The sequence below is a fragment of the Triplophysa dalaica genome, chromosome 4 (genome assembly GCF_015846415.1).
Source record: "Triplophysa dalaica isolate WHDGS20190420 chromosome 4, ASM1584641v1, whole genome shotgun sequence".
NCBI classification, from domain to species: Eukaryota; Metazoa; Chordata; class Actinopteri; order Cypriniformes; family Nemacheilidae; genus Triplophysa; species Triplophysa dalaica.
Window position 1 is genome coordinate 2,804,917 of NC_079545.1, and position 105,954 is coordinate 2,910,870.

The 105,954-nt window shown below is 38.4% G+C and overlaps 4 protein-coding genes across 4 annotated transcripts; all 4 read right to left on the bottom strand.

Moving 5' to 3' along the window:
- Nucleotides 1-2,760: 2,760 nt before the first annotated feature.
- On the bottom strand, nt 2,761-70,781 carry pappab (pregnancy-associated plasma protein A, pappalysin 1b). Its single transcript, XM_056745980.1, has 22 exons — nt 70,400-70,781; nt 64,781-65,858; nt 54,263-54,408; nt 53,747-54,040; nt 53,093-53,285; nt 51,996-52,117; nt 47,350-47,851; nt 38,812-38,940; nt 38,175-38,266; nt 35,895-36,091; nt 31,605-31,712; nt 31,238-31,373; nt 30,442-30,655; nt 29,751-29,919; nt 20,682-20,865; nt 20,261-20,468; nt 19,901-20,093; nt 18,183-18,330; nt 17,929-18,044; nt 13,413-13,484; nt 11,633-11,731; nt 2,761-7,326 (listed from the first exon to the last, which is right to left on the bottom strand). The coding sequence occupies exons 1-22, from the start codon at nt 70,779-70,781 to the stop codon at nt 7,222-7,224; spliced, it is 4,887 nt and encodes a 1,628-aa protein (XP_056601958.1). The 3' UTR covers nt 2,761-7,221.
- Nucleotides 70,782-90,956: 20,175 nt separating this feature from the next.
- cmlc1 (cardiac myosin light chain-1) lies at nt 90,957-91,724 on the bottom strand. The gene has a single exon (XM_056745981.1). It carries the CDS (start codon nt 91,673-91,675, stop codon nt 91,073-91,075), a length of 603 nt encoding a protein of 200 aa, XP_056601959.1. The 5' UTR covers nt 91,676-91,724; the 3' UTR covers nt 90,957-91,072.
- A 2,096-nt stretch (nt 91,725-93,820) lies between these two features.
- On the bottom strand, nt 93,821-98,197 carry ak5l (adenylate kinase 5, like). The gene is made up of 8 exons (XM_056746798.1): nt 97,775-98,197; nt 96,061-96,247; nt 95,445-95,618; nt 95,066-95,238; nt 94,591-94,704; nt 94,144-94,335; nt 93,977-94,063; nt 93,821-93,888 (listed from the first exon to the last, which is right to left on the bottom strand). Exons 1-8 carry the CDS (start codon nt 97,832-97,834, stop codon nt 93,868-93,870), a joined length of 1,008 nt encoding a protein of 335 aa, XP_056602776.1. The 5' UTR covers nt 97,835-98,197; the 3' UTR covers nt 93,821-93,867.
- A 1,485-nt stretch (nt 98,198-99,682) lies between these two features.
- On the bottom strand, nt 99,683-101,937 carry gpsm1a (G protein signaling modulator 1a). The gene is made up of 3 exons (XM_056746722.1): nt 101,639-101,937; nt 100,714-101,092; nt 99,683-100,596 (listed from the first exon to the last, which is right to left on the bottom strand). Exons 2-3 carry the CDS (start codon nt 101,023-101,025, stop codon nt 100,408-100,410), a joined length of 501 nt encoding a protein of 166 aa, XP_056602700.1. The 5' UTR covers nt 101,026-101,092; nt 101,639-101,937; the 3' UTR covers nt 99,683-100,407.
- Nucleotides 101,938-105,954: the final 4,017 nt, after the last annotated feature.

Sequence of the window (105,954 nt, forward strand, 5' to 3'; positions counted from 1 at the left end):
ATTATTTGCATAAAGTTGAACAATTCTCAACTTTTGTCACTTGACTCACATCGCTGGACATGTCACCGGAAGTCGCCAGGTCTCCATTGAAAATGAATTGGCTCGTTCGACTTGATGCGTTGCCGCAAGATCACAAGGGCGGATGACAAAAAAGTACCGCAAGAGCGATTTGAAAGCAATCTTTTTATGTTTTTTCAATCCGTGCATAAGATCTAAGATCATCATGAGGTTCCAATTAGCTACAAAAGTCAAATAACAACCAGCTATTTATTCTCATATCCTGTATACGCTTGTTTACAGCATTTATATTTTTACTCTAACCTCTGGTCTTTAGATGCAGTTTCTCCAGAGCTCTGAAGAAGCTCAGAATAGTGCTGAAAAATAACAAGCTACTCAGTGAAGTTGCTAACCACCACCATCGCCTGAGGTCACGAGCGCTTCCAAAACTGATCTGCTTCAGTGTTTCCTCTTTTGTGGAAGGGAAAATCCCTCGGTGAGAGAGAAGGACACCCGCTCGGATCTTAGACGTCCTGTCAGCTGTAGCTGGTCCTTTGGGTGACCTTGTGAGGCCGGGAATAAACTGGCTGCTCTGAGACCACAAAGCCACAGCTGGCTCACTCGAGCCATTTTACTGCCTGCTCGGAGAGCGATTGCAGGCAAACACAAACCCAGTTGGACGATGTGGCCTGGAGAGATGTGTTGAACTGACTGACAACGGTCGATGGAAACGTTATGCATATTTCAAGTGCAGTGTAAATTGGACACTGTTGGGCCGGTTGAGATCTCTTTCTGTGTTTGAAGTCTTAGCAGAAACATTTCACTATGCAAGAAGCTAATCTCAAGCTTGTCTGAATCAATAGTTCTCAAACTTTATGGATCACGTGCCATATAATAAAATGAGACATTCCTAATAGTGGTGTCTCAATATACTGGTATGACAATAACTGTGATGTTAATAACTGTGATTAATGATTTTGTTAATACTACAATTGATTAGATAGTCATTTTGCAAACTCTCTCTCTCCCTACATTCACAAACTTGACTGATAATACTTAATTTCAATAGATATTACAAAAATATTGTTACATTAAATATTTTGACGTTTTTATATTGTAGTGTGATATTCTGACAGCCGTATTACATTATATTATAATATAATAATCATCTAGTGCTTATTGATTTATTGTATTGCTTTTATCGTTCAGGGAATGTATCATCAATCATAAGTAGTAGGCTTTATTTGCAGAAAACTGTAAGGGGAGAAAATATTAAAAAATAGTGTTTTTAGATCTTAATATTGCAAAGAAAATGAGAACATATTCTGTTTAACCAACACAATACTAATGTTTTTACATATAGTAAAGATTTAGGATCAGTTCAAAAATGAACAATCTAGAATAGGTCTGATTTTTCAGAATCTATATATTTGTTTTTAATTTCCGGTTGTACAGCTTGAGAATCACTAGACTAAAAATAAAGTTCTCATACCTGCAATCATTTTGGGTATTCTGACAAAATCTTTTCTACAAGGAAGTACTTGCTCTTTTTTGATTCATACAGTTCATCAAGATGAATAAATGTTGTTTAAAATGACAGCCCATTCTAAATTCACAATAGCTAATGCATTAAGGTTATATATAACTTTAGTATAAGACGTCAAAGTGAAATGTTATTTTATTAGTAAATCACACTTGTGTACTGATGGGAATGTTCAGGAATGTAAGTGTACATAATCTGTAAAAATCAGCTTTGCTTAACTCAGTATGCTGCCACACAGCATCAAACTGGGGGCAGAGAGTTTCAAAAGAAAACCCACTGTTCTTTTTCTACACATTTTTCCTTTGCTTAAATAAGTGGATGGAGTAATTGGAGTTTATCGCATGACCTTGGTGTCAATCTTGGCTCACATCTCTTTCTTGCCTTGAGATAAATGCAAACAGCTGCTGTTTGTAACACAGACTATTGCTCCCAATGAAGATTTTACACTGGGCACCAGTGATCTCAGTTCCACAATATGACTCAGTCTCTGCCCTATCTGTATTACTACAGAATCTTAAGTTCTTTATTATAGACCAATGCCAAGATGAATGTTTTTTATTAAGATTATTGCAAGCCCATTAACTGGTTTGAAAAAGTTTACATTTTATAATATAATATTGTTGTTATGGTAATTACACTTTAGTTTACATCATAGCCTAATAAAACCATGATTTAGCCTACTGCAATAAGAAGTACAAGATGAGTCATCATCATGCTTCATTTTCAAAGTAATACAAAACCTGTACATTTTACATGTGAAAATCGGTTTCTGGTTGAAACCTTTGGTAACCTTTGAAATTAGAATTTGCTCATATCTAAAGGTAAGGTTATATAACAACACCTAAGAAAGAAAACCACAGATGACTTCTTTAATTTTTAATTATTAATAAGATTAAATAAAGGAAATAAAAAAAATGTCTCCTGATGAAAAGACGCAGAAAACAATTGTCTTAACGACGGTAATTTCTTCTAAGCAATTTATGTAGAAACATCTGAGACTAAACTCATATTTATATAAACTACCAAAACATACTATACAAACAAGTTGAACAAAACGAAATGTGCAAGTCACACAGCAGTTAAACACAAGAGGCGCAGTCACATTTATTTAACCAGTGTTTATTTGCTAAATAATACATATCAGGAAAAATAACATTGATGTATTTTACTGTTATAATGCTTGAGGAGTTCATGAAAATATACAGTACGCTAGTCTGCTCTGTGACAAACATCACATTATTATATATATATATATATATATATAGATACATATATAAAAACAGACAACAGTGGCAAAATGCTCACAAGATACTCATGAAAATTGACAAATGGTAAAAACAAATGGGTTATTACAACAGGATTGTGGTAAGTGCCCTAAACAGTGCATAAAGTGTGTATACAGAGAGAAGTGGGTTTATTGATTCGAACCAGTGCTTATTATGGTAACCATCAGTGTAAAAACTGAACCCTGCACAGGGTCGCTTTTCAGAAACACAGAGAAGGAAAAACAGGTCAGGTCGTATAATGTCTGGTCTTGATTTTTATGTCAGTGCAGTCGCAGAAGAATATGTAGACCAAACCATGACGTATAATACGGAGCAACATATAATGTTATAATAACATTATAATAACGAACAAAGAACACTCTCGTGAAAAAATATATACTGTAAGAAATAATATATAACATATTTGATATGAAGGTTTGGAAAAAATTTAAAACAACAAAATTAATGTTTTGGATAAGTTATATCTCTCGCCGCGGTGACGACTTTTGGATAAATACATCTTATTGTCCTATACTACTGACGGAAGTAGCACACCATCAAAATTTTACAGAACAAAGGTCTGGGAACACTGTTTTGATCATGCAACTGTAAAGTTCAGGGTATCAGACCTGATAAAAACATGCTGAACTGACGCGTGGACGTTAAACAATGTCAGCTATAAAATGAAAACCTTTTCTATGCCTGAAACCGTCTGAGAATGCAAAGCTTTGTTCTACACACGGCAAGCACAACACACGTGAAATCTGAACGTATAAACCTTCAAAAACACAATCACTTATAAAACAGGACATGGTTCGTTGAGGTCTGAAAGGATGAACGTGACCAAGGCTCTTTCTGGAGATTCCGAATCTATACACGAGGCTCTTCTATACGTGGCCGAACTTCAGCCACCACAAGCGGTCTTTCAGTTTCTTTCACCTATTCTACTATTTACACAAAACCACAAGACCTCTTCAATGTATCTACCGAGCGACTGGAAACGGGACCTGGCCGACCAATTTCGCCAGAATATACAAACATATGGAATGTAAAACATGGGTGGAAGTCAATACAGCAAAGGAAGGCTTTGTACAACTTTCCAAAGGTGACGTTTCTACAACGTTTTCCTTGTGCATCAAAGACTTATTTATTACTCTTGTACAAGTCGAGCGGCCGTAAAAACGTTTGCCTGTTTGCGCTACAACCAGACCTTTACTTTCTAACAGCAAGAAAACAAGACTTTTGATCACACCAAATAACACTGGAGACATATAAAAATAACTTAGATGAACCGTGTAAATATAAATAAACAGAAAAAGACATTTTTAATAAATAATTATATTATTTACAACATCGTATATTGCTAAGAGATTTAAATTACTAAAATACTGAATAAGCAGCAAACATTACAGGCATGAGGTACAGTACAGCAAAAAAAGATCCTGTTTAGTTTACAGTAGACTGTTGTACGGTTTCTCTTCAAACGGGTTCACCAAACATCCAATTTGTTTTTCATGGCTTTAAGAGAGACATTTCCAGGAAAAAAGGATAGAAAAGGAGACGGCCGTTTGCGTACGATACCCCTACACGTGGAACTACGTTAAGCTACCATACGTAAGTTAAGATTGAAACCGGTTGTTTACTGCTTCATAGGATTGCACATATATACTGTATTTGTTCTAGGCACTCTCTCCAAGTGATGTGTGTATTAAAGCAGCAGTATTTCAGCATTTACTATGCAATAACATACAGGTACATACAAGCAACGAAGACGTCTATCTAGATAAAATACGACATGATCTTTACACTGAAGGTGGCTCTCGCAGGTTTTTCTTTTGATTGGTGTTTTTATTGACCGTCTTCATTTATCCAAGCTTTCAGCCAAAGGTAGTAAACAGAATTCATAACCAAAACAAAAAACACCACAGTAAAGTACTATTCCATGATGCTAAAACACTAATTCTACAATTAACTATAACCTGTCTGACCATAGCAGCTTATTATGGTAAACGTTTTCTCTCTTTTCATTCCTATTTCGTCAATAAAACGACAAGTGCAGCAACTGTGGTCAACGATAGAAATACTGATCGCTACAGACATTTTTAACCTAAGCACACAGAAGTTCCTGCAAAACATAGTATTTGAAACTTTTATTGTTAGACGTTAATCGCGTTGAAATAACTTCTGGCACGACCGATCCTGGGTTGGATAAATGGCCTCGCTGTAAAACAACGCGACAGCTGTTGTTGTTTTTCACTTCATATTTAATGTATTCTCTGGAGGAGGATGGCGTTAAGATTTACTTTCAGAGCCAAGGGAGCCGGTGATAAAGGCTCCGAAGCCTGTTCGCAGTTTCTCATATGGTTTGTTTTGGAGCGATGTGTGGATATTATAAGCTAATGAGCGTTAAAAGTTCGCCGGATCAGACTAGGGACGGTAAGCACCACTTTAACACTGGGCATTCTAGTTCTATAAAAAACATAATGTGTGCGATTATACTGTAATTGCGCGCTGTGGTGAAACTACACACGCTTTACAGTTATCCAGTAATGATGTTGTTTGTGTCGGTATAATGAGATATACATAACAAAATGTAATTTTTTATTGATTCATTTTGGTCAACTTTGTGACTACAGTACTTTGGATCATGAATGAGAAAATGCTGACTGACTATTTTAAAGAAGTTCTAAACATAGTTTTGTCTCCCGACTTCTACCATGGTCAAAATGACTCTTTGGGGTCAAGCTCTCTCTCCTATTATTGTATTTGGATGGGCGGGGACATTTGGTTGCATTTCAAATCTGATTGGCCGAACAAACTGCAACTGGATGTTACGTTGCTTTCATTACTTGATATGAATAAATGAATGCTAAGCTGTGATGAGCGGAATTAGCTTGGAGTAACAAATGTTTAATGGAATTCTTCTACATGGGTTTTTACTTGCAGTGGATCTCAACTTTTTTTACTTTGTGCTTCCCCACTCACGATTTCTAAACAATGAAATATTACTGGCATAACAAGATATATGTTCATAATTTAAAACATTGGTTCCTCTGCTTATTTAAATGCTTTTTTTTTCTTTTTTTTCATATAATAAAGCCATCTTGAGGTCAAATGGGTGGTGGGAAAACCCGGAATGGGTATGGATTGGGATAGTTGCATAATGCTCAGCCATTCTACTCACATACTCTATCCAATCTTCCTTTGGCAGTAAGTTCATTGGCTAAATAAAAAACATCACGCCAAGTGTAGTCCAAATTGCATAAAGGGAAAGTTTACCCCAAAAATGATATTTCTTCCATCATTTACTCACCATCATGCCATTCCAAACCTGTATGACTTTCTTTCACCTACTGGACACAAAAGAAAATATTTTGAAGTACGTCGGTAACAAAAGAACATTGGCACTCACTGAAGAGGGTGAATGAATAATGATTTTTTGGCGTGAACTGTCCCTTAAACTGTGTAATAGCAGCTTTAACCATATTGTATTTGTCTTCAAAGCGGTGTGATATCCTGTAGAGATACATTTTGAGGTACAATCTATCAGACAGCACATTAAACTACAAACTGTCCACTCAAAAACAGCAAAGCGAACGGCAACTGAGGTTGTAACTCACAGGATCAACACCTTCTCTAATGATTTTCGGCTTCATTTCTCGCTGATCTACGAGTTTTTGTGATTTAGGGCCACAGCAGCTGCACTCGTACATCTAGTGCCGTGAAACATTCCCATCATCCCTCTGCGTCTCATAGAGGCGCTGAGGTCGCCAGCTAGATTTTCGTTACGGTTGTAAGAGCAGCCAAAACATTCGGAAGAGTGTGAGCTATTTGCGTTCAGCCCCTCTCATTTTTTGATTTCATATTACTTTGTGTTCGAAAAATGCCCAAAAACAGAACTCTTGACATGAAAAGACACAGCGAATGGATAAACAGTCAGCTAGGTCGTCCGAGAGGTCAAATATTAAGGGAGAAATATTATCAAAGTTCCATTTTTCATATTCGTCTGATTGTTTTGTTCCCGGTGCATTTTTCCTTCTTCCCTCCTTTTTTCCTCTGGCTGTACATGAAAACATTGCCATGGTTGCGGTTTACAAATAATGGTCAATTAAAGCAAACATAAAGGAACGAAACTGTCAGCACAGGCTTGTTTAAGCCCACGTTTGACGACATCTACAGTTGCTATTACCATTGGATGCGTTCATAAAACTTCCACTTTTTTATCCCAGTTTGGGGGTTAATTCATTTTTTGAGGCTGGGTGTCATACACTCATAGGTTGTTGTTGGATAAGGAAACAAGGGCATGATGGCTGGTATGTTGGAGTGTGATGTGAGTGGAGAGACCCTCTGATAAGCAGCATGTTGAGGAATGATTTCCCATCAGGCCCCTTGGGTGCCACCTAGGGGGCTCGGAGCTCAGCCGATAAACCGGTGACGGAATCCTTTGTTGTTTTCCTGGGCGTGGGGGTCTCGACATGCACAGTCTCCTCGAACGTCACATGACATTGGGAACGGGATCACCTGCCGCAGACGAAACATCAAAGTGGGTTGAGCTCAAGGAAATTAGATTACTACACATTCAGCATGGCACTGATCTGTTATTGCAATGTACGGCATCTCACCTTCCTTTTCAACGAAAGAATGTTAGGTTTTAGATAAACTACAGTGATTTTAACCACACAACCTGGAGTCACACCGTCACAAAAATGATTATTAGCAGTTACTAAACCAGAAACCAGAATATGCAGATATACAAACATGACACGGAACACTTATAATATTACATATTTATATTTATTTAAAAATAGAATACTTATATTAATATATATCATATTACAACACAGAATATCTGCATTAAAAAATAGCATAAAAGGTTTATGAAACACATGACACGTGGAACATTATTTACCTAACTTACACATATTTATTTTGCCTGCATGTGTTAACATACTATTTTAAGAAACTTAAATATATGACCCATCAAATGCACATTTTATTCAATTAAATTTCGATCGGGTTGAAAGGGTTGGCGTAGACCTGCAACAATCTGCTCAATAAGAAAAATAATTAAAGTTTTATATATAAAAACTTTTAATATTCTTTTAGAGATCTAAAATATCTTAAAAATATTCAATCAAGATACCTTTAATTCTATTGTGCAAAATGATATCACACTTTCTTTTGAAGAGAGATATAGCGTAAACCCGACCGCAGACGCTGTGTGCTTTCGCAGTCATTTTAGTCAGAATGTACATACAGGCATACAAAACTAGCAGAATCGAATGCAATGTTTAAGATTTACTGTACATAAACTTCGCTCTCGTAAATGAAATCGTATGGACTGACGAAAATGAGTGCATGTAAACACAGCTACCGCTTAAATCCATGCGAGCGTAGTGGAAACTACACATGGCTAGAGCAACAAGAGGTCTCTTGTGTGAGGCGAGCTGGGGGGTGGTGGGGAATGGCCTCTCATTGCCCTGTGAAACACACAGGCCTTCCCTTTTCGGTGTCCCCAACCACTGTAGGGGATTTTCCCAACTGTAAATCTAATCCATTCATGAAGCCTACAAACTCTGGCTGACAACATTCCCTACACCGCCACGCTCCTCATTTCAGCCGACCAACACTTTTCCAGTTGTTGACCGTGTGCGTCTTCAAAATGTTTTCGCTGCCCTCGGTCATCCCTGAACAGCTTCCAGGGAAAACAAACAAAAGCAAAACAAAAATCTTTCGTGGAAAACCTTCTGTGCGCTGTTGCACGGGTTTCTCAACACCTGGCGTTTTTTTAAACGAATGCCTTTGTTTTAAATATACAAGAGGTGGATTTGCATTATTTTAAGCTTAAATGTCTGCTTTTTACAATTAAGTATAAATGTCTAAGAACCGGCACTGTGCATACACTGTAAATAAACAATACTTTACACTATTTCAGCATTTCACAAGACTCATACGCTGAAGCTGACACAGGCTTGAAAGAAGGAAGCTTGAGATTTCCGCAGTAAGACTTTGACAGTAAGCTGAGCTGTCAGGGCACCTTTCATTTGGCAAACCTTGGAACCACGGAATGTTCTGAAAACATGTGACCTTCTAAATGGTTATGTCATCGGACCAGTCAGCAGACAGTTTGCGATTCCTCCAATCGTTTCTGGAAATATCCGCAGGTCAGCAACCACAAGGTTTCATTTGGGGAATGTAATGAAGCTTATTAAAAAGTTTGTCTTTTTGAGATAAAAATGTAGAAATCTTCCTGCAGACAACTTCACTCTAGGTTTAAATTTGGGTTCAATTCGGAAAGGATTGTTTATCATCTCTTTCCACTTAACACATCACCGAATTCACTTCTTCCCCCATGACTTCACCCCCCAAAACGGAAGACCTCATCATTCCCGGCACAGATTCAAAACCTGGTCATCTTCAAGCCCAACAAACCAACAGGATGCTTTGTGTCAATGTTGCTCTCCTGTCTGCTCGCAGCCCTGGTTGGTTTTTCCAGGGCGGTGATCCGCTATTGATGGCGCATTTGGGAGAAAAACACCTTGGCTGACAAACACAAGCAATGTATACTATGACTTATTGGAACATTGGATTGAAAAACACGCCGTCCTTTCAACCAAACAATGCAAACAGCTTTGTCCTGAGAGCACTAAAGAACACGCAGTGCAAAGATTTTCAGAAAAAGCCTTTCAGTGGGAACACACAATTCTGTGTTTACTAAATTCAATAAACCAGCAAACTTTATGAATCAAAACATCATTTCGGAGCTATTCGGGATGACCTGACAAACTTAGATCTTTGTGACCTCTTTAAGGCTATTTTGATGATTTTTTAACAGCTAAACGGCTTAAACTGCCTTCAGGTGATACAAACACATTTTAATTCATACAAAAATGTTGAAAAAGTCACGTCTGGACAGAGTTTACACTGGTATTAATGGCATGTAAATAATAAAGTGCGTATTAAATACAACTAAATGTTCTGGGGAGTTGGAGGGTGCCAAAATGTATACAAATACAAATTAAGTGGTATAGTTAAGGCAAATAGACAAACCACCTTAAGTTAGAAAAAACATTGTGTGTTTATTGACAGCAAGTAGTTTGTTGTAGTATTTGCTTTGGTAATCCACTGGGGTGTGTAAACGGCCCACTCAAGTTCCTATATGATTTACAACAGTTTAAGTTAGCAGACCACTTCCAAACGTTGTTTCTAAGGCTTTCACAACAAGCTGTGTATTCTGCCGGGAAATGCGTCATCACACATGCCAGTCTTTTTGTTTTTGGCACAGCGCAATGGCGAAGCGGTCCAGCGTGCTTCCAGGGTTCGCTGTTGTAATTTTGGAGAAGTTACTTCATTCTTGGTCTGTCAAAAGAGAGCCGTACTTTTTCTGGCAGCCAGGGAAACTTGCTCAAGGAAAAAGCAACGGAGGATCAAGTGAAAGAGGGCGGAAGATGACAAGTTCTTTTAAAGAGAAGCGAACACAAGCCTTTATGGAGCTCAGGATCTTTACCGCTCAAGATGAAATATGTGCATATCTTCTGAAGTGCGGTGAAAGTACATATGGAAATATATATGCTACCATTTGTTGCCATGGATTTGGAAAACAAAACAAAACGCTTCATCTGCAATGCCTACAATGCATCGTGGATAGCGTGGGTGCCCTTAATTGCGACACAAGATGTATTGCCTTGCCTAACAATATAAATCTATAATAATAATAGCAATTACGCACTTCAGTTTATATGCTGTACTACACTTCCCAGAGTATTGTTTTGGTGAAAAATGACCAAAATACCACGTAAAACCACATTCTCTCCATGCCCAGATTTACTATGATAAGTTCACGATAAAGATTCATATTCTTAACTGTCGGATCAGATTTAGTGGTAAATGTTAGGTTTATGTCATTCGTCCTTGTGTGTTTACGTCATGTTTGCGAGTGTAGAAAAGGTTCAGCTACTATATCATATATGTTTGGCAGCTGCTGGGGAAACAGTTCATTCAGACAACTCCATCTTCATTTTCTTCATACAATCATTGGATATTGTCTTAAGTAAAGCACAGCGCCGTAGAGTTTCTTTTGAGGAGTTGAGGTAAAAACTTTTTGTGATAAGGTTACTAATGTATTTACAGATATTCATGAGTATTGTAGATCACAACTGCCATTTTAAAGTGCCTTAAGTTAAGGTTTTGTAGTTTACTAAAACTAATAAAACACTTCTGGTAAAAATACTATAAAGAACTAAAATGATCAAAATAAAAGATAATTAAAAATATGAATAAAACTACAATTAAACTGAACTATATTTTATATACTATACACATTCATAAATATAGATAATACACAGTATATATAGGTATACTTGAATGTAATGTATATTCATCTCAAATGTATAAATACGTGTTAAAATATGTGCTTCGAAACCAAATTAGTTTATATTTTTTAATTTAGCATGTTATTATCTTTCCATAATGATTTGTTCACCAATTAAACTAAAACAATTAGGGATACAACTTTAAATATGCAACCCATAACGTTTGCCTCTCTATCGCCATCTCTGTTTGAAACATTACATTGCAGGTTACTTTTTGTGTATTCAAGTCAAATGACTTCAAACTGATAAACAGTATTCTGTGTGATAAGTCCCAACAGCTCATATTTTAAACCATTATTATCTTACAATTTTAAAGTTTATTTGTAATTACACATAAAAGTAGAAGTTAAATAAAAGTAAATGTATTTAAAATAGCATGGGATTTTTCACTGCTTTAGAAGGTGGCGTCACTGATTCGTTATTAATGATTTATAGATATATTTATAACTACTTACCTTTTTGGTTTTGACAGTGGAATGACAACAGTCTCCACCATCATAGTTGCAGAATGCTCGGTTGTTGATGGCGTCGCAGTAGTTATCCCCCATGAAAGGCTAAAGGCAAAAACAGAACATATAAACCTAAACAACTTCCCTTATCAATTGCGATACGTTAATAATCTTCGCAATCACAATTTGGCTCGACGCCAAATAACGATGTGCTCCACCATAAACCCCCATCCATCCGTGTATGAATACAAATTCAAAAAGAAAGAGACAACTATTCACACTTGCATACATCCACCGGCGTGTAAAAATAGACGCACAGACTTGAGTCTGTTGCAATTATGTTGCCCTGGAAAAATTGAGCTAGTATTCCCGGGCCTGTGGATGGAGGAGGCTGCTTTTAATGGGGAAACCAAAGCCCTATTAAACTTCTATGCGTCTCCCTCAGGAGTTACTACACATTTCCATCCTGACAGGAACAGAAGGTTGCACAACACACCTGTGACCTTTTGCAGTTTGAAATCATCTCTCTGGCCCGACCCAAATGCTTTCAGAGGGCGGCTAATCACCACCCATTGAAACTGGGTCAGGATGAGGTGGGCTCAAAAGTCTGCAGGTTTGTCCCAGATTTACAAAAAAATGGACTGGTCACCTCGCTGCCATAATATCGCAGGATTGCAGAGATATTTTGGCCCCCACTGACTTCCTTTGTATGGACACAAAACCACTTAGACATTTAAAAAAATATCAGTTTTAACAGTTTCGTAGAACAAGTAGTCATTTGAATGACATGAGGGTGAATACATAACTTTTATTTTTGGGCGAAAATTCTTTTAGTGAGTTGAACTGGAGAACCTGATCATTCCGATTTGTGAATGAATCATTCAGTTCTGAGGCCTGAATTAACTGATTCATTCACTCAAATTCATTCATAAATTGGACTTCACACTTTTTCGTGAATGTCTGAAAGAGAGCTAATCTGTGCTAATCTAAACTAATCTAATCCAATATTATGTTACAAAAGTACAGAAATGGTACGGATCACTTATTTTACTGTTACTTAAGTTGTTTTTGCCATTTTATGCTCTACTTTCTTTATATTTTAAACAGTAAAAAGATCGCTGAATATCATGTTTTTGTTTTTAGAAACACCAAAGATCCCTTTTCAGTGCAGTGTTGTCGAAATGCAAGAACCACATGTTCTACAAAACAAAAGATGCTCAAAAAGCAAAACATCTAGAAATGTCAGTTCAGTCTTTTCTTTGGCGAACGTACAGTACATTGTTCTCGATAAATATTTTACGCTAACATTAGCACTTCCTCAGAAAACTCCATCTGTGAGAGGACACAGTCTCTGTTTTCTCATTCCTTCTTCAGGAATGTGATATCCTCCAGAAGAGGTTTCCAGGTTCCTCTAAAACGCTAAAGAAAACAAATTAGCCTTAAAAACAAAACAAAGGTGGTAACAAATCCCCCTTGTCTGCTTTTGTTGGCCTTGTTAAACCTGACTCAGATCGGGCTAGACTGGTCCACGGAGCGAAAGAGAGGAAGACACCAAGCACAGTGTGTTTATTTATGTATCTGACTTCAAAAGAGCGTGAGAAGATGGTAGAAACAACTGCTCAAGGTCAGGTTCCAGAGAAAAACCTCTGCCAGACCTCCATGACTGCGTGGAGCTCAGAGCTACGTCTGAAAGATTAACTCCGACGATCGCAAATGGTTCTGATGGTGGCGTGCAGACACAAATGGTGAAAAATGAGCAATAAATAGAATATGTGGTCGGGCTTACCTCACATCCCTTGATGCAATGGAGAGCCTCTGGATTGGGGTACCACTTGAGTCCCATGGTGCATACCATATTCTATCAACAGAGAGAAAGTTATGCGTAAATAAACTTAGTTTTTTAAACTAGTGCTTCAATTGTGAGATGAATTCAATGAAGGCTTTATTGATTCGTCTGGGAATAACTAGGTTTGAAGGAAGGGAGTCATTAAACTCCAGGAGTGTTCCCCGGTATAGGTTAACACAGGTAGAGTGGATGTTTGGAGAGGTGAAATGACGCGGTCTGGGGGAACTCCAGATTCAACGGCGAATGGAAAGGCTCAGAGTAAACAGACGTTTCTAAGAAAACAGGCATTTGCACTTCTGGCCAACTGTGGCCATCCGCACACTTAGTATTCAGTGTCACACTAAGGGCCCGAGCTACTTGTTTACTCAAGGCCTAATTTAAACCTGCTCCTGAACTTCTGCTTGTTTTTATAGTTCCTCCACAGGCCCGGGCTGCACGGGGCGACGTGTGTGTTGTATTAAATAGACTTTTATACTATCTGATCGCAGGCGCGTTTTCGTTTTTAAGGCCTTTTACACGTTTCTCAATACATGGTCAAGACGCAACCTCTCCTGGAGGCTGCGTGCAAGACGCGTTAAGTTACGAAGAGTGAGGTTACCAAAATGTGTATGCCGTGCAAAAACCTCACATCTCCATGTTGCGTGAATTTATTTTTTGTCATGAGTCATTATTATTAGTCACACTTTAGGTTTGTCGCTGGGTTTTGCAAACACATTACCAATGAAAAGTATGAAAACGTGCTTGTCAACTTTGACAACACAGTATGCACACAGAATTTGGACATTCAAGGTTTGGTACGGACCGTGACGATATGCGCATTAAAGTTTTTGTTTGAACATTTATGTTTGCAAAAGCATTTAATAAAAACATTTCAAGTGCCTTCGCCTTTCTGTTGTGCCTTTTAAGGACGTAAAAAATATTTTGTTCCCAAACAATTCAGTGTTTTGAAATTCAAAGTTGATGTTTCAAATAAGCCATTAATTGAGAACGCATGCTTCGTTCTTGAATAAATCAGCTGTTTTGAAAGAATCAACAGAATAATTCAGTGACTCTGTAAAATTTGCTAATACTTACAGGCCCTTTTAATTACACATTTAAAATAATATTTTTCTAAAGATGGTTTCAGCTGCAACAACATAAACAAACGTTTTGTGGCCCTGAGCATAACTTCCGATAGACTTTCGCAAAGAATAAATAACTATTGAGTTGTTTTAGTTTGAAGATGAGGTAACATCGTACGTCATTGCATTCGGACTTCTTACACTGTTAAACATACTGGCTTCTCGTGCTTAACATGGTCAACTTGATAAAAAACAAGTTGGACATAGTATTTCTAGTATACGTAGTATACTTAAATAATTTTACGAAATTTATTCGTAAGTCTGGATCCCTGTTTCATAACAGTTTCTATTTCTTTTATTGGGCATTCTCCCAGAAAAGCACGCGTCATCCACCGAACGAAAGACCACGCCCACGCGCTAGCGTAAGAGAAACAGCACGGCCATGCGTTATGCCCATCAATGCCGCTTCACTGGGCTGATGGAAGTTAAGCTGTGTTTGTTTGCTCACTGCATTTTAGTGATGAATGTTTTATAAACTGTTGATATAACTCTGGATTTGGAGATCGTTTGAAATTGATAGATGGCGCAGTCCTAGCGCTAAAAGATGCCTGACTTGAACTGATTGCAGTAAGTCAAACTAAGTCATATGTCTGTTTTTGTTGGCAATCGGCGCGTATGTGCATAATGTAAACAACACGAAGGGATTAATGCGATGATGTATTGTGTGCTCGTGTTGTAGTAACATCCCCCCTGCACTTCTCTAACAGCACGTCTTTTTCCAGAAATAATCGTACGTAATGATCTCTCTTTTATATATATTTGATCTAACTAAATACTCTTCAAAGATACGAAGTATGCCATACTAAAGTATAGTTTCTCAAGATTATAATTAGATTTGCAGAAACTACGTGTGTTACCCCATTTATAAATTAATACAATTCATATATAATAAAATAGTAATATAAATGAATATTAATATTTACATTCACATTTACATTAAGTCATTTAGCAGCTGTTTTTATCGAAAGCGACTTACAGAGAGTTCAGGGAGTGATAAAGCGAATAAGTCATAAAGGAATTTTATATATAATATAAATTAAATGTAAAATCAATAGTTGTACCATAATAATAATAATTCATTACATTTATATAGCGCTTTCTGGGTACTCAAAGCGCTTTACATCAAAGGGGGGAATCTCCTCGACCACCACCAATTATAACCAAACACAAGCCGGATGTTAACTTCCGGACGGTGCATGCATCCGATGAAATCGTCTATAGATGAATGTCACACACTGAATTAGTTCCCGCAATAAAAAAATGGTGCAGTATACTCGTATAGAATTTACTATAGTCGATTGTAGTTACATTCCCAGACACTATTGTGTTATTGAGTCTTACAACAAGTATATCTTACAACGAAAATTTACTACGGTTAATCAAATTACTAAATGACAAAATACTGTATGTTTATTAAATAAGTTATACAGTAATATATCTTAGTACACTACGGTTTACTATAGTAAATGCAAAAGTGAACTACAGTATGTTTTCTTCATGCTGATTGTATGATTGGTCTTCTGTTTTTCATATAACCAGTTATTCATTCTTCTTAATAAAGCATTCAAACCGTTTTTTTATCTTTTTTAGAAATTGTGGTTAATTTTGTAGATCTAAATGATGAATTACCACAACATCACACAGCACGGCGATACCACTTGATATTATCATACTTCACCTGGTATTGTATCATATAATATATTAATGACAACACTAACAAATGATGCTCTCCCTCAAGTCTGTACACAGTAAAGCAAAGTTCAGAAAACTACTCAGAAATGTTGTCTTCAAAATGACAGTAGCTGCTTTATTTGCAGCAGATAAATATGGGAATATGTACGTCTCCTCTGCTCCCAGACGCAGGAGGTAGATTTGTTTGTGCTTCCTAAAGTTCCACACGCAGTCTAAATAATCAAGCAAAGAACCACATGGCGCAAACCACATCGAAAAAAGAACGAGAAGCAATCAGACCGCACCAAAGAATCTCCACAACACAAGAAGAAGAAATGCAAATACGGAATGAAAAAGCCAGACGACCTCATAACCGCTCGCGGGCATGACGTCACCCGAAAGTGTCATTCAGGAGTCCATATATAAATCGATGACATAGTGAAGACGGAAATGGATATTCCTTGAGACCTGCGCGGCCCCGGTGATCCTAGCCACAGTTTTCTTGTTTGCCCTACAGATGTTGTATGAAATCACCAGTTTCCATAAAGATATGGAAGAAACGGGCACGTTTTTGTCTCTTTCCATGACTTGAAATGAGTCATTCGAATTAAGTGGCCCCGGAGTCACGTGGCGTTTTGCGGTCTTCTCCCGTCAGCGAAGGCTTCTCTGCTCCTGCGATAAAATCGTACCTTTTCTCTGAGGAGCGTGAGAGTGAAAGGAAAGAGCCGTTCAAACCGTTACAGCGAGAAAAACAACCCCCGGCCATTTACCGGTCATCCACCCAATGACGGAAGGAGACCACCATCTGGAATATGACAATGGTTCAAAAGCAGTTCAGAATGCTGTCATGTTAAGCATTCTTTGGTCGATAACCACTTCTTTTGTCCAGTTCTGCGGTTGGGCTGTTATGAATCGAAAAGGGGACTCAGAGGGAAAATAACATTTGGTTTGTATATTCATTCATCAACACCCGGTATTTTGGAAGCACTTCACGTCCAGTCTCAGACGCTTGGAGGAAACGAGACGGGGAAATAAGCCGTATGCGTCACTGGCACGGCTTTATAAAAATGTTTGTTTGTGTTTGCTTATATTGTTACGAAAGCTGCTTGTAAAATGCGCCTTAAAGGAATAGTGCACCAAAAATGAACTTTCTGTCATTAAAAGTGCTTCTTGCTTTCAAAAGTACCGTAGCAAAAGTCACCAGTGTAAGCGTGAGTGTGTGTGTGGTCTGGTCAGAGTTCTATTTCGGTCAGGTAAACACGATGATACACTGGATTTTAAAACCGCACCGTCATTTCCATTTTTGATTAATGCTTAATCCGAGTATTAATCACAATGCTTACGGCGACCAGAGTGCGTTTACATCACAAAAGGTTTATTTTGACCTCCTCAAGTGTTTACGGTACAACTCTGCTTTTTATAGATGGTTTCGTAGAAGCTACGTCACGCCGGCGTTAAACAACACTACACAGTGTTACATACAGGTACTGAATTATAAACAAGTTGGAAGATTCGACTCGTATTATTAAATGGCCTCAAATATTTATCCTGTGTGTGACATCGGCCAAAGATATACGAAAATTTGGAAAGCGAGACCACAACTCAGAACAGAAAAACATTTACAACAGTAATGTAAAGTGAGCCCACCCAAACGTCGCACACACCGTAACTTTGGGCGGGTTCCACCAGTGGTCTTTCATCACGGCTTGGACGGTCAAGTTGCCGGGCAGGAGAATCACGCTGCTGCTGGCATCTCGGCAGGACACGTCGCACTCCTCTCCTGTTGACCAGCACAGACGGGTATACAATCAGCCATTGTGTACTGATAGTCACAATCTAAAGTTTTACACAATAAACATTGCAGCTTTTGTAATTTCATACAGTGATGAACTAGTACTGCGTGCAAATAGACAGAGACCTATCCGGTGTCCACTCTTGCAGTTAAGATGGATGGCTGGGCTGAGATTCTGCGGTAGAGAACATTGTCCCGTCAGGTTTGGGCAGAGACGCAATGAGCCGGTCCAGTTTCCGTCCTTTCGACATCTGATCATGTTGGTGGAAGGACCCTGGAGCAAAAATCCAATGTTTTCATTAATGTTCTTGAGGGACAGAAGTGTAACCAATCGCGCTGGACAACAAATTAATAGATATATAACCCAAGCATCTTCAAAGGGGGGAGGCCCCGATTGGGAGCGCATGGTTCTGTTTGTTCCTCTTAAAGTATAAGCATCGACCAGATCACTTCATTCTGGGGGTTTAGGAAACAGACCACGGGCCTCCTCAGTGCTGCAGAGGAGGTATGTGACCAGAGGAGGTATGTGACCAGTAGAAAGCATGCAGTAAATACATATTTTTGCATTATTTAAGCAAAACAATGAGACAATCTTGATTGATTATTAAAGTTTTTTAGGATGGGTCTGATGGTCTTTGATCAACATGTTACCATTAGCAGCAGGTTGAAATTAAGATTTTAGTTTGGGGAGGGGGTGATGATAAATGTTTTATCCTTGCCAGGTTCATAAGCGGCAGGTGCTTACATCCATTGGCTTATTTGTAATGTTATTGTTTAATATAACTAATAAATGAATAATATACTGTATATAAAATGAATATATGTTATTTAATAGGAATAATATATACATATTTTATTCCATATGTTGTGAGGTCTTACTTGAAAAACATATAATTAATATTAAGACAGATAATTAATGAATAGACATAAAATTGATTATTAATGAACATACTTTTATGTCAACTGACATTATAACAAAATTGTCATTCATACTGTATACTTACACAATATCTTTAAAACTGTGTATTAATATTTATACAATGATATAGCTTTTATTTATGTAATTTATATGTTTGATTATATAATAAATTATATTTAATATAAATGCTTAAAATAGTCCAATCATGTGAGGCCTTATTTGATAAACTCATAATTTATATCAAAACAGCTAGCTAATAAATTAGATCAAAATTATGAATTAATAAATATTCATTTTGTTCATGTAAACTGAGATTATTACAAAATGTTGATTTATATACTGACATAATTTATCATATTTATAAATGTATATATTATTTATATCATTTATTCATTTATAATATTTAAAAGCATATCATTAAACATATTAAATATTGTATTAAATATTATTCAGAATCTACATTTTGTGGCAATTTTCATGAAGATAATGAGTATTTATTCATTTAAATCTATTTATTAATGCTCTGTCTTGATATTGATTTTTGTTCATCAAATATTTGAGAAAAAAGTTTTAGTGGTGTTGTTAATGGGTGTCCTTTATTTTGAACATGGCAACCCTTTTTCCACGCCACACCAAATACAAAAAAAAGGTTTGCCCAATGGTTGAGCTCAACCACATACTGTACCCTTAATGAAGGGTAGTGTTAGTACTGACATGGAGCGCACTGAAACAACACACGCAAGACTCCTTTCTGTTAGTCATGCTGCTAATTAAAGTCAGAGCAGATGACACTGTGATGTTTAAGAGGGCACGTGATGAGCAGAAAGCACAGCGATGGAGCGGACATCTCGCCGGTGGGAGACAGAAAGTGAAAGGACAGAAAGAGAATGCGACAGACCTGCTTGCAGCGGCTGTGCTGTCTCACCGTGTGGTTGGACCTGTCGCAGTCGATCCAGCAGTCGCTGTTGAACTGAAAGCCGTTTGTGCACTTGTAGGTGCCGTGAAAGATGGCGGGAGGCGGCTCGCACGTGACGGCCACGCACTCACCCGGCTGCCAGGTTCCATCCTCGGTACACTGACGCTTAAACGCACGTCTGTGATATGTGACGGATACCATCCTGTGACACAGACAAATCATTCAGAAGCATTCTCTTTCATATTTTCTGAATAAAAAAGGTCGATAATGTTCCATGTTTTGTAGCATGGACTGATAGGTCAGCCTTTACAAAAACTCCATATGGCAAAAAAATACTGCAAATGAAAAGTTAGTTCAGGGGTCTCTCACCTATTGGATTTGTCGACGTGGGGTGCGTGGTAACCAGGCTTGCACTTGTACTTGCAGAAGGAACCGACTTTGAGGTCTGTAGCATTGCAGCGCTTGGTTTGAAGGACAGCATTGGGTACAGGAGGAGGGATGGAACAGCGGAGCTCACACAGAGCCTCAGGGAAGGACCACATTCCATCCTCCATGCACGTCAGAACATTGTTACTACCTGCAGAAATGTTCATGTTAAATGTTTTAGCTAATATTGAGGTTCTAATTGATTTATAAAATGCAATTCCAGAGGTGACATATTGGTGTACAGCACTGTTTCCTCAAAGTGCATTGAGTTCTTTAGCTTGATTCGAAGCAGTTGTGGCATTTATAGGGTCGACCTCTCAATCCAAAGGGGCTTGTTGTTTAGGATCCGCTACAGTCTACGTACCCACGAGCTGAGCCGGCTCCCGGCACTGGAAAGTGCACTTCTTGCCGTAGGTGGTACCCTCTGTGAACTCAAAGATGGCCGGGTGCACGTGGTACTTGTCGGGCCGCCCGCAGTCTACGGGTTCACAGGTCACCTGCTTGTTCCATTTACCATCGGCGCAGATGAGGGTCACCGTGGATTCAGACTGTTGAGAGGGAAAACATTAATTCACTTCGTACCGCAACCACTTGAACTCAACAGGCCATCAGATCAAACCTTGTCAAATTATATAAATAAATAATAAAGAAGCTTAATTAATGTCTTAATAATAAACGGTTCGGATATAACAAATCTGTCAGAAGGCGGAATGAGTCCGAGGTCATTTTAGACCTGTGTGATGCTTGTCAAGACTTTTTGTGGAATTTCTGAATTGTAGTTTGGTAAAAACACAATTATTAGATTAATTTATTCACATCCACCGTGCTTGCTATTAAATACCTCCACAAACAAAACATCAAAACTTAAAAAAGAGAGTTTTCAGGGAAATTTTATCCTTAATGTGTAGAATAAAAAAAACAATTCATTAAATATAAATTCTTTACTAATTATTTTTTATAGATTAAAAAGAGATAATAAATATTTCATATTCTTTATTAGGGTATGGACATTAAATTGTAAAAAAAAATGAATTACCTGTAAAAAACTACATTTTTATTATTTCATAATAAAATATATTTTTTGACAAATAAAACTAATATATATATACAGTTAAAATACATACACTGTAAAAAATGTAAAGAAAACACAATTTTACTGTTTTTACAGATTTTCACGTTTTTTTAAATACGTTCAAAAACACGTGAAATTAAAGAAATAGACCGCAAATTTACAAGAAAAACTTGAAAACATGTACATTTTACTGGGCAAAATATTTACGGTTTACTTCTGGCAAATTCTTTTTATTCAAAGAGTTTATTTAAGAGAATAATTTTTAAAAATCATACTTTTTATTATGTTATCATGTTTTTATTGTGTTGTATTGTGTTAGTTATTATGGCTTAAATCAAAACAAACCAACTGCAGTTGAAGTGAAATAAATTGGAATGCACAGTTACAAAACATCATTTTTGAGTTCTCTTTTTGGAAATAAACCATTCATTTATTTTAAAATAAACCATTTTGTTGCACTATATTTGAATTTAATTGCTTTTGGAACGAAATAAAGTAAAAAATTTAGTTAAATTAATTTAGAATTTAAAAGGCATCCTCTTAACAGTGAACAATCCTGATTAGTTGGTTATAAATGACCTCTCAATTTCTCTATTACAGTCTTCTAGAAAGGAGTAATTTTGTTTCCTGAGCCGTGTAGATTTTTTGACCTATTATACAAAATACAAGAATCAGTGCTTCTATTAAAATCAAGTTGTCTATAAATCATACAGCTCCAGCATCTAACTGACTGACCAAACTTTTGTGTGTACAAAGCAGAAACAACAGTCGTGAATTTGTCACCAGGAACAAAACGGCACCGCGGGGTCATCGATGAATCTAAGCGTGTGAACTACGTTAAAAGACTGATGCTTTTACAGCACGATAGCAAACCAAGACTTTTCTGAGCCAAAATAAGTATTGTGATCTAAAAGTGTGGTTTACTGGATTGTTTTACTTCTTGCGTGTGGTATAAAGCATCAAGTAAAAAGTGAAGTTTAACATGAACCATACCCGGCGGCTTGGACGCGGGCCATAGGTGGGCTTAGAGTCCAGACTGTTTCAATGAAGCAAAGAGTAAAACATGCTCGTCTCCACAGATCTATCCATTTGTTTGTGACAAGCGATGAAAGGCGGCTTACCCAAAAAGATGTCAGTGATGTTTATTGAACCAGTTTCTGTGTAGCCAAACAGTTTTTGCTGGCGAGGCACGGATTATTATGGCAAATATTGTTTAACTTGCATCCACAAATCATTGCTTTACTGTGACCCCTGATCCTCCTTTCTTTTTCTTTTCTGCTTTTATGAAATGGCAAATTTGAACGGGCTGGAGTGTAGCGAGCCTTTGGAATCCAGTTTTTATCTAATGTTCTGTAGCCTCTGAGGAAACGTACATGTTGTGTACCAGCACCTAAAACTGATCGAAGTAGCGGGAAGCATTTGAAATGCAATCCAGACGCAGTTACAAAACACTTTTTGCCCCCTTTCCTTGCCTCTTCCTTTTCTTGTGCTGAAGCTCTTATTGAAAACAGCTCACCATGAAAGTGTGAGTCTTAAATATTTTGAGGTGAATATCTGACAAAACAAAACAAAAAACAGCAGAAGAAAATAAAAACATTTGAGGTGAACATTTGAGTTAAGCATCCGGGGGAAAAAATAAAACATTTGAAGTATCTGAAAAAACATTTACAAAACAAAACGCAAACAAAAAAAATCAGGGGTGAGTATTTGAAGTATTTGTAAACATTTTCAAAACAAAAAAGGTGATTAACTGAAATATCTGAAACAAACAAGGTCATTATTTTAAGTAAGCCTATCTGAAGAAAAACGATTTACAAAACGAAACGCATACAAATATTTGAAGTCTCTTAAAAACTTTGTTTACTTCAAAAACAGATGGACAAAAATATTTGAATATGAAAAGGTGAGTTGAGGAAAAGAACAAGCAGAAATGAAACAAAACAAACCAAAAGTAACAGCTTGTACAAAGCAAAAAAACATTTAAGGCTAAGTTCCATCTCATCACGTGACTACAGCAATATAACAGACACACTGTCTCAATACAACCTAAACTAAATGGTGGTCAACAACCTACTCAACATCTCCCTCTAGGGTCAGCGAGAGCGGTGTCTACTTATCATAACAACGCAGAAAAGCGTGTTAGTGTGCATACCTGCATTCATCGTAAAAACTTGCGAGAGGCTACAGAAGTACATAAAAGTGTCATCTCACTTTCCCTCCCCGGACCTCTCTGGCTCTCTCAAACCGATTTCAAAGTTCAGACAAGCGGTTTATTAGTCAGCACTGGCTGCATTACAGGAATCATAAAATGACTGACCACAGTCGTGGGGGGGTGTTGGCCGAAAAGGAAAACATAAACTGTTGTGGTTAAACAGGAGAAACACACACTCACGCAAGGGGGGCCGGGGACCCACCTGTACGCTACGTAATCTCGGTCGGGTACACGCGTAAAACACACGCACACCATTCCCACTTGGAAGCGACACCTCGACTCCACCGAGGGGAAACGGCTCGTCGGAAAGGGGGACTGCCGCCCACTAGGGGGTGGCAAATTTCGGAGGGGGGCGGAGGTGGTGTCTGCGTGTGGAGTTTCCTTCTTTTAAAACTTTACAGCTGTTGATTCCTCCTCCAGTGAGTATTTAACTACCACTGACTACTGTGCCTAATTCAACACAGATGCATCTGTTGGACCTTCATGTGCACCCCGGCCCCGCTCCGCCTTCCTCTCCGCGCGCACACAAACTCATGAGCGCTAGAAAAACAGGGGGGGCAAGCAAACCTCAAAGTCTCAGTTTCCCTCCGCTGTGTTGAAATGTTGTTTGTCTAACAGCGATTTTAGGACATGTTCTGCTTTCAATAACACCTTGGCAAAAACAAGGCCAGGAAGCTGCGGTCACACGGACAAGACACTGTGGTGTTTGTTGCCGTGGTTATCTTCTCCCTAAACGGTCCTCCGATCAGAAACCTGGACGCATGACATGGCTGGTAACCTAAGAAACGCAGATCTATGTCTGTTTTAAAGAGGATTGTATTGGCACCCTCTCGATGATGTTACCGTAACAGGTTTATGTCGAAATGGCTAATTTGTCTCCAACTGGAGTCTTTGGGAGCGCACATTATTAGCTCCCTGGAGATGGTTGATAAGCTGTAATGACTGTGCTGGGATCAGCACTTTTCCTCTGTAAATGGCCAACGGCTCCCACACACTGCGTCATCGTTCTCTCCAGCACACGCGAGCGAAACGTGTCAATTTGCTTTTCGTATTAACAGGAACGCGGGTACGCTTTGTAGGTTAGACCTTGAAACCGGCAAGTGTGTTAGAACAGTGTGTAAAAAGGGGATATGAAGGTAACATCAAGTACACGTTTACAATCATTAGGCAAATAAAGTTTCATTAAGTTTAGTCATTAGTGTATGTACACATCAACACCCTCGCACACCTAGTTTTGAGAAAGTACAATTACGAAACTAAATAAAGTGTTATATTAATGATGTGTTCAAAATTTTGTGTTGTGTAGTTGTGTTTGGAGTGTAATCGGAAGCTCACAATGAGAAGAGTGTAAGGAGACTTGGCAAATACACAAAAACATCCGCAAAGTAAGGCTGCATGATCTTGAAGGAAAATGTGATACCTTGCTAAATGCAATATGCAATGCGATAAGGCTTCACATTCGTAAAATCAATTTAAATTATATTAAAAATGAAAAATTACTTAACCAAAATGCATGTTTTAACATTCAGGGAAAGCAAGAGAGTTCCCACATCTGCATCCATCTAAAATGCTGACTATCCATAAAAATCATTCAGGTTTTTTAAAGAATGAGTTTGATTACCATTTTTTTCTGGTAATCGCCGATACCGATGCCTGTGCCGATGCCTGTACCTTATCACAACACAGTGAGATTAATAAAAATCGCTTCATAATCACAAGCAACTCCACCCAGAGCCGATTCTACCTATAGGCAACTACGTAAGTTGAGTAGGGCCCCTGCACCACCAGGGGGCCTTCTTGGGTACCGAATAAAAAACACTATAATGTAAACAAGACGCGGATTCAGCCTTCTGCATTCCGTTACAAACTTTACAGGCACATTTGGAAATTTCCTTTTAATTCTTATTTTATTTAATAACAGTGCGCGCAGGGGATCACATGCGCATAATGTGAAGATGCGTCTAACATATGGCTTCAAAACAAAGCCATCCGTATGTAGCGGAAAAAACGGCAACAGCGTGCAGCAAAAGAACAAGAACTAAAAGGCATGTGTTTTTGAAGTATTTAAGAAGTCCTATTTAGATTTGTTAAATTATGCAAGTACATATTTACAAAACAGTTAGTTTGACTGGACATTCGATAGTCGTGAATTTAGGGACAGTATCCAAAGTTACATATACATTAATATTCTAAATTCAATAGCATTTACAGGGAATGACCTAGTCCCAAAAGCAGCTATACAATGTTCATGTGAGTCTCGACTATAATGCACACTGTATTTCGTTGCCCGTGATAATATGTCATTTTCGTGTCATCACATTTACAGAATAATTGATATGTTTTGTTTTTGAATGCTTAGCTTTCTTGAGTAAACTATTTTTTATCATGTTATATTTTTGTTTATCACTCATTTGATTAGTAAAAAGCTAGCTGGTTCCACAGTCATGTGTTCCTTGTGGTAAAGGATTATAAAGATGAAGATCAAAATGTGAATTTAATTTATACTTAATTGTTCTTACTGTCAGTTTAAGGTTTTTCGTCTTTCAGTTTTAATTCGTTTAAAAGTGTTAATTGATTTATCATATTATTTCTTGTAGTTTACAGTTATGCTGATCTAATTTTAACTATTATGACTGAGGCCCCTCACAAAGGTTTGCATAGGGTTTCCAGACGTCTGGGATTGGCATTGATCTCCACCTTAAAAAAATAATTTTATGTGCTTGTCAGAAACTTTCAAAGCAAATTTCACAAAAAATTATCGTATTGGTCTTTGGTATCGGTTCATTTTTACGAGTAAGAGTACATAAGCTTAGTATCGGGCCCGACAACGATACTGATATTTGTACATCACTTGTTATTGCATACTATTCCGATATATGTATTTGCATATATATGTGTAAATTTCTATAATTTCGATACCTTACAACTCTAGCTCAAAGATTGAGTCAAGGCACAGTAAAATGACTGCTGTCATCCTAAAGAACAAAATCAACAAAAACTAATAAAATTATAATTATAGACATTTTACAAGCTTAAAGTGTTTCTATGCATATACTCTACATAAGAAAAACAAATCCTTTGATACACTATAGTATGCCCATTTTCCAAATAAATTTGTCAAATAGATGTTAAACAAAACAGTATAAAAATAGTTATTCTCTTGAACTCTTAATAATAAACACAGCACCTTTAATATGATGAACAAATATAAACTAAGAAAACCTCAACAGGCTTATTTTGGGCGAAAAGACAACCAAGTTAATACAGTTGTACATTGAAACATTTTTCAGACATTCTGCTTTAAACACTGACCACAACGAATCTAATGCTTGAATACTGCTTAGTCCATGTTTTTTCAGACTATCATAATCAGACTACATTACAGGCATTAAAATGTTTTGTGAACACCGGACAGTTTCATTTTACTTTTACAATGCACTGCTGTGTACTGTATCTACAGCTTCTACAGTTCCTGCAGGCCATCTTAAAAAAATCCTCTTTATTTCACTCTTACCTTACATAACCGGACTAGACATTTCCCCAACGGCCCCTGAACCCCCCTGCCGGGACCCCAAAGTGCACGGCTGTTAAATAAGCGGAGCCCTCCCAAAAGCAGAGAAAAGCTGTCTGCTGCCTTTCTTTCCAAATGCGTAATAACTCGCGGGCCAAACTTCTCAGTCAACAGCGGCCGCTGGCACAGAATCCACCCAACATACAGTAGACCTCATGTGCTTACAAAGTACACTTTAGCCTTGTAACTTTTTTCTACTTCTGCACTTATTTTCATTCCCTTGTTCTTTTCTTGTCAATATCTCCAAGAAAATGAAAGCTTTCTTGTCTCTTAACCGGTAGAGCGTGGCATTAGCAAAATCGACCTCATGGAAATCCCATAAATTTAGATAGTCCAAAAGATGCATTAATGTAAAGACCTAGGAAAACTGACCAAAGATGTTTTGAAGGGCCAGAACATCAAACGTTCTTTGTCAGACAAAAGTGCTCAGTCAAGTGAATGAATGTCACCGCCGCTGGTCTTCTGTGTGGGGCTTTGGGGTCAAAGGGTTGCAGTAATCTGTGCTTGTTTCTTAGTAAGGTCCACAGATCCACAGCGTCACTGATCCGTGGCCGTCTCTTACACGACGCCCCAGGGAGTGCGGTGGAGGCTGAACGCGGACTGTTTTGACGTCTAATAGACTCGAACAAATTGCATCCTGAGCGACTACACACAGACACTTTCTTGACACGTTCAGCCAGCAGTGAACCAGAAAATGCGAGCGCAATTAACAGATGTGCGAGACGCACACTCATGCACTAAGACACAACCGGACCAATGTGCACACGGTAGGAATACATGGGTAATATTTGGCCTCAGATTTGATTTTCAAGGGTCATGTATACTTTTATTGGGGTATATTTTTCGATAAAAAATAAGATCAAATAGTCTGTATTATTCCTTTTTGAAACAATGAGATAGTTTACCTTTTTTTTTTTTTCAGAAAACAAAAGAAGATATTTTGAAGAACGTCAGTAACCAGACAACACTGCACCCCATTGAATTTCATTGTATGGACACAAAACCACCAAGAAGTTTCTTAAAATATTTTCTTTTGTGTTCCACGGAACGAAGATATTTTACAGGTTTTAAACGACACATGGGTGAATAAATGAATGAATGAATGATTTTTGGGGGGTGAACTATACTTTTAAGGCAATTTGATAAATGTATTACAATAATCCCTTATGACTAATGTGATAATGTGTGTAACAAAATTCCAATTTCAAATACATTTAAACCATTTGGTGGCAATTTCCCCCAAATTCTGTCCCGATATAGACACCCACGTGGAGGTGCGATCTCACCATGCGAAATTTGTTTGGGAGTTGCTGCAAAAATGGTCGGGAGCGATTCCTCCATCTTTAAAAAAATTTTAAGGACAGAAGTTTGTGAAGTTTTGATCATCTATTGGTGTCACGCATTCACGTGACGCAAATTCGCAGGTCAGAGTTCACCAAACGTGAACTTTGCAATGTAGAGAAATATCTTTGGACGGGGCTTGAGTTGCTGGTCTGACGCATTCGCATGCATATGAATGAAAGTCAATGGAACGAAAAGTCTAGTGTGACCGTGGCATAAATCAGTAAAGCCAATGTGTAAATAATACATGACCGAACAAGAGTCATTGGTTAAATAAACACACATAACAAAATGAGTCAACACAAGAACGCTTGCTATGTGTAAGGTTTTATAGTTTTACGGGGAAATTGTTCATTTACTAAAAAGCGCTATTTAGACATAGTTTTCCAACCAATGTGACTAAATAAACAGTATGTCAAAACCTTGCTTGTTTCATGCCATGCACTGAGAAAAACTATCTGTATATTCATGTTTCCCAGACGGTGATTTCCGGAGGCTGGAACTTCCTTTCCGTCACTCACAAATGACTGTTGAGTTTGTTATTCTGAACTGTTTTTCTAGCTATTACAATAAAAACAACAGAAAAACTTCCAGTCCAAGGGCAGGGCGCGAGTGTGTGTATGAAAAATCTTCAGCTTGTCCTTTAATTTGAGCCACATGGGACGTTCCAGGACAGACCGCTGGCCTGAGCACCAGCTATTGTGACTGTTCACTTACCGTCTAACAAACCCTATGCGAGCCATAAATCTTTAGCGCTACTTGCTCCATATGTGGTCAGGGCATGAGTCCATCACTAGTGTTTCATCTAATATAGGCCAATGTGTGCTTACTGTGTGTGATTTCGCTCTTCTCTACGAAAACGCAATAAAACGCTGATTTTATTGCTGGAAATAAACCCACACGGACAGCAAGCGCGAACACACAGAGTAACATCAGCGACTGATACGCATTAAAAAAGTAGTGAATGAACGAGTGGCCAAAGCTGTTGAGAGAGAGTTGCGACAATGGAAGTTCAAAATCATTGAGCCTTTTTCTCTTTAAATTTCCTTCATTTTCTTATTCGTTAACTGACTCACATCTTTAAATGGATTAAATGTTTGTCACAATTGGTCTTTTTAGCCGCAGCTCCATGTGTTACTTGAGCCTCCATGAACCGCCATTTCTGTGAAAAAACGGTTCCATTGGAATCAACAGAGTTGACGCAACTCTCCTTCTCAATGGGTATGCGAGTGGCTACCTGTGTTTTGATGATGTCATCGTCTCTGTGGATCTTCAGCGCGTATCCTCGGTTGCAGGTGATGCTGCAGCGTGCTCCGTTGAAGTATCCCGGACTGTTGCACTTCATCTCTGCGTTGGTGACCGTTGGCTTTTGACATTCTATGGCATCGCACGAGTAATGGACGCAACTGAGGGATTGTGACATTTTCAAAGGTTATAGTTCTGTTACCACATCCTGACAACTGCACAAACGTTCATATTACAATCATTTTAAAGCGCTAAATCAATGTATCATGAGGATTTTATTACAAACAACACTCTTGAGATTGGAATTGATATTAAGGCATTTAAGTATGTAAATTATATGTATTTAAGCACTTTCTTCTATACCATTTTAATATGCAGGGAAAAGTATGCCAGCAAAGTTGGCTCAACGAATGGAGTGAGTTCGGGGTGGGATTTTTTATTTGGCTGACCAATGGCAGACACAGGGCAGTTTGGAAAATCTTGCATGATTTTTATGCATAATAAAGTAAAGATTTAAAAAAAAAAGCAAATCATTTTTTCACCTAAATGAATAATAGGTTTCAGAAATATATGTATATCACTTACATGAGATATGAGATGACTTGAAAAAGTCAAATTTTTATGATATCAGGACTGACATTCAGGTCTGTACACTGACGCGAGTTGTAGATTTATCTTCTCACCTTTGGCCCATGGGGTTGTAGATTTCATTGCTCTGACAGCCGCTGATAGTGATGGGGTCAAAATACTGGAAGGAGCGCAAGCCCACACCTGAGATGGCCACCAGAGGAGAGCCGAAGCTCACTATAATGGCCTTGGTGCGGTAGAAGGCCGAGCTCAGGTCGTGATTCACGGGAATCACCAGCGGATTGTTCCGGCAACTCAGTCTCAAGTCCCCTAAAACCATCCGATCATTACACAACATAAATCACTGCAGGCAACAGCAGCACAGATTCGATGTACTGCATTTGCTTCATGCATTAGAATCTATTTATTTACTTTTTTATATTGGGTGACTGTTCCTTTAAATCAGAGATGCCCAAACTAGGGCCCGGTGACCAAAGTTGGCCCACAGGCACCTTTGATTTGGCCCGCCTTGTCGTCCATTAAAAGAGGAAAAAGAATGTCATTAACAAAAATCTTTTTTGGGGCGTTAAATGTAAATTGAATCTTGAATTTCTGACACTTGTATATTTGTAGTGTATATTTGATTTACTGTATTTTAAAGTGCAGTACAGTGTGCTTAGTGACACCATGAACAGGTAATAATGAAGAGATCTATAACCCACAATATAGTACGGTTCAATGTAATTTAACATTTGCTTTCAGCAAACGGTTTCATTTTTGGCCTTTCATCGGAAAAGATTGGGGCATCTCTGCTTGAGATCAACATCAATATACACAAAACAGCCTATTCCAATTTTTTAAAGGAACATTAAAAATAGCAAAATTGCATCAGCGGGATGGGTTCAGACTAACCGAGAGAGTGGGTTTGCTCTTTGGTGTCCACCAGCTGAACGGTGATGTTGTGCTGTCTCTGGTCGATGTCAGCCGTCCCATCAGCAGCCAGGTGGATGATGACAGCAGCAGCTACCATAGGATGGGCGTAATAGGCCTTGTAAGAAACAAAAACAATTTCAGTGACATTTAGTTTTAGCACATAAGCTGTGACTTAGACTTTACCAAGCAGCAAACCCAAACATTTAACCATGTGATGTTTTCCAACAATTTACTTGTGTGCAATAAATATACATCTCCGATCACATATCTAAACCAGAATCACATGAATATACTGTAACATAACAGTATCAAACCCAGTCCCAAACATGACGTGACCATTTCTTACCTTTAGCCAAAAATGTGTAGACCAGCTGTCATGTTGAGACTCCTCGCAAGGAAACCAAGCGTACTGAGACACTCCGTGCGACAGATCAAACACCTTCGATTGACAGCTCTGAGTGAACATACACAAACAATAAGACCATTTTAATAACTTCAGACAGTTTGAAAACATCAGAATTAAATGTGACTGGAGCAAAACGGCTAAATATGGCCAATGGTTTGCTGAACAAACATAAAACTCTTCTGATGGAAACCGGTATAACAGCAAATCCTTCAAATGGATTATAAACAACTAAAGGCACTAAAAGAAAGTAATAACGAGGTTGCCAATGTGCAATCCGCTATCAAAAGGTAATTTAGACCATCTGAAAGCTCAAAATTAGCCTCCAAGTGGCCGGGTTAAAGTGCCACTCCAGATCAGCCTGAAAGCCAGCGGAATCCGGCCGAGCAGGGGAACCGACCTACTCTCTTCTCGAGAGCAAACCGCAGCGGGATCAGAACTGGCCCGTCCTCTGGAGACTGTTGAGTGCACTGTTTCGGAGTTACACACGTATAAAGAAAGAGATTGGCTCTCTGTGCGAGCGTGAACTCAAGCAATCGCTCAAGCCTTCGGGGACGGTCAGCTTGGAGCGAAATGAAAGCTAGCGGCCGGTGTATTTTTCTGAACTCATCTCGCCGAAGAAAAAGCTCAAAATGACAATTATTCTTTCAGTACCTTAATCATGTGGGAAAGACTACAGCAAATAGACACTCGATACTTTTCAATGAAACATCTTTTTCTGCTAAACTTAAAGTCCATATTTAGAAGAAAAAACTGTCTTCATCTAAAAGCTTTTTTTTAATGGCTCATTTGAAAAAATTGCTGACCTAAATGCCTTCCTAGACTCCTTTTAATTTAATTGGACATCTAACTCCGAGTCCAAGTCTCCCAAACTTGATTCAATGCGATTCGCATGCAGTGTATTTCATTACGCCGCGGAGTGATCTGACAGGGGCCCTCGCTTTGAACCTCCTGAACCCGGCTGTGGGGTGACGATGTTGCAACGCTAGGTGACACTGCAGAGCTGCATGTTACCTAACAGGATGAACGACACTAATGATGTGTTTGTGTGTGCGTGACAACAGCTCGGGGCAGTGATGGAAACGGTTAGGCTATGAGCCACCTCTGCACGTCACTTATTTAGGAGGGAGCACGCAGTTTTCTGCTCGGTCAGCGGTGCAGGTGTGCTTGCAGCTGTCTGGCCTTTATATTGACCCTATTTCTGCTCGAGACACTTAAATCATGGTTTAACCTCCAGAGTTTCAACTTCTTCATGCACTGACTACAAATGATGTCAATTAAATACATCATAAAAACAAGCACTGATGAGAACATACATTTGCTGTATCTGTTAATAATATCTGCCCAATCTCCCCTCTTGAATTAAAGGAGTAGTTCACCCCAAAATGAAAATTCTGTCATCATTTACTCATCCTCTTGACATTTCAAACCTGTTTAACTTTCTTTCTTTGGCAGGACACAAAAGAAGATATTTTGAAGAATGTTGGTAACAGAAAACAATTGGTCCCCATTGACTTGCATTGGTTTTGTGTGCACACAATAGAAGTGAATGGGGAGCAACCGTTGGTTTCTTCAAAATAGCTACTTTTGTGCTTTGCAGAAGAAAGAAAGTCATAGAGGTTTAAAATGACAAAATGTGAGTAAATGATGACAGAATTTTGATCTTGGGGTGAACTATTCATGCTGATGATTGAGTTTAGCTTTTGTCTCTATAGAGCTTTAAAGAGACAGTTCCTCAAAAATGTGAAATTCTTTTATTTAACCACCCTCATGTCATTCCGTATATTTCTTCTGTGGAATAAAAAAGAAGATATTTTGTGACTGTACAAAGGATGTCAATGGGGTCCAATGTTGTTTGGTTACCAACATTCTTCAAAGTATGTTCTTTTGTGTCCCGCATAAGACGACATGAGGGTGAATAAATGATGAAAGAATTTTCATTTTTGGGTGAACCATCCCTTTAAAACAATCCAGTTGATTCATTTACTTAACTCATAAAACATTGTTGCTGGTCTTAGTATGTAAATAATATTTCTGGACAGAAACTAGCATTTATCTTTGTTTGGAAGAGGAGAAAAACGAGGAATCATCCCGCATTTCATAGATCTAGCGGTGATGTAATATTACATGATTTAGATTCAGAGACAGGCAATTCACTTCATTCACTACTCCAAGACTTCCCCGCAGGGAGAGAGAGCTGACTGCTGCTACGGGGATTCATAACATCTTTTTCATCTCTAAATGCCTTATAAAATTTGAATGAAACGGTTACAAAATTAGCCGCAAAGCTAGAGAATTCTGATGTAATGCTTAGGAGTGAGAATGAGAGAACTAGAGTCAGACAAGAGAGGAGATTAAAAACATCGCTTTCTGCCATCATCTGAGATAACCCCCCATCCCCCAGAATGCCACAGTAACCTCAGTGACATCATCGATTTGAACGCACTACTGTGCATGAGCCCGGACGGTCAGTTCTGCACCTCAATGCCATGCGATAGCCGAAGGCGGCAATAGTCAATCCGATAAAGCGCCAACATTGATCGCAAATGGTTTCACTTAAGCCCCAAATCTGTTTCCAATCCAAAGACTGGAGAAAAACGCAGGGCCCAGATTTACATTCTTGTAAAATAAAAGATCAGAACGCGAAAGTAAAACGATTTCCACGTTAAGGCATATCGGCGATCGCAGCGAGTAACTATTCAAAGTCATCATAACCTACGTGCCGATGTTTCCCATTGCAACCCACAATTCACGTTTTCTAGCAACAATGAGGTTTAGGCTCAACTGTGAAAAATGGCCATTCCTCAGTGCCATAAATCCTTAGGTTGCGCACAGCGTGATAGGAATAGTTCTGGGACATGATTAATTCAGGAGCGTTCACAATTTTGGGCACAGGAGACTCGCGCTCCACAAACATCACAGAACGGGGGAGAGGAGGAGGAGCGGGGGCCAGTAAAACTGTAAAATTACAAATGTATCATGTTGAAATATCCAGGGAGTAAAACAACATGTTTTTTTTAATGTTTCTCAGAAAGAGCCAATTCTTTACTGTTTCCATGTGTGAATGGTGGGGGCAATGCCTCAAATCTGTCATGGACGGAACGCGCTGAACATGTCTCAGGCATCTGATGCGAAAAACTGAGCGACTCGGTCCCGTTTAATAGTTGAGATAACAGTGAGATTTCACATCGGAGACTTCTCTGTGAGCCAAAAGTGCCACTCAGGGGCAAAAGAGATCTTGAATTTTTTTTTATTAGTTTGACTAAATGTATACACACAATATAGGGGTGTCAAAATGGAGCAGTATTGTCAATAATCGTGATATTAATACATGTGATTATTACTATTGTGTTAATACTCATAATACAAATATAATAATAAATGCAAATAATTTAGTGTCAGTATTTGTTTAACACTTCAACATGCCAGGTTGCAATTTTGAGCCTGTAAACATTTTGCATAGGGCTGTTCAACGATTAATCGCGTCCAGAATAAAAGTTTCTGTTTAATAATAATATTTGTCTGCGCACTGTGCATATTATTTTTGTATTTATAAATACATACACACACTTGTATATATTTAAGAAAATATTAATTCATGTTAATATATCAATTAAATTATATCTAAATGTATACATATGTGTGTTTTTGTTTATATATACTTTTATATAAAAGTAATATAAAACTTTTTTTCTGGATGCGATTAATCAAGATTCATCATTGAAAAGCCCCAATTTTGCAAAAAAAGGGCTAAACTGGATACAAACTCATACTTACACATTTTTAGTGTGATTCATTGCCCCCCCAAAAAAACACAAAAATTAAAAAATAAAAGCGAGAGAAAACACAAAAGAAAGAGGAATTCGACTGACAGCTTCAAGAAATCCAATGAAGTCATCAATGAAATCAAAAGCATAGTGAGCCAATATATTATACAGTATAATATAAAATGTAATATTTCATTTAATATGTATCGTTTTTGATCATAATTTAGTTTTGATGGCTTGATGCAAGAAATATTACATAAGTCACAGAGTTCTGGAGAAAAACATTAGCCGTCCTCTATAAATATTATTTAGCATGTCTTTACTTTGCTTACATCAGCGAGTGTCAGACGTTTTCTCTTAAACATCCATGTATTATTGTATTTTTTAAATTTGCCAAACCAACACTGAGGCTGTATGTGCAAACGTTCAGGTATGCTTATGAACAGACACGTGCATGTGATCTCACCTTTGTCACTGCAGGATATCCAACCGCCACCTCTGCAGGACAGTGGACCTTCTCCTCACCGGACACCTCCACCTCTGTAGCCCACTGATCCAGGAAGCCGCTCGGCGTATAAAGCCCACAGTCCCGTACACTCGTTTCCCTCTCAAAATCCTCGCACACACCATCACCGTCGTAAAAGTAACATAAGCTGGGCTCATCTTCAGAGGAGGGAGACAGAGATGAGATTTGAGAAGTTCAAACACTGAGCTACTGAAATATTTCAAATGCTTTTGTGCTGGGAGAAACCGGACAATTCATATCTTAAACATAAGTGGAGTGCTTTTTAAAAATGCACAAAAGGTGAGATGCCATAGAAGAAGCATTTGTGGTTACCCATGGATATAATAAGAACAATTTCCTTCTTTTTTATAATCTATAGAGAACCTTTTTTTACTTCAAAGAACATTTTTTCAAAGTTTGTTTTCATGTAAAAAGGTGCTTTATGGAAGCATTTAGCCAAAAATGTATCTTCTATGGCACCTGTTTTACAGAGAAAATGCATGGTGTGGACTGCATCTATAAAATGAATCTCATAAACTATAGATAACATGGATTTTTTTATTGACAACCATTTGTTAAACTTAAAAACACTTTTTAATCATTTGCTTTAATTTAGTTGAGTACAGTACATTCTATTTTGTGTCATAAAAGTTATTGTTTCACATCTCACCGCTTGACAGCATTATCGTAGGGTCTATTTTTACTCAGTTTTTACTGGCATCATATAAGGACAGTCATAAATCCTCATCCATGATGAAAGATTGATCACATCAGCACCACAGACACATGACGGTTTACAAGACCGTAAACCGATCATCTGAATTCAACTCATCCTGCCATTGACAGCTAAAAAGGCTTTTTGCCTCCATCTTCTTTTTAATGAGGGGTTTAAAGGAAGGTTCTTAATTTTATGTCCTGATGTGTCCCCTTCCTGTCTCCGCCGGGACTCTGAGGTGTCAGCAAAACAGCCACGTGTAGCTGACAATACGGAAAAAACGTGTTTGACTGTCACCTGTACAGACTGTCCTTTTTATCAACAGGGTGCCAATCAATGCTAACAGGAAACATATTTGCGAGACATGCACTTATTCTTTTTATTTCGGACAGTTTTTCAATAATATCTGCATGTGGTGCCTATATAAAATCAAAGCCATCCTCGAGCTCCACAGGAAGCCGCCGTGCGCGAAGGGCAGCAGGATCAAGGCTGCACCTTGTCGTATCACTTCCTGTACTAAAAACACGCTGCTTTTATAAACATCGAATTTCTCCGTCCACTTCTCGTGATACGATTAAAACGGTGCGCTGGAAAATATCGGGGGGTGATGCAATCGGTGATCTTGGATCCCCTTGATCAGTGGCTTGCCTTGGGACTCGTTCAACATAAATGCAAGTCGTACAAAAAAAGCACCACGATGAGGTGAAACATCTTTTATTATTGTCAAACGCTCTGCTGTTTTAGGCTAAAAAAGATTGAATTTGAAAGCCACACTGGGAGCGCAGACATCCAAGCGGAATGTGCTAACTATCGCTGGACGCTATTTCCAAAGCAGGGAAGGATAAACTCATTGAACCTACTACAAAAAAAAAAGAAAAGAGGACCTGCCAATTAAGCCGGGGCGACGTCGGACTTCCAGAGGTGTTCTAGAGGTCAGAGCGGATGAATGTGCACCAACTTCAAAAGGCCTTCTTATCTGTTCTCTTCGGTCTCCCTCTCTTTTCCCCTCGTCTTTTTACTCGGCTCCCGCTTTCCGTCCACACGTTGCGAATAAAAGGTGATTGGTGCATTATCGCTAACAGGAAGAGGCGCGACAAAGACCCGCTAGCGCTCGTTAGGCCGATTTTAAAGCTCTACAGCAAAGAGTAAAGTCTTTTGTGAGGGGACTTAAACGCCTGTGAGAGGCTCCAATTATGCGGCCGGTTGTTTTGACAGAACCGATTAGCTCGCAACTTAAAGCACTCCATTAACATCACAAGCGCCTAGCAAGTTTTGGACAATAAAGAGATAGTTCAACAGAACTTTCCCGGCTCTTCAGACTTCGTCATTGTAGGACACTGTGTAACGCTGATGACAGGCCCACACCGTGAAATTGATGGCCAGACATCAATAGAACACAGACGTAATGAGCCATTCTGCTGAATGCGACTGAAGCACAACATCAATCTGCTGCTGTACTTTCTAGCTGAAAGTGTGTTTCTGTTTAATTCACAGGAATATTTCTATCGGAGGTGATGGACACGTACCGACGCAATTGAACAATGGCTCTTTCCTGCACTGGTTCGAGCAGCCGTCTCCGTTGTCGAAGTTCATGTCATCACATTGTTCTCCGAGATATCTGAAAGGCATTAAGGACAACGTCAGGAGTTTTGGAAAAGTAGGATGATTAATAAATATATCAAATTAATTATAGCAAGTGAAACTTAATAAACTGGTCTCATCGGAAGCTTTTAAGAGGATGTTAACTGAGGCACCCATATCTGTCTGAAGAAGTTTTGCTTGATGTGTTATGGATTATGGTTGACTTTAAAGGATTGCTTTTTATGTTGTTTTATGTTATTATTATTTTAGTGTATTTTATGTCTGTATGTGTGTTTGGTTGTACTGCTGCCTGTATTGGCCAGGACACTCTTGAAAAAAAGATTTTTAATCTCATTGAGTCTCTTCCTGGTTACATATAGGAAACAAACAAACAAACAAATAAACAGGTAAAAAATCCGCTGATGGGAAGAAAAAAACGCTTACTGAAAATGTAAGTATAATATTTATTTAATTGGATAAGAATGTAAACATATTAATGATAGACAAGACAAAGATCAGTACATAACTGCACACAAAAAACATGTCATTATGATATGAATGCTGTATAAATCGTCGTCTTACTTTTGGATGAGTCCATCCCCACAGTAAGGTGAACCCAACTGGTGTGAGAGAGGAGGAGATGGTTCGCTCTCTGCTTGTCTTGACACTGTCAGAATGTGGTAGGTGTATGTCTCATCAGGCTTTACATCCCTGCAACACAAACATGGGAGAGTTAACATAGTTCAAGAAGATATTTTGAAGAACATCTGTAACCTAACAACACTAGACCCCATTGGCTTCCATTGTATGGACAAAGAACCGCTGGGACATTTCTCAAAATATCTCTTTTGTGATTCACAGAACAGGTTTCGAACAACATGAGGGTGAACACATGATGTTATTTTTGACTATATCTTTAAATCTGCACGATCGTCTTTAGTTTATAAGAATGCCAGATGCTACACAGATATTAATAATCCAAAATTAACAATTGATATTGACCTCTCTGACATTTATCTGGTTTGTGTCCTGGACCTAAAATACGAGTAAATGTGCAAAGGTTCTCTATATTTTGTCTATTTCATTTAAAATCAATGTATAACGTAATTTATACTCTGACTATGTAAGATATACATAGGTTTATAGACCATTCCAAGCTATTCTACTCCAGTACTATATATCACTTCATAGTTGTTAGTGGTGGATAAAATTTAACAGCTACCAGACTGAAAATTGTGTTATGATGAAAGTTTAGGCGACACTTTTACAGTTTGTCATTACACGTGGTGCTAGGTTTTACCCTTTGCTTTCAAGTTTTGTTGTGCAAAACAAAATGCATTAGCACTCAGATGCCAACAAAGGGTCCCTACTGTAACGTGACCCTACATAGAGTACAAAATGTGCTGCACAGGCTATGTGTTTCCAGCATTTGTCATGACTGTAATACAACGCTTCAGGTACATAAAGCTCAAGACTCAGCTGAAAATGTGAAAAGTACAGTTCTAGGATCAGTTCTAGCACCAGTTCCTAGTTCAACACTGCCATGCGGACCACCCGGACAGCACAAGACACCCCATCTTTTCATTAATCTTCAACTAAGAATGAACAGTGATGGAGTCTGGAGGGTACACAAGATCAACTGGCATGCAGGGAGGGGGGTTGTATGCCGGTATCTCTGTGGATGTTAGTAGTCCTTAAAGAAGTAATCAATAAAAAATGTTTTGCTATTTACTGTACTTTTATACAATTTATCTTGTGGTCATAAGATACATACATATTATTATTATTATTCATATTTTTTCCATAAATCGTTATTATAAGTCACCCTTTATGTTTGTCACAGGGTTATGCCAATATCTAACCAATATAAAGTATTTCCTGAAAAACAGCGATTTGGACATACGAGGTTTCAAAAGGACAGGGAAAATATACAAGATACATATTTAGCTATCATCAAATTATATTTTTCGTTTTTGAATCGAAAAACAATTGTTATTCAATGCGTTCCAAAGTTCAGGTTTAGTAACCTCTGACCTTGAAAATTCCTATTCCGTGATGACGCCTGACCAATAGAAGATCGATATTTAGACTAGCCAATAATAACTTTACAAAAAGCTTCTCTATGGCTTCAGAATTGTTCTCCATCTATATAAATAACCTCTTCCTACTATCATCCCCACTACTTACAGAGCTGTGGTTAACAAAAACATCTGAATAAGTTCTCAGCCCTTAAACCTCTGTCGGCACATGCTCTTCAGATCCTTTCCACAGCTGTGACTTTCTGCCTGAAGGAATAGTTCTTACAGCTTGCAGAAAGCCTCATAGCTGGTTCAGGTACATTCGTCTCGATTAGCTACGGCGCGAAATTCCAAACCCGGCGGAGTTCTCCAGCTCCAGACTTCCCAAACAGTTGAATATGGGAAGCCGCAGTTGTGTGAGAACTGCAGAGCTCTGCTTCGCCGGAGTCTGAGCCAACCCCGAAGGCAAAAGCTGGAAGTCGTTGGCCCGCGATGTGGTCTTGTGGCTGTGTTTTTCTAAGACATGTTTGTTGTGGAGAGGCACAGCACAGCTAAAAGAGTACTGCTGCTATCCTTAACAGCCACAGTGACTCCTGAGGTGGACCGTTGGCTGCGCTTACACAGAGAGGAAGGAATATTTTGCCTGTTGAGTCGAGCAAGTATCAATTTAGCCATCAATGTCTTGCGGCCACATTACGAATTTGTGGTACGGATGTTTGTTTGTGAAATCTTAATCATTTATTTGAGCAACTGGAGCTTTAAGCATGACTAAAAACGCTCCGGTGAGATCGTTCTTATAAATAAACTTTGAGTTATGAAGTCTTTGACCAGGACAAATACAATTTTGATGTTTTAAATAAAGTTTCTCCTCAGAGATGTCCTTTCTTTAGTTCTTTCACTTTGAATTATCAACCTCTTGACTCAAATTCATGTTCCTGGTAAAGTGAGAACAATTTGACTCGAAAAACTTGAAAAAGTAACAAAAAAAAGTGTGCACAAAATTTTTTACAAGTTGGGTGTAAAATAACATAAAAAATGTGTAATTTTATACTTATTTTAAATATTTATAGGGCGTCCCAGTTGCCGGAAATGAGCCTACCATTTATTTACCGCTTTTTTTTTTTAAGTGTTTGATTTATTTAATCACTGAATGTTTTCTTTTCCTAATAAACCTGTCCCGAAAACTACAGATCAAATGTTCAAGAAATTTTTGCAACACACAAGTTTAAATAGCCACAAATGGATGTCAGTCCCTTTAAATGAATTATTTTACATTGGACACCCATTAACCCTCAACACTAACACATTAACCTCAATACTAACAATTAACGAAAACATGAAACCAGACGGGCTGTAAACGTCCCCACATAATAAGATACTTTGACCTGACAAAGTAAGCACGCACAGTAAAACGCAGGAAATTAAGAAGACTTTTAAATGAATAGTCATGGTCACACGCACAACAATTCTAGGAAAACTATAAGCAGAGAGAAAGAAGGAACATGTATGCCGAACGCACACACTGACATCTGTCAGACCACCTTCCTGTGTTTGGTTTTTGAGACGATAACAATATTATTCAAGCCTCCGTGTTGGAATTTGTGGTAGCTCATGACATCATCGCTTTTCCAGAGTGGGATACCCCGCGGTAGCCTATACTGTGGGAAAACGCTACCGCCATCGGCCTTTCACTCTTATTAGCTCATGAAACCAATATGGTGAGAGCGACGACAGTGACAGGGTACAGGAAAAAGCTTGGCAACGAAACAAGAAGGTAGTCAGACACTAAAGCAGCCAAAACCGCAGACCAGTTTTGCTAAATCGGTTTGTTTCCGTCAACGCTCGCAGGGCTTTATCACGAGCTTCTGTTGCAATTTACGTTTCCTTCCCACATTCCCTAAAAACACTAGAGTTTTCCTACCTCCATCTGACCCTTCTAGTCAGGTCTGTGCAAGATTAAAAACAGATGACTCTACCTCACTGGTACCCAAATTCCAGGGAAACACGTCCCTGCCCCCAATTTTTAACATTTCTAAATGGGCAATTTAAATTTTATGATTCTAGAGAATTTATTAAAAAATTCTCAGATCCATTTCTTTTGCTCGCATATCAAATCTAAACACATTTTTAATGATATATAGTGTGAGAAGTTGAATTCCATTATTGGGCAAAATAATAGAAAATAAGTTCAATGTGGTCTGTGCAATGTTGTGTGATCTTCAACCCAGCTGGACTTAAAAACAAACAATCCAGAGGAAAGAAGTACACAAACCTTTTCTGTATGTGACTGAGCTCTACAGTCGTCTGGTATCAGACCTCTCTTTCACACCAGATGCTGGAAAAGTCTTATTATAGTATTTTGTGAATACCTTTAAAAGAAATCAAAGAAATGCATCTCCACTTTGCAGCTGCCGTCTGCTCCAAGCGTTTAAGAGGAGAAAGACGACAGCAGACCTGAAAGCTTCATTACATCAAACGAGTGGAAATAAATTGTCGTTTGAAATCAAAATCAGAGTTCATGTCATCAAGCAAATGACGAAACACAACAACACGACCTCGTATAATCGACTAAACCACAGATGTTTGGTCCGACCGCAACTCAACCCGATACATCAAGTGCTGCTCGCAATACGCCGTGTGAAATAAAGAGAAACATGCCGCTGGAATACAGTTAACCTGGGCTAAATGGTGTGTTAACCAGTAGGTTTCAAACAGGATAAATATATTTTTGCTGTTTATTTTATGTATCTGCCAAAAAATATACATATCAAATATAAAATGATGCAAGTTGATCAATAAACATTTTACGGATACTAAAAGATAATTATTAAAAATACTTGGGCTGTCAAATTTTTAATCGCGATTAATCACATCCAGAATAAAAGTTTGTGTTTACATAATATATATCTGTGTACTGTGCATATTAATTTTGTGTTTATTAACACGTACACATACTTGCATATATTTAAAAAAATCTAAAAACAATAAACATTTATATATTATTTACATTATTTATAAATATAAATAAATACATGTAAATATTTCCTAAATATGTATTCATGTATATGGGTTTGTATTTATAAATACAAATTTAATATGCACAGTACATTGATCTCTATAACGTAAACACAGGCATTTTTTCTGGATACGATTAATTGCGATTAATCGTTTGACAGCCCTAAAAAAACATAACATAACATCAACCTGAAAAAATAAAATATTTAAATAAAATGAAAAATAAAATAAAGTATTTAAATAAAATAAAATAAAGAAAGAAATAATAAAACAAAACAATAAAATATTTATTAGTTTGATAGAAATTGCAATGGCAAAAAATATTAACGCTCACAAAAACAAGCAAAGTGCAACAGTAAAATTACCTAAAAATATTTAAGATATTTAGTAAAGTTTAGGTTCTCCTGTACTCCTCATACTGTAGCAATTTTGCCATTTAAAACTTGTTTAAAACTGTTGGTCAAAGCAAGGGCTGGTCCAAGAACAGTATGGGCCCGTTTAAACACCGACACGTTTTCTCACGCAGCTGTGCAGCTTAAACGTATAAAGCAAACCTTTTCAATTTAAAACCACACAATCTATCTGAGCAGATGAAGCTGTTAGTGGATGAATCTCGACACCCCTCTAACACAACTTGGACGGCACTACTACAAACTAAACACGGCTTTAATGTATGTTTGGATTTGTCTGCTAATTAGCACTTTCTTTTAATCCTGTTTGGACTCTTTTTCATTCTAAAAGAGATGAATTGCAGGACTTTTTTAAACCTGCACATTCATTCTTGAACGGCTCTGTGCATGGCAATAACATATGGCTACAGCAGCTCTCACTGTATCTACTGTACTTTCCAACATCTCGCCAACAACTCGGAAACAAAAAAAGACTTCCTCCACAGGCCAGTGTGAGGACAGAGGAGTTCAGTGGGTTCACACATGGGGCCCTGTTTATATCTACAGTCAATTTATTTCGTGAAAGCTAATGCACAAAGTTTGGCAGCCTGCCGACTGAGGTGTAGCCGCACGCTCTTGGAGGGCCCACCATTCAGAAGCTGTGGAGACAAAAGCCCGACCCATATTGCACACAAAAGGAAACTGAGACAATGCCTGTCTTCTAAATGACTAAAGTCTTCATTTATGCATAATAAGAGACACACACAAGAAAATAATGGATGCTCAATACACAAATTTTCCATGGTTTTTAACATAGACCTCAAACCCGGATCTTTATTCTTTAAACTTCATGGCTGTTACAGCTCAGTAAATAAAAACTTAACCAGAATGCACTGCAGGGGTTGACTACCGTTACTGACCAAAACACACATTCCAAAAACTTCTTTTAAAGATATTTTTACTCTGATCAAACTAAAGATGAATATTAATCGACTTCCATATGACTTCAAGGAAACACGTTTACAAACGTAAACAATCAAACTCTATGACGCCTTTCGTCAATTAGTGCTTTGGGAAGCAAAGAGAAATTCACTATTTTGTGAGTCAAATCCTAAAAAGGAGCAACAATGTAATAAAATGTTTTTGTAACACATCTCCATAAAAAGGAAGGAAGGAGGCGGGAACCGGCAAACATTTAAACATTTAATAAAGTAATTTAACAGCCGGCGGCCCCTCACGGACGACCGCCGGCGAACAAAACATGAACATAAATATAAATACAAACACAACATAAGTTCGGGCCCGGTCCTCTCTCTTCGACGGTCCGGTCGCTCGTTCCTTTTATATGCTCCCATCTCCTACGTGATTCGAGGCCGGTGTGCGCACAGCTGGCGCTCATTCACAATTACTCACCGGACTCGAACCACGCTCTCGCCCCGCCTACTCTACTACAGTTTTAAAAGGCATTTTTCACTAGTATTATTCAAACATTATCCATTTTCATGGGTAAGTCAACAAATTTGCAACAACTGATACCATAGCATTTATTTACATGTATGTATTAAACGTACATATAAAATAAGTATATATATTAGGGTAGCACCAAAATTTTGTATTTTGACTCGTGCACCAGCAGAATGATCTGTCAGCACATTTTAAACTGTTTACATGAGCAGTCCCACTATATGATTTTCGGTTGTTTTCATTCAAATGAGTGTTTACCATATATAAACTATTTGTATTGGCAAGGGCTCCTGTTTGTAACTTTACAAGTGTTATGCACATAATAATTATAGAACAATCCCAGAATTTTACAAAAAGTAAAAAAAAAGGATTCTGGTGCAAAGAATTAAAGGAAGAATGATATTTTTAGCATTTCTGACAGATTTTGGTGATTTTTGTGTGTAAAAACCTTAATATTGATACAGGTAAACTATTAAACGTTTTTTAAATGTTGTTCTCATTTTCGGCCACGTACATCATGATTTTTTGGTATCGGTTTCGGAACAGAAGTTTCATTTCGATGGATCACAATATACAATATAAGAGTTTTGACATTAACCATTAGATAAAATGATAAAGATATCTTGTTAATTCAACATATATTGAAATATCGTAAATTATTCAGCACCTATAAAAATGTTGTCTAAGGCCGTGTTCACACTTGACTTTTTTTTGACAAGAAAAAGTTGACAATGGCGCTTTTTTAGTAAAAAAACCCTGCATGCAACGTTGTGGGTACAAATAGCAGCCTGCAATGTTCAAATAAAGCATTTTAGAGAGACAGGCTTCATAAGCAGCGTAACGGAAGTCTATTTGAATTATAGAGCGTGTTTGCAATAACCAATCACATATTTAAAAACTTCAATACTAATTTCTCTCTAGAAATGCAATCAGAAGTTATTGAAGGTGAAAATAAAACAAACATTTATACAAAACTGTGCTCCGACAGTCGTTTTATTTTTTCGAGCTTGGGCCTTCTCGACCAGTCACGTTCCTTGTATGTTGTTTTGAAAACAACATGTCTCTGTCATTGGTTAGCCGTGTAAAAGGCGTTTGACGTAGGGTAGTTTTTTTTCATAAAAGTTTAACTTTTTTCAACCTCTTAAGATGCTCTGAGTTGCAGAAAAAGACATTGGCGTTGGCACTTAAAAAGGCGCTCAGGACTTTTGAAAACACGGTTTAATCCATAGGATTATAATGTAAAACCGACGCTAGCAGAAAAAGAAGTCAGTGTGAACATCGCCTTAAGTGTCACAATGGTTTCAAACTGTCGTTTACTCAAAATAAACAAAATGAAGGATGAATTTGACTATTACATGATTTCTTAAAAAAAAAAAAACATTCTGCACAATACCGTGATAATACCGTCACAGCGAATTCGATTTGCCATGCTAAGTGTGTTGATTAAAATCTGATATTGTGACAGCCCTAATATACAGTATATCAAGCAACGTCATCTTGTCTTTCCCCCAATGTGCACCCCTTTCAGAACATTGTGTCCAGGGCTTCTCAGAAGATGTGGAATCTTAACCAGGAAAAGCAGAACTAATTCAAGACATTCTGAAATGCAGAGAGGGGGCATCCCATGGCCACAAATCAGGAACACTTCTGAAAAAATCATCTTTCTGACAGAACAGTTCTGACTTCTGAGATCACTAAGCTACCTGTTTACATCCATCCATTCATCAGTCTATCTTATGTTTGTCCTGTCATCCAAAACATGTATGGTCCCTTCATGCGGCCTCCCACTTTTTTGAGACTACTCTGAATTTATGAGCATCCCATGAAGTTAAACTGCCTGAGAGCCTTTCGACATGTATCTCTCAGATGACAATGAGCTGGCTGTGAAATTCTTTGAGCTGACCCCAACCCCGAGTCCAAGGAGTAAAGGGTATGTCTGAAGACCTCACACATTTTACCCGAGACATCTACGCCGTGCCAAAGAACATCAACAAACAGCAGTAATTGGATAAGAGACTCGCAGGGAAAACCAAAAACAAACTCAGGACTAAAGCAAAGAAATCCTGTGCCAGTGTACTGTAAATGAATAAAACTAATTTATGAAATGCTTTTTGAAAATGAAAACTAAGAATGTGTAGCAACAATGATTCCCCTTTGGTGACACTTTCTAAACGTAAGGCTTGATTTCCACATCAAACCATTAAAAACAGAAGACCAGTGTTTTGAATCCTTACCTGTCCACGTATCTCAGAATGGGTTCTTGAAGGATCAGGCCGTGTGGTGAGTGTGGGAACGGTGGCTGGCGAATCAGACGATAGCCTAGGGGATGACACTTCTGACACATAGGGCTGTCCGGCTTTGACGCCAGTAATATGGCATCGATTTCCAGGTGCTGCTCCATGGTGAAGAACTGCACCCCGTAAACCTCCTCGTCCACGTCCAGCTTGAGCGTTAACGGAGTGTCGCAGAACACGTACTGTGGACCCAATGAGATGTTGTTACCGCTGAGTGTCAAGAGAAGGATGTCTTGGATCGCAGGAAGTTCACTCTCCTCTGGAGAACAGAAGGTGACCCAAACAGTTAGGGAGTCAGGAACCATCGGATAGGCAAACTCGAGCTGGAGCATGCAGCCCTGGGGTGGGCAAGATGCGGAACCAACGCTGCTGGAATCTAGACCTGCGTTGGGGCTCCACGTGCGGACGCTCGGTTCACAGACCTGCTCAACATCTGGTGGACCTAAGGAAGATGGCAAATTAGAGTTTAGATTATTTCAGCTTGACTGAACAGAATTTATTAACTCAGATGTTCTCCATTCAAGTAAATGTATTTCTGCTAACTGTACTATGCTCCCATACTACCATAGAGAACGTAAGAAATGTGACCTGTAGCAAGACCCTGCTAACACAATGCTAGGACAATAACTACATCTATAACTATTAGGAAGGTCACAATATACCGGTATTGACAATAACCATGATATTAAAGACAATGATTATCAATATTATGTTAACACTTCACATACAATAATATCATAAATTATAAAACACACATTAAAAACTTTTGCTATTTTGATGGCGATTCATTGGCCAAAGAAAAATAAATAAATTAATGCTTAATGTGATTAACAAAAAATAGAATGATATTGTTATAATATCGGTACCATGAATTATTCTAGCCACGATAATCATGTTTTAATCTTTGCGATAGCCAAAATACCTAATTTAATGAAAAAAACTCTCTATTGTTGGAATAACTTTCACATTTTTTTTCAACTCCTAAAACTTGCCTGCCAATCAAACCAATTCGAATTTAATTGCTCGTACATTTAAAAAGATGATACTCGGTTTGCGAGGTTAGCGTTGGCGTTAATGGTAATTGTAGGCTAGCTATAGTTATCATTGTGGTGTGAACTGGCCTTAATAATGCTATTGATGCTCGCCTTAGCAATCACCACTAAATATTTACAAATAAACAAAAAATGAACCTGAACAATATAAATAAGATTGAAGTGTGATATACGGAAATCAAGAGAGTGAATCAAGTAAATGTCATTTGAAATGCAAACTAACAATTTCTAAGAGGGCTAAATGATGTCCTTCAGTGAGGTGGCGGGAGGTCACTAGCCTGGTTTTTCTTTTAAGATAGCCTACTGTCAAGAGGTCATTGTGAGGTGCAGAAGGGGAAGCAGCCCCGAGAGGGATTGAGTTTGCCAACGATGACCCATTAAAGCTGCAAAGAAACTGAGCTTTAAATGAGAGAAACAGAAGTGACTAATAACTAAAGATTGAATCTATTTCAAAGATGAAATTTGTAACTTTTGTACCTCTATCGCCACCTCTGTTCAAAAATAAAACTGCAGCTACTTTATATACTTATCTTTACGTTTGTTGAAGTCAAACAGACGTAAAATTGCTAATTTCAGCAATAATAATAATTTTAAAAAAACATAAATATGATCAACGTTATAAATCATTATTATACAGCAAGCCATTGTGAATCAAAGTAAGAGAGACATTTTAACACTTTTTTGTCATGTTTAACAAAACAACCCTTATGGAACATATTCAGTTTGATTCAGGCAACAAAGTCAAACCAATCTGTCTGCATAATTGCTGAAATTAAATATCACAAACTAAGTTTTCTTAGAATGAATTTCCAGGTTTTTATGAAGTCGGTTCACATGTGTCTTAACCAGAGGTGTTGTTCATCACATTTACTACTGTATGGACATATTCTGACATATTCTGCATCCATTGTTTTTCATGTAAAGGACAAAATAGGAAAAAATAAATGCAGCTTGAAAGGAAATTTAGAGAAGTTGAAAAGACGTTGAGAAATACATTTCTAATTGTGACGTCGGTGTCCAAGTACTTTTCGGGGTCCTTGTAACTGCACTTTAATAATGACATTTGATCTGACAGGTTAGATGACAAATGGAACAGAATGTGTGGAAAAACCTGCCTTGGCGTTTATTTTGGTTGACCTCAGTAAAGCATCATTTGTAGTCTAACTGCAAGTTACAAGACAAATGGAAAAAATGCAGGAAAAATTTTGGTTGTGTTTATTTGGTTGACCTCAGCCAAACATCTAGGTAACCTCTTCACAAGTCTGATTAGCTGCGCAGAGTCGGATATCACCGTTGTTCTGCAGCGGGTATTTGCTGCTCAATCCGAGGGCCAAAATAAACTGGGATGTTCTGAAACTGGATGCTTTTCCACTATATCAAATGCACACATTTTTGCAGAATGTCTCCTACGGAGGTCCCCCATGTACATCAGTTGCTTACTTATGAGAATATCAGGAGAAATATTAGATGGAGAGAGGGGTAGGGGGACTGGACTAATCTAGATCAAATGTAGGTTTTCAAAGGGATAGTTCATGCAAAAAAGACAATTCTCCTTTACATTTACCCTCATGTCATTTCAAACCTGTATGACTTTCTTTCTTCTGCAGAATACCAAAGAAGATATTCTGAAGAACGTTAGTAACCAAACAACACTGACCCTCATTGTCTCCCACTGTTTCTGAAAATATCTTTTGTGTTTTACAGAAGAAAGAGTCATATACAGGCCTTAAAAGGGAGAAATACATGAAAAATGACAGATTTTTGGCTGATGTCATAAAACTAACCAGATAAAAAGATTCCGTGTTTAGGTGAACTTTTCCAAGTTAACAGAAATGAAAAAGCAAAAACTCAAATATGATTTGACACGTAAATGGGCACCAAAACTTTGTATACTTCTGCCAGCTTCTCTCAGTAGTCCAGAGAAAAACTCAAAGTCTGGCATCGGATAGACTGTTGAGGTGGACGGAGACGCACGCCATTCCTGACATTCCTGGTTTTGTGTCTCCTAACTCTTCATGTTTTCAATCAACTTTGGCATCCTTCTCGTGAACACGAGCAACCACAGGGTAATTTGCATGGCAAACCGAGTTAACTTTGCTCATCGTTCTCGCGTCCACATATTTGTTCCTCGAATTCCGGCAACATGATAATGGCAGCGATGCCATAACGCTTATTCCGCCATATCCAAAAAGTCAACTAAGGACACCGGAGAGAGAGGTTGGCCAAGTTTAAAAGAGATAATTGAGGACAGAGACGTGTTGCTGCTGCAGGCAGGTGATTTTCTGTGGCTGGTGAAAGGCAGTGGTTCAAACCAGCTGCAGGTTGTCAAAGTCAGGTTTTGTATCCGATTGTAAACAGTGGAAAGATGGCCCGGGCAGTGGAGTTACAGCAGGGAAGCCATCCAAGTGCAAAGCATCGTTAAAACTTTGTGGCCATGGCAAGCCTAGGTATGCCTCTCTCAGCTGACTTGTGTGTAGCCGCCACAGGGCCAACTTGGCTTTGGGGGACACAAGCATGCGCTTACGGCCTTACCCACCTGAGTCACTCCGTCTGACTCACCCTTTTTAAAACCGACCCAAATGAAGTGATTAAGTTATTAAACAAAAAACAGCCAGCCTTTGGAATGTTGGTCTGTGATGTTGTTTTCAACATTTCGATTTGGGCATGTGTCACCACTGCCAGAGCATCTTGAGGTAAGTTTAGGATGCTTTTTTCTTATTAAAGCAAGCTGTTGTTTTAGATGGGACTCCTCGGAAAGTCCGAAGTTTGGCGTCGTTCTGCGACACCGGATCAAGGGTCAACCTACGAAGGCAGCACCACTGATACAGTACAGGAAAACATGAGTCACTCCCCGTGGTAAAAAACATCCACTTATGCGCACAAAGCTCTATGGACCAATTCCTTCATATGTCCACATTTTTCAGACCTTAAAATAAACATATGAGAAAATCATAATTTATGACAACCCCTATGACTAATTTTTTCCGCACGTTTCGGTTCGTCTCTTCGTAGATTGCCTTGCTGTTCCGTCCAATATTGGACTCACTTGGCAACCTGCGTTGGGTGCAATGCTTTAATCATTTATCCGCCTCAATAAAACCCCACATTAATGGTTTTGAAAGGCACTCACCAATTAAACACAATTTCCAAGTGTCAACAGAAACAGGTCTCTTACCGTTCCAAAGCAGTCAACTCGAATCCAAACAGGAAAACTCCTAAAACGATTCAGCCAAGCGGGCCTCAGCGTACCCAATGAGATGGTGTAATGCGATCATAATTTTTAATGGTGTTATAGTTTTGTTCCTTCGTCTACAGAATTCACCGTAATAACATCTAAGATAGCTGACAGAGGTAAATCAATAAAGAGTCAGGTCGTTTAAAAGTATCTTTTATTTTTCTGGAATGGTCGGGCTGTTCTTAAAAGCGCTGACCGCAAAAGCACACCATGTAACGCATAATTGCACCTATGGCGGGGTTTGTGGATAATCATTCAATGTGAAATGTCTGTTCAGATTGAGGGTTACATCATCGTACCTTCTGCCTCACGGGGACTCCAGTGGCCAGAGGGGGCGCAGGGTCGGGGCGAGGACGAGTTGGAAGCAAACTGCAAGAGCACGCCGACCTCTGTACATCGGTCACAAACTGATCCCACTTCTCTAGGAAATCAACAGACAGCCAAGGTAGCAACTTAGAAACAGCTACACCATAAACATTTTAAATTGAAAGTTTTAACGTTCTACTTAAAGAGCAAAACCATTTCATACAAATGAAGAAAAAAACACTAATCCTCTCTCTTTCTATCAAAAGGTATTGGTCTAGCTTTTGTTGAAACGAGTAACTTTGTATTATTATAAACTTATTATAAACTTATAACCTATTGTATTGTTGCTCCTGTATGACATATCGCTTCTTGCTCAATGGACTCTATGTAAGTCGCTTCGGATAAAAGCGTCTGCTAAATGACTGAATGTAAATGATAGGGCTGTAACATTTTCAGTCAAAACTTCAAATGTAAATTCGTAGATAATTTATGTATTACCAATATATTAAATAATCTGTTTACTATACCTCCAATGATAGAGTCCAGACATCTATAAAATATCAGTCTATGAATGAGTTATCTTTTTTATAAGATGGAAAAAGGAATGTGTTTTGGATGTGACAAAAAGGATACACATATTTGGGAGACAACATAGTTTGAAGGATTTGTGTACAAACCAGAAGTAATATTACACAAGAAATGGAGAAGGGAAGGCCTTTCATAGAAGATAAGATCGTTTTTGTTCCATTTGCCAATTTAGAAGGAACATGAACCGTTATGGATGTGACAATTCGGTTGTGGATGTGACAATTCACTATGAAAAACTTTGCTTTAAAACACATAAAACTGCTTTAAAAAAGAATTCACATGGGTATTTAAACCACTAAATATTCACATCTGACCTGTCAGTATGGTGAAAACCTTTGGTTAGAGACTTCCATTTGCATGGAATTGGCAAAAACAAGTCCCTAAGATTTCTCTCACAGCATCACATTGAAATGCATGCAACAGGTTTCTCTTCTCTACATTGATCACCGTCATCATTTATGTGGCACAGCTGATCTAACAAAAGCTTGAGCCCCCAGTTCACCTGTCAAAGTAATGTCCCGTTAGGGCAGGGAACCACTCCAGCGTTAGCGAGTCATGGTCCTGCGCCGTGACGCGAGGAGGCAGGGGAACTGGAGCCGGTTTACTGCCGGGTCTCCAAGACTGATAGGTGAGATCGAGGTAACAGTGCATCCGAGCAACCTGGTTCAAGGTGAATGAGTCGGTGCAGCCATCATCTTTAAGAGAACAAAAACAAAACAGATATGAGAAATCAGAGTGTTTTAATGTGTGAATGCTAGCGTGTTTCTGTATTTCTATCCATTTGCTTAAACTCATGCGTGAGTCTTGTATATGTTCCTCCTGAAATGCATGCAAAATGAATGCGTCAAAAAAATATAAAATGAAGCATCATGCTTTAACCATGAAAAGGTTTTATAAAAAGCTGTTTGTTCAGGACACTGTTAAAGATACTTTCTTGCAGTTCGACTCCAAGTCAGGAACACGTCCATAGTTAATATGACGAACTACACCTGTGTTTAGTCTGTCGGGACACCTGCGTTAACATGAGGGTTACCGACTAAACTCGGTTCTGAGAAAACGTCAAGCATCATTTGTTTCATTCATGTTTTTCTTAAGTTTACTCTAAGTGTCCAAATACATCTGGGACTCCCAGTGTTTCTGCTCGTGTTAGTCTCACCAGCATAGCTCATGTAGTTGTTGAAGGGAGTGTTTGTAAAGTGACGTCTGCCGCAGGTGTCGTTGCCCGGCTCGGGGTCTCTGCAGTATTTGTACTTGGGTGTGGGGTTGGTATCTGCACACAGATCTCCCGTCTCAAGAGATGGTTCCGTCTCCAAGCAAGCGTCGTTGCAGGACTCCACCTCGGAGATTCCCCTGAAGACATGGTAGAGTCCGAGGCTATGGCCAATTTCGTGGATCATGGTGTGCGTATGGCCAAACGTACCGTAGAATAAAGGGTTTAGCACGATGCCACCTCGAAAAATAAACCAAACAGAAAGCAGGAATCATAAGCAGAATATAAATCACTTCCAAAAGGACGATACAAATCTTCTGAAGAATGCTTTGCACTACAAAACACTCATAGTGTTGGCATTGTCAATGGTTCTGGTAAGAAATGATAACCTATTCGTATTTAAAAAAAATAGATGCTTAAGATTAAATTGTCTATTGTTGTGGTTTATGTAATTGGTCTTACCTAAATGTGTCAAGGCTTCTTTATCCCAGGGCCACGTTGCCACACCCGCCAGGTCTTCATCAGTCGAGTTAGCAAAAAAGATGTTCAAGTGTGTGGAGCCATCCAAATTTAAAACTTCTTTCAGCTCCTTCACATCCATGTAAGCCCTAAAAGCAGAAAATCCGGTTCTCTTTAAATAATCCAACAACACTTAACCCTAAATAAACCCCAATCACAATCCGTTTAACAATCCGAATCAATGAACATTCATTCTTTTCAATATTCTGGTTCACAAATTGTACTGATCTAGTACTAGTGGTTTCTAAGAAAATAAGGAATAATTTCATTACGTTATTCACACAAACCTCATTTTTGTAGTGTGGCAGAGTTTGACACTTTTGAAAGGATAGTCTACCCAAAAAAGAAAATGATTTTATTCAACCTCATGTCATTCCACAAAACAAAATCATTTCAAGAAGCCAAACAACATTGGCACCCATTGAAAAGTCATTGACTTGAAATATCATCTTTTATGTTCCACAGAAATCAGTCAGTCATACCGGTTTTGAAGGACAAGAGGACAAATAGGCTTAAATACGAACGTAATTGTCATTTTTGGGTGAACTGTTCCCACAGTGGAACACATTGGCCTCATGATTGATGGGAAAAGCCCATCCAGTAAATAAACGGAGAGCGTTTGTACGTACACGAGCATGTGTCAATGTTTGTCAAAAGAAGCAGTGTTGTGTTATTTAACGGCCCTGGTCCGGCTGTCGCACAGGGAGTTTGTATTTGGAAGGAAACCCGAGCCCCGCTCCACAGCCAGCTCTGAGGTCAGAGGTCACCGGCCCTGTCTAGTTAGGAATGCATTGTGTCATTCGGATCGTTCCAAACACGGCCCCTTTAAAATGCTTATTATTTCCCCTCAAACACACTGGGCATGTTATTCCCATGCAATCCCTTTCCCCCGCAGTGTTAACTGTCATGAGAGTCAAACAAAGACAAGCCTCTCCAGTGTGATAAATGCTGGCTTGCTGGAGACATGCATTTCCATAAGTACAACAGCATGTAACCATACATATATTCATAGTTAAGCAGACGTATAGTATTTCACGTCGCCTCTGCGCTAACCTCTTCGGTCTTCATGGGAGGCCCCCACACAATTCTCTCAAAACATTCGCCCTTTGAAAAATGTGAAAAGCAATCCAAGCGTTCTCGAAGCCCCTACCTCTGACGCTTGCGAGCGCGGTAAACGCCCGCCGCCTGCATTCAAACAGGAGGGAAAAGCCTCATTCCTCACGCTAACATCAACATCTGTTGGCATGTTCACAGCGAGGACCAATCCACGCGGTAGCTGTTGTCGTGCTGCTAAACCCCGAGACTTGATGGAAATGTATGCGTTGCTTTGTAGTGCTTTTTGATGTATTAACCTCTACTTTCATATATTATATTTGTATAATTTTAAAAGTACTTTCTGCTTTGATTCAATCTTAGTACTGTTAAGCAGAAAAGTCAATAAACTTCAAACCTTTAAGGAAGCGACAGCATGACCATTCCCCATCATTTATTTTCCTGTACGCCAGATACCGTGGCACAACGTGTTGTAAAGTCATCAGTCTTGCTGTCATAAAAGAGAAACACTAGAGACCTCGTGATGAAAGAACGAGAGAAAGTTCAGTGAAAAGACGTTTGCGTGCAACTTCTTTGCAATCGTATACAAATTCTGTGCGGGTTCAAAAACCATGCAGGAAACTTGGTAGCGAAACAATATTGTGTGTGTAGTTATGCAAAACAGTGATATATTAAAGGAATAGTTTACCCCAAAATGCATTCTTTATTTAAAAAACTCTCTCACCCTCAAGTTTTTCCAAATCTGTGTACATTTCTTAATGATACTGTACACATGGGGAAACAATTGGGGAACCAAACCGTTTTGGGCCAACTTTGATAGTATTTTTTCTCTACCATGAATAACAATGGTATCCCAAACAGCCTGGTTACAAGCATCCTTCAAAATATCTTCCTATGTGTCCAACTAAAAGAAATGTCTACAAGTTTGGGACAACTATAAGTAAATGATGATAGAATTTTCATTTTGAGATGAACTATCACTTTTAGATCTTAAGATCTCTGATCGCCGTTGATTCATCTTTTCACAGGATTTACTTGTGATCTAATTTTTTCCGAATACATTTATAATTCTGGGGAAAACCTAACACTTTATCTACTCTATGTTGACTGCGTGAAGGCATGAGATGTATAGTTCACGAACATGAACAGACATGAGAAGAGTGGTGTGATGTTCTCGAGGCAGTAAATTGACGATTAGTTGCGGTGGTGACGTTACAAGCCAGCACAGCTGTCAATGAGAGGCATAATGGAGGGGAAACATCTTGTGTGGTGTCGACCTCACATTACCTGCCTCACTCCCACCAAGAACAATAACTTTAAAGACAACACTGTAACAATCAAATTGGTTTTACAAGTAATTCCAACTTTTTAAAACTTGCCTCGTGATAAGTTGCTATAACATACAAAAAACAACAATATGTTGAAAAAACGTATTGCACTGTAAAAAAAATAGTGTGGTCAATAACACGTCAACAGAAGATAACGCTACGTTTATTCTGAGCTTGTATACTGCAGTTTTCACATTTTTAATGCTTGCTTGTAAATGTGTTGTGATCGACTGTGAATATTTTATTATTCATCAGCTGGAATTAAAAATGTCTCTTAAAGTGATCCCAGCCACATCCTTCCTCTGTATAGTAGCGGTAGGGGGTTTAAAGCCTGGTATTCTCTGTCAAATGGTTTTATCTTTACAGTTTTCATTCTTGATGTGATGGGGCTCAGAAAAAACTAAACAATTCATATCAATTGAATGATTGTGAATGAAATTCCAATACTGCTGAGGTCTCCGAACAACATTCATGCTGTATAAGTTACCTCGGATTTAGGATATTTCTCTCTTTATACCCAGAAATAACATCTGGATTTTAACACTTAATTAAAAAAGTCACTACTAATGATTTACTACCATTAAAACATCGAACATATTTGTAACAATGTTCCAAGTAAGGAAGAAGGAGGCGGGAACCGGCGAACATTTAACCACACATTCTAATAAAATAAACAAACAACAAAACGAAAGGAAAATGCCACACAAACATAACAAAACATAACATAAAGTCCAGGCCTGGTCCTCTCTCGTCCTTTTTTGCTTCCGATCTCCTCCGTGAGAGATGCGAGACCGGTGCAACACGCAGCTGACACTCATTATCACCGGCCTCGCGTCGTTCCCTCGCGGCTCTCGTCCCGCCTAGCTCGTTAAAGTATTTATTAACAATAAACAAAAGTGGTTCCATAATGTTTGGAATGCAACGTTAAATGTCTAAAATAGTAAAAAATGAGAATTTTCCAATGAGGAAAAACAGGTAATGATGCCATAATGTCAAAGAAAGAAAAAAATGTTATCGAAAGGCACCACTGGTTAGCATTCAGAGGAATAGAAGTCAGCGCAGCGGACAGATGATATAAGGTTTCTCTCCCAATAATTTGAGGAATTTCATTATTTCCTATGAAAATATTTGGCTGGCTTTTGGCTGTACAGAAAAGGGAAAAGAGGGTCAGGAAGTTTCATGGCAAGATGCATAATTCGGCTAAAGAGTAGGAGCTTGTTTTTTAAAAGTTCCACTACTGAAGGTCAAAGTCACCTAATTTGAGTTTACATCAATTCAATCCATTGACTCACTTACAAAACAAAACGAATCAGATGTGGACGTAGGCCTACTACATAGAAAGCAAGCCAAAGCATGCACAGATCCAGCCAAAGTATGCAGGCACCAGTGGACATGTACAGTATTGCAGAACGCTACTCGGAATCAATGAACTTTATGCGAGAAGGGTGACACTGGCACCGGCTCAATTTACAGACAGTAATCACTTTAATAGACAGCAAAATAAACCAATAATCCATTTACAGCAACTTAAAATGTACAGTATAGGCCTGTGTCATGGGAAGAGCTGTCCATTAAATTATCCACAGACATCACTGCGAATCGGCTTTGCCTGGCTGCACTCGGAGTGCTCCAAGAGTTGTGTTGATGCATTTATATTTAATGTCTATTAAATGCATGATTATGGCTTCATCCATTTACACCCATGTATTATTCATCTGAATCAGTACAGACGCCTTACATCCAGATGTACGAAGCTCGGCTTCGCTCGGGGCGGGTTGGCATGGCAGTGTTCAGGCCTATAATTTTCTCAGCCTTTCAGGGATCTTTTCATCAGCTCCAAGTACATAAGAGGAGTGATCAATCATCTACACAATTAGCATCACGCACAACCGGGCGTGAGGTTCATAGACTCGCCGGGTAATTTGTAGCTGACCTCTACAGAAATATAATTCACAGACAGTAACCATTAAAACAGCCAGGACGGAGGAGGGGGTTATACTTATGTGAGGTTTGAGGTGGAAGGGGACGTTGAACGTTTGGTATACTGTACTGTACTAGATTACGGAAAACGAAACAAATACTGTTAATATTGAAGTGGTAAACAATGACCTCCACTGTAAACCTCTGGAGAAAAAAAATTGAATGTACTACCTCAATATGGATGTTTCCACAGGAAACACCTTCATCATGGTCATCTTTACAAACATGTTTACTAAATCATCCATTATTTACAGCTTCTGGGCTGTCGTTATACAAATGTTCTAATAAAGTGGCTGAGATTTATTATCTCATCATGATTCTGATCACTCACTAGACTTCATTTGTGTGTAAATGTGGACCTGTTTATTCCATCTCATAGTCTTTTTTGCTACTTAGCATTATCAAATGGTCTTGTTAGTCTGGTGGAGGTGATTCAGTTACAACGTTTTTATGATACAACAATTGTTCTTCAATTTCAAAGGATCGATTCCTTGTGATATGACGCCTTTGAAGAAACTCGTCCTACAGGATAGAAGCATGCCATTACAGTACAAGATTGTCATGAATGGTTGTTGACACATTTGAAAGAGTGGGAAGATCTTAACTGATCGAAACATTGCAAATTTTTTTAGGAAATGATAAGTAACGTAGTTGGTGGCAGATTTAACGTAGTATTTTGTACTACTTTTAATTGGTTAGATATTTGAAAAAAACCCGGTCACAAACATAAAGGGTGCATGACTAATAATAACGATTTATAGCAAAAAAATACAAAATATGGAGATTCAGAAGGAGAGCACAGAGCAGCGATATACAGACAACGAAAATATCACTAGACCAGTCCAAATTTTCATTTAATCAGCAGTTCTAGATATATTGTGGTCATTCCAGTCCAGTGTCTCTTAAATTTCAACAAAATCAAACCTAAAGAGTGACAAAGTCATCCAACAGCAATGTGGAAGACTTACAGCATGACAAGACCCATGAAAACTGTGATAAAAATCAAGATTATCACATAAAAAATGTATAACCTAAATACAAGTACAATTGTTACCGTTTTATTGCTTAAAAGTACATATGAACTTGTTTTGCAAATAGAAACAAGATTTTTATTTGAAATTTCTGAAACGAAATATTGTTAGTTGTTAAATTATCATTTTACCCATAATAGTAAATTCAGAAAATGTGAAAATAATAAGTGTTCTCTTAATATTTTCCGAGGCTGTATATAAATCTGTAATTATATAAGGTGATGTGTGTCCAGTCATGTTAATTTTCCACATTGAAACTCCTGATACAAATGAATGGACTGCCCTCACAGTTTCGTGTTAAAGGACCATTTAATTGCTTCAGTTTAAAAAGAGGAAATCCTTCTGTCCCAGGGGCTTAAGTCTTTATCCAACACTACACCAGGGGATTTTTCATGCTTGTGTGTCCCTGTGTGTGTGTGTGTGTGTGTGTGTGTTTCTGTCAGCATTGCATGTGTAAAAAGGGTAAATAGATTGACAGTCTCTTTTCTTTTTAGGCTGTCACATCTGTGTAGGTGGTGCTTAGGTGCTATTCCTGTATACAACCTTGATAAACTAACCAGCTTTTAGCTGGCTTAGTTTTACAACCCTAGTGGCTTAAATTGAACTTTACACAGAGCTAGAACAGATACCTATATAATAAATGGGGTCCCCTTTTGCAAATACACAACAAAGCAGGGTCCTTAGTGAACGCTAAAACATCTTTGTTATTCGGGTATGTGAAATTCCTGATTCTAACTGTGCGTTCAGACCGCCGCTATCGAGACCCTATAAAATTGCTCTGGCCGCCCTGTCAACCATGCTGGAGAAAGAGTCTTTACGCTCTGACGTAGATCGAAATCGAATCTTGTATTTAAAGGGGCCGCAAAGCAAACTGGCTTGTTGATCTTGTGCAGACTGACGACAAGAAATTGATCCGTGGAAAGAACTTTATTGTAGTTACACGTTTGCTAACGAAATAATATTCCGCCGCAGTAACACTATTTTGCATGCTCTGACGCTAAAGTTAGCATGAAATTCCCGCTTATTTACAGAAAATGAATAACGATAATGCACATCATCAGTAACTCACCAGGAACACAAACAATCTCAGACACATTGGTCCACGCTTAATTTTTTTATGTCCCTATACGCAAACATACATGATTGGGAAACCCGCCAAAGCAATAATCAACCAGTGAACACTAACAAGTATGCTAAAGCAAGATTGGCCAAAGCCGATTTTTTGACTTCTGCGTCGGGCTACATGTTGGTTTTCATTTATACTTCTACGTCGTTGTCCGCGTCGACAGGCAATGAACACTAGGCGTCAGTGTCCAAGTGCGTGTTGTTTGTGTAACCAAGACAAGCGCCGAAGAAGAAGCAGCTCCTTTGAGAAGCATTAGCAGTGATAGCGGCAAGAAAAAAGTGACTATTGTTGCAGATTTGAGATGTTAAGTACAGAAGCACAAATAATTTACTTGGATAATTCATTCGGGATTGCGTTTAAGTACACATTACTCTATCGCAGAGTTCTTTGACCTGAGGGAGGTGTTCAATCAGACCAATGACAGCGCTTGTGGGGGGTGTGGTTACATTTTTGGAGAGGTGCCCGCCAGGCTACGATGTGGAGTAAGCGGCTCTGCGTAGGCAACAGCGTATGTCTGAAACAGAACCATGTATTGGGCTTGTACCGATCTAAATATGGTTGTTACTCTTATTTTAAAAGTGCCCTCGTCCCAAATTCTACAAGCAAAAATTAGATCTTTATTATCATTGTAGTCAACACAGAATGGTCCAAAAAGAAGAAGTAACTAAAAGAGGACTTCAAGGAATCAACAATATCCCGGATTCACAAAACATTTTTAAGAAGAAACTTTTATCTGCTTTATTTTGTGTTGAACTGTAATTTAAGAATTTAATGTTTTGTGTTCCTGAAAAACTTATTTTTCTAAACTTCTTAAGGAAGTTCTTTTTATTTCTCAAATACTAATTTACAATGCATACAGTATGTAATTTAATTCTTATGGAAATATTTGAGAACTTCTTAAGAAGGAACATTCTAATAAGCTTTTTATATCTTAAAAATGGTTTTGTGAATCTGGCCCCTGTTGTGCAATAATCAACAACCAACTTGCAAGCACTCTAAACAAACTTGCAATCGCAAAGCAATGCCATAGCATCCACTAAGAGCACCCAGCAACCGCATGACAATGCCCAGGAAAACATCAAAAACATTCTGATGGCAACGTTTACGCGACCAAACAAGTTCACATTTTCTTTAGAAACCGTAAAAATGAAGTTATAAACATCATTGTACTAGCTATTTGTAGGCATGTGTGAAAACCGGTTTTAAGATATACCGAGGTTTGAAAAAGTCAAGGGTTCAAAACCACTAAAAAAAATCCTGCAATACCGTTTCTAAGGTATGAGCTGTGTTTACAATAAAATCATGTTATTCCATGTTTTGTGTTCAAGTCAAATGTTTTTGACAAGAATACATTTTTTGAAAGAATATTATAATTTTAAGGCTTTCTTTTTATCTGACATACATCTTATATACGAGGAGCTCTTTTCCAAAATGCTATAAATCCATTTTAATAGTTTTCATGAATTTTTTTTTTTTTTACCTAGACCCATACATTTAGTTAATATTCAATTTATCCTGTTAAAATGGTCTGTTGGCTCAGTCTGAACAAGTTAAACAATGATTGTTAAATGAAACCACAATATTGTCAATTTTTTTTTTTCAAAACGCTACAAATCCATCCTTTTTTTCAAAAAAATATTGTTTTATTACTTTTAAAAAACAAACAAACAAGAGAACATGAAACATATGACATCAGGGACTCAAATAAATGCAAATGCATGAAATAAATAACAGCCAAATAAAATAAATAGTAACAAACTAAATAGTAAAATAAAATAAATATTTTCAATTTCATGTTTCAATATTTTCCACCACGTACAACAAATTATTTAGAAATAACATACAAATACCACTGACGAGCGAATTCTAATTGGTCGAGAGGACATTCAGGCGAAAAACAGGTTAGGGACTTATAGCGTTTAGGAAAGAAACTGCATTTTGCAGTACATTTTAAACAAGGAAAAATAGCGATTTGGCATGAAACATTGATGGAGCAGTGAATAGGTTAAGTACACAGCAAAATGGCATTAAATTTGGCGTTTAATGGGTTTTGGAAAAGAGCTCTTCATATGTTGGTTGCGAATAAACATTCTGTGTCCAGTTGAAAAGTTGTCTTTTTTACGCAGATATTTGAAACTAATACATTTTAGTGTTACAAATATACTGTGAAACCCTAGTACTTTTTCTAAAGGGTAAAAAAGAAATCATCAATCATAAAATTAAGTTAATTTATTACTGTCTTTATCTATTGGTTGATGTCAAAAAATTAAAACTCCCTAGTTTCCCACAGAAATCTACTTTAAGATCATTATTATAAGCTCACTGTTCCAAACTGGGGTATGTTATTAAGGGTTTATAGGTACTTGCTCAATATCTGATTTCTTTACCAAAAATAATGGATTGGAGCATTAATTTGGACGTATAAAAAGTCTGTTGAAAAGTGTTGAATTTAAAGTCGACTACAACATCTGCAGGAGTCTTAGGCAAATACAAAGCCACCGCAGCATTTGATTTCATTTTTCTGTCAATGCACAACGCTTTGTTCATGCATACTTGTACAATCAAAAAGGAATGTCAAATCACTTTGTTGTCCAGCCCTCGGCAAAGCTGTCCACACAAACCATAATCAAATCAAAACAAGCAACAAGTTGGAGAGCTCTCCCCTCGCTGGTTGACCACACGCTCTAGTCTTATCTCACACACAAATACACACACGTCAAACGGTCGACTGTAAACACGGCAACTCGAAAACAAATACGTGAACTCGGGACCCGTAACCGCAGAGGGCCAAGAAGCAATAACATTATGCAATTTGCGAGCAGTGCCACACTGCGAAAAGATTACAAACTTGAAACAAATCTGATCATTTGAAGGACCTCAAATGCTTATTGAATTTAAATATTTCCGATTTCAGAGTTGCGCACGTAAAAAGTAACACAACCACCGAAATATTTGGTTTCAGTTTGCAGACAATAAAACTTTCATTTTGGACCGTGACACGTCTCTCCTTCGAATCTGGCTCGGCTTCTTGCTTGTCCTCAAATGCACTTGTTTGGTCTGATTAAATACATGAAAACCAAATGCAGCACAACAAACGGCCATCAGCAGTTTTGCATTGAAGCGTGTGCTGAACACATGTTACACTTTTCAGTAGGAGCACGGTTTAGAGAAGAGTGGAAAACTTTGGTTTGTCCCATCATCCAAAGAACAAATACCCAACAGTATCCAATGCCCCCACAACCCCAACTTATTTATGGAGGGTTCTTTTTCCCGATCAGCACTCCCAGTAGGGTCTCTAATGCTGTAAGTAATAGTGTTGGAGATTCTGCTCTAAGATGTGATTGGCTTCTCGGCTTGTCCAGGGGGACATACTTTCCATTCCCACTTACTCTTTATCAAATCACATTTATAAGCTTACAAAAAATAAGAACTATGTCTAGAATCTCCTCACTCTTCACATCTGGTCACCATGAGAGTAGTTTATTTCACCCTGAGAGTAAACCGTGATTGGTTGCTGAACTTTGAATCCACGCCAAAATAGACTCCGGGGATACGTGAAACACACAAATCCAGGCCTTAAATTCTCTAGTACGGAGGAGCTCACCGAAACGTAAGGCAGAGTCTAATCCTTTATAGTGTTTAATGGTCCCTCAAACTGCCTTTATGTCAAGAAATTCATGCTCCAGAACTCTGACTCCAGTTCAGCACTTACGATGCTGCTGGGATGTCACATCATAATATATTAACAGCACAAAATTGAGATTTCGGAACGCCGCACACAAAAGGACAAAATTGACAGCGCCCTAGAGTTCCCTCAAGTCTTTCCAGAACTTTGAACTTCTAACCCTGAGCTTCACCTGAACAATAATTCTTGTACCTACGTGACCACAAAGGAATACAGCAACTCATCTGTACCCAAAAAGAGGATTTTTTCGAGAATTACCTGAGGGGTGACATGGGATTAAAGCAGGTCTTCGTGACATCGGTGACGTTGGGGTTGCAGCAGTCTCTGCGATCATAATAGAAATTGTCCCAGTTACACTCCGGGTCGCAAACCCCATTCCCCTGCTTATATTCAGGACAACGTGCCGTCTGCCTCCTACAGTCTCCGGCATCGAAGCCCGTGAGGGTGTGGTTACATTCCAGATCGCATTCTTCGTCGCCCACTTTGCTAATGTCACAGTTAGCCAGTACCAGGCGGTTACGCAAGGACGAGTTGTAGACGTTGTGGACTGTGCGCTCCCAGGTGATGTTGTAGACGTTGAAAGCGTTGTTCAGGTGCTGATGCTGAAGGTTGATCTGGTGCTCTGTAACCGTCGGCCACCTTCCTTCATTGTCGTAAATGTTTATCACACGATAACGCACCGTCTTGGGTTTACGGAAGCTCCAGAGCTGATAGTAATTCGTCACCACCTCCACATTGTCGCACACTGTCTGTCCACAATGCGGAGGTTTCAGTCTAGTATCCAAAGAGCCGCTGAGGTCACCTGCCAAGTTCCGATCCGAATGCTCCAAGCTGGGGAAGCTGCCGTCTTTCATAGTGAGCCACCTTCTTGACATGTTCTCAAAGTTCTCGTGGATGACCAGCTGAGAGAGGTCGGAGTTGCCGTACCTGCCAGCCATGCAACTGATGATTTCACGTTGGGTCAGAGCCCTGCGCCACAAGCTCAAGTGTTCCATTGTTCCCCGGTAGTTGTGGTTTAAGGCATTGCCCCCGATCATTAGCACCTTGCACTTCTTCGTAAGCGGGCTGAAAATCTCACCAGACTGGTCTCGGCTTACAGCAACCTGCGCCCCATTAACGTATAGCTTCATAAAGAGGCCATTGTAGCTGACAGCCAGGTGTGACCATTGATTGGGAACGTAGGGTGCGTTGGAGGTGATGGTGGTAAGTTTGTGGGCTCGGTCTGTCTTGAGGGAGAAGAAGAATCGAGGGTCACGATTGGCTTGGTCACTGATGGCTTTGACGCCAACCAACCATCCTCTATCGCTGGATGAGTAAAAACATTTATCGTAGAGTCCTGCAAGAAAAAAGGCACATGTTAGATACATTTCATACTTAAAGAAGACCAAAATGAATGATGTTCACCATCAATGAACGTGACAGTAAATGAAAATTATTTGATCATTGCCTTTATGTCATTTCAAACGTGTATGACTTTCTTTTGGAGAACACAAAAGATACTTTGAATAATGCTGGTAACCAACCATGTTCCACCGAAGAAAGTCATAAAGATTTGGAATGACATGAGGATAAATAATTTAAAAGAATTTGTATTTTTGAGTGAGCTGTCCCTTTAATTACAATTAGAAGACATTGATTTGTTTGACGCAGCAAACTGGCTGACGCAACATAACAGACGAAATTTACCTCACGTGGCAGCAGTGGGACCAAAAACTGCATGCGTTTGTCCAAAAAAGTGGGGAAAACAACACGGTTCCCATGATCAAACCATTGTGAGGGTCCAGTCCAGCGACTGCAGGCCTTCAAGAAAGCATCTGCTAGCAATCAGGCCCAGACAGTGTGGTCTTGTATCAACAGAGCAAAGGTTACTAGAATTTTCAGCCTGTTTTTTTTTTTAATGTGCCTCAGCAGTAAAAGACGTTTGAAATAAAAAAATGGCCCATTTTCGGCAGGGTCTTTATTATGATAGGGGCTCAAAAACCCTTTTCTTCCTGTTTCATTTGGAAACCGTGTGGGCAACAGACGGAAACGTATTCTCACATTTAATGGGCATATGTCCTTCGAAATCAGGCGCATGAAAGCTTGTTTAAAGGATATTTCATATTGTGCTTTGATGCTGTGGAAATCAGATATAAGGCATATTCCATATTTCAACATTTCATTTACATTTCATTCAATAAGTCTAAAAAATGTACACAGCAATGCTGCTTAATCCTGTTAGTTGCTGAGCTTGCGCTTGGAGTCAAAACTGGGAGTAAAGCTCTAGTTACAGTCTGTAACTACGAGGAATTCTCTTCTCCTGCAGCAATGAGAAGTGCATTTAGGGGTAATTAGTGAAACTCAATTAGGGCAAAGAGGCAGTAAAACGTTACCAAGGTAGCACAGGAAAATATTACTATATTACTATTTACAACCACACACACAAATCCTGATATGCAACATCGTTTCGAATTTACGCATTTCCTTCTTCAACAAGGAAAGACTTTTGGATCAAGCCTCTCAAGTCCTCTTCAGTGAAGCTGAATGCATGGGAATCATTGGGCCGCTAGGATTGACCACTTTAAAGGAATCATTCATTCGGGAGCGCCGTACTAAAGAGCACACAGGAGCACGAAGTTCCCTCTCACTCCTGGGCTGCCAGCAGAACCGCTGCCAGCATCTATAAAAATAAATTGTGCCATAAAACTGAGGAAATTACAATCTGTGAAATCCTGGAATGAGACCACTAAGTGGGAAATAACAAACAGGTACATTTCTTGCCAATGCTGAACTTTAGACATGCAAGGGGCTCGGTGAAGAGGAGGGGGGGTGTTGAATGAATGGATAAATGGACTTCAACATGTAAAGTTGACACTTATCTGCATTAAGTTTTTGTCAAACAGTAATGCTGTATCATTAATACACAACCACAAACCCTTCTGTACGATAAACCGTTCACCGTTCAAACTTTGACACATGTTGCTTGCATTGCAAAAAAATAAAACGACATTCTGCCCAGTCTTTGAATTAAGTTAAAATGTGATTGGTTGAAAACTGTGGCTGGCTCTTTATGCCAAATTTGTCACGCCCTGTAATCCTTTCTGATATTTTAAGAAAGCATCCTTTTTTAGAATATTCGATCTCAGTATCCAGCACCATGGACAGAGCACTACAAAGGGAACATTACGAAATGAAAGACGGCGGCACTGCATAGAAAAAAAATGACACACACCTGTATTGTCAACAGACCGTTATCTACAAATTCTGGAAGGCTGGAACATTTAGCATAGTTTAGTAAAGATAAACATTCCTGAATAAACTCTTACAATGACTACTTTTTCTATACTGTACTTCCTTATAGTCAGGACAAACGTATTTTGAAAAAACATTTTCAAAATTCATAAGAAATGATGTCACACCCTTATGAAGTCTCCCACCACAAAGTTTTTATTAACATTATAGAAACACAGAATACTTGTCAACACTACACCAACCAACTATAAATCATCCTCTTCAGTAACACGATAATTGAAGATTTAAATGTTTATGGCCATCATTACAAACCCCTAAGTGATGCTATTGACAGTTTTACGAGGTGCTTATTCAGTTATTGTAATGTGCCATAAAATATCCCTTCCCGCTTGAAACTGCACAGAAACCTCAAAGACAAGCAGAAGCTAGATGAGAACATTTGTTTCAAATCATATCAACGTCTAAAAATGAAAGATGGGAAAGGACTGTTGTAAAATGTCTAGTAAAAATAGGCATTTGTCTGGGAGGTTCAAAAAAACAGGTTCGGTGCATGTGAATACTCTCTGGACGCTCTTAATACTCTTGACTCTGATCTGCGCTGGCGAGTTCATTCCATGACGTTTAGTGGCAATGGCTGTAATATTTAAAAATGAGCCAGCAATAATAAAATCACTCAAAACATGGATGAGGCACTAATTTTACTGCTGGTTTTCATTTTATTGCATTCTCTTTTTATTCCCTTACACCATATAGTACACATCTATTGTCTTTACTATTAAAACCTGATAACTGATAAAAAGGTGTCCCCAACAAATTGTCACAGCATTTAATACTTTGTAAAAAACTATATTTGCTAAGCAGTAGTATTTAATGCCTAGTAAAAACTACTGTATATAAACCGTGCAAGCGCCATGTCGTCGCTTCTTAATGTTACCGTGAGTAAGAAGATAATTTTGAGGGCAGTTCAGCAGACTAATTTTAGATCACTCACTGACAAGATTTATCCAATCTATCTATTATCACGTTGCTGCAAGAAGATGTAAAGCTTATCTGAGGACAATGGTCCAAACCTGACATAATAATATTATCTTGAATGCCCTGGTTTTAATGAGCTGTGACTTAAATGCAGCATCTTGTAAATGTGTGTATTATGTATTTTACTCAAACAGCTTTCCTTATTTAGTTGTTGAATTATCTACCTCGGATATTTCATAATTTTGTTAGTTTCATTTGAGCAGTAATAAAGACTTTCAGTGCCCTGTAGGTTTTTCTTGTGGAACAGGTTTTCAGTGGCATTCGCAGGTTAAGGAAACAGGAAGCCAGTGGGTTTGTTAAATTACAGCTGAAGAGAAAAATCTTAATATACACTTTCAACAACTAGACAGAATTCAGTTGTCACCATACCCGGTAAACTCCAAGCATTTTATCATAAATAATTGGAAGTGCAAAAGATTAGTGAATATATGTGTTCTGTTCCCACAAAACTGCTTGCTGTAGGGGTTCACGGGGTGCACGCAGGACTCGTAAATCGAGTCCATGGGTATTACGCTCTCTGTTGGCTGAAGAAGGGATGAAAAAGTAACAGATTTATTTGAGGAAAAAACAACCGATCAACTAAAGACGCCCACCGCGCAACTACATCTATAGAATAATGCGTAATACGCATTAGCTTTGTAAAGCAAACAAATGAATCAATCAATTAAAAAATAATTTGTTATTAGATCAGAAACCATTAACATTTATTTTCAAAATACGTTTGAATAAAACTAAATATAAGATTGCTAATAAGCAACCATCATGTGAATTAAAAAATAGTCTACGTGCACTGTAGTGTTGCTTAGGATGTACGGTTGTATTATGTGCATTTCTTGCAGAGCAGAGGAACACGTAAAACGCACAGTAACATATGCATAAAAAAGGATGACGTATGTGTTAAAGCTATTTCTGACACAGTTCAACGCAGACACCCACAGCACCATACAGAAAATCTCAACATACGCAGTTATTCATTTTGTGTGTGATGATTTTCGCGGCCGCCACGAAAATGGTAAAATTGCATTATTGTGTCATTTTGGAAAGATAAATAAATAATGTCAACAATAGGCAAACAAATAAATAGGTTATGGAGTACTTTGTACATCAATTGCAATTCATGAGAGATTCCGTGAATAGATTTTAAAATGTAGTTATTTAACGTTAAAGGTGTCAGGGATGGCAACTCTCTAGACGCGGGGCGCACTACATCCAAAGATGTATAACTAAAAACTCTGACGCAAATCAAAGGGGGTATGTCAACTAAAGGATGAAAGAGCTACCAAAAGTTGCATGGCAATAATCTGCCAAGACCGCATGCAAAACCCAGGAGACTTTTTGATAGCATCGGTAAACAACCACAGCAAAGGCGCATCTCCATATGCCACCCTCACACAGATCAATTATTTGCCAACTATTCTTAGTATATGTTTGCATTACCTCATCTGTATAAAGAAGTGTTGGCGCCATGCGTTTCATGCAACTATTTTTGCACTGGAGATGATCTGTCACACTATTTATTTGTATAAAGCACGACACATGCTGCAATTGCACTATATGAAATATTATTTCTGCTGCGAATAAAATGGAAGTAAAATTAAGCAAAAAACAAACCTCCGATAACAGCTGGAGAGCGCTGGCCACCCTCTGGTTTTATCCACATTTCCATTGTAAAATTTCCCCTGGGCACCTCTACATTTGGTTTCAAACGTAGTTGGTCTCCTCTGCCGGTAAAGTAAACAGCCCTCCGCCGACCTGGGGTGCTTTCCCCCGCCAGTGACAGGCGAGGGGAGCGCCGATCTACCCCGGGAAGTGAGCGTTTGCCCCGAGGCAAGCGTGTGGCACAGGCTCCTGTGAAGGTACTTCTGGCTTCCCTGATGCGTACCAAGTCTCTTTTGGACCTTTCGTTTCTCCGTGTAGTCCCACACTCAGATCCCAAGCACACGATGAAAACCAAAAGGCATAGAAGCCAAGTGCAAATGGGCAAAAGTTTCATTTTCAAGTGGAGAAAAGAGATTTTGGTCAATGGATAGGGGATTTGATGAAATACTAAACAGCGCTCGTCTCCGAGATCTTTCCCGGTCTTTTAGTTTTACAAAAGCCTGTCAAGACGCGTATTCAACACCAACCAAGACGGCAATGCTGTCTTATTTTTTCTTTTATAATGTTAAGCCACGACCCCCTTTCCTTGCCCCTTTCAAAGACACTTCAACACAGATTGAGGGGGGAAAGGAATATGTTAATTCATCCAAGTGCTCCACCTTCCCAATTGAATGGATCCCATTAAATTGCAGGGATGACTAAGTAATCAATCAATCAGTGTGGGGAGGTCAAAATCATTTCCCTTTATGCGCATTTCCCCTACTTGGTAAATACACATCTGAGATGATGTCAGTGATTTCATCCACAGAACTCTGTAAGCACATCTGAATGAAGTCATTGGACAAAAACGGGGCGCACTGGGGTCCATAGATTAAAGTTGAAATGCACGTTACTTTGTGATCACGGACGCAATATGTGATCTGATAACGGTAATGCAATGTGTATTGTGATGCGTGAGGTTGCATTGCTAAAGGAACGGTGCGTAATTGTCGGTTTCATTCTGACCGGACCGGGAATCGCAGGTAAATGCGCTCGCCGTTTTGTTTCTGGTGCGTATCTGTACCGGGACGGGGTTTTATTTTGCGCATCACTGCGCCGAGAACCCTCTAGCGGCAATATGACGAACTCTCGAAAACCAGAGTAAAACATGGTCAGGCTCGTAAAAAACATTAGATTTTCTTTGTCCTTTTATTCCACAGCAACTCTTAACCTGTGCTTCCAGACTGGCACACAAAAAGATGAAAGGTACCCAAGCTCATGCTGTTAAATTTGGGAAGCACATGGGAAAAAGAGTGACAGGTCATCCATAAACAAACTTGAGTTTGTCCCCAGCCAAAGTCCTGTGTGTGCCCTCTTATTGCTTTTCTTTATTGACTGTCAGCAGAGGGAGCCTGGAAAATGACTGAATGCACTTCCTCCACCGTCTGCTCCTGATCACAGTGTTCTGGTTCTCACAGCTGCAGAGGGACTCCTTGCAAACATGTGACGTCAATACTGCTGAATATCAATGGGCACTGGTGCTAAAGGACCAGCGGGAAACCTGGGGTGAGCCGCTATAGTGCCCCTCATACGGCAGGTTCTTACCTCAAAGTTGCTTTCAACTTATTCATCAGGATGTCCAAATCACTCTCTTTCCTCAGGATGATATTACAATGACACTCCAATGCACCTTGTGTCAGTTGCTTGGAAAAAAAAATGGGACTGAGACGTGCGACACCTTAACTAGAAACAAATTGCTGGGGTGTTGTGTGTGCTATTAAGCGTAAAGCCTCAGGTCTAAATTCTAATTTGTTACCTGTCAAACCAACCTAATAAGTGCACAGCAACAAAAAAGAACAGCAAAGACAATTTGCAAAGTTAAGGAAAATTTCATCATATCACAAAGAGTTTTTTAAAGTGCCATCGCATTTATTTCATTTAGATATCAACAGTTTTAAGCAGAGGAGTCCCAGGGAACACTAAATTGTTTGGCACATCCTCAGGAGAGCTTAAATTGTATTATTTTATTGTGTACGAGAATCAGATTTTAACGTGTAGTAAAAATGAATTATTTAGAACACTCTAGTTTCGCCACACAAGACTTTGTCAAGCGTTGTGGTCAGAGAAAAATAAACTTGTGAGATTTAAAGTGTAAAGTGTTTTAAAAAGTTTGAATCCTTAACATGGACAATATATTATATTATCAAGAAAATAATCTGTCAGCGAATAACATTTTATTTGAATTTAAATGAATTATAATAGATTTTTACTTAACATATTTAATGTACATACAAATGAAAAAAATACCACTATACTTAGTGTTTTAAATGGGCAAATAATGATCATTGAAAATAAATGTGTCATCATGTAAAGTACAGTGGGATTTTTATTTACATTTGATAATAGTCTCTCAATGAGCAAAGTTTTAAGGAATCGTTACTGTCAACATATACTATATGTGCTATAAGCAAAACACTGTCTGTAACTTACAATTTCCTTCGATCTCCCCTACATGCCTTAAGTTTCGTGCCGTCGCTTATTATTTTCTCATCCATCTCCTGTGGTTTTGCTTTCAGAATGCAGGATACTGACTCACTCCTTTACATTCAGCATTTTCAGTGGGACTCTCAGTGACGGAAGAGTGGGGCAGGGGCTGCATTAATGAAATTAAACTTTACAAATCATTCAAAGATAACATTAAGAGAGCCCCTTCATGGTCTCTTCTCAACAGCTTTCAACAATATCAGCAAATTGGCTAAAAAGGAATGTCTAATAACACGCTCGGGTTTGGAGAGATTTAGGTCTGACTACTGTACTTCCTGTCAGGTGTAAATCATCCAGCGCAGCACTGGTCTCGTATTGTGATTAATAGCAGGTTGCGTAGACAGCTGAGGATGTCATCGATGACGCGCATGTCCCCGTTCTCACTTCCCGCCTGCGCTCTCATCTGCAATCAGGAAATGCGAGTCAGTTGATTTGAATTGATCCTGGCTTGTCTCCTACCTGGAGACCCGCTACAAGTAAACGTCTAAGAGCAATTAAACAATCACTTAATCACTCTGCTGATGCTGAGGCATAAGGATGCTGTCATGTATTTCACGCACACTCGACACAGCAAAGTTTTTTAGTCGCTCTGATAACCTGTTCTATATTATTTGGACATCGATTAAAAATCCTTCAGGAATTTTCCAGCACCTGCACACAGGGCTGGGTCAGATCGCAGTTAAAACATGTTATTCGGTGGTAATAACAACTAAACATAGACTCTCTAATGCCAGGAATGGTCATATTCATACTGCTGGTCCATTAAGAGGTATAATATTCCATCGCATAAAAGAACAAGTTGTCCACATAAAACGAAATAAGTGACCACTACAAATGCAAAAAACATCTTTTTATGATTTCTCACTAGTATCGTTGTATTTTATGCACTTGGTATAACTGAGAGCAGATTCAGGCAGTGGTTTATCCAATATAGACAAATGAATACTTAAGATGATCAGATAGTGTATCCCATCTGTCATTGGGGTTACGTTACGCCACTTTCACATCTTTGATTATGTTAATCTCCTCCCTTACGTATATCAAGTGTGTGTGTGTGTGCTTGTGTGTGGTGGGGAAATTCCACGTGGTGTTTATTGTACCTTTCAAAGTACAACCCATCATACTTATAAGGATGTTTAAACACGTATTGTTCTTGATCCAATGAAGGAATACGTGACCCTGTCTGTGAAATTCAAAATGATATTCTGATTATGAAATAAGCAAAATCCAAGTTTTATTCCAATCATTAATTTAAATCTTTGACAGAGGCTTACTCAGACAGTATTAAAGATATCAAGACTATATTTTCACATAATGTTATCATTTTGTAGAATGATATTATTATTTATAAAACACAGAAATATTTATATATTGTTTTACCTGGGTTTTCACAGACAGGGTGTCATACAGGTACTATTTTATACATTCCAGAGAGCAAGGTGTTCCCCCAATTGAAAAGATCAATTCATAGGTAAGAAGATTAAGAAAAAACCCTGTACCTAAGCCAAAGCAAACCAATCTTATAATGACTGGTGGAACAATGTATTAATTTAAATTAGATTATATCTCAGCTGCACACAGTATTTGTTGTTAGAATGATGGTGACTAAATAACCAAGGACACTGTACATTCATAAAAAATAATGAGATGGATAAAACTTGGGATACACCTATATGTAAACTTTGGCCGATAACGATAACGGATGATTCTTTAACATTGTAAGCCGATAACCAATATATTTGTCAATATACCGTATCTAGATATTAATATAAAAATTCACCAAGTTTCACCAAAAGGCAAAAAGTAGACAACTGCTTTTATATGAAAACATTAAGTGCAGAAAACAAGGTTTAGTTATCCTTTCCCCAAAATCTTGTAAGCCTACTTTACACTTGTTAACAATTGTTTAACCTGCAAACTTTCTGGTATATTCTTTATTTATTCAGCATATAGATGTTCTTCCAGAGCAAGCTATAATTTCTTTCTTAATAGCCACAAGTCTAAGGGTGTACTCTCACTTATCATGGTTGCTCTCCCCACTCTCCCGCTGGCCTGCGCTCACATTGCTCTGGCCCACCTCATCCAAGCGAGCCAGGGACCGCTAAATGAACCATGCCAGGGCACGATACGGAGCGATCACACTAGTCAAATGAACTAGGCTTTGGGGGTCAAACGTGCTGGGGCACAATTCAGATTGCCTAGTGAGAATACACCCTTACTGGTCTCAAGAAAGGAAGCATTCACACAGCAGTCTGATGCAAACAATTTACACATAATTAATATGTATCTAGTACATACTGAACCTACATCAACAATGTTTTGCTAATAGCAGTAAGTGAATGATCACGACAGAAAGACAGTACTGTACAGTATTTCAAATGTGACCAGCGTGCAGCTGAAGAAGTTTAACAAGAGGAAATTATTTATGATTTATCGGCTATAAATTTTATTATCGTATAACATTAAAAATGTTCATTTTTAAAGATATGGCCGATAATTTATCGTGCAACTGTACGACGATGTGAAGTATCCAAAGAGGTATCCATCTGGATATTAGCAAAATCAGCCAAAATATTAAACTTATCGCAGTTATCATCAATTTTGGTCAAATATTATAGATATCAGATAGTCAATATCATAATAAAATACAAGTCATGGTTATGTAGCGAGACCAGTGGTAAATGTATTGCTGCTTGTTTCACTACAACTATAACTTATAAACTTAAACATTGGGAACTATAGCTACGACTGTAGTAAAGGATCATTTTCGTAATGTTCACAAATTAGTAGAATACGGTTGTCAGTCGGTCGTGTTTGTAAACAAAAGTGCTGTACACGCATTAACATAAAGTACAAAAATCCCGTAGCAATTCTCTACTGTGTGCTTTGTGTTTTCGTGTGGGATTCTGGTCACTTACAGGAATTTGAAGATATGAGCTGTGTTTGTCATCCGAGTGTGTAATCAGCCGCTGTCAACCACTGGAACGGCTCCGCTCAGATAGTCGGTAAAAGGGGCCGCCATATTTATTTACTAATCACAACAGTACCAGGTGTTTAGAAGGCTATCGCGAGAAGACAGCAGCCGCGTTACGTCGGCGAATTTTTAACGACGTTTTTTATCTCTCTTGAGGCGAATTGTGGGAAGGGAATATTCTGCTTTATCTGTCGGGTCGTTAAAAGAAAACTGAGCTGAATCTCTTTACGAATTGTCCCGAGAAGCGAGCATATGGTGGTCGAGGAAATTATGGCGCCATTTATGACCACGTGGTTTAGTTGACGCATCAATGAATTTGTTACAAACTGAGGTAATTCACTCACTTTACTATATCAATAACAACACTGATGTAATTCTTTAAACTATTTAAAGGATATAAATACAAAATGTGTGACGCTTTGTTAAAGTATAAAAAATATTTGTGACAATTTGAAAGTCTTTTGTGAAATAACTCATGCTGAACAAAGTGTAGCAATGTCCTACTGATCATAATAAACACGTATCTTTCTAATATTGTTTATTTGTGGTTGATTTCCTTTGCGATTCCTTTGGTCTAGTGTATGTCCCTTCAAACGTTTAGTTATGTAAGAACGTGTATTGAAGTAAGTACTTTCATGAAAATTTTTATTCATTTTTCTGCAAAGGTGGACACAGCCACCTGCATTTCCACGATCTGATGAAGGCCAGAGCTAAGTTAAATACTAATAGTGAACAAATTACAGGGTTTATATTCTGTCAGCATAATGTCAACATTTCATAGCAAGATTTCATAATCACATTCTGACCAAACGAGACAAAAACAGAATGATTTTCCAGTGGCTTGGATCTCTGCCCGGGTCTATGTAATTGATGTTTCTAAGCAATGAAAGCTTTTAATGAATCAAATGATTTCTCTCAACATCTAAATCAATATTTAGCCATTGAGACAAACAACTGCTCCACCCGTTTCCTTTTGCAAAGTTGGCAGTTTTGATTTTTATTCGAGCAGGAAAGATGGGAAAAGTGCAAGAACAGTAAGTGACATCATCCTATTGATTGAACATGAGACAAATAAAAATCGTTATACTCAAAATAATTATTTGAATGAAATAAGTTTAAGATAAAGATTTGTTCTCAGTGTAATTTCTTTATGTGCAAAATTAGCTTAGACATAAGACAAGATAATTGAACACCCTAATGTTTAATAGATCTATATACAAGAATATATTCCAAAATGAAAATACACTACAATTAGGATGAGGTCAGGAAACAAGAACCTCTAAATGAAAGGCAACCTAATGAATAATAATAAATGTTTTCATTAAGAAGTGAAGCTATAGTATGTTCACAGCCCTGTCGAACCCAAAGTGACAAAACAAAACTCACCCCTGGAATGTGTCACAGGACGCCCCAAGTGACTTACTTTTTAGAAACACAATCAAAACCTGTTGCCACAATGAGATAATGCTCACACTGATACTCAAAGCCATGATATGTTTTTAAGGTTTCTAAGTGGTTGGGTTGCATGATATAGTCATGGGTAAACCTTGTGTTTGTGTCTAACTTCTGTGTGTACACATACTCTGCTTTATGTCTCATTCAGGCCAGTCCGTCTCAGTCACGGGGGAGGAAGGCTGATAATGAAGACCAGTAAGATCATGACCAGTTCCTGGAAATCCCTCCTCTGAAGGCCTGCTTCCTATCTCCATTCTGTCTCTGAAACTCCCATCATCAGGCATTGTGTGCTATGGTAGGTGCCTTGCAATAAAATCTCAGTTAGTTTCTGCTGATACAGTCATGTTGATTACAAACCTTAGATGTCCGAATTCACCGATCTAAGGAACAAAAAACAAATTCAGACGGACCATATCTGCAGTCGCGTCCCGCATGTGCCAGCTGACCTAGATCGTGTGTGCGCCCAACTAGCGGCTTCAGGTGTTCGGAGTGAAATCCCCCTCATGTGGACAGATTAATTTTTCAGTTCTTTACATAACACTGTCCCTTCCAGGGCATCAGCTGTCCCCACTTCAGAGACCCGTGTCCTTTGCTCTGTAAGACGTAAGGGAACGCGCGAGTCAGGACGCGTTCCTCAGTGTGACAGTTGTACAGCTTGGGTACAGCCTGGTGAGTACATCTACAGTTGTCTCCCTCAGGTCACCCTGAAGAGCAAGTGACGGGTTATTCTTCCCTACAAAACACATCTCTTTCATGTAGAGTGCTCAGGCACTAACTATACTACAGATTTTGACCATAAAAGCCAACCGTAGCGAGAAAAGCCTCTATAGAATGAGGAAAGAAATCCCTCTAATATTTGTTTAAAGGGGTGCTGCAACGATGTGTCATGCATTCTGACTTCTTTACAATGTAAAACGTGCTGTCTTAACATGGTCAACTTTCCAAAAATGTGTTGGCAGTATTATCTAGAATTTCTGTGCTCGATACACTCCCCCAGCGATTGTACAGGTTTCAGAAAGTTGTTTATCGAACATATAAAACTGTTTCATAACAATTTTTCTTAGTCCCTTATTGGACAATTCTCCCGGAAAAAGACGCGGCACGGCCTCGCGGCAGCAAGGAGAGTAGGAGAAGGAGCATACGCAGAAGTCACTTTCACTTGTGTGCAGGAGCGAGAGAGAGAGCATACGTCCGAGAAGTTCAGGTGTTTGTTTGTTCACTGCATTTGGGTGATGAATGTTATATAACCGCTGGATATAACGCTGGATTTGGAGATCGTTTGAAACTGATATATGGAGCCGTCCCAGCGCTTAAAGATGCCGGACATGAACCGCATGCAGTGTGTGAAACTGATGTCTGTGTTTTGTTGGCGATGGGTGCGCATATGCTTTAGTTCAGCCTACCCCGCATGCACCGTATGATTTCGGAAATATACGTACAGATCAAACTAAATACTCTTCAAAGATACAAAGTATGCAATACTACTCTATTGCTACTCAAGATTAATATGAGATTGGCAGAAACCGCGTGTGTTACGCCCGCTTTAAAATACAAAATAATGTATAGAAGTGAAGCAAAATGCTGCCCTGATGCAAAAGTAATTTGAAATGTTTATTTGAATAAATAATTTCCTCATAATAGTTTTATGTATATTTCATGTTGATTGCTAAAGTAGTAGAAAACATGGCCATTGTATTTTACGAGCCATGTGGCAATAGGAAGAATGCAACTTTGTCTTACTGTTTTCATATGGATATATGAACTTTTAACAGTTGGCCCCTTGCTCCTTTGATCCTCCTAAAGTAGATTATTTCGATGCATTAGCCTGTCAAAGAAGCTTGTGTCAGTCGCCAGCATCAGTCAATAGCTCTTATTGATCAATCCGGCAGTCTTTTATTTGCCTGCCGGATTGACATCAGGGAATGATCAAAAACTATGTCCACAATAAGCAACCCCTTTCAGCAAAAAGATGCATTCTGAACTTCCAAGAACTGGGTCAAGGACAGAAAACGCTTCCCAACAGTATTGGCAACACATTGAATGACGTATTGAAACCTTAGAAAGCAAGTTATTTTATTTAATGCCTTCGATTTTTGATTTTGAAAAGATCTCATTCTACAGAATGGTATCGTTGGCACAGTAAAAGCGTGAGGACAACTTAAGGAGAAATGGGGCGATTTTAGCGGCATCTTGTGGTGAGGTTGCAAATTGCAACCAACAGCTCGCTCCACCCACACCCGTCCCTACGCACAACGGGGGGTGACACGAGACTAAGATACCTCTGAAGACATAGTTATGTACTTTATGTTGCAATTCTGTCAATAGGTCAACTGGACCTTCAAGTTTAGATTTAAAATGTATTGTATTAAATTAATTGGCCAATAAGCCATATGACTAAGAGGTAAAGCAACCAATTACGTTTCGTTTTTTGCCTCATCATATTTAGGGGAGTAGAAATGTCCCCACAGTGACAGACCGGTGTGCATTCACAGAGGTGTCAGAAGTTAACAACAGCAATGTTTATGAGTTTACGCTGTGAACTTTGCATACTTTTTTAAATTTAGCGTTTATTCGATCGTCATCGTAACCGAGTTAAACACGAAACACGTTGTCATAAAGAACGCGACACACACGTCTCCAAGAAATGCTGTTGATGTCAACCAATCAGAAGATGACTTTGAGTCTGCTGAAGTGTTTCCAGTTAAGTGTGCCATATACATCAGATGCTCACCCAACGGTCTGACTAACCAGAAACTTTTGGCTACTATTGTTTTTTTCCTACTTTGGTAGTCAATAGGTGTTGAGATCTGTTTGGTTATAAGCATTATTCCAAATATCTTTCTCTGTGTTCATCAAAGCAAAGAAATTTATACACATTTGGAAAAATTCGAAAGGGGAGAAAATTAAGACAGAATTTTCATTTTTGGGTGGAGAATCCCTTTAAGATCATAGGTTTTGTCAATACAGGTATGTTGAGGGCAGCACACCTAAACAGCATGTGTGATATTTCTTTTTTTTAGATTTTTTTTTTATGCATAATACAAAATGTGTGGGGGCATGGTCAGGTTTCTGTGCGTAACCTCACTACAGTACATCTCTTCCTAATGTTGCCACTTTATAGATGTATGTATTTGCCGAATGGAAACTAGACGTTTTAAATTTGAAACCATGTTGTTTTAAAGTTAGAATCCACGGGAACTTAAGTGGCTGGTATTAATGAGGCTCATACTCAAAGGTAACAAACAAGCGCGCCTTGTAAAGAGCAGGACAGACTTTGTCTGTTTTTCCAACTCTAAGAAGACTGCATGATGGCCCTCAGCCAATTTACACAAACTGAGTTCCCCCCCTGTGGCCTGGAAAGTGTACCTATAGGAAACTGTAAAGACCTGAACTTAAGACTACAGGCTGAGCCTAGTGCAAGACAGCTCCTGATTTCTCAAATCAAACAGACCACATGAAAATGAAGGATATACAGGAATGACATTTAATTCAAATAAACACTTTTCCCCTAGCAGACAGGCGGATCTCAGCTCAGCAGCCCAAACACAGCAATGTGAGGAAACATTTGTGCCTGGTGAGGCATGAGATACTGTTACACTCCTTGCTACTAAATTCACCTTTAAACTCCCTCCTCGCCCCCCTCGCCTGCTTCCCAACCCTAGTCCACTTTAATGAGAACCTGTAATCATTACATTACAGGTATTAGTGTTAATAAAAACGTTTGCCAAATAAAAAATAGAAACAAAGACAGAAAAATAGAGGCAGAGGAGAAGCAAGCAGCAAATGTGGCATAAATGAACTGCAATCGCAAGAATGAGTCAGACTGTATAAACATTTTTATAACGCTGAGTAAACGGATGTGTTTTCAATTGAGTTGAGAAGGTGGAAATATGTTAAATTTCACAGAGAAGCTTTAGGGGGGAAGAATTTTAGTGTCTAGGGGCCACTGAATGACCTACCACCCATGGAGGACATACTGAACTTAGAAACCCTTAATAAATTGGCCATGATGAGGTTGTGAGAAGGAAAGTAGTTAAGAATGAGATCTTCTTAATGCCATGAAAGGCTTTAAAAACTAACAAGGTGATGGCATGTTTGGGAATACACTACTGTTAAAAAGTTTAGGATCAGTGACTTATAAGAGTTTTTCAACTTTTCAAAAATAATTATAAACTATATAGATGAACACAAATAGAACAATGGGAATTATGTTGTGACAAGTAAATATATTTACTAATAAATATAAATGTAGATAATTATATAAATACAACTTGGCATGTATAATTTGGCATGTTCTTTAGAAGGGTGCATACGGAGTGTCCTACCTGCTTTAATGAGACAAGATAGCCTCGATGACGTAACGGTATTGGTTATTTTTTAAATGGGGCAGGGTCACTTGATATGTCTCGTGCAACACATCAAATAATGCACCCCGTTCCAAGGAATTGCAGTGGGTCTTTAAAGGAGTTCCCTTAATGTTTATTTATTATATAGTCAAAGTCATCCTTTTCGAAACATTCAAATTAAATATAGTTTTAGTTTTGTAATGAAAAATGAACATGTTTTGCACGATTATATTTTTGTCTGCAAAACTAATATTAGACGTTTATACATATGTCTTTAGATTAAAATGTTTGAAAGGTCAATAATGAAACATTTCTCTCAAGTGATCTTCAACTTTTGATTGGTAGTGCAAGCATGGCTTATTATGTAACTTCTACAGCAACACTATCTACAATAGCATTCTCACTTCATCAAATTAAAGCAATAAGCCCTGAGAAGCAGTTTGCAGTGCATTTTTAACAGCTAAGGGCGTTGTGGCATGACGCGAAGAGGGGCTTATTGCTTTTATAAAACGGTTAGTCCATATGCACAGCAGGGTTTCATAAAATAAGGTAAATAAAGTGATATTTATATGCAATGCAGTCAGAAGTCAGTGGCTTAGAACTCGACTCAACCAATCAGAATCGAGGACCAGATCTGACCTTTTTAAAATGTCCATTTTACTACACCGTGAATGTTGTTATGGACACATTTTTTTATTAAAATGTTATTTCATCAAGCAAAGGATTGGACATTAGCAGTTACTTTATTGTGTGTCTGATGACAGTATTTACCAATCAGCAACCAGGACCAGAATTTAGCATTTTGCTAAATAAATTGGATTATGTAAAACTGGAACAGAATGGAGTGATATGTATTGGCTTTGTTTTTAATATTACAAACAATTTTAGGTAGCGGAGTTCTTGTGGAGTTTATTCATGGGGAGTCCTTCATAGTTCACCTTCAAAACTACAATTCTGTCATAATTTACACGCTCTCTTGTCATTTTAGAGCTGTAAGACTTTCTTTCTTCTGCAGAACACAAAGGAAGATTTTTTTATATGTAGTAACATAGAAACTATTTGTCCCAATTAACTTTCTTGGTTTTGTGTCCATACAATAGAAGTCAATGGGGACCAATGGTTTTTGGTAACCAACATTTTCTAAATAGCTTGTGTTTTGCAGAAGAAATAAATTCACGCAGGTTTAAAATGACAACAGGGTGAGTAAACGATGACAGAATTTTCATTTTGAAGGTGAACTATTCTTTTAAAGTAATGTAGTCATGATGTAATAGTGGCATATTGATGACAGCTTTGGCCTTCATTCAACTTGGAGGTATGCAATATTATGGAGGTTAAGAAAGTCAGGAAAGAATGAATACAATATCACTTTTACCTTGTTAGTTCACTTGATCATTATGGAGGTTTATTAAAGTTGTGTGAAGATGGCACATGGCACATGCCGTCCCAAGAAAGAAAAGTCACAGATGAGATTCACAACAAGGAGATTATTCGGGGAAGTCTCCTACGTCTCAGATATTTCTCCTGACAAAAGAGCTAGAAATCTGATAAATCTCTTCATTGGAGTTCTAGAAGTGATCTCAACAATATCACAAACTGAGCTCAGATTTCTCAAGTCTGCAATTTAAAAGTCAATATAATTGAAGATCTCGCTTTGAACTCAAACATTTCTCATCCAATTTACCCAAATCCAGATGATTTACCTCTATGATGTATTATTTTACACCTTCATGCTCTTTATATTTACATAATTGTCACATTTGTTTCTTTTTTTATTTATCTTAGGAGAAACACATGAGACCAAGTTGATACTTTGAGAAAACACAACTAAGAACTTCATAAAATCTCCAGAGCTATAGAAGAGAAACATCTGAGCAATAAAACTTCCTTTGGATATGTCAATGAAGTGATCAGATTTTGTCGTGCTCTTGAACATTAAAGTCTGTCAACAGTTAGATCTGCTCCATATATGATCCCACAAACAAATACTAGAGAAATAACTAAAATCTAGATTGTTCTAAATGAAAAAATTAAATCCGCTACCATGTAAACAGTGTGTGATCATGTGGATGAGAAGATATAAAGATCATAGCTTATCCACCCCGACAGAGGTCAATCAATGATCTCATGTGTTCCTCCTGTGCATGGCTGACAAAGCCAATGGGAAGAGGTCTACATCAATAAATGAATTCATTTCACCACAAATTACATTCCAGGCCCTTCTTGTGCCCCACAAGCGCTTGTGTGTCCCTCTGCATTGTTAATGTGCTGTACTCCATAATGTGATATTTCATGCTTGTTCATGATATTTTCCATGCTGTTTAGATATATCATGCTATTATCCAGAGGTTAAAAGCAGTTAGATATTTGGTGATATACAGGAAGCAGTATTGTTGTTTTCATGGTCTCATGTTGTTAAAAACCTGCATATGAAAGAATATATTTTTTAGAAATGTCTCAGTGGTTTTCATACAATGGAAGTCAATGAGGTCCAATGTTCTTTGGCTTTCAAGGTTCTTCGAAATATCCTTGTTTGTGTCAGAAGAAAGAGAGTCATACACATTTGAGGGTGAGTAAATGATAAAAGATTTTCATTATTGGGTGAACTATTCCTACAGGACTTAGTTACTTAATCTTGTGGTCACATCCCTAACCGTCCACCTCGACCGCCTTCCAACCCCCAAAATGCATCAGATCCCCTCCTCCACTCGTCCAGTGACCTCATACATCCGAGTTGACCTCTTTGAATAACAGCGTTGTATTTTTCTTCGTCAGATATGGATTCTGCATTGTATGTTCCAAATAAAGATGTCTTCATCAGAATATAAAGTGGTTTCTGCATTAAAAGATCTTTTTGTCACCGTTAGCTTGTGGTGAACTATGAAACTATTGTTGTAAATTGCGTCTTACTGATCTATTCATAGTCTACGCAAATATGTTTTGTATATGTGAAAGTGATTTTCAGACTCTGCAGTGAGTAAATGTGATAATCAAGCTTTATATGATATAGCTTTCCTTTTTTTTCTTCAATCCATACATTAACAACAAGCAGAAGGAGCCGTTGGAGCCAAGATTGAGCGATGTTGTCAATGTTGCTCCAACGCATGCTCTGGGCATGTGTTGTTGTATCCATAGTTACTCTTAGATTGCATCCTAATTTGCCAGGCGTTCTCATGAGACCACCCACCTCCAATAACCCCCCTCCCCATGTGTATTGACCCCTGTGCTCCATTCCTCTGTGCGCGCCCTGTTTTCCCCATTCCCCCATAACCCTCCGCTCTGACATGAGGCTTGACGTAGGACGTCTCATTTTCAAATCAATGCTTTCTGGCCCTGCCCACCTTGAACGTTCAAAACAAGCACATCAAAACAGGGGGTCCCCATCTCCCACACCCCGAAGGCTATGACCAAAACAAGTGCACACAGAGAATCCTGACAAGCGAGCGTTTGAGCTTGAAAAAACTTTTGCCATACTCCAGGTTTTGTAAACGTTGAACTAAAAATTGACACATAGATCCGAGATACTGTATGTGAAGTGTTTCAGATGTATTTGCTTGTTTTTTCAGCCTGCGTAATTTTCGAATGCCTTCCAAATCCTTCTGGTTTCTAGGCGGGTTCCACGCCAACTATTTTGAACGTTTGTTGGTTTCCGGCTCTTACCCATCAAAAAACTGACAGAAACTGAAATATGAAACTGAATAAACAATATGACAGACAGACAGACGACTGTTTTCTTAACAGCTGTGTTTCCCGTTCCTTGTTAGAGCTTGAGTAAATTACAAGGCGCGATGGAAAGGCGAGACCAGGAACAGATATTAAAACTTGTGATAGAAGAACAACTCATTAGAGAGAACTTAATGTCAGAAATATAAAATTACAAAAATAACACTGTGACTGGCATCTACATTCACTCGATTCATGAAAACTTAGCGCGCAAAACTTTCCGTCGTGCTGTCTGCTGGAACATATCGGTCAGCTTTATGGAATGAATGCTGTTTTTACTTAAACTAAAGACATTTTTTCCATAAAAGGATGTGCTTTTTTTAATCAAACTCTCTTTTGCTTGCTTCATCAACATCATAGTATCTTATCAATCAGGCTTGTGTGGGATGTTATGTCGGAGGACACAGCACCTACTGGAAGTCCACATATGGTTCGGCTTATGGGGTAAAATAAACACTGCGGTCCCTTCTTGATCTCCGGCGAACATTAATTTACTTAACTATATCCAAATAACCATATTCAGCTGCCATTTGCTCTCGGTGGGCCCCTGATCAAAAAAAGATACAATGTATCTTCAAGCCATGAACCGACACTTAAAACGGTATAATTTCATCCAATTTTAGCGGGAAACTCGTGGAATCATATCTGCTCAAGATCGGACGTTGACCTCCATCCAAATCTGCTGAAATAGCACAGCATGCTGGAACAATCTGTTCCATCCCAGACGCTAACCTAACATATCGATTGTTCTGGGAGCGGAGTGCATTGGAGCTGAGCTGGAGGACCATGTGTAGAGAAGCAGAGGAGACACCCGACTGGGGGAGATTTTAATGGACTCTGGCAGGTTCCTGTGGCCATGTCATTGTACATAAAGTCAGCTTGCCGATCCGCCCCGCTCCCCGAAGGAGCGACACCAGCTCCTCCTTCAAGATCCGACTGGCTTCACCGTTGTTTTTTGCTTTCTTTCTGAACACCGCGCGTCATTGAAATCTTGTGCACCTTACGCAGCGAGGTGGGATTTATGGTGGGCTTTTATCCCTTGACCGGTCGTAATTTCGAAAGGGTTCGGTTTTATCTTCTCACTCATAAATACGACGACCCCCAGAGTCGTAACAAGTTCCTAATACAGTACATGACAGCTATACTGTATGTAGGGCACGATCAGGTCTGCCGTGAACCGTAAATCTGAAAGGGGACTGAGTGCATCCTTACTAGACATCCTGGTTCAATAAACCCTTTCTCGTTTTTTTGTTACGGTTACCAGATGTCTGAACTAATGTAGAAAAACATGTGAATGTATGGTTACCAACAAGTTACACAATGAATATTGACTGCACAGATGTTATGTATGAGACTGAAGAAGAAATCTCTTGGCATTGATGCCCTCTGGTGATGCTCTGGCACTGCACACTTTCTACTAAGTGCTGTTTGAGGTTCAGACCACCTGCCAACGCAATTACTTATATTGTGTGGGATTTTATTTTATGTTGCTTTGGGAACAAATCAGATGCTGAGTATATTGATGTATAGCAGTACTAAGGCGATAATGCCCCCTAGTGATGTCACAAGTCACCGCATCCATTTAAACAGGTCCTCAATATCAACCCAAGTGATCTTTCTCATTTAAACGCCGTTTTTTCGTAGAATTCAATAAATGGCATAATCCGGCGGTTGGTCGGTCCCCACGTGGTACCCGGAGAGCGAATGTGTCCATTTTTTGCAGGACTGCACAATCTCTGCATACGCACAGCACTTACTTCTAGCCGATGATGTCATCTTTTAGTGACCCATCCCCCATCCGCGAAGAAGATTCAGTGCAGATCGGAGGGCTGGTGCACTGAGATACCTCAATGGTAATGATTAAGGTATGCTACGAACATCCTCTCGTTTTCCATTCGCTCAGTCAAAGGACCCAAAAGACATTCATTACGGCTATTTGTTGGAGTCAGGCTTCAGAACTGAATGGGCTGTACGGAATTTACGAGGTCTACGTGGACTTCTTTCATATAATCTTGTTATCATTTTTAATTTCATTTATTTAATTGAAAAAAAATCAATATTCTTATGAATACTCTCTGTCTCTGCCTTTGGTTTAAGTAACATCTGTGTCAGTATGTGTGTTTTTCTCTCTGTATGCGTGTGTGTTTGTGTATATTTGTCTAAATATGTGCCAGCCAGAGGAGGTGGTCTCCCCCTTCTCCTGCTTAGTCTTCACTCCTCCTTATGTTATCTTTGGCTTGTCTGATGGGGAATTGAAAAGCATTATACTGTATTTTTGCGGAGCCACTTTTAACAGTGTGTATTGTGAAGAGAGTTTAAGATCATTTATACATACAGAAAGAAATAACCTTCTTAAATGCGTAAATATGTGTTTGAAAAATATTTTTTGTGTGCACTACATATACAGTACAGATACATATTTGATATTTGATCATGTATATTTAAGCATTTGGCAGACACATATAACGTATGCATGAGTTGTCAAACCTATAATTTACTATATACTCTGCTATAGTCTGGCAGTGTAATACCTCTTTCTATAGCATTTGAGTTCTATACCTCAAATGCTACATGGGTCTGCAAAATGCTACATATAAAATATCGTCTTAATCTTTACATTTTGATTCAAATTTCTATTTCGAAAACCCTGACCCCTTAAACCTGTATCTCCTGTCCCTCTCCTACTTGAAGCTTTAGAGATTTGTCTACCTTAAGACTCTGCTGTCTGACATTTAGAATGATATTTGTGAACACAAGCCTATCACCTCACTCCTCTCCTCGGGCCGTCTGAGGAAAACGTCTCGGATTTAAGAGGTCTTCGCTAAGGGATCCTTTTGTTTTTTCTCGCTGAACCCGCCAGCTCCAGACTGAAGGAAAAAAACATACGTCTGGACTTCGATGAATAATAAACTGTTGTTTGAGATAATAAAGTTGATCACGCTCAGTCTCCGAGGCCACGCTTCCTTGATCGCATGCCAACCACCCCCGGAATCGACTACGGTTTCACCTCCTTAAAAAAGCCATAGGATTCTGGTAAATTCTTTAGCCATATGTACTGCACGTCCCAGTGTGAACCTACATCCATGCAGGCACAAAAAGAGTCGTTAGACAGGTGTTTTCTTTGGATCTGCGCTCGGCTACAACTGTTATCTCCGTCAGGGGTCTTTATATCCTGAAAGAATTTATGAAAATGACTGTACATCTCTAAAATACACCATATTTTGTCTCTATTAGGAATGAAAAAAGATTAATCCAGGTACGGTACAGCCAAAGAAAACAGCCTTCATGTGAGACCTAAAGAGTTCAACACAATATCTTTTCTAAAAATTAAAGGAGTAGTTCACCCAAAAATAAAAATGTGGTCATCATTTATACAACCTTGTGTCATTTTGAGTCTTTCAAAAGTGGAACACAAAAGAAGATATATTGAGAAATTACATTTACATTTACATTTAGTCATTTTGCAGACGCTTTTATCCAAACGCGACTTACAGGTGGGGTAGGCAATGGAAGCAATTGGGACAGCATAAGTACTACAAAAGCATAAGTGCCATCAAAAAAGAAGACTAGTCTCATTTAACCTAACACAGTATACAGAACCGTTCATTCATTCATTCATTTTTTCATTTTGTTCTTAGTGGTCTTGTTCTTGTTCTTAGAGAAATGTCTTGGTGGTCCATACAATGGAAGTCAATGGGGGCCAGTGTTGTTTGGCTATCAACTTTCTTCAAAATATGTTTCTTCTGCAGAAGAAAGAAAGTCATACAGGTTTGGAATGACATGAGGGTGAGTAAATCATGAAGGAATTTTCATTTTGGCTGTAAAAATGACAAATGACTCATAGGGCTCTCTCGTGCATTAGTAGTTTGATGGACAGGGAGAGCGCGAAGACAGAAATGTTTGTCTTGTTGACGGACGGCTGTTTTTGTTTAGGATGTAACAGTGGGGAAGTACCGCTGCGGTGTCGGTCCAGGCCTGCCAGGGCATTACCTGTCACTACAGACAAACTCTCCTCACATAAACAATGAAATCAAATCCTTCCTTGGACTCACCTGCTGCTCTGTTTTCATTCCTCTGATCGAGCAGGGATAGGGAAAATCCAGCACGGTTAAGAATCTGCCAAAGCTGTAAGCAAAAGACTGCCATCATAACCATAAACAGATCTAATCGTGCAAAATGCGAATCGCGTGGATCCGCGAGCACTTGGGGCTTGGCAATACTTCTGAGTAGCAAAACCACTCATTAAGTACAGTTATATATAATATGGCACGCAGTTATGCAGAGAACATATCAAAAATGTCAAACATGTGGAATTTGAAAGCGTTTGGCCAAGCGAAATGTTATGATACGAATTGACATTCTTTGCTTTTCGCAGCATCCCTATATCAAAGGTGGATTTACAAGAACAAGATGTGGGACAGCCACGAGCGAAAGGGCTCAGGTATTTTCGGAGGTTTAAAGCCATCAAATCTGCCACGTTCATCTCTCTGCTCTCATAACGTGAGTAATAAAACCCCCCCACGCTCCCTCCCTGGAGTATTACACACTGATCTATACAGATTGAAGTACAACATGTACCCTACTTAGCCAATCAATGTTATAGTCACTATGTCCTAAACTTAATTACAGTGAAATTGAATGCGGGGTCCAGAACTGCCCGAGGCGGCGGTGTAAGGATGTGCTCTGATGGTCTGCCTTCATTAATTTGATATGTATCTTCTGAAAGAAAATAAGATATAGCAGAAATGTATCAAATGGTGCTGGTGATAAGACTTCATCTTGACTAGTGTTTCTTTAAGATGACTTTAGGTCATTACGACAAAACATGCATTGAAATGATAGTAAAAGTAAAAGAAGTAAAGTAAGAAGTAAAATCACTAAAAATTTAATTATTTCGTGGTGTATTTGGGTGTTTTTAAAATGGATATGGGTAGTTGACTAATAAACCGTACCATATGTCCTATGGTGTGACAGCAAAAAGGTAGAAAACAAACTGTTAATAATACATTGTTTTATATTAGTAATTTAAAACGGCATAAGAGAGATTTATCTTTATTTTCATATTTTTTTAAATATTTGTTATTTTAAATATTTATCCATATACATCGTTATGCCAATTGAATAAATTATATTGTTACTGTGTTGTTGCTCTTCAATCTCTGGAGATTTGATGGCGTTCTCAATTGTGTTTCAAGTGTCAAGTCTCAGAATGGAGCAAAAATAATCTGGATTTGGGTAAATGTGATGAGAAAGCATATTGAGATCTTCAATAATATCGACTTCTGATTGCAGACTTGACAAATCTGAGCTCAGTTTGAGACATTGTTGAAATCTCTTCTGAAGCTCTATATATGTCTAAAGATTTCAGCCTCTTTTCCCGAAACGCTGGAAATTTCCATTTGTTCTGCATTTGATGTCTAGCTGAAATATCTGATATATGAAAGGCTTTTCTTATGGGATGGCATGCGTCTACAAACGCTTTCCCAGCCGTCTCTTAGTTTGACATCTCAACAACAGGATTAACAGAACAAAAACACTGAGACGAAACAAAACTTGGATGACTTTTATTCAACGCTGTCCAACACACACAGACAAGACATATTTTCTTTCCAGTGTTTTGACTGTTGCCGTTTAAAGTTCCTTTTTCAAACTGCAAACCTAAGTTCACCCAGAAAGGATGTGTTTGATGAAGGATGTGTAGTTAATGCAGCCGTTGGCGTCTTCTTGTCCGGCCATCAGACGGTCCACCTCGTCCTCTGTCATCTTCTCCCCGAGCGTTGCCAAGACGTGACGGAGCTCTGCGCCCATTACGGTCCCGTTTCCTTCTTTATCGAAGACCCTCAAACCTTCAACAAAGTCCTCGAAGGTTCCCTGGTCCTTGGCTCTAGAGATGTGCTGCAGCATGGGTAGGAAAGTCTCAAAGTCCAGGTGTTTGGTGTTCATATCTTCCGCTTTGGGCTTTCCCAGGACGGTCAGGACGTCAGCGTTGGTAGGGTTGTGACCGAGGGCCCTCATCACTTCTCCGCACTGAGCGTACCTGATCTTCATCTCGCCGGTCGCCGTCTCGTCAAAGAGCGTGAAGGCGTCTCTGAATTCCTCAATCTGGTCAGCGGTAAATTCCAGCGGGATGCTCTTTACGTCGAGCGCAGGCTCTTCTGGGGTTTTGGGAACCGGAGCAGGGGCGGCAGCCGGTGCTGGAGCCTCTTCTTTCTTCGGCTCTGGTTTCTTAGGATCTGGTTTCTTGGGTTCAATCTTTTTCGGTGCCATAATGCAGTGTTTGAGAGCGGAGATGGTATGAGAAGTGTGTGTCGTAAGAGCAACTGTTGAGCTTTTATACTGACATGTTAAGGTGTCTGATAAAAGTTATCAGGACTGGAATAGTGGCAGGGCTATATAGGGAAGTGAACTGGAACAAACTTGAGAGCTGCTCATACCAATGTAATGCCTCTGAGCATTAGATAAGACCAAACCTACCACAAGTTTCAATGAGACCCAATGATTGCTCTTGGAAAATAAATAACCCTACATCAGTAATAGTCTGTTAGGTTATTCTCCCTAAGAAGCCTTTTATCAACTGATGAATTATGATGACAGACGCTTCCTAGAAGAATATGTTATTGCTCAAATTGTGTTGCTCTGGAGATTTGTAGGAGCTATCAGTTAAAGTATCAAGTTAGTCTCAATGTTTCTCCCAAAATTACTTAGGCTTAAGATAAATGGAAACAAGCGAGACAGTTGTTATGAAGGTAGATTATGTAGGTATGGATTTGGCTAAATTTGATTTTGAATCTTCATATTGAGATCTTTAGTAATATTGACTTTTGATTGCAGATTTTTAAAAGTTTGAGCTCAGTTTGTGACATCTCTTCTGAAACTCTAATGGAGACATTTGTGAGATTTCGGGATCCTATTCTCATGAGAGATATCTGAATTTAAGCAAACTTTCCATGTGCTCTCCATTTATTTTCATTGATGTCTTGGAGAAATAATTGAGATTTTTAAAGTGATCTATACCTTTTATATTTTGTATTAACATGTAAGGACATCCTCATCTTTTTTATATAGAGTATGTATTTACTGTTCTACAGTCATTTACATATATGCATTTGGCAGACGATCATGTCTACCAATTGTGCTTTTGTAACACTTGGTAATGTTTCATTCCTATAAACACCTCTCTAAATAGAGACATCAAATTCAGTGAAAAGCAGATTTTAGTAGAACGTAACGGTCAGAGAGATGAGCAGTAGATCTGCGTGAAAGCAACAGTTTTATTGACATTATTCTATTCAACTTCCAAAAATAGCTGAAAAAATAATATTCCTTTTTTTTAAACAACACACAGAAGTGCATTTGCTGAGTCGGCAGTAATTGAAATTGTACATGACAACATAACTTTTAAATTTTACGCAAGAAGGAGTTTCCTAGTGCCACTATAACGCTGCTATATCTCGCCTGACTGGTGATAAGACCGTCTATTCTGAGAACGGCACATTCCACTCACTCACTCACTCACTCACTCACAGTGATATAGTATTTTAAGCACATTAAACACAAAAAAAAGACACTTGTAAGCATTATTTTTAAGTACTGAGATCCGAAGTGTGACCAAAATTGATTGGTCTTTGAAGCAAAATTTACATATTTTTTCTATATACAGCAGATATGTTTTAAACATCCAAGTCTGAGAAATGTATCATAAATAGGTTTAAATGACACAAGCAGTTATTTGCGGTTGGTTAAGAGCTCATTACTTAAATAAATTCCTGAGCATTTTCAACAACTTGAGGACTTTTGGCAAATGAAAGTCTGCCATCTAGTGGCTGTAATGTAATGTTTAGGTTTAGGTTGCTTTGGTGTAAGTATTCTGGAGTATTTTACGTAACTTTGTTTTGGCACTCTGAGGTCTGTCAGTAAAGATACTCTGACTGTCAGCATTCATTGACATCCCACAGTGTTAATGTGGCACAGCTGGACTGAACATCCATTAATGAGAACACAGCCTCAGGGCCGACTTTCTTTCTGTCTTTGTCCAGTGTGTCATACTGTGAAGTTCAACAAAAACCTAATTAATCCGTCATTGATTCTGTTTCTAATTTTGTAGTCATCTCATGACGCAGAAGCTCAAATCTTTTAGTAATAATATGGATTTTAAACATTTAAATAAGATTCTTTTTGAGAATAAGATTGAGTTGCAAAATGTATGATTTAAGAAAAAATAATCAGAATCTTTCTTCTGTGGCACACAAATAAAGATATTTTGAGAAATGTCTCTGTGGTTTTGTGTTCATACAATTGAAGTCAATGTGATGCAATGTTTGGATATTCCACAAAATATCTTCAAAGTTTGTAATGACATGAGGGCTAGTAAATATTGAAAGAGAAAGTTTATTCATAAAACATTATGGACAGTTTGGCTGGTAATAGATGTTTGAATGCTTGAATATCGATGAGCTCCTTTAAAGCTCCTCAGTACTGCTCTGCAGAGAGAAAATAAAACTTCTTTCAGTATGACATCAAATCTTATTTACCAGTCATTTTTAAAACGCAGCTCGTGATGTATCTTACCGCTTGTGAGTCGCTCGGGAACAGACTTCCTTTCACCATGGCACAGATGTCTGTGAAAATGTCGTCTTCATCTCGATCAGCATCCACCTGGCAGAGAACATCACATTTGTGACATCATCATGTTTCATAGCATAAAACTGGTAGTGTTTTGCTGAACAGCATCTTACCCTCACGATAAGACCTCTCTCCTGATAGTACTTGGCTATGAGCGAGATGTTGTGTTTGAATGTATGTAGTCTCTTCTCGATCGCGTGAGTGTTGTCGTCGGGACGGCCCTGTTGAGAGGCTCTTTTTTCTAAACGCTGGCGGAGTTGTTGATTGGAGCAGGCGAGCAAGATCACCAAATCTGGAGAGCCAATCTGAAAGAAAAACGATTAATGTGTCTGAAGTTTTTGTGTACTGGGCTATTTACATTTATGCATTTGGCCGATGTTTTTATCCAAAGCAACTTTACATTTGATCAGTATGCATACTATTTTGTGAGGTGGTTTATTTGTATGAATTTGTTTGAAGTGAATCGTACAAAATGGTATGCTTATTGTAAAAATGCAATAAGTCAAAGGGCAAAACCGAAACAGTATGTCTCTCATCTTAAAAAAATCAGAATAACTTGCCTGCTCCTCGAAGGTGAACGCCTGTGATATCTCTCTGGGAAATCCATCCACAATGAATCCTTTGGCATCTTGGTGCTTGATAAACTGTTGTTTCAGCTCCTCAATAGTCGTCTCCTAAAACAACAACAACAACAGCAGAACGGTACAACTTGTAAACAGGGTCATTATTGTAACCAAAAATAAAATGATGAAAACCTTTGTGTGATTCACAACCACATAAAATATAGGCCTTGAAGGTATTTGAAAGACTACATGGAAATGAGAAATGTTGCCTCAGCAATAAACGGTTGATACCATTAACTGGAAATGAATGAAAACTTAAACGGAAATAAAAGAAATGAAACTATATAGCAATACTAAAGTTAATGAATAAAATGGACGAACACTAAAATGAAACATGAAAAGCTAAAGCTAATTCAGCACATGAATAAAACTTAAAGAACTCAATGACATGCAGTTAAATTCAGACACAAACCTGAGGTGCCAGTTCTCCATTGGCAATAATCTGAGCAATTAGTTCCCATTTGCGATCACTGGGGGCGTGATGCAACAACTGGTTCCTTAAAATTTCCCCCACCGACACGTGCTGGAAATCATAGTGATGTGCAATTTTAGCCGTCTGAGTTCCCTTGCCGCTGCCTGGCCCTCCTAGGAATATGAAATAAATCCCATTTTACACCACAGACAAACATAATGAAAATGCTAATGTCAAATTAATTCAAGTCAAGGCTGCTGAATTTCATTTCATCCAGCTGAAAAAGAATATCGGCATTAAAGAAAAGAATAAATGAATGAAAATGTATTTTCGACTGCTGAAGCAGCTGAAGAAACAGTTGAGAGCGGTGACCACTCACCTATGATGAATATAATGTGCGGTCGTGGTTTGGACGGGTCAAAGACGTCATACTCTTGAATGAGCCCGGAGGATTCTGTCATGTCGGAGTCACTTTCTATTGAGAACTGCGCTTGAATTGGTGGCAGTCTGTCATATCGCCGATAAGGTCCTGGACCAGGCCCAGTGCCACCATCTAATGAAATAAAAAAATAACATTTCATTGTTTCTGTATGACCCCAGACAGCCTTTTGCTTCAATTTAAATGATATCATATCATATAATTCATAACCCTCTGTGTGCTTCGGCTTTTTTATTGAGATATTTTGCTAATTTTCAAACACTTGAGCCATCTTGAACTTTCTTTAATTTCCTCGCAATGCTCGTTTTTACAGACGTCTTTCAGATTTATAGCCCAAATGAAAACCTTTTTATTTGGTTGCCGCCAACATGACACAAACATTTATCAAATTAAGTTTTGAAGCTTGTGAAAAACATTACATAGCAACATTGTAGTATCTGTGCTTAAATTAAATTGATCTCAAATGCAGACGTGTCACTTTAACATACATCCACGTAGCCATCGATTTATTTTATTTCTAAAAGAGTGTTCATTGAAAGTTATTGGACTAAATTACCAAGTTTGCAGGGGAGGTTTTTGCCCTGTGCTGGGGAAATCGGTGGGAGTGGTTTCCGATCCGGCGTGATGAAAGTGTCCCAGGCGACGTGCTCGGCACCCCCCAGGTCTCGTGTTTTTTGCAGGCAGCTCTCCAAGAACGCCAAAGGGTCCTCGGGTCTGTGGTACATCAGCCCTGTTAACATGCTCTGGAATGACAAAATGCATATTATTGACATTATGAGTTTATTCAGGAAGATTTCAAGCTGAAATTCTAGAGCACCTCTATTATGTAAACTGCTTTATCGTATATCATAGTTTTGTTGGGAATGACTGATATTTGTGGATGCCTAAAATCTATACTGCGAAATATAATGCAATATTTTACATAATTCATTTTCATATATTGGAAACTGGTGCTAATATTTTTCAATATACAGCAATATATACATTGACAATATATGGCTATATAATAAACATACGAGAACAAGAACTCAAGATTCCTAAATGTCAAGGCGATGCGAGAGAGAGAAATGAATTCGTTCTCTGAATGAATGCAGTTCTCTTTGTATTGGGGAATAATAATTGCAATTTGTTATTTTATTCTTCCCACACGTGTCATCAGTTTAACAATAAGAGCTTCAGTCAGAGGAAGAGTGAATGGAAAATCCAAGCCTGTAAACAGCTGTTCTTTTTTTCTTTTGATGCAAATAAAACTGCTTGAGAATTTACATGTCAATCCTCTGAGGTATCAAACAGGACACATTCAGCTGCTGAATACGGGATAAAGGAACAGGTTTTTAAACAGAAACAAAACAAACGGCCGGTTTTGCTTGTAGTATCACAACAGACAGCAATGTTTTAAAGAGAGTTTCAATTGAAAGAAAAACTGCTGAGGCTGCAAGTGGACATCAAGTTTATGTTGTTGTATTACATGAGGTCACAGAATGTGTAGACGTGATCTCATGTAGTTTAACCTGAGGGCTTGCATTCCTGTATTATCGGCACGTTATGCGCATGCTTGAATTTGTCTGTGCATGTTTGTCTGCTTTCCTTTGCGATCCATTGGCCAGATTTCTAATGATGAGTCACGTAAAGTAAATTTAAAGTGCATAGCTTGTTGCCTTGGTGACAAATGTTCGTCAGGTGTTGAGACACGATCACAACCTTCACCCTGGCTGAGCAGATGTGTTTTGACCTAAAACACCGTGCTTCCTTTAAAACAGAAGAATCAGAAATGTGTGTTCCTCGTGCATGCAACATTTTTTGCATGCAACTACATGTCTCCCACACAAGCAGAAGCACTTGTTGAAGCCGTCTGATGAGAATCTTTCCTCCTGCGGACGCGCTTGAGACTTGGTGCTTTGCAATTACAGCAGCCTGCTTCAGAATCACCATAGAGACACATTCAAGTGTCTAATTCGGCGTGTAATTGTGCGAGGCAAATGGACACAGACTTTCTGATTAATTCATTTTATAAGACCTCATCAGATTTAAAGCTCCAGTGAGGTTTCCTCTAACATTTGTTGATGATAGATGATAGCAGATTTGCAAGAGGAAACATTTACATCGATCCATAAATTACAAGACAAGCTGGAGAATCAAAATGACATTTTCTAAAAGTGTAAACCTGTATGCGCAGACCTTGAAACATTGTTAATATTCCAAATGTGTCTTGCTCTGTTTTGTTGATATGTATGAGAAATAAAAGCTTTTTTTGAAGCTGTAAGACTTACCTCAAACAGGTGAGGGATCTGCCGCTTGGAAAGGTATTCCTTGGCGTCGTTTGTGTTCATGCTGTTGAACGTGTCGGATATCCAGAGCGGCGGAGCTGAAGCTGTATGTGTGCGCTCATCTGTTGCGCTTCAGCCTCTGAACAGCTGCTCTGACTCTGACCGGCGTATTCGTTTTTTCCTCTGCTGCGCTTTGCTGCCAATGACCTCCAGGTGATGCTTCTATATTCAACAGTAGTTTAAGTCAAGCTCATGAATACAGCGACCCTCAACATTGTGAGTAATCCTCTGATCCTGTAATTCCCAACCGGGAGTGCAATCGGTTACTGAGGGTACTTGTAGATATTTTCTAAAAGATAAATGAGTACTGTAAAAATGAATTGAATTTTAATAATAATAAAAATGTTGGGTTGCACAATGATTTGTTGCAACAGTTTGTTTTAGTTTATGCATAAATAATATTTGTGGGTGTACTGTATAAATGCACACACATGCATGTATAATTTAAAAAACAATATATATATATATATATTATATAAAAATATATATACACATGTAAATATTTCTTAAGTATGTACAGCACATGCATGTGTGTGTGTTTATATATAAATAGTTATAAACACAAAACACCCACTTATATTATGTAAACAAAGACTTTTATTCTGCAAATGATTAGTTGCAGCTAATCGTTGTTCAGCCCTAAAAAATATATTTCATAATGTATAATATAAACATAAAAAATATTACATTATTTAATAGGACATACATACACATATTTGTGTTTAAGTAAGGGATCATGTACAGGCAGCCGGAGGTTATCAGAGAAAACAACCGCGAAGGGGAAGGCGTTGTATCACACTGAAGGGGCTTTTTTCGAGATAACAGCCTGTACATTATCCCGCTTATTACACGGCTAATTGCCACATGAGAAAAAAACTGGACATGAAATGTGAATTTGAAATATTTGTGTTTCTTTTTTGTCAAACAAAAATGATAATCCTTTCATGATTTACTTCGTCATTCAAGTATGACTTTCTTTCTCTGCAGAACACAAAAGAAGATATTTTGAAGAATGTTGGGAATCAATCAATACTGAACCCCACTGACTTCCATTTTATGGACACAAAACTGTACATTTTATTGACATTTCTTTTTTGCTTCTACAGAAGAAAGAGCAATATTCACATTTTGATAAACATGAAAGAATTTTCATTATTGGATGAACTGCCCCTTTAAAGGATGTCTTAACTCATTTCCATCCACAGTAATGCATTGGTCATCTTATTTTTGTCTCTTCATAATGTCACTCAACAAATTGGGACTTTTTAATCCAATATGTTGATTGCTTTTAGTTTAAAAGTAAATTACTGGGAAATTCTGTCAATTTTAATAATTTTAATAACATAAAACACATTCAAGAATGGATGTTTTTTATGCTTTATTGAGCCTTATTTATAGGGCTGTGGGATATATTTTCAAAGAGAAAAATGCTTTTGTGGGCCTATACTATACTGAAAACCTCCTAATTTTAACAGATTATAGCCAAATACTATGATCACACCAGTTACTACAATAGTTCACAAAATAAGAACAATCCAATTAAACTATGCCACATTCATATATAAAGAAGTTACAGTACACAACAACTACAGTAACTATGACATTTCATCATAGTTTTTAGGGCTGCATGATTAATCGCACATTAATCACGATAATCATTTCTGCCTGCCATGATTAATAAGGCATAACCTTATTAATGTAAATAGCAAGCCCACAATGTCATCATCATGATAAGGTCAGACATTTTTCATTTTTGTGGTGGAGCGACACTATGTACATGTATTAAGTGTAATAAATATTAAAAAACTTTTTAACCGACAGAATAATCGAGACTATAAATCGTGAATAATAATAATTTTAATGACCGTTTTACCCATTATCATTCAGCCCTGATACTTTTGCTATTAAAAAGACAACACGGACACCATACTAAAACATCATGTTTATTTCAAAACAGCAAAACGGCATGTTAAACAGTGCTCATACTGTATGTTCTTTTTTCAGACAAACTATCCAAATTTTAGATCTCATCTTTGATAGGACACTGCTGCTAACTAGTATTTAGTTGTCATATTATTTATTACGGCAGAATTAGACCACCGACTGATCCCAACCACGGAAATCCATCGTCATGCCGAATGCAATTTCACCCATCTGCTGAGAATCACTAACTTCATATTCAGCATGTGCTGAGACATACTTTCCACTCGAGCTAAACGGACACGCACCTGCTCGTGAATTATGCGCAACGCTTGTTTGTCACGCCGATCTATACTGTTTTGTGTGAGAGCGGTTAGTAACTTTACCCTTCATAAGTATGTTAATCGTCGTTTTCCATGGTGTTGTTTTACTTCTGCACAAACATGATGAAACAATGTGTGGAACACAAACACTTTCGGACACTCCTGTGAGGTTTGGGCTCGCATCCGGGACAGCAAAATACGAATTAAATCACTTTGTAACAATTCTACTACTGTCCTACGTTATTCGCCTAAACCAAGCCTCTGAAGATCACGCAAAACGCACATCCAGATGGTCTAAGACCGTTGCGTGGCTGATGTCAACATAAAAGGTCTCTAACTTGATCCTTCAGAGGTTTTGGACTTATGATTCGAGTCTGTCTCATCTTTTTCGTCAGGATAAAAAGATACCCGCTGTTCATCCATCCGTTTGGATTGCACTTTCTGGATTAGGCTGAAGAAGTCTTCATCTGGGTCGTCTGGTGCTGGCGGTAAAGAGCATCTCTGGTCATTGATTCTGGAGGACTGAAGGGGAGGAGAGAGGTGATTCAATACCAACAAGCTTCCCTTTAACCAATGATGATCCCATATAAGAAACAATTGCACATCAACAGGAATGAAACCGTTAACCTGAGACATTACCTGGTATTTTATGAGCATGTTGAAAAACTCGTCACTAGGTTCCCGTGGACTGCACGCCTCGCACAAGTGTCCCACGTTGTTTTGCGCTATTCTGATGCCCAGCCGATCGCCTATACTGGCTCTCTGGTCGTCCAGTCTGCGGCTCTGCGAGCTGGCTATCAGGTCAAAGAACTCCTCTGTCTGGGTGAGAGAGATAAGAGAGGAAGCTCCAGACAGTAGAGGGGACTGAGGCATGGAGGATGTGGGCCCAGTCGAGGCCTCTTCGGCCTTGTCATTGGGTTGTTGAGGGTGCCGGCGGCTCCGGTTCTCCATGCCGCTGCTTTCGGGGTCTTTGTGCAGCGTGTAAGCGCAGAACTCATTAGCGGTGACTGGGCCTTACCTTTGAGAGAGCAGAAAACAGAGCCTATAAAACATTCAGAATTCTTGAGCAAATAGTGCTTGGTAAACATTCATCAGCAAGGTAGAATCTAGACGAACAAAGATCGGATGCAAGCGGGATGTAAAGTTTTGATCAAAGTGAATAATCATATCAGTGGGATTCCCAGTTGGAAAATGTTTCCAATATTCTCATATGAAGGATAACAGTTTATTGAGATAATGCAATAAATGTTTGAAAACATAATAATTCGATTTGTATATGAGGTAGAAAAACACTGGCATCTTGAATCTAAAAAGTTTGCTCGCTCGCACATGACATGGATTTAAGATGATGACTTGCATAAGTTCAAGTTGTAGTAAAAAAGTAAGAAATATGACATTATCAAATCAACTTGCTACAAGGATTTTTAAAAGAAAATTAAAAAAATTATCATAATAATATCTCACGCAATCGTTTACTTTCATACAACTAAATTACATATATTCTAAATTCTAGTAAAATAATGTAGACACATATGAGACATGACAAAGTTTTAAAATTACTTACAGTTATCCTTTCCAAAAAAGAAAATCCCAATAAACTTGACAAAGCGCTGTCTATGGGAACTTCATCTGAGATCAGCCACAGCCTCAGTCACTAAATGATTTTCACGCCAGACATCCCAAACACATCTTTGTGTCCCAAGATTGAGATGTATGTGTTACTGAACAATGCTGTCCAGCTCGCAAATCTGCTCTGACATAAAAACAAACAAACAAACACAAGGAAAAAATGCATTTATTCCAGCAAAGATGTGAATGACTTCCCTATCTTCCACACCCAGCTTTCCTGTGTGCAGGGCTGTCTGGTTTCGAGGGGGAGAGAGAAAGGGAAAGTGAGGGGGGAGAGAGAGAAATGGGGCGCAGTTGCCCCTCTCTGCTTACATCATGGTTGCTATAGGAACTGGAAATCGGCTTCCAAATCTCGCTCCTGTTGTTCACTCGCACACAGGGATACATACAGCAACAAAAACACACACACACACACACACTGTCTGGCACACAAACGCACACACACATTGGCTTGCATTCCTGCATTGTTGAGTCCCATTCATCGCCTCCTGGGGGATCAGTTGCCTCTCTCTCTCCTCACAGTCAGGAAAACTGGAGCACAGTTACACCAGGATACAGTGGCCGAGATTCCTGATATATCTGTCATATTCACCTCTTTGTTGCCAGTGATGCCAAGCCACCGTTCGTAGAGCGCAAGGAGGGGAGGGGCTGGCTTGGAGGCTACAACACAGAGGAGGCGATAACCAATGATTGTGGGTTAAACCAAAGCAACGTACTGTGGCCCAAGGCCCTTTGGCGGAGATGAATGGATGAATGCCACTCCATTTAGAATTCCCCGGGGGGAATAGAGCAGTCTTTCTTGGGATTCCCTCCAGTTCAGCTCCATGTGCCAGCCAGCAGGCAGCTGCTAGGGCAAGACTCTCGCTCTATGGCTCTTAGCACATTATATGTGCAGTACACATCACTGCAAAAGTGGGAACAGACAGGGCATTGAGAGAGGAAAGATGTGGTTCTGCAGTTGCACGATTGTTTCAATTGAGACAAAGCAAGCTTCGGGACAGTATATAAATAGTACATAAACTCTAAATACATTTTCGGAAAAAATAAAGAGACCACTCCAAATGTTCATTAATTCAGCATTTCTAGATGTGTTGTGGCCAGTCCAGTTCAGTGTCAGTATTTCAACTAAATCAAACCTCAGGAGTGACAAAGTTACCAACAGCAACATGAAAGACTGACAGCAGGATAAGCTGCGATAAAAATCAAGGTCGCCACATAAAAAAACTTTTCCTAAACACGTGTAGAAATATGATTGTTGTATTGCATAAAGGGGAATATGAACTTGGTTACTTTGCAGAATTTTTGGTCTGAAAAAATACAGAGCACCTTTTCTGTTATTTTCCTCCAGTTTTTCATTATCTGCAAATAAATACAAATAGAAACAAGGTTTTTATTTAAATATGGGAGAAATATTTTTAGTACACAGAATAAAAAAAATATACTTTTTGACAAAAACACTTAGAAGTAGATTTTGAAATGGTTTCTCCGTATGGCTGTATATGATGGTATATATTAATTTAAATTAATTTAGTTCTATTACTTCACAATTTTGCATTTTGTGCAATCAGCTTTACTTTAATAACGTTTTAATGCTGACTGTAAAAATTGTTTGTTGCTTTAATGAAAAAAAAAAAATGTTACCGGGCTGCCTTTAATATTTATAAATTGAATTAACTAAAAATTTTGTTTCGCATCAAATTCACGTAATAACTAATATTTCTATTCACTGAAAAAGGCAGCCGGTTGACTATATAAGTTGAAACAACAAATACATTTTTACAGTGTAGAAGGACAAACAGGGAATTATGAAATACATTTAAAAAAATCATTAGTAATTCCTTGGCAATACAAACTGTAAAATATTATTTTCTGTAGTTGTATGCTTCATATACACACATGTATATGTTAATGTAAATCTTACAATGATCACATATAAGTAAATGAGATCTGGGCAGTAGAATTTTGGATGCATAAAGGAATTGCTCACCCAAAAAATGTAATTCGTTCATCATTTACTCACCTTCATGTCATTCCATGTATGACTTTCTTTCTTCTGCAGAACACACAAAAAATATATTTAAAAGAACGTTGGTGACCAAACAACATTAGCCCCCATTGATTTCCTTTCCACATAAAACCACTGAGACATTTCTCAAAATATCTTCTTATGTGTTGCACAGAAGAAAGAGTCACACACGTTTTCAACCTGATGTTCAGCACGAGCCAAGGGAAAACAAATGTCTCCTGTATCCTGTGGCTAAGCCCTCATAAAATATATATTTCTGCAATCTCATGTCCCTATTAAGACAACAAGGTCTTTAGCCGCACCACTGGAGTGAGAGCAAACATCACCCATCTGTGTAAATGCACAGCCAGAAGCTTTTCAACCCTCCATTAGGTAAGTGCTCTGTCAAAGAGGAAAATCCATAAGCTTTTGTTCACTAAGGCATTGAGCAGTACCTGTCAGTTACAGTAGGCATTCACTCCCAATTCTGCATTACAGACTGACACAAAAGCATCATGTGTGAATACAAACTTACCTGTTTCCACAGCGAACCGTGTGTTCACAGCATCATACAGAATGCATTTTAAAAAGTGTCATTTTGAGAGCACATTCAACATACCTTGATATATTAAACACTTCTAACTGCTGAAGACCACCAGTAGGACTGCAAGCAGGACCCCCTCACCAGTGCACCCGGGTTCCTGTTAATCATATGACCTTTACTATCACTGTAGATAAACCAAATTCAAATTACACAGTTCATGCTTCTAGTCTTTCAAGAATCATACTATATTTCATCTTTGTTTTAAGGTACTCCACGCTTAATATTTTCTCTTAGTGCCCTTCCACGACCCTGCAGAGGATAACGGTTAGAAAAAATATACCACTGCAGGCCTTGTTTTCCTGTTTCAAATTGGGACTGTTTTGAGAAATTGTCATGATTTTAGGACGTATTCAATACAAAATGAATTGTTCACATGGTTACCTCTATTCAACATTATAAATGTATCCACATAGTTCGATTTCAAAAGTTCCAAACTGTGTTATTTGTTATTGTAATATTTATAGATTAAATAGACAAATACATACATTTTAACAAAATTTTACATTAAAAGCATTTATCAATACAGTAATTTTATTGATTAAATGTACACAGCAAGTCAAAAGTTTACTAGTATACTGAAGATGTGACTCATAATCTTGTCAGGTTTTTTGTGTGTTATTGATTCTTTTGACAAGAGTATTTTGATATCATTTTCGATAAATAAATTTTGCAACCTGGACTCTGTACACTTTTTCCAGTGCCGTGTTCTAAATATTTAGTAGAAAGATTACAGCAGGTGTCAACGTATTTGATTTGTTGTGTAGTTTGTTTACATGACAATATTTTTCCAATATTTTGCATTCTTGGCTCCATGTGAATCATGTGATTAATAATAATAATAATAATAATAATGTATTTATGACTTGCATGCCAAATAAATCCAGGACAAAGGAGGTGCCATGTTCTTTGTCTGACCCGTTGCAGGTGAATGTTTGACTTTCATGAATTAATTAACATTTACATTATCAGGAAATGTTGAAATAAAACATATATTTTCCAATATTTTCAGGATCAGAATCGAATGTGACTCATCCACTGTGCCGTATACAGCATTGCACTTTCCTCTTGCATTCTTCAGGAACTCAACCAAATAAATCTGTATCAGCATTTATCAAACAGCATTTTGTCAAACAGATTTTTATCAATCAGCATTTATCAAACAAATCCAAAATGATTGTACCAGAGACACTTCTGCAGATGACTCATTTCCAAAGGTTTCCACAAGATGACACTCTTTCTCCAGAATTAGATTCAACATCTTGTGCACGGCTTTTGAAGAATAGCTCACCCACACCCAAAGCCTCAATGAGTCTCACAATGAACATCCAACAACAGAAACTAAGTCAAACAATTGGGGGAAAATCCTGGACATCTTACTAGAAAAGTTTGCAGGTTGACATGCAAAGGTTATGGTAATGTTGGTGAGCATTATAGGATATGTTATATATTAAATGCAAGATGAACTGTGTAAAATGAAGTTTCCCTGTAATTTCTTGTAAAATTTGTTTTGGCAGCTCAGGCTACAGGTGAAGTAATGAGATTATGTGTCCAGAAACCCCCGTAAACTCTGTTTAAACCACTATCTGCCACCAAAGATCTGCTCTCTGAGGCTCTTATGAAACATGCAAAAACAATTTGATGT

What these genes read in the sequence shown, in the direction of transcription:
- pappab (XM_056745980.1), bottom strand. Translation starts at nt 70,781, where the DNA reads ATGAAACTTTTGCCCATTTGCACTTGGCTTCTATGCCTTTTGGTTTTC. An exon ending in GATATCCTGCAGTGACAAAG is followed by an intron (nt 31,713 to 35,894) that starts GTGAGATCACAT and finishes ATGTTCACTCAG; the next exon opens with AGCTGTCAATCGAAGGTGTT. An exon ending in TACAACCCCATGGGCCAAAG is followed by an intron (nt 29,920 to 30,441) that starts GTGAGAAGATAA and finishes ACAATCCCTCAG; the next exon opens with TTGCGTCCATTACTCGTGCG.
- cmlc1 (XM_056745981.1), bottom strand. Translation starts at nt 91,675, where the DNA reads ATGGCACCGAAAAAGATTGAACCCAAGAAACCAGATCCTAAGAAACCA.
- ak5l (XM_056746798.1), bottom strand. Translation starts at nt 97,834, where the DNA reads ATGAACACAAACGACGCCAAGGAATACCTTTCCAAGCGGCAGATCCCT. An exon ending in GCACATTATATTCATCATAG is followed by an intron (nt 95,239 to 95,444) that starts GTGAGTGGTCAC and finishes TCATATTCCTAG; the next exon opens with GAGGGCCAGGCAGCGGCAAG. An exon ending in TCCCGAGCGACTCACAAGCG is followed by an intron (nt 93,889 to 93,976) that starts GTAAGATACATC and finishes TTCTCTCTGCAG; the next exon opens with AGCAGTACTGAGGAGCTTTA.
- gpsm1a (XM_056746722.1), bottom strand. Translation starts at nt 101,025, where the DNA reads ATGGAGAACCGGAGCCGCCGGCACCCTCAACAACCCAATGACAAGGCC. An exon ending in ACATGCTCATAAAATACCAG is followed by an intron (nt 100,597 to 100,713) that starts GTAATGTCTCAG and finishes CCTCCCCTTCAG; the next exon opens with TCCTCCAGAATCAATGACCA.